Here is a 144,179-nt window from a genome sequence, read left to right as displayed (position 1 = left end):
CCATGCAGTGGCCAGAAATGAGTCCTTAAGGACTCCAATTTCTGATGTTTGTATCACTGTGTACAGGTGAGTAGACCAATATCATCCTGACAAAAATGACCACTGAGAAGCCTGGTACACCCAGTCTAAATAATTGTCTGTAGAGTTTAGAAGATTAATAAATTAGCTGTATGCTGTGCTCCCTACAAACCTTCAGGCCCCAGAACCAGACAGCTTGCATCAGGTGCACTGACATGATAATACTAATTAGATAACAAAATGACAATGTAAAACAAATGATGTCTAGATAAAAAATGCAGTGGATGTTGAAGGTTTTCTCTGTGGGGAGAATAGAGGTGTGTGCACCACTCTGGATAGAAATAAGGAATGACTTATCTAATTGAAACTACGGGGGTGTAGAGGGAAGGGGGCAGGAAAGACAGACGGTAATTCTGTGAACTGGAAAGTGGCCAGGAAGCTGGGGTTAGCAGCTACACACTTCCAGAAGCATCATGAGATCTTATGTGATTACAAACCATCATGAGCCTGGTTCTAACTCTTATCCAAGTTACATTTGGCAGCAGAGCAAGGCAGCAGTCGAAGACACTGCATCCATTTGGGCTGAAGGACAGCAGTCACCTACACCCCCACACCCCTGTCCTTCAGCTCCTTTTGGATGTTTCTCATCTTACACAAGCAAGGCCTTGGAGGGTGAGTCCTGGTGAGATGCCACGTCCCTGGAGCTGTAAAAACCCTTGGCAACCACCCCCTAGAGCAGGACCTGCTGTAAACAACTGCAGGAGGGTTCATGAGCACAGCCAAAGCAGGGGGGGACAAGGGCAGTCACCTCTGCTGCTGGTATCCCACCAAATTCCCACATTTCCAGGTGCCCTTGTGCAGTCCTCTCTGGACAATGTACAGACATCACCTTCTTTAAATACCAACATCCCAGCAGCAAGCAAACAAAAATTCTCCCCCCAAATCTTAAAAAGTCAAATCCCATTTCATCAAATCTAGCACAGCTACAAGGGTTCTGTTGAGTACAGAGAGTGTAGATTGTGCTACCCCCAGGTATGGTGCTTGTTTCTGCTTCTCATGCTCTTACTACACCTTCCCCCAAGTTCTGTTTGGAAAGGAGAAGGCTCTTGGTTAAACCTGCAGCATTTATTGTGAGTAGCCAGATGCCATTACTGTTGAAATTGCAAGAGACTATCACAAGAGTTAAAATGAAATGCCAATATCACAATTTGCTACTTACAATGCAGTGCATGGGATTTGCAGACATGTAGCACAGCTGTTGAAGTGTATTAAACGTGCCATAAACATCTAAATTGCTGTTGATATTTTTTAAAGGATCAAAGAGACTGAAGTAAATATCATACCCCTTAACTGGGAACAATTGCAGAATGTTTGCAGAATCCCCAGAGTATCTAGATACACAGGCCCAGCTAACAAGGGCTGCAGGGATGAAGCAGAGAGAACACCTTGCTCAGCAGAGAGCCTTCCCATTACATCCCAGGATGTACAGGATACACATTTATCAGTAACCAGAAGAGTTGCAGGACTGGATTTCAAAATACAGCAACTGTTTCAGGTCCCTGTCTCATAGCATTTGGGCTGATTTGTGTTTCCTCCAGAAGAAACCATGAGCTTTAACAGTGTGTACTGGAATATGCATGTTGTTCTGAACACACTGCTGGAGTGGTGGGGGTTTCTAAGTGTGTGCTTCCTCAGTCATTAGTTATTTGCATATCTGTTTCCCGTTCTGCTTCAAAAGCAATTCTCTATTATCTCATAAGGTCAGATCCACTTTAGAACAACTAAGATTAAAATTAAAAAGCTTTTTATAAATCTACAGTTACACTATTAAATCTTCCCAGCAGCTACTCCTTCATATTTCTTTCTAAACTTCAGCTTCATGTGTCATCCAGGGAAGCCATTTTATAATGTTAACATTACAGAAACATCAAAGCTGCCATAGAAAAGGATTTTTGGGTACCTCCCAAAAGCCCAAAAGTGGTTTGAAGCATAACAGGGCACAATTTCATACAGGCTTGGTCAGGAGATTGGTTTTAGCACTCTCAGCACCTGAGGTACCAACGAGGACCAAGGTGAACCAGGACAACCAAACGGCCCCAAAAGGGCCACTGAGCCCCCTCAAAGGAAAGGGTCCAAACCACACCCTGAGGGATGCACATTTTCCACATTTTGTGTCCTGGGTGTAGAACCAGTGATGCTTCATTTGGAAAATTACATTCCAACTTAGGAGATGGTTGAACAAGCCAGAATTTCAGGGCACTGTACAGGATTTCCTCTGAAGAATGGATACAAGACCTGTTATTCAGCACTTCAGGAGGTATTTGCCCTTGAAAGTGCTGTTGAGAACGACAACATTCAGGACAATCCAAATACTGGGATGTTTTTGGCTGCAGATAATATTAAGAAATTAAAAAAAAAGTAAATTGAAAGACAAGCACATTCTTTTAATAAAAATTTTCTTATCTCTTCTCCATAAATTCTTGCTCTCAGGGTTTTACGTCTTGGTCATTTTTAAAATCACATCAGGCACCAACCTGCTACATGAGTAACAAACCTCCAGGCAGTTATTATTCAACACTGGACTTAAAATTAATGTAGCAATTTTTAGCTACCCCCAAGCAAAACAAAAACACATTTCCTAAAATTTCCAGCTTCAGAAAAGAAACAAATATGCCTGCTTTCTTTAGGAAGCAGCAGAAAGGCAGCAGACAAGTTGCAGTTTGAGAAAAAATAAAGAAATCAACGCACAGATGATGACTTCTTGCAGTGCTTCTTCCTGGCTGCAGCACTTTTCACTTTCCTACCTTCCACAGGAGCAATGACACCTCCAACAAGGGCAGCAAGCAGAGAGGATAGGAATGGACGTGACCATCCAAAAATACAACAAATTAAATCATAGAATATCCTGAACTGGAAGGGACTAACAATGATCACCAAAATCCAACCAATGGGCCCTGCACAAGACACCCCAGAATCCCCCCATGTGCCTGAGAGTGTTGTCCAGACACTTCTTGAGCTTTGTAAGGCTTGGGGCTGTGCCCATTCCCTGGGGAACCTGTTCAGTGCTCCACCATTCCCAGGGGAAGAGCCTCTCCCTGACTGAGGGACTGCTAAGGGACAACTGCCCAGCAGTTGTAGAATTCTGTAGAGGTTGGTGGGTTTTATCCAAGGTGGGGGAAGAAACGAAGTGTATCAATACACATTTAAACAAGAAAGAGAGAGGAAGAATGAGTGGAGAGGGCTCTGCCCTCATCAGACATTCGCTGCTCAAGAAGTGGTTGTTGACATTCTCTTGCCCTGAAAATTGACACAATTTTCATTCCTTCTCCCAGCAACATTACACTCTATTTTTGGGGTTCTTTTCAGGGTCTGATACACAATGAGTTGCAGGCACAGTCTCATGGGGGCTGACTGACATCCTGGAGGGCTGGAGATGGCCAGGGAAGTGAAGGGCACTATGAGTGACACTAGCACAGCATTAAAAGCCAGAGAGACACCAGACCCCTGACCCACCTGTGTTCTGCTGCTGCACAGGCGGCTGGATTCCCAGGGATTAATAGGTGTGCAGTGCAGAAAACTTTGCACTTCCCTAAAATCCCAAAATTCTTTTTCAAAAAAAATCTATCATATCCAAGGTTGCTCTGAGAACAAACCAGCATGTATTAGAAAGAAATCTTTATTGCAAGAGCGAGTTGAGTGATAAATGAGATACCTGAGCTTTGCTCATCATTCCACCCAAGATGAAATTCCTCTACACACAAATCCCCTTCCCAGTAGGGGTGCTCTGGGAAGCAGCCTTTTATCTAGCACAGGGGGACCTGTTTGAGCTGTCCCTAAAGAAGGCACAGCTCCCCAAAAACCCCCTCAGGTGATAAAATGTGTCCTTTCTGTCGTGTTAATTATGGAGAAGGTGGCACAAGCCTCAGCAGATGTCAGCGTGTGGCATCAATGGAAGACAATCTTGTGGAAAAAGCCCTCCCTGGGCTGCCCATTTAAGTTGCTGCTTGGCTTCCAATTTCTCTGAGAGCAGACTAACCTCAGAGGCAGCTCTGCCAGCGCGACAGATCGGCTTGAGAGGAGGCAGACAGGCGACCCAGGTACTGCGAGCAGGAAACATGGGCTTGCTCCTGACTCGCTCAGTTCCTAGCCAGGAATATTGTCCTTGCTGGCTGCTCTGCAAGACGCTACACGCCTTTCGCTGTGCCAACAAACAGTGACATTTTATTCAGAAATTCAGCAGCATCTGCTGCTTCAGTGGCCAAGTTTCTGCCTCAGCAAAACTTGGAGTGGATTTTAGCTAAGAGGCCAGACAGGTGATAACATTGTGAAGTCTCCATCCCTCTGCCAGTGCTGGCTTTTCACAAGGATGCACAGGGGCTAACACCTAATTCTGTAGTGCATTCCACAGGCACCAGAGATGATGTGCTGCTTGACTTCAGGGAATAACTGAGTGTGTGTGAGGAGAGCCAAGGCCAGCAGAAAGGGAAAAGTGGGAATGTCAGAAATAGGCACCCCAGAGATCCTTAAAAAGTGGGAAAGCTCTGTGTGGGAGAATGCACCACAATCTGTTGTTGCATTCACTCTATGCATACTGAGGATGAAGGAAAACCCAAATACAGCAGCTCTTCTCCACCAAGTTTTAGGGGAAAAAAGGGGAGAGAACAGCATCTGGAGACAACCAAGAGCACTAGCAGGCAGAGAAGTAAAAGCAGCAGGAACCTCATGCTACGATCCCACAAAGAGGTGGGTTGGAGGAGCACACAAAAACTGTCCTGGAAAAGCTTTTATCCAGCTACATAAGTTTACAGTGTTTTGAAGAAGTTTGGCCCATCCTAAAATCTAGCAGAGGCTGCTGAAAGAAAAGGGCCTGTGGGCACCAAACTATTTAGCTTATTTTAATGCTTTAGCTTAGCAAAGTCAGCAGCCAGGCTGAGGGCAGCAGTCATGGTGTGAACACAAAGCAAAGGCATCAAGAACTGCTTTCCGGGCAGTAGAGCCTACAAGATGTTAACAAAAATTGTGCCTGCCAAAAATACAAGTGTCATCTGGGGAATTCTTCAATTACCTTCTTTACTCACAGTGCCCATATTCACAGCGAAAACATTCATTGGAGTGAGAAGGGCATGACAGGGGAGAAAGAATGAGGACTGGTAAAACTCCAAAAGTTTTTGTGTTTCATCCTTGTTTCTGCAAGAAGTGTCACAAACACCCCAAAGCCCCCAGAAGCAGTAAGTGATTTGCAGCAAATGAGTTCTTAGGTGGATGCCATCACTCAGATCACAGCCAAATAATTCCAGACTAATACCTGGAATCCTGGCAAGGTTGGCCAGTGCTCACACTGTGCAGCAGATATCCTGATTTATGTCTGCAGGAGACAAAAGAAGGTGGCCAACACGGCCTCCTCACTTCTGCTGTCATAAAGTTCCTCTTTCAGGGAAAATTCAAGGAAAGAGTGTTGGGGAAGACTTTGCAAACAGCTGGCTGTGGAGGACACAAAGCAGGCAGACTCCAGGAGGGAATTTCAGGGTTATTGCAGGTACAGACCCTGAGCTGGTAATGTGCTGGGTGGAGGAGGGAGCTCCCTTTCCCTCAGCAGAACCTCGAGAGCTTGTCCCTCCAGACAGCTCCTGCCTGCTCCCCGTGAAGTGGGAGGCTTGACTCCATCCAGAACCCCAGAAATGAAAGGCGAAACCAAAGAGGCCTTTCTGGTTTTTGGGTAGGCTGTGAGATTGCAGCCGCACCCGTGCCCTTGCCCGGAGGCCTCCCCTCAGCTCCTCAGAGCGCTGCCAGCGCCGCGCTCACCACACCCGCTTCCAGCTACTCCCTTCTGACTGACCCCTCTGCTTCTCGGTACAGAAAGCCAATATAAAGAACTCGGGTCCACTGCAAGAGGGCAGGAACAGAACTTGACCCAAAATCTGCAAAACCCTGCAGTTGCCATTGAGGTAAAGCCTTAGCGCCAAGTCCTAAACCCCCGTGACCGGCAGATGCTGAATTGCACACGTGTGGGATTAAGTCACAGCTAACTCCAGGCTTCCATGTACAAACATTTTAACAGCCACCTCTGTAAACACAGATTGAAAACATAAGCAAAGAAATGTAAAAACCAGGAGTGTCTTCAGCGTGTGCAGTGCCTGGCAGCCGGCAGTCACGGAGCCCTGCGCCGCTTCGGCACAGCCTCCACCACCACTCCATCCCCCTCTCCCTCTCCTTGAAACACTCCTGAAAACAAAGCCTCAGCTCAGACCTGCCAAGTCTCCTTTATTTGGATGGAAACTCACTCACGCTTGGCAGCAGCTCGGTGCAATTTGAAGCTGGCTCAGACCTAAAGTGAAAAGATTAATGGGATATTTGAAATCTCACTCCCTTTTTTCCTCAGATCTCACTTATGTAAAAGCTCTGATGGTGGTTGCTGAGCTCCTTAAAACATAATCTGCACAATGTGCCACAGTAAATAAACAGATTTAAACAGCAAGTCTGTTTAAAAGGAGTTTATTTAGAAAGCACACGCATCACTAAAGAGAGCTTATTTCTTATCTAACTCCAAGCACTTTGGAGGCAATCCTTCAGGGGTGTTCTGCAGGCAGGGCCAGATTAATTTTGTTTGCAGCAATTATTTTCAGGATGCTCTTCACTCATATTAAGAGGCTGAAAGTTCAGTTAGTTTCTTGGCTTGGGGATTAGAGAAAAGCTGGAGCCATTAAAAAACTTTGGGCCAAACTTCCCCAGCAATGTCCTTTGCTTCCCTGCTGGGGCTGATCCTTCAGCAGAGGATGCAGTGAGAGGATCTGATGGACCAAAGCTTCATCCTCCTCAGCAGTGGCCTCACCTACACAAGCTGAGACATCCAAAGAGTGTTTGAATTAACTGAACTCACACACACACATTTACTTGTCAGACAGGAAGAGCTGGAGTTGTTCTTCCTGCCAAGAGGCTGGGGAGGACCTCAGCAACCAGCCACAGACATGTTCTGAGCACCAGCCATCGCAGGACCAGCCACACCATCCAGTTTTGAAATGCAGACCTCACCCTAGAGACAAGTTGTACCATTTGTACATAAATCCCAAGTGTCCAAGTTCAAATAACAGAGACAGCACATGTTCAACAGCCTCTAGCAACACTTCAGGCCAGCAGAGACTCTGAATTCCCTCTGGAAATTGGGGGAAATTGATATTCTTTCTCAGTCTGGAAGCCCCTGAAGGAGCTCACTGCAGCCTACTTATGGTCACCGTGGGGTCTAAACTCTCAAAAGGGCAGGGAGGGAGTTTGGGTTGAAAGATGACAACCTCAGCCTGTGAGATTCCTTCCTGCCTTCCTGGTTTTCTGTGTTCTGTACAAAACACCAGACAGCACTGCCCACCTGATTCAGGCAGCTCCTGAACATTGTTTTATCTTTTCTGATGCCAAAGTCTGTGGCAGCAGATCTGAGGGCACCCCTGGCTGCTGCTGCCTACGTGCCTCTGGCATAGAGAATTGCCAGCTACAGCAAACACAAACTGTTGTGCAAAGTGGTTTAATGTTTCAGTAGTGGCAAAAACACCCAAGAAACTAGGTGCTTCCATTGTTTCAGGAAATTAATTCCATGTGGCACCATATTACCCCCATTGCCAAATGCTGCCTTGTGCCAGGTGCACTGCAAGCTCTGAGGCTCTGCTGTGAGCATCAGAGCACGCTTAGAGCCTCTTCCATGTGTAACCCTTGGCCCACGAAACACGAGGCCAATGACTGAGAGGTGTGAGCCCCCACAGCTGCTGAGAAGTACAAGAGCTGCATCCAAACTACCCAACCCTCTGGCAGATCAGTGGGGGAGACCCCTCGTGACACCCCTCTCACTGGAGAGGACAATGTGTGGCCCAGGGTGCCTGCCCTGCTAATTCCAGGGGCAGGGAATGCAATACTGAGTGTAGGGTATCATGCAAATAAAAAAAATCACTTCATTTGCTCTGTTTGCACAGTAATTTTGAAAAGCCACAATGCTTTGGCATCTTTCCTCTGCAGCCTGTTTTTGTCCTCAGTACAAATGTTTCCACTCTAACATTCCCCAGTGAGCATTTCTTACTACTACAAGCACAAAAATCTGGGTTAAATATTGAATGGGATTCTCAGGGCACAAACAATGATGTTGCTGAGCACAGGCTGTTTTTCTTACATTATTCTACTAGTAACTTTCCTGGAAGCCCCTTTGGCTTTCAGATTTAAGGCATACAGCACTGGGTCTCCTGCCTGCAGACAGAAAGGCTGAGCTACCTCTAATTTGATTTTTAATTTTGATCTTTACACATTATTTAGTGTAACAAGGGACAGACATTCAGACAGGCCATTGTTCAAAAAGATCAGGTCAAACATCTCAAAGCCATCTGTAGCCACATGAAATAATTAGATTGAAACACTCTGGAAAAGCAGAGGTCAATGACACTGAGCTATGATGGCCTTTCATAGATGACTTGGTCAAATACAGAAATACCACAATTTTTCCACTGCAGCATCACCTCTCTGGGTGATGCTTTCTATGAATTTTTAGTGCCATGAGCCTTTCCCCTCCCAAGGTCACAGCATTATGTGCTCTGACGCCTCAACCAGCTATCCTACACGTTTCAGTGTCTGCTAGCTGGCAAACACAACAGTTTGTACTTTGAATTTAATGCTGCAAGTCCAAGTTGTTTAGTTCCAGGGGGAGAAATACCCTCCAAACATACTGCTTCCAATAGTATACCCAAACATCACTTGTGTGGTGAGCTGAAAGAAAAAAAAAATGCAGGATTTCTAGTCTTTGGCCTCTCATTTTAACCAACTCAGGTTCCTCGCATTTTGCAGGGAGCACAGGGAAGGCACCGAGCAGCCATCCTGAGCCAAGGCAGCACACTGAGATGTAAAACTGCACATAAATCGCTTTCAGATGAACCCTTTCAGTGGGAGGTTTTGGATGCTGGAATCAGTGTGCTTTAGGCCCTTTGAATAAACTCAAATATCTGGGCTTCAGCTACCTGCTCATCCTTCCTGGACACCTGTGGCATCCCTAAAGCAGCTGCAGCTTTTTCCAGGGTTTTTTGGGGACCACCCAGCTCACTGGGCACCAGGTTGTTAGTTAAGTTAGTTATGGAAAAGAGTAATACATTCAAATGTACAAACAAAAGCTGTGTGTACAGCCCCTTTTTCTACCTTATCTGACACACTTCAGTTTCTGAAAGCCTCTCCAATTCATCAGGGTTCTGCAGTGATATCCCCAAGCACAGCTGCTCATTTCTGTTTACATCACCTGTATTTCTAGGTAGGGTCTGTTTTGTAAAGCAGACACCTTTGAGCCCATTTCCTTAATTCTGCCAGACTGGCAATTATATCCATTCATCCACTGACTGTTCCCACATTCCCTGACATATTTTCTTCAAGACTGTTGCATCTTTGTATTTATCAGGAATAACAGGCTATTCTGAATTAGTCAAACCACCCAACACAGCAGCATGCTACCTAAAACGTTATCCCCAAATTCCTTGTGACATACACAGCTTCTTTTAGCAAATGGATTTAGCAAATGGATTTTTTGACAAAGCCAAGTAGCAATGTGGCACAGACCTCTTGCTGACATCATCCAACCTTGAAGTTTCTTTGTATTGTTTACTGCTAGTAGATAAAAGTCCTCCACAGAGCAAAAGATGAGTAGGAAGAACTTCCAGTAGGAGCATAAGACTTGAACTGACAATGAGTAATTTCCCCCTTGGGGGACACATGGGACAATACAATGAGTACAAGTTCATGGTTTGTATCTATAATGCAGCAGCAAGATGTCAAAGCTTTAGGTGTTATAACTTCAGAGACACAAAAGGAGGGCTCTCTATAAACAAAATTTCTGAAATGCTTCATTATGTGACTGTGCTGGAAATAGGCACAGAGGTACCTTTCTGGCTGTGTAATAGGATTTATATCTGCAGTGATCCAAGCAGCACTGAGACACATCTGCTTCTTTCTAATGGGCTCTGCTAAGGCAGCCCTGGAGAGTTTTGTTCAGAGCAAGACGCTGTCACAACTGTTATTATCCTGAACCATAACAGACTCCGACCTCCTGGCCTAAACCTGGAGTCCTGAAGCAGCTTGCTACAAGTTTGATAAAAGTGTGTGCAGCCAGTGAGGGGTCAGTGAACCAAAGCCTATAATCCTTTATGAAACATCCAGTCTTCTGCAGCTTGCAGAATTGTCAGGAAAAAAATCTGTTACAAAAAGCCAAAATGTCACACATTAAAAGTGTGTAGCTGTAGCTTGTTAACAGAGGTTGCTAACAGAGGTTGTTAACAGAGCTTTAAGGAGGTAACAGACATGAATAATTTTCCGGACAAGGTAAGACATGCAAACATGTGGTGACTTACAAGTGTCTTCAAAGAGAGCCTTTTCCTATTTCTAAACAGTGTCCCAAGCATACATGAGAAAGTCCTGACTAGATCCTTCAGACACAGGTGACACTTGAAAGCTGGCACATCTGTCCAGACCCTGCTATAAAGGGCCCACTGGAATTCATCTGTTCTCTTTTTTGTGCTACCACCACCACAAAACCATCAGAGAATCCAAATGCACGCTGCAGCAGCCAGCACCAATCCCCTCCCTGCACTCCAGAATGCAGAACCTGTGTTTGGATTATAAAGCTTTGGAGCAAGAACTGAATCTTTTCCTTTTAACTTTCACAGAGTAATTAGTATAATGAGGTCCATTGGTGGAATGCTGATTCCACCAATTGCCACAAAGCAATTAAAATCCTGCTATGACTTCCTTCAGCCTTTTTGCTACTGATTGACTACAATCAGCTCTAAAGTCCTCCTGAGTCTGCCTGTGAGCATTAACATATCTCAGGGATAGCAAAACAAATCCTAGAAAAGACAAACATCTTTTGATATCTTGAATATCAGAGATATTCCTCTCCTCACAGCGGTGATAATGACTTGAACAAAAACCACCTGAGTGAGCCCCATGAAATGAAAGAATACCTTTAGGCAGGCACTTCTCAAGGTTCTTAATTTGGGCTTTTTAATGCTCTTCTCCACGTTCAAAGTTGATGGCAAGTTGTGAGAATCTTTGTCCCGATGGATCAGCCCATTACTGTCTGCCCCCATTTCCACATTACCCTTACAGCACCACAGCTGGAAGGACATGGCTCTGCTTATCACTGGTTCTTCAGATGAAAAAACTAAGACATTCTCTTCTAGCAGCTGCGTGGCTCAAACCCTGGAGAGGTAAAGGCAGGTCTGTTAAATTCCAGATCCCACAGTGCCAGCCGTGCAGTGGATTCCACGCAGGAATCGCTAATTCCTTTCTTTGTGCCAATTATTCAGTTTGTGGCTCATGGTCAGCCCGTTCAGCAGGAGCACCAAGAGCCACTCAGGAGCATTTGGGTCACCTCCTCTGTGCACAGCACCAGGCACCCACAGCTCCCACTCCAGGAATCAGACAGACAATGTGGAGAGTGGTGTTGTGAGCTCTGCCCTAGGTTTTCACTTACTGACTAGAGTCTGCACAGGTTTTATGTGACTTTTGACTCAAAAGTACAGTAAAAGTAGTTACCATAGCAATTTTCACATCACTTGATGCTTGTACTACCTCTGAGAGTCTTTTAATAGAAATTCTTACCAACACTGAATCTTCTGATTTATTTTTTTTATATTTTTGGAGGAAAAGAGAGAGAAACCTCCTGAGATTTCAGAAACATGTTGAGAAGTGGTGCCTTTGTTTCAAGAGAAACACTGTCTATTATACAGTAGAAACAATGCATTTCAGAGGAGACAGAAGAAAGTGGCTCATTCCAGAAGTATTCATCATCCACAAAGAAGATGGAAAAATGTCTGCCAAAAAGAACCTCTTGCACCGTCAAAGATACAGCCTGCTTAAAGAGAAGTTTTGTTTCCATGGTGACTGAATTTGGAGTAAGAACATCTCCTGCATCAGACATTGCTAAATCAAAAACCCAGTTGCTTTTGTTCATGCAGAGAGCTGGGTTTTTAACCCTGCCTTGCCCAAACAAACAATTAATTAGTGTTTTGCCCTCTAATTTTGCTGTGTGCAGCTTCTTTGTTGTAAATGAAGCAGGAAAAAAAAGCAAGACCGTAGAGCTAAATAGGAGAAGCCTGATCTTGCAATCCTAATAATTAGAAATAGCTGTAGTTTTCAATAGCACACCAGCATTTTTTTAAAAAAAACGCTTATTAAAAATATCAGCAACAAGTTGTCCATTAAAGGCAATTGCAATCATGCACAGGATACTGATGTAGAAGCTTTTCTTTGTTTTCCTTTCCTCTTGGATATAACAGCTAACCCTCCCTCACAGAATCCATCTCACACTTACTGAGGAAAGGCAAGAGAAGGATCAGCTCCAGGAAGGTGCCTCTGGTGATGATCTAATGTGCACTGATCCATTTTTGCCACTGAAACTGAAGGTCCAGCTTTAGCACTTGGGTTTTGGTTCACTGGAAGAAAGATCTGACACAGCCACTAAAGCTGGGTCACTTCCTGGGAGCTGTAAATGATCTGTGTCATATACGAGATAAGGGAGCTCTATGGAAGATTAAAAAAAAAGTCTAGACTGGCTCAATATACAATAATAACTAAACTGTCCTGGAGATGCAGAAACCAGAGTCAACTTTAAAAAGTACTTTACAGTTGCTCTTGCTTTTCTGCCAGCGTTTGCCAAGTTGCACAATTCTCAGCATAGAAAATTTTCTTTTTTCTGCCCAGCAAAATGCTCCATTATTTCTTTCTATATTAAAGAAAAATGCCAGCTGCAAGCAAGTAAAACAATGGACATTGGATGGTTCCATTTCAATGTATCTGAAGGATCAGAGACATCATTATTGAAGTTTCCCAGCTCTTTCCATTATAAGACCCTTTGTCAGTTATTTATGCCATTGCTGAGCTCTAGGGTGAAAGTTTACATGCTGGGTGTATGCCTCAAGCAACCTCTTTTTTTTTTTATAATTTTCAGCTGAAACAATACAGCTGTTTCTGAATTAAAATGAAGAAGGCAGTGTGCTGCTTTGCCCACAATAAAAAGCTTTCAACCTTCCCCTTGTTTGGCTCTGCCCACCCTGCAATTGGGAACACAACTCAAAGCTTTGGCAGCTACTGGCACAACAACAGCACTTTCTACCATCTCCACAAAAATCAACCTAAATTTAGCCACTTTACTAGCTTTGGAAAAAAAAAACCTCAGCTGGTTGTGCCTACAAAATTAAGTATTTGGGATCCTTTGCCTGAAGAGTTGCACTCTGCATTTTAAGGCCAAAGTGCAATGTTTTGTTGACACAGGACCATCACCAGTCCTGTGTTACACACAACCAAGCAGGCAGGCACCTCACACTGAATAAAACATCTCTCTCTCATATCCCTTGGCTCTGACTACTTTTCTATAGCACATTGCCCATCAGTAATTCTCACCAGGGTGATTGGAAAAACAAACAAAAAGAGAAGAGAACAGGAATCATCGAGCCCGATTCATTTGAAAATTCAAAAGGTTCTTCATTAGTTTCTGAAGATGGGAATTTCTCCCATCCAATTTCAGCAGAACCTGCCTTAAGAGAAACACTAAAGGTTTATTTTCATTTGGAGCAGCAAAATTAGTATATCAACTGACTTTGTGTACAAAAGCTGCAGTTTTAAGTCCTCCCAAAAAAACATTTTAATCTACTTTTATCAAGTTAAATGAAATGTTTTTATTCAAATTCTGCCTATAGACAAGCCCATTTATTAAGTCAAATCTTATGATATCAATGGTTTAATTCTTCAGAACACAGGATGATGAATGGGACTCCTCTCAGCTCACTTAACCACAGGTGTGTAAAAAGATGGAACCAAGGGGTCTCTGGAGATCCCTGCCTCTCTCAGCTGGCTCCTGAGCATAGGTAACACCACACACCTCATTCCCAGGCACTAGCAGCTAGATGAAATGAGGCCTCTCCAAAGATTAATTTTATTAAAACCACTGGATATCAACCACTTCTTCTCCCAAAATAAGGAAGTGCAGGATGAAAGCTTGGCTCTCCTCAGTTCTGTCTGTGCTCATGGCCCGATGTCAGGAATTCCAGCTGCCAGCATCAGCTTGACTTATGTTGCTTTAATCGCTCTTTAAAGAGTTTTCTTTAGAAGTGCTACATGAAACACTTGACTACATGAAATTCAGTAAGTTTATTAGCAGTGAGAAGCATTTCTGAATCCTGCAGTGTCAGGGCCTGGGAGGAGGAAAGGTTTCCACCGTGTCACTAAGTGCAGAAGGGGCCCCGGGCAGGATATGGCCCTTTTACGAGTCTCAGTCATGACTGGCATCTTTAAAATAAAAGAAAGGGAGCAAATAAAACCTCTTTCTCTCCATACATGCCACTAATGTGCAAGCATGTGCCACTGCAAGGGAGCAAAACCAATCCACCCCATTGGTATGTGTAGACACACAGTGAATTTTGCCTCTAATTTCCACCACAGGGGCTCAAGCTACTCTGTCTCTCAGCCTCTTCCTCTGATCCTTGGGCTCCTTATGGCTGTCCACTTTAAAATGAGAGCTGAATCCTTTGTTTTATACTCCCAGTCAAATATCCCAGATAAGGATAAATCCAGCATCAATATGCTGATGTGTTTTGAGGTAGGCATTACATCTCAAGTTGCTACTCAGATAAAAATATTTTTTTTTATCACAATCTGCTACACAGAGCCAGACTAGAAGCTCAGGGTTGTCCATTTCATCCCCAATTTTTTATTTAGTGTCATTAACTCCACAAAATGACAAAAATTACAAATATTCAGCAGAGCATCCTTCTAGGCTTTCTTTTCAACTTTTCGTAAGTTCCACATACCTGAACAAGGAGATGAACACATCAAGCACTAGAGCTTAATAAAGAATTCCATTTACTATGTTTTCCTCTTCAGTCTTAAAACTGATGTTTATGGTTTTTTTTTTAAAAAAAAGTTATTAAAAGGTTCAAATAGAAGAAAATATTTGCAATCCATTTTACATAAGCCAAGAATTTAAAAAATGAGACTGGGAGGAAAGGCGTATTGTAATTTCAAATCAACTCAGCCCAGCGGTCAATAGGTTATAAATTGCTAAATAAGATGCCTGTTCCTACAAGCTCTCTCCATGATTTACTCATTAGCACTCAGGAAACAATAAGAGTTTGAGCTCAGCAGAGCCTGTTCCTCACAGCAGCCTCTGACAGCTGGCTCTTGTGAAGGATGAGGGCAGGATGGGCACAAGTGAGCAGGAGCTGGAGCTGGTGTCACCCAGCCCTGTCAGAGCCCCCAGGGAACGCTGTGGCTCTGAGCGGTGCCTCAGCTGCAGCAGCACTTCAGCCTGGCAGCGTCTTGGCACGGGCAGCCAGAAATTCTGCAAGAGCTGTTCCTTGTCCTGCAGATCTGAGAGGCTTCCCAGGCTCGCTGGTGCTCTTCTTCCAGTTATTCTGATCCCCAGAGCAACTGTGATTTTCTGCCAATTTTGCATACACTGCTGTTTCCAAAAATTCCAGTTCAGTGTTTACACGTGTTTCACAATGATCACTCCTAACAACCATTGAGAGAGACAATATTATCATGTTTTAATTTCCTACAAACTGCTGGCTAAGGCTGCACAGAAAGTTGTGAATGCCAGATGGTCCAATTTATTTTATTTATTCTTTCAGCATCTTTATGGAGTCATAGGCGCTTTACACATTTTGCCATTTAACATCATAAGCACTTTGCCATCACCCCTAAAACCCTGCCAAGTGCCTTGGCTGTTACCTTTGCTGTATCACCAGTACCAGTCTGCACCTCAGGGTTGCCAGCCCCATGGCTGGGGTGCAGTTCAGAGAACTGTAAATCCTAAACTGAAACACCTCCCAGACAAACTGACTGCCAGGGAAAGCAACATTAGTGGGCAGCTTTTACTGGGAAATGCTCTCATTGGCCATGTGCAAAGTCAAGTACACAAAGCACAGCACAGTCGGGAGCATTTACTTTGTCATGGCTCAGATAATGACTTCAAACACTTTACAGAGACAAGCAGGAACACTGGGAGCTACTGGTTTTATTCCTCCCATTGGCTCTAGCTTTGCTGACTCAAGAAGATGGGTCACTGAGATCAATCATTGATAAATAGTGTAAGGACCTTCATTTGGAAGTGATCCCCTTGGTAACAGACAGGAAATACTGATACATTCCTATCTTTGAACTCTGCTTTAAAAGAAAGAGTTTTTGTCAACAGCCAAATAAAAAAGAAAACCAGAAAGTTAAGAAAAGGACATTTGAATTTACAGCTCCAATCAGCAAGTGTGGAGGTAAATTCTGAGTGTTTTTCTGAGCAACAATGGGTTGCAGCAGTTTGCTGAGGCAGGATCCGCCTCCCCACCCAGGAATAATGGGAAATGTTTACTAGTCTTTTAATTTCAGTACCTTTTATTTTCTGTCTGAGAATTCCCGTGATAGATCCCACAACACAGAAGAAAAGCTGCTTTCCAGCCAGTTGCAGATCTAGCCAACACGAGAGTGGGATCCTTTACCATCTGCCACCTGGAAGCAGTTCAGCATGCCTCATTTCTGCAAGAAGAATTATGAAGGCAATTGTTGTGTTACTCACAGTTATATTTAACAACAAAAACTCTAAAATATCATTTTCACCCAGGCTTTCTGGAGCCCGCTGTCATAGCTGTCTCTCTTCCCAGGCACAACTTGTTCTGGAACTGTCCCCACCCTCTTGGAGGCCAGACCTTCTGCATGTTACCAGCTCCAAACCCAAACAGTTTGTCTGCCTGCTAATTTGGGGGCAACTAGAACAGAGTCTTAGTCAGATGACTGTGACAAACATTATGGTATTATAAAAAATTCCAGTTCTTTAAGTTGGGATTTTAATTTGACTTTTTCTTCTTTCATTCTTTTTGGCACTTTTGGAGCTATTAGACTTTAGAATAAATCATTTAATGTCATGGGAAAAGCAGGGGGCTATATCACTGAGGCCAGCAGCCATGGAGAACGTCTGGTTTTATTATTCATTGTGTCATTTCTGTTATATTTTGTCACCTTTGTTGCTCAAGTCACTGTGCTGTGCCTTCAACCAATAGTCAACCAACAGAATTCTTCCCTGCCATAAGACAAAACAATGTCACAAGACAGGCCAGTCACTCAGGAAAAGGAACAGCTTTCTCTTATTCAGATGGAAAACAGTAACTTGAAACAGCCTTAATGTGTGAAATATCCCAGATCAGATAGCACAATTATCAGCCTGTGCTCCTTAGAGGCCATAACTTGTTCAGCACCTCACCTTGTAAGAAATCTTGGCTCTCTGAAAAAAGCTCTAATGAACTAAAACTCCATTTGGAAAAAACAGTATCTGCACAGGGGAGCTGAAAGAGTTTGGTGGCGTTTTGTTGATTTTTTTCTGAAGCATTTAATTTATTTGAGCAGAACACCTCATTTTGGCTTTAATTACAGTTTGACCAGCTATACTGCTGCTTCCCAGGGAACTACAAATCTGCAGCACAGAGTCAGCCACACTGTCTGGATAAACTTTTTCCCTCTACACTCCTCCAGCTGTTTTAGTTTTTTGGAGGTGCTATAAGTCAGCTGTCTGACCATCTTTCTCCAGCTAAGCCATACGGGATAGAGCTTTACAGTCCAATTGCAAATCCACTGCCCGGAAAAGCTGCTAATCCTGAGCCCTGCAGCTGTATCATAATCTGAATTAACGCCTCTGGAACTGCTGAAAATACAGAAATATTATTACTCATTTGATAGATGACTGAAAGGAGTTTTCCAGGCAGGCAAATTCAAATCACCATGTAGATGTTATTTCCTGAGACGTTTTATGTAAACATCTCTGGGAAGAGCAGAGGAATAGAACAGAGATCAGTTGCTTCCCAGCTCAGACCATTCTCTCACAGGAGGGTTCCTGGATTGCAGAGAGAAAATAATTATTTTTTTAATGTAAAGAACAGCACTTCAGTGACTCTTCCTGTAAGCACTGAGCAGGTGTTTGGAGATTACCACAGTTAAACGGTCATGAAGAATCTGGTTTTTGTTAAAAAAATGTTATTTTTGAATAAGGAGAGCAGTGCTGAGATCTCTCTTTGTGCTGCACAGGAAGGATATTTTGGGGGTCATTTCTAGACAAGCTACAGTTGAGCCTGGGTGTTATTTAGCCAGGAATCCTGAGGAAACCCTTCAGCTGCTGTGTGGGGGTGGCAGAGGAGTGCAGGTATTTGGAGCCAGGAGTGTGACAGCTGAGGCCTCTCCTCCCTCTGCCCCATCCCTGTGCCCTGGGAGGAGCCAAGACAGGCACAAGGTGACTGCAGGAGAACTCTGGGGACACGGGCATTGTGCTCTTTGATTCACTGACAGCTCCCAGCAGTTGCCACTGCGGGCTCCCAGGGATCCCCACTGCCTCCTCTGCCAAAGGATACCCAGTGCAGGATCCCTGAGCTCCTGGATCATATTGCCACCACAATGGAAAATTAAATAATGCACAGAACTGCAGAACAGAAAAATGTTATTCATATTGCTGATATTTCAGTGGGCTTCATTTCATCCTTTTAAAAATCCCCAGGACCATCAACTTCACGATCCTTCCCACTACGAGTAAAGTCCAAATAATGCAGTTTTGCACATGAGACATTTTCCATGATTCAGGTGCCACCCTTGCATCCTGGTATAGCCCAGCAAAATCCACAGCCACCAGGGCTCTGGGACAACTGCAGCTCTTGCATGTGTGACATTCTGCCCTGGGGAGGGAGAAAACCGATCCAGCACACAGTGACTATCTGCCAAGCACATCTTGCCCTGGGGTGGATGGGGCAGACAGAGCTGGCTTCTGCTCCTAATAAAAGGCCATTGCTCCTGCCCAAGTCTCTCTCCAAAGACAGTGGAAAGGATCAGCTCCCCAGAAATGCCACGTCCTCAGGCCACACTGGGGCACTTTTTTGGCTGTCTGATCCATTAACACCAAGTCTGCACACACTGCCTGTCTCCACAGCTCAGGGTGATGTTACAGGAGGAATGAACAGTGGAAAGGAGTATTTTCAACAAGTGGCTGGGCTGTAGCAGGGGGAGCAGTGTGGAGGAAGGGGGTATTTCTGTGTGTCCAGCCCATGGGTGCACAGCTGTGGGGGGTCCAGAGCTCACAGGATAACCCTCTCCAGGGGAACCTGGCTGCTGGCTGGGCTCCTCTTGGAGCTGCAGCTCTGCTGAGCCAGCCTGCAGTGCATGTCTGTACATTCACACATGGTTTTGTTGTGTTCTATGAACTACATATGAGCATCTGCTCTGTTTCCAGAGAAAAAGGTATTTCCCACCAGAAGAAGCCAAATCTGTGGATGACAATAACAGGCAGAATGAGCAGATCCTGAAACACCCTGCCCATTTACACACATGCTGGAAGCTTTAGTGCTCCTCTTGCTAACCAGCAGTGAGCTGAAATGTTTTCAGTCACATATTGGACTTCTATTACATGCACAAGTGTCACTCTGTTGTGAACGGCGAGAAGAACAACACAGACTCTCTCGTCTGTTGAACAGGAGAGCAAAGTTTATTACTCTTGATCTTCTTTTATAGACATGTTTGAGAAAATCCAAGAGGTAAAACTCTCATTGGTCATTAAAGCAACACATCACCATCATTGGTTAAGTGTAACATCACCCCTTGACCGTTTTCCTAAACACCACCTGCAAAGATTGTTGTCCTTTACCAAGGACTGTTTGGATTCTTTCTCATGCTTTCTCAGGCCAGAATGAGAAGCCTGTGACTTAGTTTCACACAGGCTCTGTTCCCTTCCTTTTGCATTTAGCATCCACACACAAGTTTTTTCTCCCCTGCCACATTTTGTGCCAATTCACCAGTTTGGACAGACCTTGCAAAGACCCTTCTGGTGCAGAGCAATGGTTCTGCTAGAACACTCAGCCAGGCTGCTAACCCAAATCCTCTTCCTCAGCCAAGGGCTCTGGATCATTGTGTTGTTTTTTTGTTCTCTGGGCTTTTTTTTTTGTTTTTAGTCCCTGGACATTTGCAGGATAAAAAATGGCTTTGCCTCCCTGACACCTTCTGTGTGGCACAGCTCTATCTGCCACTCCTGCAAGCCTGATGGTTTAAGTGTCTGTAAAGAAAACCCGTGGTATAAAACAGCTGCACAAACACCTCTGGGGGATGTTTCACAACCATGGTTATATGTAAAATCTCAACACAGAAGGAGCCTCAGTTTTCACTATGTCAAACCTCATATTCTGCTCTCATAAATGGTGGAATAATTTATTTTGTCACAGTCTGACGAGGCTCCAGTTCCAGCGTTCCCCTGACCCACATACTCCCTTCTGAGCCATTTGGAGGAATGGCTCTAAAGATCTGTATTTTTTTAATTACTTTATAGCCTGTGATTAAGATAACTTGGAATCAACTCAAGGGAAAATGAGGGCAGAAAAATTAACTCTTGAAAAAACTGCAAGTTGCTAACATGAAGTGTATTCCTTTCTTAAATTAAAAAAAAAAAATCTTATGTCTCATTCCCTGGAGCTGTCTCTCCAGTCTGAAAGCCAGGCTGTACCATTTAATTTTTTGACTTCCTAGAAATTCACATTTCCATTTGAATTTTGCGAACAAGTTTTAGCTACTGGCCCAAGCTCACAGAGCAGACATCTCTGTCTTGCCCTTTGTGAAGCAACAGAGACATGATATTATCTCACTCACCATTCCTGTTTCATTTGTACTACTTATTCCCTTCTCTAAAGATAAGAGTATCAATGATCACTATGTCAGCACTGAGATTTCTGGATGCAGTGGCAGTGAGCTACAGCCAGACATTCGGGGCTGCAGAAACTTCAAAGAATATGTATTTGTGAAGCCCAGAGGAGTTGTTATTGACAAACAAAATCTACAGGTGCTTCATGAATTAATACACGACAGATACTCTGTCACTGGCAGAGCTCATGATAAAATAATTGATTTATCTCAGGGAAAAATGCATTGCTTTCTTCAGAAGCAAATGACAAAAGTTAATGATACATCTGATGTTACATTGTTATTTTGGTTTTTTTTAATCAGTAAAGACAATTCCTCCAAATTAGTTTTATTTATAGCTGTTCAAACCAAACCAGACAGGAATTCAAATCGTGGAGTTTCAGATCTTTGTAGAAATCTCTAATTCATTATGCTACTTTGAACCAGGTTGGTTCAACTTGCCAATTCTTCCATTCTTCAGAATTATACAGCACTCATCAAAAACCCTGAAATCACCCAACTCCAAACACAGGCAGAGCAAGCCCAAATACAATCATGCATTGCATTGCCTTTGGAGGATGTAGCTGTGGTCATTTGACCAGCAAAGAAATCCAGAAAACCTTCAAGCTGTTTCATTAATTTTATTAATTTTAATTTAAATTCATTAATTCAACATGACATTTCAGAAATACAGTTGTTTTCTACAGACACCATTGATCCCCAGCATGCTTTGTGCCATTAACTCTCAGGGGAGCACTCATTCCAAAGCATTTTGTCATGGCTTAGGAAGGGTGATTTCCTTTTCCAGCTGTGCAGCTGGATGTCCCTACAACAGCTTTGCTGCAAAACCCAGTAGGGTTTTGGACATAGACCCAGTAGCCAAAAGTCCTGGTGATGAGACAGCTGCCTCCAAGTGGCAGATCCTTGCTCCTTCTGGCTGGATCATTGCATAAAAGGAAGTGACTGGGAGCTCAAGGCAGACACCTTTCCACAACCACATAAAACATCATAAACCTTCACAGAGGTTTGGCTTTTCCAGCATTTAAAACACAGCACAGTCACGAGAAGTAGCTCTGCCTCCAGAGGTGGCTGCTCTTTCTCTCAGCATTTCAATGACCACATTAACTTTCAGGTTTGTAAAATATCTTTTCGTTTGAGGGTGAATTAATCCCACCAACACGGCAGTACATCAAATGTTTAATAAACATAGCACTTACACTCCCACCCTAAGAACTGTGTGTTGTCAGGCTTTAGCAGGACTTGGCCTTGTGCTTCTAATATTTAAAATCTAGGTTTTAAAAAAACAGGTAAGTGTTCAATTTAAGAGCTAGTTCTGTAATCCTATCTCATTTTATCCCTTACTTTAAACAAAACCTGATTTAACTGGACTGGTTTTCTTTTCCTTCTACCATGCATAAGTGCATAAGCCCTTAGAATGCAGAGATCTCAGTAACAGCAGGAGCATGTGAAACCACGGGCTCACTGTTTAATTTTTACCAACATTAATAATCCTGAATCAAGCAGACCAGCCTACACTGGAGCGACAGGCTGTAAGAGAAGGAAATGTGATGGAGCATAAATGAATGAGGAGGTGTCCTCAATTAAAATATTCAAGAAAAATCAGGGATTGTAAAAGTAGCAAAACAACAATTGATTTTACCACTATGTACTGGGTGAGAGAAGGGAGCATCATTGGCATGGAAGGATGGGAAATGATGGTGCCAAAATGAAAGTGTGTAAAATACTGCAAGGGAAGCTGGAGAGGAGCTTTCTACTCAAAGGTTTTTATTTGCAAATATCAGGATTTCTCAGCAGACAGTAACTGTACCAAAAAATCCCTATACACACTAAGCCTGCCACACCTGTTTCCTTTTTATCCATCAGGAAAAAAATATCAAGTCAAAGGCTTTATCAAACGTGTCAAAACAAGAGGATGTTCCTCTGTGTCAGCCTCATCAATCACTGCTGACACCGCAGGAAATGCAGAACTTGGTTTCTCATGGGTAATAAACACTTTTTATATCTGACATTGATTTCCCACTTGTCATTTTTGTATTAATACCTCTGCCCAAAATGGAAGAAGAAGAGTAAAGAAAGAGAAGAGACTCTTAGTGGATGTATTTGTATTTGATGTGCTGGTAATTCACAGTTCATAAGTAAGGTAATTCGTTATTTGGCCCCATTGAGTGAAGAAGGCAAACTCTGCCAGCCAGGACAATTGGTCTTCAGTGCTTTAAGGTTTTTATAAGGCCATCTATCTTAATCTTCTTGTCAAAGTTAGAAGAGGACATGAAAGACAATAAATAGAGGTGAGAGAAACATCTGGTTTCCAAATTAGTTACATGTTTGTCCAAAGCTCAAAAGGCTGGCTACATTTCCTTATATTTTGGGATTGATAATACTTTATCAATGATTGTTGTGAGTTAGGAAAATGGCTGTAAGCTTCACTCCTGTGCAGACAGCGTTTGTAGAACTACACCTTGTGTTACTCAAACACCTCAGTCTAACCTGGCTCTATAGCCCCAAAACAAAAAATGAGATCAAAATTCAGGCCACTGAGGTGCAAGGCTCCTTGTGGCATCGCAGATGATAACCCACATCTGCTTTTGGCAGGATGCTTCACTTGGGGCACTCATCCTTGACTGCTGGGTTTTCCCCATCTGTACAGGAAGGCAAATTATACCTGACAGCAAAGGGGAAATGTTTGTGAAGTGCTCAGAATTGTTCCGACAGCCCTGGCTCCTGCCAAATGCAGGAAAATCAATTAATCCATCTCAGTGCCAATCCATCTTAGTGGCAATCAATCAAGTAATCAGCTGTCTGAATGCTATTTTCTATCAGATACACATCCATTTCTCACCTTGTTTTAGAACAGGCATAGTTTGTTTGGGGGAAGGGGTGTTGTAAACCTGACAAAAGACTGAAATTCAGTTTCACAGTAGTTTTGCTCCCTCACAAAATGCTCATCCATCTCTAGTCTTTTTCTGGTATCAAGCTGGGCACCAGGGAAATGCACACTCAGGTTAATTTCTGCAATCAGTACCTTGATATCCTTTGAATGAAAGAACAGACCAAGTAATGATTAAGATGCAAAAAATGTGGCTTTTTGGAGAAGTAAATGGCTGGAAGTTGCTCTCAAACTACCCAAAAATGTTTCTGCTCTGATGCTGGGCATCTGGTGTGCTGTGGCTGCTGGTTACTGGAACAACCCTCAGTCATCTTTTCTCCCAACATCAGTACAGGGGTTTTCACAGGAATGTGTTTTTGTTCTGTGTCTTGTCTCACATAAAGGGTCCTTAATTCAGGCTGCTATGTGCTAAATATTAATGTTTAGCATTTTCATGTCTTCCATTATGGCCATTCTGTGTTGGCTTGTGCTGCTGTAAGGGAAAAGCAATCAACTGTGTGCCTCCAGGGTAATCGTGGTCTTAGCAGAAGGAAGAAACTGAAATTTAAATTCAACGCCTCCTAAGCCAGGCCATGTCTGCTGACTTGGGTGTGTGATGAGCCCTGGGGAATCCAGCACTGCTCTCACACCCCCAGGCAGAGGGGAATCCTTCCTGCTCTATCCCAGCACAGAATCCAGGGACAGCCGTGCCAGGGTGGGAGGATTTTACAGGGGCATCAAAGATGGGTGGTGGAGATGGGCTGGCAGCTGGAGTTACTATAAAAGCTGGACCATTCATTCTGCAGTGACCCCTATTTTACAAAAGCCCAACTCTGCAGCCCTTTGGTCTCTTACTCACAGCCTTGGGGACTTATTTTCCCAGCAGATTTTTTGTAGGCTGTGGCATGCAACAAAGTCAGAATAACCAGGAGAGGCTCAGGATAAAGTGACAGCACATAAAGATAATTCAGATATGTAAATAGTGCTCCAGGAAACACAATACCTCTTCTTTAAGTGTGTAGCAGAAGGCTTCATTAAAAGTTTGTTTTGAAGTAATTTTTCTGCTCTTTGTTCTCTCTCAGTTCCTTTAAAGTTGTTTGGGCTTTTTTTCCCCTTGAAAACAAATCACAGTTAGAATAAAGAGACCGCTGACCTACATTCTCACAGCTGTATTATTATATATTATTATATATTATTATATATTATTATATATATTATTATATATTAATTGTGAGACATGTCAAATGAAATTCAGGAGTGATCATCACCAAGACAGGCTGTGGAAACACCTACAGCTCAAACTCCTAAGGCTCCCCATTTGAAACCACCAGAATAATCTCCTTGAGAGATCCAAGCAGGATGTCCAGTGACTGAACACTTCTTTGGAGACATCAAGGCTCCTCACCTGGTGCTCAGCCCTCTTGCAGTCCCTCAGCAACTTGGATCTGCTCCTTTGCTGTGGTTTTGGTGCACTGCCAGCACCAAATAAACCTGTGAGCATAACAAAGCTCAAAATCAAAGTTAATGAAGACTTAGGAGATGCATCCAGTCCTAAAGCAGAGGAGTGAAATATCGACAATGAAGAGCTGAAAGTCTTTATTCCATTTGTTTATTTTGACAGTTTTTGTAAAAAAACCCAAATTCTTGTTCTTACATTAAAGAATCACATTCAGAATGTGTTACAGAGTTCATGTTTAGGGGAGAAGACCATTTCTTGAGACTGCATGTTTTTCCTTTGTGCAGCACTAGGCACTCCATAAGGGAGCAAAGGCTGGTAGTGAATTTACAAGCTCATTTTAAGAGGCTTTTGCTTATATTGCATTATTTCTCTCTTCATCTCCTCCCTCAATGGTCTCTTGAATGAAACACCTGACACTCTCAGGGGCGGCAAATCTTCCAGCAAGCAAGCAGCTCACAAAAGATAACATTAAACACCAACTGTCAACTCTTTTTGATGTCTGGGAGGATGGAGGAAAAGGCTCTGTTTGTATGATGATGCAGAGCAAACACTGGGCATCGGGAATGTTTGCTAAGCCAATAACCAGGTACCACCACACCTGGAACAAGGAAGCAGCTGAGGCTGATGAGCTGCTTTTGCTTTCTTTGAGGGGGTTTCCATTGGAGAAGGAGGAAGCTGTAAAAGAAGGGATGATTTAAAACAATCCCCTTGAGTGAGCAGCAGCCAGAGGTGCTGACTGGATGGGATTTATCCATCTAGTTGTGTGGGGAGCCTGGAGCTCTGGGAAGAGCTCTGGGAGAAGGGGCAGAAGGCAGCCAGGCCCTCAGGGAGTGCTCCGAGCGCTGCAGGTGGAATGAAGGTGCTTGGCCTCAGCCAGCAAGGCCAGAAACACCAAACAAACCGAGCTGACCTCTCCGCAGATTCTGGCACTGGTGATGCTCCAGGTGAGCATTTCAGTGGGAAAAAGCAGCCCCTACTACAGATCCTGTGACCCTGCTGAGCTGAGAGTGTCAGCCCAGAGGAGAAGACTCCTGCCTCAGCCCCACCGCCTCCCCCTCACTCTGGCAGCACATGAAATATCCTGTGAAGGTTTCATCCTGTGCAATGTCCTCCCTCAGCACTGCCGCTGCTGATTGCCCACACAAGGCTGCTAATGAGTCCCCTGGTAATTGCAGACACCGTTCATTTGGAGTAGTGTTACCCCATGGATAATTTTCCAGCATAAGCAGGACTGATGCACACGAGGGCATACCTGACAATCATCGTTTCTGTCACCCCTTTGTACAATGACTACCCTGAAAATTCAGGTGAAAAATGTCATTCTTGTTAGAGAGAGAACACAGCCCTGCCACAGGTGTACCAAGGAACATTGGTTTAGGTTATTTGAAAGTGAGATTTGTCCAATCTGTCCTGCCTTTCACCATATCAAAATTGACACAAACCAACCAAAAGAAAGTCATCTCTTTCATATCCATTTTTGAGAAGAGTTGGTACATTTCTGCTCTTCTCCTGTTGTACAGCAGTCATAACCAAAATAATTTTTTCAGCATGTGTAATAAATAATTTTAAACAGATTTCTCATGAGATATATCACTGTCTCAATAAAGAAAAGGTTTTATCTTTTAAATACACTGTTCTGTATCCATATTTACCATCCTTCACCAAATCGATTTCATCATTGTCAATTTTTAGATCCTCAGTAGACCACAGCCAAAAAAAGTTAATGGGAAATAGTTAATCCTAACAATGAACTTCTCCATTCAGGACAGGACATGACAATAAATACTGACTTTGATGAATTCCATTTCAAAACATCCCATCCTGTGCCTTCCACCTACACCCAGTGGAGCAGCAGGGCCTGTGTGAGCCCCAGGTATTTCCACATCCTTGTTCCAATTTGTGCCCCAGTAAAGACAAAGGCACTGTCATCTGTGCATATAAAATGAAGAGCAAATCCTCCCATTTATGCCAGTCTGAGCCATCTCAGATAAAAATACTGAACCCAAAGCTCTGCTCAGATCTTGCTCCTGGCTGGATTTCCTGTTCAGTTTGGCTAACACAGGAGATCCCACCCAAATAAACAACCAAATATTGATATTTATGCAAATAGAACAAGCAGTGATGTAAACTTCTGAAGTTTGCCTGTGTATGCTTCAAAACCAATAAACAGTATTTTTACTTTGAACCTTCTATCTCAAACACTAAGAGAAAGGCCTTTCAAGTAAATAAATGTAGTTCAAATCAAGACAGTACATGCAGTGTGAAATCTTCTACCACATCACAAGGCAGCAGTACAGTACAGTTAAGCTGTACACCACCAATGCCAAGATTTTGTAGTAAAAACATTGACAGACCCTTAATTATTATAGTGCCTCCTGGCAGTGCTATAATTAGATTGAACATAACTATTAGTCATCTTAATTAGTACACACATTCCTTGTTTAGCACAATAAAAATTACAAAGCCAGGATGCCACTTAATTAGGTGACCTGGGAACTGATGCCTACCTATATTTCACTTTTACTTTAAGTGTCCTTACTGAGATTAAATCTAATATTTATAACCAAGAATGGGTATTTATATGGCACTCCACCTGTACATAAAATCACCTGCTAAATGAATATTTATTAAATACCTCAAGGACATTTCTGAAGTTATGCCAGCAGTTCATTCAGAATTGTATTCCAAGGAAGGAAATACATCACAATTTTAGGAACTCAAGGTTAATTGCATATTCTAATAAGTGTCTTACATACCATAAATTTAAAAGAAAAGAAAGTGCATTCAGTTAAATCCCCATCAACCTTCCAGTTCTCCTGATGGTGCCTTAATGTGTCCTAGTGAAGTGCTTGGACCTCTTTAAACCCTCTGCCACAGACACTAAGGGCTCCACTAAGTAGCCACACTTTGGAGAAATGCTTTTTAATTCGGAATCTCATCCATCACACGTTTCAAACAAGTGGAAATTTGGTATAAGTAATCCCTGGTGCTGTGAAAACCTTCTGAATTTCACAAGCATCCCAATTCCTACAGTGCTGACAAGCTGTCTGGGGACTTGGGTTGGATTTTGGGTCTCTGTCTTCACCTCAGAAGGTGGCAGAGCAAGGTGGTCTGGGCACTTTCCCATTTCAAAGGTCAAACAAGGAGTTATTTGTCTGAGGCTTATTGAAGCTTGTGGTTGAAAATGGCCCCAGCTGTTTGTTTCACAGCATCAGACAACGATGCTACAAAATTGTTAATTATGTTTAACTATTTTAATTGCACTTGACTCACACACAGGTTTCTTGAAAATAAAATATGCCCACTCTGCCATGCACAGATAGCCCACATCCAGCAGCAGAGGCAGAATAAAGCAGCTGAGAGGCTGTGGTGTGCACTTCAGCAGTGTGAAAGCACTGACACCAGCCTGTGTTGTGCCCCTGAGTGTGCAGAGAGCCTTTCAGGTCACAATGAACAGCTCCAGTGTGATACCACAGCACTTTGCAATAAAACTGCTGCTCAGAACAAGAGCCCACAAGAAAAATGAAGACAAAACAAAAATGTCGTGACATTTGGTATAGAAACCAAGGGTGTTTTCTTGCCAGGTACCTGCTGACATTGCCAGACTCCAGCCTCCTCCCTCCAGCCCAGAAAGCTCACCACAGCACTTAGCAATCTGTTCACACCATCATTAAACCCATTATCCCTTAGTGATGGGAAAGTCTCTACAAATTCCACAATGCCACTGCTCTGTGACAAGTCCCCCTCGCTCTAAATGGTGAGCATTTAGTATTTACTATCACAGACTAATTTGAATTTAAAGGGGATAAAAAAATAGAAAGAAAAAAAATTGCTTCTGTAAGCAGACTGTGGTAAATATCAATATGTTTCATCAGAGCTCCTCTTTCATTAGTTCTAGACCAATTACAGCAACTATTTCTTCTCTTGGATAATTCATCAAGCTATTAATTAGAATATAGAAAACATGAAATTCTCTCTTACTTCTTCACTGCAGAGGACCTTCCAATCATAACTGTTACAGATAAGAAGAAAATGGAAAAAATATTGTTTGCCACAGATTAAGAGACTTGCCAGAAAATGTAGAAGAGTTGATATTCAATGCACCCAGCAATAGAAAAATAATACATGTAAACAATTTAAGGCAACAACAATATAAGTGCAGAAGCTACTTTTTCTGAACTGTGACTGCTTCCCCAATTTCTTCTATGTCATCAGACTGGGAATTTTCAAACCACATGCTCCCCAGGAAATATTTCTGGCTGCTTCAGGAAAATCTTGATGAAAGCCCCAAGGTGATGATGCCAGGGTCCAAACCCTTTGGAAAAGTTATACCGTAATTTTTTGTGCCCCCATGAATAGTGAGAAGAGGCAATTACTGTGAATGCTTTCTCCATTATTCCAGAATACCTGACTTCTGCTGGAAAAATCTGCAGATGTAAGTTTTTAACAGGGGCAGATAAAGTGATGTCCCATAGCTTCAGCTGTGGCACATACAGGAGGGGGAGTTGGCATCATCTCATATCTAATGAGCACAGGTCAGTCTGGACTGGATCATGTTGTATTTGCCAGATTTCCTCCATAAATAGTCTAATATATAGTATAATAAGTGTCTGCAAAATCATTTATCATACAATAAATGATGATGCATTTATCGTATAACAAATGTCCTCAAAAACAGAAGGAAAGAAATGAAAACAGTACAAGGCCAAGGTTCATGAGAGGTAACGATGCCACTGAGCAGAGACACCTGAGCAGGCTGTGAGGGAGCTCAGCTGATGCACCCAAACCCAGCTCACTCCACTTTTTCTAGGTGCACACAATTCTCATTCCCTCCCAGCACTATCTGTGCCATGCACCCCTGGCCACAGCCCAGCACACCTGAGGAGGCTCAGGAGCCCAAGGGACCACACAATTACAATTCGGAACATTTCCTCAGTCCTCACACCCTCCTTCCTGCATCTCCTCACTCCTGTAAGAGACTGGATGTGTCCTGTCACAGCTCTCCTCTGCAGTCTCCCAGAGCAGCTTTTTGGGTCACATTGCTCAGTCCTGGCTCAGAACAGGCTCTCCCACTGACACTGAAATGCAGAGCAAGGCTCTGCTTCACTCTCCCCTCATGATTCTGTTTCTGTTCTTTCAGAACCATTGGAAATACCTTCTCATGGCCCAAGTAACAAACTCCTTTTCCCTTCACATTGGCTCTCCAAAACTATATTTAAGGAAGAGGAAGGTGGTGCCTTAAAGTCCAGGTGAGGAAAAGAACAAGGAACAGCCCCACAGGCAGTGAGGATGAGAAAGGAGCAGTGGTTACCATCACCTTCACTTAACTTTACAATTTATTTCTCAACTTCAAGACTCCAGTCTTGACAAATTCTGAAAGATTAAATAACAAGGGAGCTGGTGATTTTTTACACGAGGAGACATTCTGCTCCAAAATTAAACTTGTTCAGAAAGGGTTCACTGTCATCTCCACCAAGAGCAGCGTTGTGCAACTGGGGAGAACTGAATGAGTAACATAGACTCTGCTTTTCCACCCAAAATACATCCACTTATTTTTGAAATATAGGGCTAAAGGATTTTTCCTTAGGAAAGGTTTATTCATAATAAATAAAAGAAAAATAGTTTCAAGCTGAACAGCCTTCCAAATTAGAACTTGACTTCAGCATTTTCCATTTTATGAGTACAGCCTCTTGCTTTTATTAAGAGCAGTTGAAATTTCAATTTACTCCTGGTTGGATATAGTTCTTCATTCAACCCCCCAAAAAAATATTCAATTTATTGAAATGCTTCAGTTTCAGATCATTCCAAGCTAATATTTGTTCAGCTCAGCTAAACTGAAAACCAGAAGCATATCTGAGTTTAAATATAGTGGAATAATTTCTTCCATCCCTGTATCTATGTCAGCCTAATCAGGTCACCAGTGGGAACTGTTGACTGGTAGGAACACGGGGTTTTCTCTTTATGAAAAATGACTGACCTTGCTTTAAAGCAATTTAGTTTGTGTCAACATTGCCTTTCTCATTAAATAATAGGCTCTAAGTGGCATATCCATTCTTCTTCAGCACAGACAAGAGCTCTTCAGGCAAGTTCTGGGGTGCTATTTTTAGGCATCTCATAGTAATAACCTGCTCAGTGCACTGTTTGGAATATGTCTACTATAATTATTCCTTGTCTGCTCTGTTGTATTGGTCAGCCCCAGAGAGAGCTCATAAAAATGTTAGATCTGCACCCTTTCTTGGATGCAGAAAGAATTTCAAATAAATGTAAACATTTGGTAGCACTCAGCTGTAAATAATACCAGAGCAACAAGTTCATTAAACATACACATCCCTCTGTCTGAAAATGCTGAACACCTTCAGCATAACTCTTTCTCGTTTAGCAGCTGAGATGACTCTTCAACCACTTCTCACTAATTTTCCCACATTTGCTATTTCCTCTATATATTACCTGGCCAGTCATGCAAGTATTGGAGATGATAACACAGGTGATTTCATCTGTCAGAACCAAATGAGCAGTGAGAGGAAATATTTGATTCATTTGTCGTTTTTCCTTTTTAATGTTTCTTTTTTCCTTTCTTTTTCCCCTCCTTTCAAAATTTATTTTCTTGTTATGGCCATTTCAAATCATCTCAGGCTGCTTTGTAAGAAGGTTCTCAGTCCAGATTTCAAGGTGACACGCTTTACATTAACCCTGTCAGTATTCCCAGCAACTCCTTAGTATTTGCTGTTGTGATTACCTAGTTCTCAGGAAATGCAGTCCCCTGGAACTAAACATTAGAAAGATGCAAAATCAGCCTAAGAGGATCTAATAAACATATTTAAATACATATTTATACCATCCTCATTATTACAGCAGGTCATTAAATCCTTGCTCTGTGTTTTGGCTACTAAAGATAGAACAGAGGCTTATTCAGACTGTTCTGTAGTGACTAGTCATCTCTGCTGGGAAATCATGTGAGATATCAGTGCTGTTGGAGCACACAAACAGCTCATCAGAGCTTTTTAATGATTTGTTAATATAGTCAATCTGGTGGCCTTTTACAGTGGTTATCAGAGGGCTGCAGTTAATAGTGTTGATTGTAGGGTCTAATATCCTCATGTGCCCTTTGCAATGTTCCACAGGCCAGACCAGCACTGCTTTGACCAGACCAAAGCCTTGGTTTAACAAACCAATGCCTGTCTGCATCAGAGACCTGTCTCCAGCCCTCTACAGACATTATTTATAGGATCCCTTCGGGTTCCTGATCAGCTCTAGTGCAGTGTCACGTCAGTCCCCTTCCTCCAGGTGATGCTGGCAATCAGTGTGATGTGATTTGTCGTTTCTAGGTTGACGACATCCAGCTCTGTGACTTTTCAAAGCTTAGCTTTGCATATGCTGTCACACCATTTCAAACATACTGAGCTAAAACAAAACTGCTTTCACTTGCAGTCAGATAAAGGAAGGTCTCTTAATGGGTCCAGGAATTATGGAACAAGCTACTGTCTCCCAGGCTAAACTGTCTAAGTGGAAAAATAATTTAAAGCCTTGTGTTAAGAGTTAGTGTGTTAAATTTGCCTCAGCATGGTCCAGAGAAATCTGAAAGCAACATAATACTTTAAGAAGAGATTCTGATTCCTGCTCCAGTGGGTCAGAGTGAGTCCCACAAGGAAGAGCAGTGCAAGGACAGAAGAGCAGGCAGCAGCCTCAGCCTGACCCTGGCCAGAGATGGAAGCAGCAACAGTTGGACAATTTAAATCATATTACACACATTTTCCTGGAGCAGCCCTGGGTTGTTCCTCAGGATTCAGCCTGGATGGACACAGGGCTGTGCAGTAGCACAAGGCACCCTCTGGCAGTGCTCAGGGAGGGCTCAGGTGCTTCCCACAGCATCAGGGCATCAGCCACAGTACCAAACCTGAGAGCTTGAGCCACAGGAGCAAATGGCAACACCAGGGCATTTTTAGTCCCATTCCTAATAAAAACACCACTGCTACAATAAACCTCCCTGCTTGTGACTTCAACAGCTCCATGGCCAAAACATGGACAGGCACAAGAGTGTTCCCCAAGCCCTACCAGCAGGGAAATGTTGGACTCTTCACTGAGATGAAGTAGAAGAAGGTGGCACAAAAGTAACAAAAGGATGAAAGAAAACTGGGTTTGAACTGACAAGGCCAAAGCAGTAAGTCAGTGATGTGATTTTCTGATCCCTCCAATGTCTACAAGAATTAATCAGTTTTTCTTCTTTTGTTATTTTTTCTTTAAAAATGACTATTTCTTTCCCCTCAAATAAGTCTCAAATCCTTTCAGTCAGGTTGAAGTCTAATAGAGGGAGGGATACCAAAGCAATAAATAATTTAAAAGACTGCTTCTAAGATTGTCAGTACTGATTACACACCAAAGCAATCTTCTAATAAGCATGAGTGAAAAGACCACAATATTTGGCAACATGAAGCAAAGTTCTGATTCATTAAAGATTGACAACAAGGCTTAAATCTGTTGTGTGATATGAACACGTTTATCACACTGAGTGGAATGGAAAAGTTTCCCCAGACCCAATGACTAAAATCTAGTCTATTGCTTTAAAAAAAAGTCTATTTTTTTTTTCAGTGTAGAGTTATGAAAATTGTTGAAGAGAATACTGCTGCTTAGATTAATCTCCTCAGCTTTTAAAACAAATGTGAAAAGAATTTTAAAAAAGTTACAAAATTCTCACCACTTGGAAAAATTGAAGTTTGTCCAAATCCCCATGAACTGTACCTAGTTAAACACCTGTTTAATCAAATCAATCAAATATTCAGAAAACCAAAACTGTAGGGTACAAATTACTTCTAATCCTGGAGACATTAAAAGTCAGCATGACAATTAAATTTCTAGAGCTGAAGTCTGAACCATGAGGACAAAAAAAGTAATTGTATCAGAAAAATATATGGAGCAAACTTAATTAAGATGCAGAGATATAGCACTTTTTCATCTCCATCTGAAACACAGGAACACCTTGTAGTTATTTGCCTGAACAGTGAAGAGATGTCCAGGAAAAAATGTAGCAATTGTCATTGATCTCTAGGATCTTACAAAGATGTTATTTGTGATTTCCAGGACCGTGAAAGACCTGGTGACAAAGGCATCAGTACTTACTGGAAAAGAGGGGCTATTTCTGCACCCCAATTTTTCTAAGCATGGCCAGCAGAGATGCCTTGAGAGGCTCCCTGGGCTGATTGCTGCACAGCTACAGGGGGGAAATAAAACAAAACAGGTTTTGGTTTTGCAAGGTTAAATATAAGGTCTGCAAGTCCTTGGTGTGAGCATCAAATTAGCTCAGGCTGGAAAGAATATATGTGTATGCCAGTTCTTTAACACAGCAGAAACCACAAGATGCACTGCATGACCAAAATTCTACATATGCTGTTCCTGAAGCTCAATTATCTCCAGCAGTGTTAAATTATCCCTCACGAAAAAGCAGCGAGTACATAAAAACAGACATTCTCCCATGCAAGAGAAGAAGCTGTTTACCAGTAATGCTAGAAATTGAGCACTTTGCCACCAAATGCTTTGAAGTCCATGAATTCCTATAATTAATGGATTATGCCCTATAAATATCACTGCGGTAATCCACATTTCCAATATTGATACAAACTTGTTTCAAGAGTATTAAGGTCAGTTTACTTTAGAAGCAAATATTTACTAATGTTTCTGTAAAACCCAGCTATCCCTTTAAATATTAAAACACCAAGTACATATTCCTTTTTTCTCTGTCCCCCCTGCTCACAATAAAGTATTGCTTGAAGAGTCCAGAAAATCCCAGTAATTTTGATGCAAAATGTAGAGACCAAATAACTAATTCAGAAGGTTTGGTTTTAAAGAATGAATAAAAGCCCTGAAAAGACAGAAGTATTTTAACTGATGTTTAAACACTCACAATATTGGAAACAAGCCATGAAAAGAAACTGAGATGTAGTTATATTTAATCTCTGCAGAATGTTTCTGCCAGTTTTATCTTCCATATAGGCAATGAATAAAGCCAGAAATAAAATCCTGAAGAAAGAAGAAAAGAGAAAATAAGATCATTTGCTGTGATTCTTTTCTGCTGTGGGAATTGTCTGTAATCTGCAGCAAATAGAAGCAAGCAACCAGTTGGAACAGCTTTTGGAGAACAGAAGCAAAACCACTGCAGGTAATCAAGGCTCTGCTCCTTTTGGACTAGGGACAGAAAAACTCAGACTTATTCTAAGACCTATTCAGAGATCCATTTAAAATGTTACATTTTTAGAACTGGAGGTATTGTCATCCTTTAACCAAAAGAGTAATCCCTTATTCCAGTTGAGAAGATATGATTGTCTTACAACACCGTAAAATTAGACAGTTCTAGTTGAATTTAATTATTTCTTTGCTACCACATCAGTTTACATTTTTATGAGTATTTTCAAAAGAATTTGAAAATCTGAAGTTCTGGGATGCTCAGTGTTAGATAAACAGTTCAGTTTTTTATGTATTTTGATCTTGAGACTGAGATCCCTTGAAAGGATCACAGGATGCTACGTTCAGACTCGTGGATCAGGCTCTGAGACTGATTTATCTTGGATCAAAAGTATATTGGAACCAGACAACACTCTGATGCAGAGATTTTCCCATTCAAACCCAGTGGAATTTGTCCCCAGGTGGAAACTCTGGAACTACAATGAAGTACTGAAAGGATCTAGTTTGCAGGACTTCCAGAGTTTGAGCAACCTAACCTAACATTGAATTTAGCCCTGCTTGGCACAGGGAAGATGATTAGGCATTGCATCACCCAAGCTGAGCTGTTCTACAATTCTGTCATTTGGCTGTGCATGAGAGGTTCAGAATTGCAGTTTCTATTGGTCAGATCCCACACACACTGCAAGGCTTTAGTTCTAGATCACTGCTGGAACTCCAGCTCTGGGTAGACTGTAGATTATGTTAAACAGATTAATCTGGGGTCACAGTTCCCAGCTGTGCACTTGGTTCTTGAAACACCTGAGAGTTTCTTCCAACTGTTGCATTCATATGGCTTTAGGAGGGGTCACAAACTCTGCTTCTCAGCTGATAACTCACACAACAGCCCACAGGGATCATCCCTCCTCCTCCTCAGGACAATGAGAGGCTTCAGCAAAGAGCTGGGCACAGACACTGCCCACATCCCACCTGCCTGAGACCCTCTAAAGCCAGCACAGCAAATTCTTGTGAACTCATATTTGCTTCAAAAGAGGAACTACTTGACAATGATTTTATAACTTCTTTACATGGAGGGTGGCAGAGCACTGGAACAGTGCCCAGGGAGGTTGTGGAGTCTCTCCCTGGAAACATCCAAACCCCACCTGCTGTGTTCTGTGTCACCTGCCCTGGGTGACCCAGCCTTGGCAGGGGGTTGGACTGGATAATCTTCAGAGATCCTTTCCAACCTGAACTATTATATATAGTTCTATTATATTATATATGAGATGAATACCTCTTGCTTTATGAGTAGGGGTTTGAGCAGCTAAAATAAATAATAGCTACAGGTTGTGCTTGAAGCTGGATGGAAAAAGTAAAGAAAGGAAGGTTGGATTAGTCCAATATTTGTAATTTTTTTTTTGTAATATTTGTAATACTTCACATCTACAAAAAAAACAAGCTGTTATAATGCTAATGTATTATCCAAAAACTCTGCTGAAATCCAACTGTGATGCTGCAAGAGTAATTCAGGTCACAGTTTAAGCTTGTCACATAATTAGTTTACATTTAATCAGAGTGCTGGTATGTAAACATAATTACCATTCTCAGACCTTTAATTGAAATTGTCACAGCACTACTGCCAGCTCCTTCCCTGGATCTGCTGGAATGGATTTCCTGCTCATGGACAATAAGTGGGCATGACAGACACTGCCACACACCAGCCTAACCCAGACTGGGCTCTTCCCAGGCACACTGGTGTAGAAACAGACGCACCACCACATCTCAGCCCTAATCACAGATGTAATAAATTAAGTTCAGCTGGTGCTAATCAGGCTAATTACAATTAAGCTAATGCATTACCACCAAAGTCATGTACAATGGTTTTCAAGTGGGCCAGGAAAGCTTGTCTCTAATGGGATAAATCTATACAAACTACAATTTACATGCAATGGTATCAAAGAGCATTTGTGACCTTAGATAGGGTCTTTTCTTCTTGAAAGAGATAACAATTTGCCTACCTGATCAGAAAACTAAAAATCTTCATTTAAATTGGTGCAGTGTTCTTTAAAATTAAAGTTATACTTACAACTAAGTCTTAGAAAGTATCAGCCCAAGTACTTGAAAATAGTGTGTTAAGAAACATTTTTTCCTTTTAAATGTCCATTAACATCAAATACAATAGAGGAGCAGCCCTGTACCTGCAGGCTTTTCCCAGGTGTGCCCTACCAACACACCTGCAGGTCTTTTCAACTCCATCCCCATTGTCTCTCTCAATCTGAACCTCCCTCCAATTAAATATTATTAAATAATTTTGAGAACTAGGCTTATACTTAGTTTTTTTTAAATGCTCTAATTAATATTTTCTTCTTGATAAACAGGAGTAGCAGCACCAAAAACTCTGAAGTTGGTACTGAGCTTTCACCCTCCTTGTGGCCTTTTAAACAGCAGGGATGAGGGATGTGACACCAGCCAGGGAAAAGTGAGAGTTACCTTCATTATTCCCAGCTCAGGATGTAAAAGGTTGGCAACATCTCTCTTCTTGGTTTTTCTTTTTAATTGTTTGTTTGTTTGCTGGTGTTTTATTTCTTTAGCTCCTCTGGTTTGCTTGGCCTGTGTGGCCCACTCAGACATGATTTTCTTTTGTGGGGCTGTGGAGTGAATGCAATTCCATTAAGAGCTGCTCAATATTTGATGAGCAGCAGCCAAAGTTAGCCAGGAGGGTCAGGACAGCCTGAAGCTGAGGGGAGATAATGTGTACTTGCAAATTTTACTTACATTCTCCACAAGTTTAAATTACTTTTAATGAAACATTAACGGAAGATTTGACAAATGACCCCCTGAGACTAAAAGTTTCACAGGGAACTAGCAGTGAAATTAGATTAATAGGCAAATTTTCAGCATGCAGTTTTTGCTGTAAAACCAAAATCTTTTTACTACTTAATTTCTCCTTATTATCTTATTATGTTATACTCAGATCAGTTTCCCCTGTGCAAATAACACTTATTATTTACTCCCTCTTACTAATGCCAGAGTGTCTCTGCTCTAATTCCTTTCAGGAAACTCCACATCCTTCAAAAGGCATCTCCAAGATCCTGCAGAGCACCAATAAAACGAAGTAATGTTTTTCACAAATGTTTAACGCATTCAGAATATTTCCTTTGTGCTTCCATAGCAGATGAGCAGCCCATGGCTGCAGTGACTGTGTAGAGTCCATCCCTCTGATTAGCACCTGGCTTGAAGAACAAGGCTACAGGAAGTGTTCCTGTGCAATTTAATTAACATGCCATTTCTGCTCCATCAAACATCTGTGCTCTGGCTGACACACTTAAACATGTGAATGAAACAGGTGAGCTGCTTTCTGTTGAAAGAGTAATGCTGTATTTTCTACTGGGGCTCCTCCTGTAGCACTAATGACAAATATTCCATTGTTATAGAACTAAGGCTTTATCTTCTTATGCCAGCAATAATCATTCTTGAGCACTGACTTCTTCATAGACCAAGTTTTGCCACTGTTTAACGTAGATTGTCTGGGTAGATTCATCAGACAACAAAGTGAGCTGAGTTCTAGGTTATTCCAAGATGAAAGGGAACACAACCTCACTGTGTGTGCTGATGGCCAGGACCGAGTTGCAGGTCTCACTGTTAGTTTTGGCTTTAAAACAAAAATAATAGTCTCAGATTCTTCTCCCACAGCGGCTGAATGTGGGTTCTGCATTACCTCAGCCCCAGAAACCTCCCTGAGGTCACTAAGGGGGTTTGCTGCTATCTCGGGTTTCTTTCACCAGGGCTCTCAGAGCATGTTGCTATTTTCTATTACAGCAAGAACTCTGATTGCTTCTGCAGCCAATTACTTGTGCTCAAAGGGAGCAAGAGCTGCAGGAACACATCACTTGATGTTATGAACATGTTGTAATTAGGTTTTCAGCCCTAATCACTGGGAAGGATAAAAACTTCCCTTGCAGTTTATAAATGCCAGTATCAACAAACAACATTTTGTTGCATAAGTAATTAATGTGATTGACACTGGCATGGGCTTTTTTTTGTGCAAGAGAATTTCGTATATATGGAGTTGAGTGAATTATGTCCTGAAGAGCATTTCATAGATGGTCACTTTTCCAACCAGCAGCACAATTTTGCTGATCATGGCCCGGTGACAGATACCTTATCCTGCCAAGTCCAGAAGAAAATTCCCGGTGAAGATTAGTCTGTTAATCTCTTATGTTTGCTTTACACCAGCCTTTGCTGGAAATGGACACCAAGAGGTCAAACCAGTATTTTAATTGTGTGAAAAAAGAATCATCTTTGTAACGCTCATCCCTGTTACTCGTAAGGGCTATAAGAAACCTCTGCAATTTTCCAGGAGACTCTGCAAGTTTTACATCTTGTAAATTTGCTACAATTCAAAAGAATAAAAATATTTCTTATGACATTAAAAAACTCTTCAGGGGAATTCATTCTGATTTCCACTTTCCTTCACTATTTAACAATATATTGTTACACTCATAACTGTAGGCAAAAAAATTTTCTTGGAACAAATTCCCCAAATCTGCTGTTCTGAACTTCTGAAAATTCTGAAAATTCTGAAAATGATCAAATAAAATGTTTCAGTTTCATCATCAGATTCTTTCTTAAACTGGCAGTCTACTACTGAAAGGGAGAGACCCATGAAGAAAGGTTATGCTTCCACAACAGAGGTTTTCCACAGAGAAAATCACAGAAAAAGTTATACCAGCTCTCCCTAGAGGCAAGATGGGATGCACTTGGGGAAAAAAAATCTTTACCAGTGGTAAGGAAAGAGCTAATCAATAAACTCAATCCTGCTCCAGATTTTCTGTTAAATACATCATTAGTACATTCTCTAAATAGAAAATTAATCAAGAAATAAAGCTGTCAGCTATTTATTTTTCTTTCTTCTTTCTTTTTGTCTCCCTAAAATAAATTAAGTCCTAAAGCTGTGCCAGATCTCTGTCCTGGAGGGAAGGTGTGGCTGGGCAGCTCAGCCAGGAGCAGGCAGAGCTGGCTGTGCCCGCTGCTCCGGGAGGTGATTAACGGGCACCAATTAGCAGCAGTGGTGGGAATTGAGAGGGACACGGAGGAGCAGGGCTGATGGAAAGGTCAGCTTGAGAGGAACGAGCACTTAGCAGTGAACGAGCCCGAGGACGCAGTGGCACAGGGTGTCCGTCCCATTTTCTCTTCTGTCGCCAGCTCCTGGCGCTGCAGCTGTCCCAGAACCCAGGGACAGAGTTTGGGATTGTCCCCGCCGGTCTCCACTGCTCCCTGGAGGGCAAAGAGCCCCTGGGTGTGCCCCAGCTGTCACCACACCGAGTGACCCCAGCAATTTTCCCTCCTCTTCCATCAGGAGCCGGCCGGGCTGGCCTTAGCCCCGGAACACAGCTAACACAGTCAGCGACTCACCTCATCCTGAAACATAACACTGCCAAAGTGAGGTAACTACAGGCGCTAACACTGCCTCCCTGGGCCTTGACGCTTCCCTCAGATGCTGATTTGGATGCTGCATGGCTGTGATCTATTTTCCCCAGGCAGCAGAATCTCCGGGGCGCTCGATGTTAGGGAGAGAGCGGCGGGAGCTCTCCTTTAGCCAGCGCATCTCCCGTGCCAGCACATCCACAGCTTTCAACACCTCGCAGTGTAAGACATCACAGCCTTCAAAGCATCGCTAGGGAAGCAGTCGGACACCGGCATTATCAGAGGACCGGGAAGCAAATGACCAAATAATTGCATCTTTGTCATCGCCGTTTTACTCCTGGCAGGAGTGCTGTAGGTGATAATTGACGCTGTCACGGTGTAAACAGCAATTGCCTCTGGGCACTAATGTGGAACAGGCCCTGCAGCTCCCGGCTGCTGCTGGGATCCTGCACCGTCAGTGCTGCCGTACACACAGCCCAACTTCAGATCCCTGGTGTTATCTCTGTGGAGTGCAGAGCTGTACGGCAGCTGAGCCTTCCAACACCCCTCAGGGGTCCCCGCACTGTGAGAGGAGCGCTCAGCTCCCTGCATCCGGAGAGGGATGCGGGGTCTGCACGCCCTGACCGGGATCGCGGCTCCTGAGCATCCCAAACTCCTGCAGGGATGACATCTGTGCACCCCTACAGCACCCCCAGCCAGGATTAAGGACAGGGTATAAAATCCTCTCCACTACCGTTAATGTGTTTATCGAATTAACTTATCTAAGTGCAGTCCCTAAAAAGTGTTGATCTGGAGTCTCCAAAAGTCCCTGTCTTCAAATCACAAAACCAGAAAAGCCTCATTGGTGTAAGTGGTATCTCCATAAAGCAAAGCACCCACACAATAATTCCTCCAGGATCAGGGCCTCAGTTAATTACAGTAACTCCTTAGAATGCCATTTTTTCAAGTAATTTATAGATCTTCAGCTGCAATTCATTAAAATTATTTTTAAATTCTTTTTCCTTTTTATGCAAAAAAAAATAACTATGATGATTTGAAGAAAAACAATCTGTTCCTCCGCAGACACACAGAAATACAGCTTCACCAACAAGGGAAATCCAAGAAATCTACTGTGAAGAAAATAAGGAGGTCTAACTCATAAGGTAACTGCAGGAAGAAAATGAAAACAGTTTATTCTGCTGGTTATTTGGGGCAAAGTCCAAAAGCTGTCATTTATATCAGACCACTTTATACACTTAAAGGGCAAGTATAAACAGAAGGAAAAGGCCCCCATGGAATAGACACTTGCTGTTTTAAAAGTAATTCTTACAGCAAAAGTGTGAAATGGAAATCAGTGCCAGTTATAACTATGGTAAAGTGAAAAAAAAAACCCAAAACATTAATGACTTGAATTGCCAGGCCCTATTACTCAAGTCCTATGTTCACTTTATTTGAATACTTCAGCATTCAAGCACCTGTTTGAAAACCAAATATTAAGCCTTCATGTTCAGTTATTTTTGAATTTATTATGTACCTGTTGAGGAATTATGCTTGTGCCAAAGTGAAAATTAACCCAGTTGTTTGAGGTAATACTGTATTTTTATGGCAGAGAAATCTTTTTTATTTCCACAAAACTGAGCTATGACTAAAACCTACAAAACAGAATAGGCTAAGAAAGCCACCAAAATAACTAATATATATAAAGAATAAGTAAATTATTGCAGTTTTTTGAATGGAAAAATGTTCCTGGTACATGTGTCATTATTTAGAAAGTGAGCTGTCCTAAAACCCAGCTGTTTTATAATCTAATGCTAAGACAAAAATCATTGCTTTGGGAGAAACAAAAGTTTTCCTGAGCTACATTTCCGCAATGTTTTGCTTCAATCATCCTCCATTTGAATATCAGATGATCTACCAAATGCAGTTTCTCTTGCCAGATTTCTGTTTGTGTGTAGAAATTAAAGCAGCCAGGCATTGCAGCATCAACAGTGTATGTGCTGCTGGAGATCTGCCTGTAGGGGAAGTTTCTGACATATTCTGACTTTAGTCTAGAAAACAAGACATATAGAAGAGGGCTACATTGTAAAGAATTGCTCAGTCTCACATCATTAATAACAATCTTAGATAATAAAAGATATAACTTAAAATTACTTCATTCAGCCTTGCAGAGAAAACCAGATTCTGTCACATGTTTTTAACACTGCCCATGTAAAGGCACTGAGAGCTGAATTAATAGTTCAAAGTACTGGAAAAATGAAGCTAAATTAAAGGAAGAAAGATTGTGCCTGGGTAGTTGGGTTCACACTCCTCTGTAGAACTAAATCTGGTTCTTAATAAATTAAGCTTTCAATGCTGCTTAAGTATGAACTAAATGTTAAAAATAAAGATTCCAGAAGCATATAATAAACAACACACAAATTCAGACTAAAAAAGAGAAAACACCTTAAAAAATTTCATGCAAGAGCTTCAAATTTTACACATGGGGTGGTTGCTAGGATTTCAACATCTAGACATCAAATAAGACAAGAATCACAGCATCCATTCCTCCTCACTGAAAGAGTTTGTGTTGTCTTTTTAGTACTACCCCAGCATTTCTATCCCGTTTCATTTCCTGGGAAATTTATCAGAAAGGACAGAGAGAGGGGAAGATGTGTACAAAACCTTGCAGCAGGGATTAGCACAGAAAAAGGATGACAAGCTGAAAAATATCATGTAAGAGTCATAGTGAAATAAAACCTATTAATACAGCAGCAAGCATGTTGTTTGTCATTGTTCTTCAGTGCACAGGACTAAAATCCCACTCTACTGAGCAAATGCCTCGTGCTTTTTTCTGACTGTACTTCTGGTTGTCACTTCTGTTGTTCTCTCTGTAGGAATTGTGGAAGATGTTCTGTATAATTGAGTGGATGTTATCCACCATAACGCATTTGCAGCACTTCCACAGATTCACAGAAGAGGATATTGCTCTCTCCAAAATGACAGCACAAACACAGACTCAGGTGCCTGTGTACAAAGTGATGGAGCAGGAGCACTTTCAGCCTGCCATTTTAGGAATAAAAAATGTTCAGAAGAGGGAAAATATGTAATAAAACCAATACAGCTGGAAAAAAAACCCTTGTGCACAAAGGTCCTTCCACTGACAGCTGGAAAACTGAATGAGGTTTCTGGCATGCAGTTTGTACTTTACTAGGAACAAAGGATTAGGTTTTAAAAAGGTAATACACTTCATTTTAATATGTTCATGCTAGCAACTTTGTGCAGTTGCTCACAGACCTGGGCAGAACAGAGTAAATTACTGTTAACTTGTAATACTCTGGTGTTGGAAGATGGGAATATGGGATTGTTTCTCTTTGCAATAATTGTTTCATGGTGTGAGGCTGGAGAGTCTCCAACTCCACAAAAAGTACACATAGGAACCAACCTGCTTATCCAAAGATTGAGCTGAACCTGTGAGAAGAGCCATACAGTGCTAAACCTGAGTTGCAGATATCCTAACCCTTGGGAAGGCAGCAATGTACATGTTCAGCATCCACCCAGTGCTGGACCAAACCAAAATCCAAGAACCACACAGCTCCAAAGGCAGCAAGCTCAGAGTTAGGTCCTTGCAATGGTCTTGTCCATATTTACAGGCAGTGCTGAGGCCCCTGCCCATTGTCATGTGAGATCTGGCAGTGCTGTTTCACACTTACCATGGGCATCATCACTCCTTCCCCAGAGCACTGGGAGTTATAATCCCATCAAACCAAACTCACTTCACTGAGTTTGATTTTCCTTCTGCTTTCATCATTCTAAATCAAATGGGAATGACAGACTGACAGGCCTTGTGAGCACACACAGCACAGCCCAGCCAGAAATCTCCTTTTGAAGTTTTCAGTCTGTTCATTACAGCAGGAAGCAACAGCCCTGATCATGTGCTGCATTTGAGCAACCCTGTCCACATCCAGGGATACTCTGCAAAGCATCTGACATGTTTCCTTGTTTAGTAACGATGAATTTACACAACAAGAAGCCTTCCCTCAGTGCCTTTCATTTGTCTGTACACTTGTTTCAGTGTTTCCTTGAAGAAAGCAGAAGCAGCACAGGCAGCAATGCAAAAGGTACTTTCTGGCCTTCTCATCAGTGTTTTATTATGAAATCAGCACATTAGCTAGCCAGTGGCGTCACAGGCTTCAGAAACTTCCACCCAACCCAACAATTTCTTCTCCCATTCTAGCAGCAGCATGAGAATTCTTCATCAGGGATTAACCAGACTAGGGGAGAGCATCTTGTGCCAGGACAAGAAAGACAATATGAAAACTTCACATCACTGGGTGACCACAGCCTGCTATTGCTTCTAGATGTGATTCCTAAGGAGAACAAAGCCAACAACACTTTAAAAGCACATGAGAAGATGTGCTCATTAAATGAAAAATTCAAAATCACTTGGGTTATCTTTTCTTAAATTAGAGTCCCCTTGAAGACAAACATATTAATTTAAAAATAACTACAAAGCAAAATAAATACCTTTTGAGTCTTCTTGTTCTTTGGGGAACCCTTTTCAAACTTTTCTTTAAAAAAAACAACTGATCTCAGCATTCATTGTCCTGTTCTCATCAGCATTCCTTATACAGGCAACCTCACTCCTGAGATATTCAGCGAAGAAAGTCAGTCAAGAATTCCTCTCCTAGCCCTACCTTCCCATGGAAGACTTTGAGATTTTTCTGTTTTGAGCACCTCTGATTATAGCCTCAACCTTCCAAATTTCTTGGTAAAACTCCATCCCTGTCCAGCTCTCCTGATGCAACTGGTATAAACCTAAATGTGAATGTGGCTCTGTTAGACACTGACTTCTCTGCAGCCTTTTCTAGGTGACCTCTCCATCTGCTGAAAACAATGGAATTACCAATACTGATAACAAATGTCAAATGTGGTAGAAATCCATGCAGAATGATTAGGATGGCATTAATTTAGGTGCTAGGAAGACAAATAAAGTGATTAGAATATTAAAAGGAGGAAAGATATAAAGAAAGAAAAAGTTCTGCCATGTCCATGGGTCTCTGAAATCTGTATCAGAGATATCTATTACAATCATTAATAGCTCTAAGAACCATGGAACATCTGGAACTCAAGGGAACACCTGCATCCAAACCCTTGCACTTGAGGAATGACTTAGCAAAACTGATACCGGTAAATATTCAGTCTTTGAGCTTTCTGATGCAAAAAAAATATCTACATCAGAAAAAAAGCCCTTCAGATTATTGCAGAATTGATCTTTTTAATGATTCTCCTACTCAGATCTCACTGATACCTCTGTCAACAAGCCCTACTGATGTTCTGTAAAATCAGCACTCAAACAACAGAACTGTGAATCCTGAGGCCCTCAGGAAGGGGGCACACAATGTACACACGCTCTTCTGTTTATGAGAGGTCTTAAAAAAGTCAGCAGCTTGAGCAAATCCAACCCCCACTATCCAAGTTTTAAGAGGATTCTCCAGGAACTGTAAAGCCCTATTATTCTACTAATAAATTTCAATAAGGCATCTTTGACTAAAGGGGTGTAGGCAAGAGGGTCTAACTTAGATTCACCCTCACTGAACTCCTCCAGGAGAAATGCTTGTTACGCATTTAATGTCACACAGACCAGTTTTAGGCAACACACTAATGAACCTGAACTCTGAGCACAACACTGCTGTTGGCATGAACTCACCTCATAGCACTGCAAAAGGTGTCAGTTCTCCCACCAGAACGTGTTTCCATCTAAGGAATTCTCTGAGTGTGACGTAGCACATGTCAGATCTAGCTCCTGTGTTCGTTCCTAGCAAGGAAAATCTCATGCCATGTGATAGTTGCCAGGGTAACTGCTCTGCCAGGGGGAAGAGGGAATCTGCCTGTGTGTGTGTGCTCTCAGGAACACAACAGCTGCCCTGGGTCATTCAGACACCACCTAAACCTGAGTGCATCTCAGTGGTTTTGTATTTTGAGGGCTGCTCAGGGAAAGGAACGCTCTGTGCAGGTTTAAGAAACTGGAGTTTCAGCATTGCATAAGCTCTGCCCCCGTGAGCAGCGCGTTGCTCCAGCCTGCAGGAGGGAAACAAGGATTACCTTGCTGGGGCAAATACAGCTGTCTATGACATTTTGAGTAGCTGCAGGGTAGCAAACGCCTCCCTACAGGACAAATTTTGAGTTAAGATGTGCCTGCAACTGCTAAAGAAATGCACACACTGTATTTTCTGAAATCAATACAGAAGAGGGTCCAATATTATCCAGGTATCTGAAGCACAGGGTCCTCCATGCCCTGACATAACAGTGTGCAAAGGCAGCAGGCAAAGCAGTGAATAGCAGGGATGTAACACAGTTTGGCAACCTCTGGAAACCATTCAGGAATTCTGCCTTTCTAACCTGCAGACTTGTTACCGTGAGCCTCCCTGCATGTAAAATGCCTCAGTTCTCCAGATGGAAGCAAAGGCTCTTCCACCAGCTGATCTCAACCTGCAGCTCAGCTGAGCAAAGAGTGGCAGCAGGAGCTTCCTAGTGCAGAGCAGACGTGCCACAAAAGCAGGGGCATGAAGGAAGGCTGCCCAGGCTGAAGTGCATAATCCATAAACTGTATTTAAATAAAAATCTTCAAGTTTTAATTGTGCATATGTACCAAGAATCAAATCCACAAGTGCTTTCACAATAGCCAGTGAAATGAAGCCTTACTTGTGCTCTGAAATGCACAAAAATCTGCTTACAATGGAGATGATGCAACTGTTGTTGTAGAAGTACTGGATTTACAAATTATTATTATGCTTGAAAACTCTGCCTTTGATCAATGGGTTTCTTTCTCTCAACCACTAGCAATTTGGTGCAAGAGGGATTAAAGACATAATTAACACAGGCTGTTCCGTCCAGAGTCAGACACGTGGTGTGCAGAGCCAAACTGAAAATCTTCCCAAGGCTTGAGCATGTTCCTGTGCTTCCACCACCATCACTAACTGTTTAGAATTCTGATTCTACTCTCCTTCCCTCACATTCTCATGAAGAAACAAACCAATTATCATTAGTTTTCCACAGAATCCCTAATTCACAAATCACCTTTCAATCTAAGGCCATTGACTCTCATGGACTCCAACAACTGCATCCTAACAGAGCAAGCTAGTTAGGAATAGAAGAGTCACAAAAGCAAAATTTAAAGTGATCAAATAGTGTCAAGGGAAAAAAAGAAAAAAACAAATCCTAGTGTCCCATCAGAAAGTTAGAAAAAGTTTGATATCTATTACATGCACTATGCTTTGAAAGATTGACAAGTCCTAGTGGAGGCTACTAAATGATTCCCTGACATCTGTGAAGTTAATGCTTTTAGCCAAATGATCTACTCAGTGTTTCTATAAGTGATAGTGTGGTGGGGGCTAAATTCAGCTTCACCACAAACTTCTTGATGCTGTGGAAGAGACCCCCATGACTGAAACACTCCTACCAGTACAGCTTAGCACTGCCAGTAGTGTTCCCCTGAGCAGGATCAAGGCTGGTGACAATGTTTTGCATAGATTGGCTACCTTGTCACCTGTTTTCCTCATTCACCCCTTCTTTTCAAGGAGTCACAGCCACGGGGCTGGCCTCCATCTATAAACCCCATGGTGCAATAAACCTAAGAAGTAAGTACTTATAAAAAAACTTTAAAGCAGACCTGAAAGCATGAGCCAGGTCTTCATTCTTTATGTCAGAGCTGCACAGCACAGCAGCTATAATCCTAAGGAAAATCATATTGTTTAACACCTATCGATTATTAATCCATTCAAGAATAAAAGTAATCTCAACTGACAAGGTAGTGCCAAAGCAAGTGTCAGCCCTGAATGCTTAAAATGCTTCTAAAGTTTTGCTCAGACAATAACACAGCACATCTAAAAAGAGCAAGCAACACAATGAGATAATCATTTATCATTTTAAAAGTGCATGTGTATAATAAACATTAAAAGGGCATGCATTGATCCATATATTAATCAGATTCATACCCACAGACCAATTTTTCTCTCTCTGGGGTGTGAAGAACAAGGCTATGAATCATATTGTGAACATTTAAGGATCACACTTGAATAACCTAATTGTGTACAGCAATGATAGGATGAAAAGAAACTTAATCAAACTCTGAACTGTTGTTAGGTTTCATCCTCTTAAATACAGTTCTGTGGCATGATGCTAATAAATTATTTGGATGGAAAAAAATGTTGGTTTACCTTATTAATATTCTGAATCTCATCCACACATTTTCTTCATGCTTCATCTCTTCATGTGAATAGAAAAACACAATTACAGAGAAAAACATCAGGTTTTAATGCAAGTTTTGTTTCTTTTTTGTTGCAAATCATGTAAATATATACTTTTTATAAATTTACTGCCTAACAGAGGAGCTGGAGTTTTGCTACATGTGAAAACTGTCAGCCGATCTTTAAATATTTATCTTTTAATTCCCCTGGTAACATGTACTTGGAAATGTTTTCATAAATACATCGATAACTGTCTTGTACAGCTCATTAAGGAAGCTTTTTATCCTTTAGTGTAATAGTTCAGTTTACAGTTGCCTGTGAATCACTTTTACGGCCCTCCATTAAGCACGCCCTTCAAGCTACAATTATTTGTCAGATTTTGTATATACGGAAGCAATCAGCAGAGAAACAATGAAAGCTGAGAAGATGCATAAACACTTGGAGCCAGCCCTTGGCCCATCTCCAGCAGCGATTCCCTCCCCCAGCCCTGACTCAGCAGGGAACGAGATGCACTTTAGAGGTTGTCCACAGGCCAGGGTGGGCATGCTGGCTGTCATTAACCAGGATGGGATGCCTTGAAATTCCCCTTCAAATCCCTCATGAGCCTTCCTCTGATCTCTCAGGACAGCATTCTCTCACTTGTTGTAGTTTTACAGCTCCCCTCCTGATCTTGACTTCTGAGGAGTGGATCTCCTCCAATTGTGCTTCTTGCCCAACCCAAAGCCACGAACACCAGCAAGCTTCTGCACCAGAAAAAACTTACAGGAATTCTGCCCTTCAATCTAATATGCCAAAGTTATTTTTACTTCCTAGAACTATTTCCTAGCAAAATATAGACTTAGCTAAATAAGTTCATAAATAGTTTGAGAGTTTTATTTTTTTTCCCACTGCAGATACGCAGTGTTGCATATCTGGTCCTGGAGTGCTTCCTTCAAGATTTAGTCTCCTGGAAATTTACACCAGAATCATAGTATTTCCCCCCAAACCTATTTCTGTAATTGAGTATGTGACAGATATTGCCATCTGACAGGTCAGAGAGAATTCAGTCACACAGGCAGCCTTGCAGCTGCAAAGGATGTGCAACAGGTTTAGAACTCCAGCCCACATCCAGCTGTGATTGTTCACATGAGCATTCTGCAAGGGAAGCATCAATCAAGCAACAGCACCAAAGGATACACTCCACTGATCCATTTAGTGAAGAGAGATGGCAACAATGTCCAAGGCAAGGTAAAGAGATCAAAATGAAGAAGGAATTACATCAGACTTTCTTCCAAGTGGATGTGCTCTCTCTGCCAAAGATAGGCAGCAATAGAAGCTGCTGGGGTACCAGCACGCACAGGGAGCTGAGGTGTAATAGATTAGATTAACATGATTAATTCTCTGATTGAATTCTGTCTGAATACTCTGACCCACTGCTGCTGAAACATATTCAATATTTCACTGCCAGATCTCCCCTTCCACAGGGGCTGTGGGTCACAAGAACTTAGCTTATGTTGTCTGCTGCTATTTCTGCTATGTGCTATCATGCTATTTCTTTGCATTTCTGCATGGCAGCCTCCTGAAACAAAATGCTTTTGTAGCAATACACATTGCATTTTAACAGATACAGATGTGGATTCTGCCACAGCTGAGCATCACAGATTACGTTTCTTCTAGTATCAAATCAACTCATGACTAATGTTATAAATACCAAAGAATATTCATAAGGATTTTCCACATAGTGCAAAAGACTACTGCAGTTTAATTGGACAGAATGGTTACTGTATTAAATGAGATATGGGACACTGATCAGTTAGCTACAGGGTAAAACCGTGTTAAAATTTTTAGCAGTACTGCAAAGAGATAGAACAAGTTTTGTTCAGTCACAACCCTGAAGACAAATGGTGATGGATGTGGTGGCTGGTGACAGCTGCATTGTGCCTCCCTTCTGATATTCCTCATAGATTTCACTGCTCCTCACATGTTCAGGAAGGCAGCAGTAATGGATAACAAAAGGTAGAACCGGAGAACAAAGAGAAAAGCTCATTCAAAAGTGAAAGAAAACTGACCTTCTTATCTTCTAAGGAGTTTTTTTGCTTGATTCACCCACCTTATGTGATGTCTAAAAAAAGTTACATCCAACTTTTTTTATTTTCTTTTTTTTATTATTAATTCCTGATAAATATGTCATCCAAGAGACCATTAATGTGTTTTTAAACACTTTGACATCCAGTGCTGCCACAGTACGTATTATTGCAAATACATTTTCTTGTCACACTTGAGCAGGTGGACAAAGAGATTTCCTATTGTGACACATCTCCAACTACTGTACCAGTAGCCTTTTTTCCTTGAATCCTGCAACAATTTTTCTAATTACTTGCTAATGTGCTTTGAAATACTGCAGAGAAGTGATGCCTGTTACTAACAGCTGCTGTTAACAGAAGATTCTTCAATAGCATGAACAGGAGCTTTGTATCTTAAGAGATACTAAAAGCTTTCATCTGGGCTCCAAAATTCCAGCAGCATTTCAAAGCACAAAAACTCTGCACCCTTTGCTTGGTACCACAGAAAACAGGGAATCTCTCTCAAACTCGAAAACAGAGCAATGACCCAGCACAGACACAGCTTGGAACAAGAGGTCCTGATGAAAGCAGAGGCAGGATTCTGGAGCACTGCAGCCCACTGAAGCCTGCTGATGCTGTGGTTCTCATCCAGATGTTAACAGCACATTAGCCAAGTCCACAAACCTCCAAAACTCAGTATCCCAGCAAGGAGTTAGGACCAAGAGCCAGCAGTGATTCTTGGCACAGCCAAAAACGCAAGCATGTGCACTTGGTACAAGAAAATGGTTTTATGTTGCTTGCTCAGTTCTTTACTGAAGTGAACTTACTCTTCTGACTTGAGATTCTTCTCCACTTCATTTTCATTTTGTCCATCTCTGGCTGGAATTTTGTCTCTAGGACAGATGTTAGACTTCACATGTGGCTAAGGGGGGCAGCACAGGGGAAAAAAAAATTCTATAACCAGCAACTAAATTCAAGTTGTCAAGCACCTTGGAAGATGGCAGACATAGACCCAAGGCTGAAAGTTTCTTCAGCTACTGCAAGAGTGAAGGAGAATGTGCTTGTTCTGTATGTTCAGATATTACACACAAGCTCAATGACCTATACATATTACCTAAAACAATCGAGATTTAACCAAGCAGTTGCTTCATATCAGCTAAAGGGATCTACTTTCTTCTAGAGTACTTGAGAGAAAGCAAGCATCTGCTTTGGTTTGCGTGCTATGCAGGATGAGCTCCAGAAACTTTATATACCAGTGTTGCTATGAAATAGGTCACTGCACAAGCAGCAAGCAGAATAAATGCACTTGTGAGCAGCTTCTACATTACTTTCCACAGCAATCCAAAAATGAAATGTCACACACACAGACTTGTTCATTGCTTAATTCACTCCCACAGCCTTGATTCCTGTTGTGGCAGGTGCCACTATATAAAGTAGCCTATCAATCCCAGTAGGGATTGATCGGTTTTGTTTCACTAAAAGTAAGAACATTAACTGTTCGTTTTATACCTTCCTCAGTGCTGCACTTCATCTGAGAATCATTTTATACCTTACACTATGTAAAACAATTAACACACTTGCACTGCAGTGAAAACTACAGGTTGCAGTGGTACAAACACTCACCAGCTCCTTGCAGCCTTAAATTCAGTGAGCTTTAATTAGCCAGTTCCATTGCACTGAAACCAGCTGACTGCTGGTATAATCTAACTGGTAGTTTCAGGTAATACCAACCCAAAATATTTATTATTAAGATCTTCAAGTTCAATGTGAAACCGTTATCACAAAGTTTTCCTCATTTTCTGAAGACTGGAGAGCTGGCAAAAGGCTGTAAAATACTGAAAGTTCAATTGAACCTGTAAAGCAGAGATATATGCTGCAACACAGAAACACATTCAAGGCCATAGTAGATATAATCAGATAAACTACTCTGGTTTATGTTAACTTGCACAAAAAACAAATAGAAGAAAATAAAGCCACTATTTCCTATTTCTCCAAGATTAAATAGACTTTGGGTTCTTTTGACAAGGTGTTACACTGCAAACTTAAGTATTTTTCTATTTTGCCTGGAAAGTATAAATATCAGTATAGAAAATGAGCATTATTAATTAAATTTATTATCCATATTCTGACCCAGAATTTTTTTTACAGGTTATGAAATTTTCCTACCTAACCACTCTGTTTTGTTTCAGATGAATTTTTTCTTCTTTATCTACAAAATCCCTAACTAGTTGAATCAATCCACACATTCACCTACTTCATAATGCTGTTGGACATAACCTAATTAAATGCTTGGTAAATATCTTATCCATCCTCCCTCCAATACAACATCACTCCTAGAAAACTATTTGCTACTGCTTTCTCCCATTAATTTTTCATGTGTCAAGCCTCAGGTCTTTTGAGACCAGCTTTTTATCTAGATAATCACTTTGTTAAAGCTTTTTCCCCTATTATTGATTTAACCTTTCCTTACAATTTATCTGGTTCTCCTCACTGTGCTTCTTAATGTCTCCCTACCTGCAGGAGAGAATGGCAGTCGCCTGTTCTGAGCTGAGCTCACTCCTGAGCTGTTCCTACCCGGGTAGTGCTGCTTTAGTGACTTCACAAGTTTCTCAGTAGTTTAAAAGAGTCCTGATAGGCCCTGGTTTGCTCATCTAATTCATGAAGTGTTTCAAACCCTGCTCCAAGAGTGGTTATTTCCTTGTGAAAGCAGCACCATCTTAACAATGAAGTCTGACCACTACTGGCTGAATTTTAAATGCACAAAGTAACAAGTACTGCCTTGCTATGCCTCCTGCACATTTGGGCAAGGACTGCATTTTAATTTATGGTCATACATCAGTCTACACAGAGCTGCACTAAAGCATGCAAAATGAAACCTTGGTAATGAGACTTCCTATTCTGGTAGAAAGAGAAGCCCATCAGTTGTGAAAATCAGACAGGATCTGTTGCCCTGCCCAGGCTTCACAGCCTGCATGATGGCTCTGTTCACCATTTCTGAAAAAAGGTTGGATGTCTTCCCAGTACACTTCACTTCCATATTTCTTACATATTCCAGCCATGGAGCTTCCCATGGAAAAGACCTTCCTAGTATTTTCCCAGCTGGAAGATCACAAAGCAAATGTCCTCTCCTCGTGCCAGGTGCTAAATTCCCTGCAGACAGGCAGGGTACCATTAACTGGACAGCACAGACAGTGCAGCTGCTGCAGGGATGCCACAGGATCCAGCAAGAGGAGAGAAGTGCTCCAAAGGACAGCCCTGGTTTCCAGGGACCAATTCTCCATGTGTAGAGTAGCAAAGGCAGTGCAATCCTGTGCTCTGTGTCACCTCACATTTCTGGGTTCTAAGGGGTAGGAAATGAGACCACCAAACAATCTTCCCATTTGCTGCTCATACTGGGGTAAGCCAAAGCCTAAATGTAGCACTCCCCAATAAACAGCTCGACACCAACTGTCTCAGTGACTTCAGTTTCCATGGCACCTCCCTGCAGAATCCCATTCCATTGCATCTGCTGCAAAGCAGGGAGAACTGGGCTTTTCAGCTTTTCCCACTCAAGCTCTTATAAGGTATAAAGAAAAAAAAATACCAGGTAAAACCCTCAGAATATGCCTGTAATAATACACCAGGCTTCCTTGAGTTTCCTAGAATAAGCTTCTGAAATGCTTGCATAGTGTTAATCCCTTTAAATTTAAATAAGACAAATACCACCCTAAGATATTTGAGCCTACATTTATAAAGTTCCTGGGATTTCTGGCTATCCAAATGAGAACACTAAAAGTGAATCTCTTCTTCAAATTGCTGAGTACACATCATCTTCACATCACTGAAACTGCTGAGCTGAGAAGCCAAAACCAACAAACCTGCAGAGCAGCCAGTTACCTGAACCAACAGCTGTAAAGGAAACAAGTATTAAATCAATTCAAACACTCCAATACCTAAAATATGTTAATCCATAACAAAATTATTAATGAGTAATGAAGGCTTAGAGAAATTACATCAAAACAGACATAATTAAAAGAACGGCTAAAGAATTAAAAGTATTTAACAGTTCTCCGAGTGGGAGACTTGCAAATCTAACCAAAAAGAGTGTGACTAATTCTGATTTCAGACATTCATATTTTCAATGTTTTTAATAGCTCATTTTCACTCCCACATACAGATGCTGTTCAAGCATCCTTATATATTTAGTAATTCATAGCAACAAACAATCTCATGGCATTACAAGCACACCAGGGTTTAAAGTCACACCCCTGCAACAGGAAAACATCTTAGAGCAAATTATCTCAGCCGGCACCTCACGTGGCTTTACTGATATTAAGATTCCATGAACTAAAGCTTTTGTTTAATTAATATATTCCTGAACCTCACTTTATATTTCTTCTCTTTCATTTCACAAAAGTTTCAGTGTTGCTTCCTGAGTAAAACAGAAAATCAATACCTCCCTGCAGGACATGGGGCGGCAAAAACCAAATCCCATTCAGAAGTTCCTAAAGCAGAGCACTGTGCAACCCCAGGACTTAGTGAATGGCCTGCCTGGGACTCATTCACAGAGTCACAGGTGTCTCTTTGGCCAGTGGTTAAGACTGAATTTAGAACACATTCTATTTACTTGATAGTAAAAGATGGATTTCAGGTAACCTTCTTCAAACATATCATAGCAATAACAAGGCCAGATTAAATGCTGACTAGGGACTCTGCTTTTTAGAAAAATCAATTTTTGATGGAACATCCCATCAGAAATCCATGTGTTTGTATTATTTGGCAGCTGTTAGCACCGCTGGTTATCTTTACATGTGTGAGGGTGAGGGTTCTCTCGCGTGGCTTTTTGGCTTAGCTGCAAATCTTTAGGAACAAGAAAGCGAAAGCACCTCTGCTGGCTGAGTGCACAATAGTATATTCACAGAAGGGTGGATGGCTACACCAAGGCTGATTATCAGTTCCCAGGGGATTAAAACCAAGCCAGGCTGGTGATGTTCAGGAGTTCCTCATGACCAGGTGGTGGCCTTTTGGACACCTGGCTGTAGTACAGCTCTCTGACAGGTTTTTCTGGTTAAACAAAGCTGCTCCTCCCCTTGGCACACCACCCCATGACAGGGAAGGTGTCTCCTGAAGATCCCAGACACTTAAGCAGGAGCTGCTCCAAACCACTGACATCAAGTTATTTACAGAGAGCTTGGAAGTGCCCACAGGGAAACAACGACAAAGGAGAGCCATCCCTGTGCTCCTTCCTGAGCATGTACAGAGCAGAGCTCTGATACTGAAATTAAAAGAATCCCAGCTTCCTTTCCTCTCTCTGGCACAATTCAACTCCATAGCAGTTACATTTTCAACTATATTCCCAGTGTCCTATTTTTCCCCTCCCCTTTATTTTGCCTTTTCTCCACAAAAGAAAGCTGAAGCCCTAAAGCAAAGCAGAGCCAGGAGAACCTCACAACACCCCCTCCATCCTCATCACAGACATTTGTATGTGAGCAACTGCTAAATAGTGGCTTAGCTGGAAGCCCCAACAGGCAGAATTCTTTCCACTACTTTTCCTTATGCTGTTTAACATCACCCAAATAATATTGACATTTTAAAGCCAAGAAGAATGAGGGTCTGGGCAGGCATTTTACTATAGGATCAACACTAACCAGACATAATCCTGTGGCTTCAGAACATCAACCTCTTTCCATCAGCTACCTGAGCAGCAAACACATGTAGCTGTAATCCCTGCCTTACACAATCTAAACCAGCAAGGTTAATCTGCTGTCAGCCTCATGTTGGGCATATTGTGGCTGAAATACATCCAGAATGCATAGGAAACATTCTGCAGAAATCTGAACTGCATATATTGCTGGATCTGAGTTTGTAGTCATGTCTTTAAATTAATCTTTTACAGAATGACAAGCACTATAAAGGATTTAGTGATGCTGCAATGTAATGAGCAGTACTAACCGACTGGAGGAACACAGGCAAACCACCTGTCTCATTCTAAAGAACTATTTAACAATCACAACTGAACCTCTACCAAAAAAAATCCAAACAAATAAAAACCAAAAAACAAACACCAAAAAACCACAACACCACAATAACAATGAAACCAAATAAAACCCAAACAAAAACAAAACAAAACAGAAAATCAACCAGCCTAAAAATAAGTACAACAGAGTAAATATGTGTTTGGCATGACAAAATCCTCAACTCCTTTCCATTCCTAAATGAATAAACACTGAAGAAAACTCCAGCTCTCTTGTCCAAAAAACTATGAAAAAATATTAAGTGTTGAAAGTGAGCACTTGCATCAAACAAAATATACAAAATTCTCCTTTTAATGGTGGCTGGAGGCCACAGAAGTATGGACAAAATGCTTTAATATTTAAATAAAATAAAAAGGCCCAAATGAGTCCCTCCACATTCTATCCTGCACTTCCATCCAACCTGGAGTCATTACATTCGTCACATCAGATATTCCTAAATAACCCCAGGTATCCATAAAATCAGTAGAATTTACAGGGCCTCAAACACTCCAAAATACATTATTAATGATTTGAAGCATATTGCTCTTGGATAGCCTTAAAAATTAACTCTCACAGGTGTCAGTCTCTCTGACCACTGTGAGAATTCCCCTGGCTTTATTCTCTTGGTGATATGGAAATACTTTCTATGTGATCTTGAAGTGACTGGAGACTGGAAGTTCTCATTAAGCTGAGTTACCACATGTGTGTAGTCCCTTGCTAATGAGAGCTGCAGGGGCAGGGACAATCAGGAACAGGGAGGAGGGAGATGAGCAAATACTGAAAAAACAGCCTTTAAAGTGGGTTCAGACAAATGTAACAAAATGAGCAGCCCTGCTTGCAAAATCGCTGCTGAGCATGTTGTGAAATTTAACAAGACACCTCTAAGTTTACAGGAGTATCCACAATAGAAACTTTACCAATTCCTTGTCTAACCTGAGCAATGGAGCACAAAGTCCTGTAAACTGAATACACCTGAAGTCAATTACTGACAGTTGTGTGTTAATGGTTTCAGAAATCTGTTATTGTGTTTCAGTTAATTTTGCTAATGGTATTGTCACAATTTAAATGTTCACAAACAGACCTGTGAGCAGAAAGAAAAGAAAAAAGTTATCCCTATTATTTGTCCATGTAGTATGTTCTTGATATTTTGGGGAGCAGTCTTTCAGGTGTTCTTTTAAACTCTGTGCTCTCCCTCCAAACCCACAGAAACAATTCTATTATCTCAGAAGTTAATTTTTCTTTTTTCCTTAACCAAGGCTTCTGGACAGGTGCCTGATCTAAATGTACAGCAGCTCTAGCCTCTTCAGAAGCACTTTGCTAGTCCAGGAGAAAAATCTGTCCTTAAGGAAGAGAGATTTTTCATTGTTGGCTACTAAAGCAAGGAAAAGCTCCAAATTGTCACCAAAATTACAAACCAGAAGCTTGTGAGTGCTACAGGCAACACCAAGGAAAGTGCTCCTTTGAGTTCTGCATTGTGCCTGACAAAGATCTCATCAGACCTGGAGCTGGTGTTTCAGGCAGGTAACAAAAGTGAAGGTCAGAGCCAAGCACCTCCACCTGTGCTGTGTGACCGTCTGTCAGTGCCCTTTGCAAGCAGCAAACACACAGGGAGGGAAGCCTGGGCAGCAACAACACTTGTAGGGATGGGAGAAAAGCTGCTGCTAAACCATTTTGGTTTTTCTGGAGAGACAAGGTCACCATTTGGGGTAATCATCACAGCAGCTTTTTAAGGGTCATCAGGATTTAGAGGAAATCAGATCCAACAGAAATCAGAGTGTGCACGTCCCTTGGTTTGTGTTTGGCCTGAAAAAGGTTAGCTCCAGGAGGGATTAACAACCTCTTGAAATTATACCCTGGCCTGATGGAGCCAATGAAGTCCCTGGGAGCAACAGCTTTTACCAAATGCTTCTGTACAAGTCCTCAGTTGATTGTAAAAGTGCCCACAAAGAGCAGGCAAGCGGCTGAGACAAAGTCATTTGAAGTTTCTGTCAAAGTTAAATGTGCTTTGCAGTATATTGCTACCATTAAAATGACTAGTTTTTGCTAGCAGTAATTACTGAGATGTCAAAAATCAAATTATGAATTAGCTCAATAGAAAGTCCAACACACAAGTGAAGGGCAGACTCATCTTGCAGAGCACATGTGCTTTACACGGGACACGAGGTGTTTGCACAGCCCCTGCACACTTTGCTGCTGGACCTGCCTGAGGTGAAGGGCAGGTTTCCTTCCTAACACCTCCAGTTCACATCTTTCACAACTCTGATCAAATGCACTCACCAAATGAAACAGAAATAAAAGCATCATCTCGATACCACATTCAGTGACTCAGTGAACCAGAAGTAGGGTCACACACTTGGCGACCATGGAATCAATTAACCCATTTAGCAGGAATTAAGCATGGCCAGCTCTGCATTTACTGTAGGAAAAACTGGAATTTATAAAAGGAAAACTGACTACAGTTACTTTTCTCCTATGACTGAATCTCTTTTTAGTTACTGCAACAAGATACAGAACGTTCAAACGCAGGGACTAACAATATCCATTTACTTAAGGTTCAGTGAGTCCAACCTCACTGCAGCTTGCTACTGAACTTCCCAAGAGAAGTTGTTACTGAGTTAAAATTCTATATAAAATTTATTCCTTGAAGAGGGAGAAAATTCTTAGTGCTCTTTATTGATTAAATCAGTTTTAAATTTTTTTAAACTGAAATTGTAAAGAATCTTGCGAGAAAAGAGGACAATTCGGTTTTTCTCTCTGTCATGCAGGATTTGTTTGCAGGCTCCATTCAGGGACAGAGTGAAATCTGTCTGGGTGAGGAGGATCAAGAAGAATTTAACAGGGCACACAGAGGTGTCCTCCTCTCTCCTACCTGCAGGAGCTCTCTGGCAGCTCCAACAGCTCCACCAGCCTGCTGCTCTCACTGGGCACCCTGGCTGAGAGCCACCAAATCCTGGGGTGCAAATTTTCATCACTGAGAGGAGCCAGTTCAGCTCTAGAAGTAAGTTAATTCTCCCAACATCTTTTGTACCTCCCTTTTTTAATCTCTGGAGAATATTAGTAATCCATGACAATTACATGGCACTTTTGAGTTTTAGATCTCAGTGCTCTCCACAAGAAGTGGAAAATATCCTATTTTCAAGGTACAGAAAAGAAGTGATTAAAGGACACTCAATGGTTGTTTCAGATAAATAATCCAGGTGTACTGAGTTGCAATCAAGATCCTTTTACTGTCATGTTTGTTAATACATTTCAGGCAATGATATCTGGATTGGAGCACAAAAACTTTTGCAGTTATGAAAGAGATAAAGGCCAGTGAATTTTCTATGAGTTGTATAGACATAATTCCACCTCTTAAAAATATCAGCCTCTTTTAAAGCATATTCTACTCTTGAACTGATATTATATTTTAAAAGGGCCAAGGAGGGGGTCACCTCAAGACAGAAAAACATATTAAAATAATTTATGAAAGTGAAACAGCTCAAAATGGAGATCTCCAAGAAACAGCTTGAGGTATTTTCATTCAATAGATATTTGTCCTGAATGTAAGAGATTTGCTTCTAGAACAACATTGATTACAAAACCAATGCAGAGATTTGAGAAAACACAGTGTATTTCTTACTAGTAATCAAATGTTAGATATTGAAACAAGAGGTTCAAGGATGCTAAACATGCCAGAGGAATCAAAATGGTATTTCTAATATTAGACAAATAATAATGTTGGTTATTTCTGAGTGGTTTTGACAACTTAACAAATTGCCAGTACAAAGGCTGAGTACTCCTTTGAAAGAATAAATAGTCAAATTAGTCAAATTCTGTTGTGGTTTTTTTTTTTTTAAATTGCATAAAACCACATTTTTGCACAACAAAACAGAATGAGTGCTCATGGATACCTATAAAAATATTTTTTAAAGCAACTAATTAACTTTCCACTGATTGTGGTACTAGGTTGTAAATTTGGCCCACAAATATTTAGCAGACATAATCAGACAGGATTATAGCTGCCCTTTACTTTCCATGGTGCCAGCAAAACACCAACCATGGTTCCTATGGACTCAGCCTTTACTTATGTAAGAGATTAAAAAAAATAACCCACCCCAACACTACAGCACAACAAACCTCATTGATTTCACAAGATGTGACTGCCTAGAAAAATGGTTTTCATCACACTTCATAATAAATTTATCTAAAAAGTCATTTGTTTAAAGTATTGCCTGAGAAAGCTCCCCTGAGACATGCCATCTTGATGGCACTCTTTTCATTATTCAAATATAATGAAGTGATTCTGCATGGTTATGCTGGACTATAAATCACTGCTGTAAAAAAAGGCATGTTCAGCATGTTAACAGACCAAAGATCAGATTCTGAAGAGTGTTTTATTATTGCATATGCACTTTATCTCTTGCACATACACAGCAGATAGCAACTCTTAGTACTTTCCCAAATTCCATCATTATTAAATTTGGAAGCTGACAGGGGAGAAAAACTTTAAGCAGAGACTTATTTTGCAGTTCCTGTCCAGTGCTGTTGCAAACTATTTAACCTCCCTGCAGCCTCACAGACCCACACCACAATGCTGGAAAAATTCAGCAAAAAAGCAGATACTTGTGTTAGTATTTAGTGCAACCAACTTCTGGTTAACAAAAAATTAAACTCATGTTAAAGGCTACATCTAATTGACACTGAAAAATCAGCTAATATGAACATTCACTTCAAGGAAAGAGTGAAAGGAGTATAAAAGGACTTGTCTCCTTCTCAAAACTGCTGGGAATTATTTTTTTAAATTGATTTATACTCCATCTTATATCTGAGTAAATGTCAAATACTTCTCTAAGGTTGAAAACTAAAAGCCAATGGCAATGTCTCACACAGTGGATTACCAAGAGTGAAAATCATTGTAGATTTATAGAATAATTTTTTAATTACTCCTGGTGATGCTTCACAGCAGTTTTGAGTTTTTAATTCTTTAAAGAACACTTAAGAAGCAAGATCCCCTTGGTCAGTGCCTCACACACAGGAAAAGCACTGCATTACTTCAAACAGCCGAAAACCAAATTAAAATGCTAACCTTCTATTACAAGGCAAGCTAGTGGTGATTTAACTCCCAGGCAAAGAGGGAACAGTCCTTCATATCTGCATACAGCCCACCACGTGCTGGGCTTGCTTTTCCCTATTCATTTGTTCCTGGAAATTGGTGCAGGTTGTTGAACAGTCTGGCCAAGCCCCTCCAAGCCTCAACTAACTTTGGTGCTGCTGTTTTACCTTGAAGCCTATGACCTCGTGTGAGTAACTGCATTTTTGGGAGATTGGGGTAAGGTTTAATGTGGTGCAAACAAACAGGATGGGAAATGTAATACCCTGAGTAGGGACTGCAGCTGTGCTTCATCTCTGCAGGGAAAAGTGGAGATCAGTAAGAGCAGATAACAAAGTTTTAAAGACTGCATCATAGTTAATAATGACTTTCTTTTATCAATGATGCAGTTTTGCTTTCTTGTTTTTCTATTGCCTTTTCTCACATGTATCATATGTTCACTCAGATCCTTAAAAACCGAGCCAGAAGATAGAAAGAACACCACAGAGACAGACCTAAGATACAATTTGTATAAAGTAAAATAAAGTATTTCAAGACTTCTTAAATTATTTCAATGTTAAGGATAGAAATCATGAGTAACCATGATGGAATGACATTTAATCTGGTTGGCAGAGAAGTCTCAAAGATGAGTGATACTGATAGTGGAAATCACAAAATGTTAGCGCACTTAACTTCTACCAGACCTCCTAAAAATGAGAGATCTGCAGTTACAAATGGAATATCTCAAGATCAGGAGATCTGATTAAACCTTAACAGTAATTGCAGCACTGCTCAGAGTTAACGGTTCAAGTTGCAAGAGGCTGAAAAGCTAAATAAAGCAGTTAATGTGAAAGCTGAGTCACCAAGCTGAGTTTCCTATTGTATGAGAAACTGCCAAACAACTTTTGCAAAACTCCAAGTAAGTGCCCCATTAAATACCACTAGTTTTGTTAACCTTGCAGGTTTTTTGTACAACACAAAAACAATTGGTTTGTAATGTACCAAAATATTGATTCTGTGTAAAGTTTTGTTTTGGGGGGGAGGAAAAGGGAGGAAAACCACACCTAAACCACCCAGATTCCTATTCTTAAGTGTACAGAACTAACAAAAAATACCAATGTCACTGACAAAATCCAGAAGAAAATAGGGCAGGGCATATAAGGAGACATTGTTCTCTCAAGAAAACTATTAATTATATACACTATATTATCTTACCAGCATCTCTGAATCATTCCTCAAAATTTCAGCCCTTAAAGGTTTCAGCCTGGACAGAATCTCCATATCTACACTGGAAACAAAAAGGCACGCTCAGAATTCCAGGAACTGGGGAAAAGCACAAAGCACAAAAAACCCTAAACCAATCCCAGTGCTTGGTTTCAAACCTGTTTTATCCCTCATTCAGATACAATCTTTCCAATTGATTGATGTTTCTTAGAAAAATTATTTAAGTTGAAATATTTTTTAGGAGAAGATCAGTAGCTTGAAAAACAAAATGAGGAATGTACAGAAGGTTCTTCTCTTTATATGCTCAACAGACAACTCCTGCTTGTAGGCAAGGGAATATCTCTTGTATCTCCAGGTTAAGCATTTCTAAATCACAGTCCTAGCAATGTCCATCTCCAGAGCTCCTTCAGCAGGCAGTGAGCACCCAAGTGCTCAAAGGACAGCACAAGGGATCACAATCAATCCCTTCAGAGAGACAAGAAAGTGTGTTCTGCCACAGCAAAGAAGGTTAGTTACAAATTTGACTAATGCCATCTCTTTATTCCTATGCCCCAATTCACTCTGTTCAGTCTCACCCTTGCACTTAACATTCCCACCTATATTGAACTGCAGATGATAATTTAAACTCTAAATGCTATTTACAATGCCTGTCCCACTGCATAAGGTGTTGTGAGAACAATTAAAAAGGAGAAGTGAGCGTGAAGGGCAATGTGGCACTCACACCTCGGCAGCAAAAGCTGACTGAAACATATTAATTTAGGCAAGCTGCTTATTCTTGCAGTGATCAGTCAAACTCATTCACGCTCTAAAACACCAGTCATTAACCACATCGACCACATACTAAAAGAAGTGAAGTTGTTATCTAATGGAAATCACCAATCAGGGCTTTCAGGAGCTTTGTTTTATAGCAGTGAAAATTCTACAAGTTTCCAAAGAGCTTTTAATGGCTTTTAGAAATTAGACACTAAATTACTACCTGATATGATTTTACTTACACAACAATATGCATGAAAAAGGAGAGTGTAAGTATATTTTCTGGATAGCTGAACTCTTATTGTTCATGAACTGAGAGAAACCTCCCTCAAAATGCAGAATTACAAACTGTGCTTATGGTGTTACATACCAAGGAATGGCAAAAAATTTATTCAGCAATGACAGAAAATGAGATAGGACATTTTTAGGATTTTATAATGAAATCATATTACAAACTGTTCCAAGCCCCAGTTTACTGTCAAACTGAAGTTGGGGGAAAAAATTTATATCGGGCTCCAAGTTTCCAGGCAACAGTTTTTAATAGAAAAAACCCACACCAGAGACTGCAAACAACACAAGACAAAATTATAAGGCAGGGGATATGGAAAATATTTCTACACATTAAGCTCTCCTATGTGAAAATTTCTGGTAATTTCAATTGGTTTTTTTTTCTTTAGAAAGAGTTTCATATGGAACTAACCCAGACAACCCAAAAGACAAGTCAAGGTTTCTGTTTTCAAGTACAAAAGATAAGACTATTTTATGTGTTACTCAAGATAAGGCGAAGATATAAAGAGCTTAACAATGAGCCAAAATTGTAAAATAAAACTCTGAGATTCTGAGTCATATATTAGTTCATTTCCTTGGCTTTTTTCTATCTTTCAACATTCCCCTTCAAAAGAAAACTACAGTTTATTAGCTAGCAGAATAGGCAGAGGTAAAAAAGGCAGAACTGGGTCCTGATTCAACTTTGGGATTCAAACACTTTTTGAAGATTATTTCAACCTTGCAGCAATCTACAAAATTATCAGATCAACCTTATTCTGAAATGTTTAATTTAAATTTAGTGGTTTTTCCACAAGTAGAAAGTGCTTGCTTTCCCAGAAAAAGATGTACAAAATTATCAGATTTGTAATGAACTGGGAATAACATGTGTATGTAGTCAGTACATCTTTATCTATAAAACCTGTCAGAGACTGGTTCCGACTTTGGCAAATTGAGCAAATAAAAGAAAATAAAAAAGTCCATAAATAAATAAATAAAAAACCATCACCAAGGATTTCTCCCAATACCACCTCTCCCTTTTCACCAAATATTTGCAGTTTCCCATCTCCCAGCCTTTCTGACAGGGCTGGGAATTGCTCCCACAGCCCAGCAGTTTTATCCTGCTCTGTCATTCCTGGATTGTAGCACAGCAATTACCAAGTTGTTTTTTTATCCCCAGATCCCAGTGGGACTGAAGCTACAGCTCCAATGGTGTGCACATCCATGGAATTCTAGAAGAGTTCATTTAGGTGGTGATCAACCCTCTGGCAGGTTTGCCAGGGTAGAAAACCCAGCAAAAGGAACTTGGGCAAGGCACATCAATCTGTCAACACGTGAGGGCTCTCCAAATACTTTCCCTGTACCTTACCCTAGCACCATTTTTAAATGCTCTACTCTTTAGCCACTGTGTGCCAAAGGACAAATCCTCCAACCCAAAAGGCCCCTCTCAGGTCCAAGTGCTTTTCCAGTTTGCAAGTTTGAGGGTGTTTTTAAGTTTGGGAGGGATCTTTTCCAGAGCTCAGTAATAAAAACCAGAGTTTTCATGGAAGATGAAAGACTTAATTGCCAGAAAGAACAAAGGCAATGATTCAGTTCAAACATCACAGATTTGTACAGATCTCTGAACTGTAATCTTTTAACAAATAAAACATCTTTCCATATACTCCTTCACAGAAAACTTTAAACCTTTCATTATTTCTCTTTTCTTGCTGGAGTTCTGTGGTACCAGTGGAATGAAAAGAGCACAGAAAGTAGCGAAAGTACTGAATGGTATCTTAAGACTTATGGAAAGTGATTCAAATACTAACCTAAAAAGTAGAGCTTGCCTTTCACCTTCAAATCCTTTAGTTGACATGCTCTGAAAGGCCATCACACTTTAAAACCATATATAATTCAATGCAAAGTCCAGATTAAAAGGAGGAAAAAAAATTGCACCAGTTTAGCAACAATAATGTTGAACCTGAATCTGGTTTTCCCTGCAACTTATTTCATGTTCTTATGACTGTCAACTCTGCAGCATTGCTGGTTAAACAGAAATATAAAAGTGCTGCAAAACAAATAGCTCCTGTAAGATATATTGGGGCTTTTGTATGCAAATATAACAAATATGAAACATGAGTGACTATGCACCTAAATACATACATGAATGGGTTTTACTGATAGATGTGTGCAAATCAGCAAAGCTCAGTCATCATTACTGCCCATGTTTGCCTTCTTACTCAAGGATCTCCTTTGGTCAAGACAAAAAACATACAAAAAAAAAACTCCTGTTCTTAATGTGCCAGGTTTCATGCTGCTATAAATCACATGCAGAGGTGTTGTGACCAGAAATCCCAGCTATTCTGCAAGGAAGAGTATGTGCTTCTGCCGGAGTTTTGTTCTCTGCAAGCCAATAATTTTCAATTACAAAAGTTTTCTCAGGAAGCTCCTGAAATTGTGTTGAGTTCAGATGAACATAATTTCTTTCTATTCAAGTAATAAATTATAGATTTCTCTTAGTTCAGCCTGACTAGCACTGAATAAATTGAGAATTAATCTGATCCCTCTGATTCTAAAGTCATCATGAGGAGTTCTCTGGGTTTTTGTAAACATGTCTTAAGAAGGGATTGAACAACTTTCAGCCTAAAGATCAGTTAGCAGTGCTTTTGGGGGATTAATTCCTGCTTGCAGCATAACTGGGCTACATAGCATCTCTGGTGCTTAAAATGTTCAGCTGCAGAATCTGAAAAACACAGTGTAAGAGCAAAAAAGGTAAAATTAGGGCAGAGAACCTCCTCAGTCACCTGTTCCCACAGCATCTTCTGTGCCTTAAAAAGAGATCTACAGTCTCACTTGGCAAGAACATCAACAGTAAGCTGTTACATTGATTTTTCTGAAACATAAAATATGAGGAACACACATCATTTTAAGCATTTAATTGACCAGAGGTGAAGAGAGAATGTCTATTGAATATTTCTTCACCATCTCAAGAAGGCAAACTTCCACATCCTGCCTTTAGGGAGAAGAACAGGGATTTTAGCAGGCCTTTCCCTTGGCTTTCAATGTACCTGTCTGACATATCAAACACCACTATAAGGAATACACAGACTTTCACCCTTAGGTATTAAATGAGGGCTAGACAGGAAACTTTCTCAGCCATATTTTAAACAATAAACTACTCCATTGCTTCCTCTTGGAGACTTACCAAACTTAGATTTCTGAGTTTCCTTGGAAGTTACCCTTTTCTCTTTTGTTTTTAACAGTAAGCCACTTCCACCCACCCAGCATAACTGAGTTTATGATCCCTTAACTCAGAGATATTTCCCCCTGCCCTTTTGTATTAGGGTTTATATGAAAACAAGCAAGAGAAAATCTTTCTCTATTTCAGTCTCACCAGTTGCAAGTAAAAAAAAATTCAATAACAACTCCTATATAACTCCCAATGCTTCCTTTTTACCTTTCCTAAAGTAACAAAATAAGAGTTACTACAAATACTTTAAAAATTAAAGAAACAGCAGTAGAGCATCAGCCAACACAGCTCAACATAAGTGCCTTTATTGCAACATTTTGTCATTTTTCCACAAAAAAGTTCTGCTGTTTCTTGGATGAACAGTAGAGCAAAGTGTTCTTATACATGTTTAAAAAGAAAACTCAAGTAAAAAAAAAATGGTGCTGCCTTTTTTTAGTCCCATTCCTATCAGACAGAAGGTAATGCAGCCACCACAGAATACAACACCAAAGCAGTTGCAGCCCTTGCTGGCTTTGAGCTACTTCCCAAGTGAGAAACATGTAGGAATACGTGAGAATATTCCCACAAAATGGCACCTTTGGTCCTGGTGGACACATCCCAAGGTCAGCCCTCACTCTCAACAGTTCCATCCATCAAAAATAACAGGTTGCAGACTGAATCAAACTGCTAAGAGGCCAGAGTGCAGGATGCAGAGTAATAGCTCTCCCACATCAAGGTTACAGCTTCTGGCTTCCACAGCAGGCCAAAGCCAATAACATGTGAGCTGTAAGAATCATTCAACAGACTCCATCGTTAGAAACATAAAAGATATGCAGAATAACTGAGAGCTGCTCTTATTTCCCAGGGTACGGTTACTGTGGTAGCAGACACAGCTTCCAGGAAGTTTGTCTCACCCATAAATTACTCAAATAGAAAAGTCTGAGTGAAAAAAAAAAAACTCTGACAAAATTCTGAGTCTTCCAGACTTGCAGGGATTTTGAGAGAAGGGAAACTAAATATTTTACTTTTATATTGTACTTTTAAGATGGGCAGACAAGGATCACAGAATTAGACTGTGCATAGAAATGGGCACGGTGATGCAAGTGAGGCCACTACCCTTCCTTCCCAGGGAAAAGTTGGTTGGAATACAAGCAGAAGATGAACTCAAACTTCACATAAACTTTTGAAAACAACAGCAGCTGGAAATGAACCTGGCCAAGGGACAAAGAGCATTCCTGAGATCTTTCCTCCACATCTCATTCAAATTGAGCTTTGGGCCTCACATTTCTTTTGGGACAGAGAGGTTTTAACATACCAGGCAATGAGGAAAAGCCATGGCTATGCCAGGACACAATCTCCCTGAAAACCCAGGTAAGGAACGTGAAGTAGCAATAATCTCTGGCTTTTTTAGAGACCACATAAAACTGAAAACTATGAAAAGTGTAACTTTGTATACTTTGTAAATAGCTCTTGTGGCTCAAGCAAGGCTTGGGATGCTGCCACATCTCTGAGGTGCTATTAAAAGGCATCTGAAAGAAAAGAAAGTTGTGTGTTCCTTCTCACTGTTTATTCCCTATATCTCCAGCTCCACTGACTGAACTGGCCCATTTTTATCTGCCCTTTCATCTTTACAATTAATAAATCTGCTAAGTCTACTTAACACTCCTTAAGTCCTTGTAAATGCCTCTTTTTGGTGCCTATTCATCCTAAAACCTGCTGCCTGATAGAGCTAAATTGGAGAGCCTTGTGTTTCTTTTCCTTTGCGTGCTTCAGAGAGCAACGGAGCTGTTTATATACATCAGGACAAAGCATCAATAAGTAATCAGCAAACACCTTAGGAACTGCAGCTGTTCCACAGCTGAGCATCTCTAAAATCACTACCTGAAATTGCTGTTAGACCCTGCTTTGGGTGCATTTTTGAAGAGTTGTTAATATAGAAGACTTTTGCACGAGTTGCTCACAGGAATCTCTCCAGCTTGAGGTGCAGCTGCATCCTCTCCTGCCCTAGGCTGTAGTTTCATAAACACATTCTGGTAAACACATCTGGAGAGATTCACTGTGATACTAAATTCAGGCTTCTGCTCAACTACAAGTATTAATTTCAAGTAGGTCACGTCCAACTGAGCGGAGCTGCTGCCACCAATGTGAGCTCAGCATTTTTGAGGATAAAGTTTAGACTGTAAGTAAAAAGACCTTTGTTTTTTAAAAGGAAGACCAGCTAATTAGCAGTACATTGCTCTAAAGGACACATCCAATATTTGCAATAAACACTTGAAAATTTTGGCCCAAAGCCGGGAATAACTTGAAATAAAGGTTGCTTACATCTTTTCATGGCTATGTTAAACCCCATTCCAACCCCCTTCTTCTGTACCAACAGGACAAAATTTAATTCCAAGTTTTCGACATTTTTCCATGAGCTGAACATTGGGGACCGTGGGGAAAATACAAAAAATCAGCATTTCCTGCTCCCTTTTAAGACCTATATTTATTCATTTCTCATAAGTATCTGTGAATTGGAAGTGGGTGGAATAATGACATGAGTAGCAAAAGAAGTGGGTCAGTACCACAGATGGAAAATGCCAGACACGTCATAACCTAAGCCTCTGTTTGCTTTGTAATTCAAGCAGTCTGCAACTACAAACAAATAAATCTAGTTTTAAAAGGAGACAGCCATCCATGGAAAAAGTAAGTCTGGAGTGTTCAGAGAAGACAGATTTATCACACAGACTGTACTTAACTGATTAGTCCTTCACACAGCAGGAAACCTTTCCCTGCTGGCTCACAGTTCCAAGGTAAGAGAGCCTCATCTCCCTTTACAACATAAATGCCATCGGAAGAAACACTTCAGTTGATGGAGATTTTACTTCTTGTTGCAGAGGTAATCCAAGACTCTTGACACAACACCCTTACTGCTGCCATTGTGCCATGTTCCCAGTGCAGAACAGCAGCAGGAGCCAACAGGGAAGCAGCTTGTCCTGAGCCAGCACCCACAACACAGCTCAGAGCAAAACTACTGACAACTCCAGGGGGAACAGGAAAACTTCGACTCCTCAAATCCTCCTGAGGTCAAAGAATAAAGAACTTACACATAGTTCCTTTGTTTGGGGAAGGCAAAGTTTTTTTCTGTTGCTGTGGTTTGGAAGTCGGTCCATTTGTCTCTGCTGGGGTTTGCACAGGGGTCTGTGAAGATCTGCCATGGCTTGTCTCACACAACAACCTTACTGGGACACGAGAAATCTCACACTGGGTGCCTCAGAACGTTTACCAAGTTCATTATTTCCTGAATTTTGTTATTTAAACCATCCCTTATTAGCTGCAAAAAGCATATGGGACCCTGCTATAATGAAGCTACTCAATATTTTTAGCTGTTTAATATTGGATCAGCACATCATCTGGAGCAATCACCCCTCACATTTCACTTTAATTGGGCTGTCTGGAACAGAAGGGTTGAGAAAGGCACACATGTTCCATTTCCAAGCAGTATGTTCAACTGGCTCATGAAAGGTTAATATCAGGAATAAGAAAATAGCTTTATTCCCCCAGGAGTAATGCCAGTTGATCAGTTTAAACACAGATGTTTTAAACTCCACCTCTATTAAAGGGTATACCAAGGCTCCAGAGATTTGCACAAACAGGGAAATTCCTTCCCTTCAAAGTAGATTCTCATTATAATGTCTTTTACTATTCAAATATCTGACAAAGAAATCATAAAAGCCTAAGCAGTGGGTGGTCTGCTTGGATGACAACACCGATACATCTCTAGGTGATGTCAATATGTGATTTGTTACTGATAAAGAGCACTCAGTATTCTCAAAATGAAAATGTTTACATAGCCAGGCAATCAACCGATAGTCCCATAGAGACTGAAACATTAATGGGTGTGTATTGTTGACCAGGCTTCCGAGTGGCTCAGGGGGAATGAGGACTCACTGCAGCACCCAACTCTCACACATCACTCAGAATAAACAAGGTCAAATGCACTTTTTTTCCAATCACATAACTTGAATGCAGCTTTCTCCCTTGAAGGGATTATCACAGTAGTAAAAATCACTACCGAACATTGAGGGAATATTTGCGTGAGAATTAATAGCACTCCAAAACTTTACGAGTTAAATTGCCTCAAACCACTTCCTAGTTTAGTTGTGGGCAGCTCTGCAGGGCTGTGTGTTACCCCAAACCACCACAGTAACACTGTCTGAGAGTGCTCCTGGGCAAGTAACTACAGGGCACATCCCACTCCCTGACTACCTACAAACTCTCAAAGCCTGCATGTCTCCTTCATTTTCATACGATGTGGGAATCATTTTCGGCCTTTATTGGTAAGTAAGGAAATTTTTGGACGTGAAACCACACAGCATGCCTTAGAGATACGTCTTGGGAGGCAGGGGAACCTTGGATTCATTCTCAAGAATTGATAATTTTAGTTCAGGTACTTCCCAGCCTGTTAAAAGTTCCTAAATAACATTCACAGTTGATAACATTTTATAGCTACATCCTTGGAGAATTTGACAGGCTGCCTAAGAGATCCCCACAAAAAGGTCCTCATTATCCTGTACTGTGAGAAACTGTACAGGTAAGACATTTATTTAATGGAGAGAGAAGAAGAGGAAAAGTTAATTAAAATTAGATGTTATACCCTAACTTACCACAGTGAAGATGGAAACAGACAGATTAGTCTTGAAACAGCATTTTTAGTAAATAGCTAAAGCTGGTATGAACAGTAAATATTCTTTACCTTAAATTATCTCTGCACTCCACTTTTGTATCTTATCCATTGTTCCCAGGGGGTTGATGCTGGAAAGCCTTAAGAGAGTAAATGCCATCAGTGAGCTAAATCAGGTTCCAAACACAAAATCCTGTGGTTCTACCAGGGTGAGGTAACAGGACACGTGGAGCAACTGCAGTACCAGGGAGAGGGGACAGCTGTAATCCTGAGTATCAGCACAATCAGCTCTTTCTAATCTCCTATGATCATTCCTGAATGCAGAATCTTTGACATAATTACAGACTATATTGTGAAGGATGAACAAGGCTGTACGGACAGTCCTGGGCACTTAGAAACCATGACAAGTTTCATCACAACATGGGTAAGATCTCCATTCACCCTGTGCTTTGAGTGTGGCAGACAGTGTAGTGTCTCAGGTATTGGTCATTTAAGCACAGGTTATGCCCCTCTAAGACTCACTAAACCTCACAGACTGGGAGGACAGAGGCTGTGCCGGCTCCCAGGGGCATCAGCCTGCTGGGGAGATCCTGGGCACAGCAAGAGAAATGCACCTCTCAGCACAGGGCTGGCAGCCCTTTGGTAGGAAACCAAAAGCAATTCAGCCAAGTATCATGGGGGACAACAGAAGTTTTCCAAGGGCAGACAGGACTGCTCCAGGTTTTCTCCAACAACAAAGGTGAGAAATGAAGAACCAGGACACATAGTTTTGGCTGAGGCAGCAGTTTGCACAGCTGTAGTTTACACTGTGCCCCACATGGATTTGCAGTAAATCACCCATAATCCTGCCATTATCCCACTATTAATGTGAGGGTTAAGAGAACTCACAAGGTGAGAAGCTGAATATGTTCCCACCCACCCAGGAGCTGTCTCAGCTCTCGGGAAGGTGTGTGGGACAGTGCACCCTTCTAGAACAGGCAGCTCCACAAAGGCAGTGCTGGTCACCAGAGCTACTCACCCCTCACCACCCGGAGCTAACCAAGCCAAAACACTAGCCTCAATGCACTAGACAGGTCAGAAACAACATGGCTTTGTTTTTGCTGAATTGGTTTTAACACTATTTTTCAAGAAAATAAAGTTTAATTCTGGGGGTTGTATGCTCAGCATCTTTTTTTCATCCCAAAACTACTTTCTTATTAGATATATGAATTAATACATCTAAGGCATGGAGACAAAAGGCAGCTTTTCGAAAATGCTAAGTAGTCTTCACATGTGTAATTCAGGTTTGTATTTGACACTATACTAAGAACAAAACATAGTTTGACAAGGTTAGATGAAGGTGCTGAGCACAGCAGTTTGTAAGAGAAACTTGGGCATGGCAACACAACTCTGCAGATGTACTAGAAAGGAATCCCTGCAAGAACCTTCCAACACCCTGCTTATTATTCAATAAAACCTATTAGGACAATCACTTGGACTTCTAATGTGCTTTGTCTCGTACATCACTAGGTCATTATTCTTTGTGAACATGTTGTCAGTATTTAATTCAACTAAGTTTGTATCCATGGCAATGGTTAGGAGAAAGCTAAAGAAAAGGGAATGTAGTCATAGGCCAGTAGCTCAGTAACAAAAAAATACAGCAGCCTGCTAATGAAGTGAGAAGAGGTGAACAGGAGTGAGGAGAATGCCAACAAAGGAGGAGAGAGCTGTAATTGCAGTTGTGAGGGAGGACAGAGAAATGTGGGAGGCAACCAAACTCCAGTCAGACTGTGATTTAGCAAATCTTGTATTTTTAGCACTACTAACATTTGGTGGTTGCTTCCAGTATTCCAGTAAATACAATCAAGCTTGCAGGGACATGCTGTCTAATTCCTTGGCACGTCAGGTCTGTCAGAGTGAAGTGCTTATCTACATGAATGTCCTGTGCTGTTTTATCTTCCACAGAACAGCAAAGCAACACAACCCTCACCTTCTAAGCAAATTCACTTACAAGGGGCTTAAAAGGTTTCAGACCTTCCTTAAAGGATAATTCAGGTGTCAAGAAGGTAACAAGGCCCACATTAAAAACTGCCACTTGCTGGAAATGACTGACAGCAGAATAAAATTGTGACTATCTTTGCTATGTAAATGACTTACTATTGGCAGCTCTAGACGAAATCCCAGGTTATGAATCTACACAACTCTGATGCTGATCACTAGAGAAAACTATCTATCCCCATCAGTAAACCACCAAGAATGAGCTTTAATGAAATTCACCCAAACTAGAAACCTATTTGGAGATATTTTCCAAAATTACCACAGGCTATACAGGTTAATGAAGCACAAAACACACAAGCATTTTTTAGTTTCAGGTTTCATTACAAAAGAAGCTCTTATACCCAGGTTTTAGGGCAAAAAGAGTACCTCAAGCTGTTACTAAATCAGTCAGCTCAGTATTAGAGATTATAATCACATCTCATTCTAACAGTGCCTTATGCCTTCCAGGTTTTAATTCTGAGATTGAGTTGAAAGAGATTAATCCCAGCACAAGATATACTATCATATTCTTACGAATTTTTCTCAGGTACAGACTGCAGTCTTCAATATACAAATTGCCAGCTACTTATCTCCCTTCTTGTTTAAAATGAGTTAACTGTTTCTTTCACAAAGCAGCAAATGCACTCTAGTAACAAAAAGTGTCAAATCTGCAATGCACATGAAAGCAACTGAATTCAGTCTGTTTAGAAACCTGTACTGTTAAAATTCCTTCTGCATGACTGCTCTTTAAACAATACATCTGAAATCGGCTAAGCAAAACCATAGAAGTTCTTGTAAACTAAGCATCTTTGTCTGCAGTAAGATATTGTTGCATTAATTTGTGTAACACAATTTTGAAATCTCTTTACCCACTAAACACAATTCCCTTACATGCATGAGATTGCACACATCATCTCATATCTTTCTTAAATAAAGTGGCCAAAGCTCTTACTTTTAAGAAATTATCAAGAACAGAAAACATCTGTTGCCCCAAATATTTGATGGACTGGAGAAGGAGGAAGCATTCATTTACAGTGGCAGCTGAACATATGTGGGTTACTATTACACACATTATTAGTTTAGCTCCATATTTTACTACTTTTGCCACAATAGACAAACTTGATTTTGGTATGTAAACAGAAGGACTATCTCAGAACAATTTTGTGAGAAGCTGAAAAAGATCCATTTGGACAAGCTCTTTCTTCTTGTAGCACACGGTAATGTAAGATTACAGATACATGGGCTAAAAGGTGGACTAAAGCTTTTTCAATTTAGGAATACTTCCAACACCACATTTCTCTTCCTTATTTCCACAGTGTACTTAAAGCCATTAAATATGGTCCTGTGGCCTCTGAAGCATGTAATTACTAAGATAAAATATGAAAACCTCTACTTGTCTTTCTGTGTTGCCAGCCTTGAGGCTGCCAAAAGGAGAGTGCACTGTGCTGTGTTCCCTTGGGCTTTGTCAGAAAGATTTCAATTGTCCAAACCAACCAGAGCAGATATGCACTGCTCCACCTGCTACCTGTAAGATTTCTGAAGTTACAAAAAGAACAGGGAAATGATAAAACTCACCCATAGCTCCAAGAGCAGCAAGGAGACACATTCCATGCTGCTGCAACTGGCTGGAATCCCTCCTACATGTCATTACAAATGAAATAAAAACCCCACAATGACTCCAACACTCAAAGCACAACCTCCTAAAAAAGAATTCAGAAGTAGGAGTAGTTTTAGGAGTAGTCTCCTCTGCAGCTTTTCCTTGCTCTGGGGTTGGTTCACAGCCAGTTGGGCCTTCAGAGAACAGAGCAGAAGTCCAACTGTACTGTGATTATCTCTGGAATTTTTGGGGTCATGTACAATTTTTCATTGAGTTCAATATTCAGCCTAGATTAGTCAAAAAGAATATCTTACCCCATTTTCATTCAAGGAGAAACATTCAGCTTGCTTATTCCTTAATTCTTTGCAGTGCCCTGAGCTTCCACACTGAACAGAATTAGTTCTACTGAATGAATTCATCAGTTCTAGCAGAAGCTAAGTTGTTAAAAAATATATTCTCTCATTTTTCCAAGTTATTACTAAACTTGGGATTGCAAACTGAAAGAATGGACGCCAACTTTCCTTTTCTGCCTATTCATAGGAACAAATACAGCCCAAATAAAATCCTTTCCCTAAAGAGTGTTAACACTGATCAGGATACTGCCAGTATCACTCATGTTGCAAATCAGGCAAGAGGGGTTTTTTCTCTTAGATTTCTAGTTCATCTTTGATCATTCAGCTTTATCAGCCTTCTCTTATCTCAGATGCTTGACAGAATGTTGAGCAGCTCCTCTATCCAGTAAGGCTGTTGTCCAATGGCTATTTTTTACGCAAGTACAACTTAAGCCTTTCTTTTTACCTCATTTAAATAAAAAAGAATGGTGTTTGGTTTATGTATCTAATGTATATGTCCATATGTAAAAGAATTCCCATTGTGTGTTTCTCCTGGCTGAATCCCACTTTGAGCATTTCTACCTCACTGAAAGTGGGCCATTTTAAATGTAATAGCCAGCATCTCTCACAGTTAGCTTAACCCTGAGCATATTTTCCTTGGGGTTTGATAAGTATTTGATGTAAGTGAAGTGCTTCTATGCCCTATGACAGAAGAGAAGGAAGGTCTATGAGTGCTGTGAAGTAGAACGGCTTTTGGAATACATCCCAAGAACTTTAGTAAAATATTCTTTTCTGGGAACAGGACTATGTTCAAGACTACAGAGAGAATAAAACAAAAGGCTCAAGTCACACTTTACCCAAGCAGAGATTCCAGGGTGAACTCAGAGTCAGCCATCAGCATGCCCAGGGACTGGCAGTGACTCTATAAAATCAACAAGACAAGAACTTTAGATGACGATCACAGAATATTTATGCCAGCTGGAAATAATGGAAACAGTTTAGCCCAACTGCTGCATTTTGTTATTCCAATTTTCAGATAAATAACATCCAGCATGTATTGGAGCTTGTCAACAACTGACATTTAAACACATTTTTAAAGAAAATTCTATAATTCCTAAAAAAATCAAATAAAAAAACTCCTCCAAGTTGTTATTTCTCCAAAACATGTTGGCCTTGAACTTTTTTTTGCAGTGCATCACACATTTATTTACAAGATTTAACCAGTATTGAGAAATGCAGAAACTAAATATGTGAACTGTCATCAGAATAAAATCCACTTCTGCTCTCAGTCTTGGTGAGAAAAACAGCTTAGTGTCAATGAAGTACTGTAGGTTGAGTTTGAAGAGATAATTTCCCAAGGCTTTCTTAAAACAATGAAGTAGTACTTGACAAAATTTCCTTTGGCCCCACAGAGTCACAAAGGACAAAATTTTTTTTTAAAACATAATCATTAAACAAGCAAACTTCTCCATTCTAAAAATAAGAATTAATTCCTCATCTATTTCAGTTTATTTGGTGATAATTTGTTATATCTTGCCTACAGGAGGAAAATAAACACTGAAATCAACCTTTTACCTGAAGGAAATGCAAGTAATCTATTTCAGCCCAGAGAAGGGCGGTTAATGCCTGGACTGCTGCTCTGGAGCTTTTTGCTTTCTGCTTTCTTCTTTGCTCTCGCCACCAAGGTGCTGATAAAACAAACAAACCTCTCCTGCAGTTACAGTAGTCTCAAACATGCTTTCAACATTTTCCTGTGTGGTGCTTTGTTCTTGCCCAGCTGCTGGTGCAGTTTTGTGCGGCCCAGTGTGCAGGTCACACTGAACACGCCAGGCAAGCCTGGGTCAGAGCAGCACACACAAAACCCTGCTTCCGAAGCCCAGCCAAAAAGAAAGCATTTGCTCTTTCCTGCAGCTCAGTTTGTGCCCTGAGCAAAAATAAAAGCATCAAAATGATTTTCTAAATTCCAGTGATTTGGAGAAGTGTCTTACTAGGGGCCAAATGCCTCCCACTGGTTCATGCACATGCATGTCAGTGTCTTAAGAGTCACACTTAAAAAGCATGCCTGGCTTTTTTTCTTGAAAGGAGGGATTTAGCTGCTCCTTCATTTTAGGTATCAGAGGCTGTTGTATGTTATATTTTCAGTTATGCTTCCCAACTGTCATCCAGTTAACACAAAGAGCTATTTCCCTGCAGTAGGATCTGTTACCAACACATGCTTCCCAACTGATTCTTCTGGCTTTGAATTAAGAAAGTTGTGTGTCCAGCTCTCCAGAGAAAAGGTTTTTCTTATCTTAGAAAGTCAAAAGCAAAATATGGGGTTGGGCAAGACTACTGAAAAAATGAAAGGCTTGTCAGGGTTCTGGATTACATGGCAAAATGTAAGGGCTCTTTTCCTGAAGGATTTTGCTCCAGAAATATAAATAGGCTTTGTCATATTTTAACCTTCCTTAGTGGAATAAGGATGCCAGTAAAAACCATAAACTCCTCAAAAAGCCCAAGCTGTTACATGCTAACAATCTCCACTTATGGAAATACAGGTTTTTACAAGCATAAAATAAATCTGTGTGAAATACTGTTAAAATACACAAATATGAATCCCATTTTAGAGGGCAAAGGCAAAGTGAGTTCAGCATCGCAGCCAGAGAGAGGCCACGGGCAGAACCCAGTACCCAGTGAGGTGGAGTGGTGGGAGCACCACTGGATGCTCCCAACAGCCTGTGGAAAAACAGCTCTCTCCATGCAGAGGGATCTCTGATCCATTTTGGATGAGCTGCTGTTGACCTTCATATGAAGTAGCAGAAACCTGAAACCGTCACAATGTGACTTGCACTGTGATTTTGACAACAAAATGAAATTAACTAAAAGCTCATCATTAACAATCTTCACAAGTGCATGAAATAGCTATTTAAGCAGAGGCAATAACCTTTTTAAGGGTATAACATGATCTAACATCCATGATTTTGCACTTTCTTTTGTTAAGTGGTTCTTCCTGCAATTAGTGTCATCCCTCCTAGAAGTCAAAGATGAAAATGCTTCTCCATAAGCAGGACTCCCAGTATTAAAAAGAAATTGTATTTAATGGATGTCTAAAAGGTAGAAACATGAATGAAATAGAAGAAAATGTATCTCAAAATAAAACCTAATTTGTAAGCCACCACAGTTAGTGGATGTTTACTGGCCTCATTTGAAAACTCCTCCTGTTCCAGTGTCCCCACAGAAGATGTGGAGAGGGAGTTTAAATTTCCACCTTTTCACTTTGCTGAGCAGAGTTGTCTCATTTTTAAAAGGATGAAGCAGAAAGGAGGCATTGCCTCTTCTACATTCCAAAAACCTATTCTTTCTCAAATATCTTTGGCTATTAGGAAGCAAATTTAGCTACTGATCTAATTTGTTTCAACTTATAAGTACTAATACCCAAGCAAGCATATGTTGAACAGGCTGGTTAAGAATATTTAATGAGAGTTTAGTTACTGATTTGTAAATGAAAAGTGCAAATGTGGCAGTTGCCATAGATCCTTGTAGTTCCTTGCTGGCACTGAGCCCAGCTAGACTTAAAAATATGCAACATATTGGTGGGAGAAAAGGAGAAAAAATTTAATATTATGTGTAAAAACTTGCTGTGAAAAACACAATTCTGCATATGGGTCTTAATGTAAATTGCACGAGCAAGACAAAATAATTCTGAATGCATTTATGTATGCTTTGTGCTGATGGGATTAATGCAAATATTACAGTCACACCATAAATTTACAATGAAGTGAATGCCTACAGGCAATTCAGTTTTCTGTCCTTGGTAACTGTGAACAGAACTGTGTTCTGTTCTACATTTGTCAGCAAATGAAACAGTGAGGAATAATCTCTTCACTTGTACCTATCTCTTCATGACATTTCTGCCTTGGAACCAGGAAGGCCCTTTAGTAAAAAAGGAGCCACAGAGAAGACACAGCATGTTCTTGTTCCTGAAAGACAGAAGGAATGCAAGGAGAGTGAAAGGGTTGTTAATAAAACCTGACACTAATAGAAGTTAAACCTGCTGCATTCATAAATTATGACAAACTCCAGTACTCCCCTCCTCCCCCAATTATTATACCCATTTCTGTAAACTCTTGCCTCATTTGCTTTCCAAACCCCTGTCTAGGAAGTAAAAGAAGCCCTGAGAACTGGGCATTAAAAAACTGCTTCTGAAAGAGATTGTAAGTGCCCTCGGTTCCCATCATGAGGCAGGAAAAGATATTTGAGATTGGAGAGTCCTCTAGGTGACCTGCCCTGGGTGGCACTGTCCATGTGAAGATTTTCCATGTGAGGATTTTTCCTGTGGCACAATCTGATCCTACCACAACAGGTCTTGTGGGCACTGTCCCTTCTACCAGTCCTGAGAGGAACATTCCAGCTCCGATTATTTCTTGGAGGGCAGCTACAAAGCTGCCTCTGGGTCACACTTTATTCTCCTCTTTGACAGGGAGCAACCCAGTAGGACAGGACTTGACTTCCCTTCCCTTCCCTTCCCTTCCCTTCCCTTCCCTTCCCTTCCCTTCCCTTCCCTTCCCTTCCCTTCCCTTCCCTTCCCTTCCCTTCCCTTCCCTTCCCTTCCCTTCCCTTCCCTTCCCTTCCCTTCCCTTCCCTTCCCTTCCCTTCCCTTCCCTTCCCTTCCCTTCCCTTCCCTTCCCTTCCCTTCCCTTCCCTTATCCCCTGGTGTCAGCTCCTACCCTGCTCCTTGGACAGGTAGAACTTTTCTCTGCCACGTATTCAAAGGCTACCTCAAAGTAATCCAAAACCAAAAGGTATCAGAAAATGAAATACAGAATTAAACATTTAAACAAGCAAAACTTCAAAACACTTCCCAGACAACATTAGCACTTGGTGCTTGTCCTGCATGGTCACACACAGCATGTACTTTCCACCTTACACTGGATAGAAAAGTCAGTTTTCCTACAGACTTTCATCACTATGCACTTCATTCCCTTTTACAACAGGGTATGAACAAGACTGATACTATTTCACACACGTAAAAACTGAACCAGACAGCACTGACACCACTGTTTTGGCAGATCCCACATCATAACCAAGAGTGAGACAGTCAGTGGACTTGGAATTTCAGTTTGTCATCTGGATTTTCACTTTCTTTCACTTTTTAAGTCACAGCCAGCACTCAGCAGTCCTGCAAGGCACAGCCAGGCAAACCACAGCACCTGCAAAGCCCCTGCTTTGTGCCTTGTCTAGAGGCAGTCAGGAATACTGTGGGATCAAAAAGGATAAAATCCATCTTTTCAGAAGAGCCTTTAATTTCTCTAATTCCCTGCGTAGTTTGCAAGGGCCCCTTTCGGTCCCCACACACTGTCCAGGCACTGAATGCAGCACAAGCTGGTACAAAATCCCTCAGTATGGATTTGATCCAGCACTTCCACAGCCTGCTCAGCAGGAACTGCAGATGGAAGGGATCACTTTGAGAGCATCTTCAGAGCATTTACCACCACACCCTGGCAGTAATCTGTCTCTGAAACTGAAGGTTTACATTTTGGTCACCTGTGGGCAGATTTACAAATTACCACAAGTCTGCAGATAACAAAGTTCCTCTGCTACAGATTTTATGTCCTCGCTTCAGATTAGAAACCTTAGCACCTCAAATTAAACATCAAGGAAGTTTCAAAGGAGAGAAAAAAATAATCTTGCCATTTACCATTCCCAGAAATTCCAACTACTTTAGATTATTTGTTTTCATTTTCCCTAATCTCCAAATCTATGATAGATCAAAAAACAAAACAACACACTAGGCACACAAAATACTAGCACTTACCTTGAGCCTAAGATACTAAATTGGCAAAGCTATAAGCACTTGAACATGAATTTTTCAATAGAAAACCTCAGCTGGACACACTCCTGTTTATATTGTGTATGTTGAGGGCATAACCTTAAGGAATTAATACAATACCATAGAGAACATTAAGACATCACACCGAAATATAAAAATCATTGAAGAGTGGAAAAGAAACAACAAGCCAGTATTTTTAAAAAAATATTACATTTTAGAAGAAGTATATTATTTCAAGACCATTTTCTGTGAGTGGTCTGAGACTGACTCCTGTTCAAAGCACCCATACACACACCCATGTCCCTCGAGGACAGCAGGGCTGCCACAGGGGAGTGCTTGATTCATCCCTGGCATCCCCTGCCCAGAGATACAGAGTGAGTGATGGGCCACAGAGGCACAAATCCTCAGCCACACACGGGGTAGCAGCTCAGAGTCCTGCAGAGCTGCTTATGGGAAAAGCCCTCAGGTTAAATAGAATCTTCCACTGTCTCAGCTATGGCTGGAAAGAGTTATAAAGCAATTCAGATTTTTATGTGTTTATAGGTATTTAGAAAAATGTTTATGTACTCTAATTAAGTTTCTATAGTCCCTTCTAGTTCCTTCCATAGGATTTCTTGTCATCCCTGAATGGTTACACAGCCATTATTAAAGCTGATTACACACCAAACAAAGCATCTGAGCGTAGTTATAAACCCTTTACAAGGAGCCATGATCTAATACAGGATCTACGTGGCTCATTAAGAATCTGAGGAATTACCCTGAAGAAATGTGCCTCTTTTATAGAATATTATTTGTGTAAAAAGCACTTTTATTGAGTTCTTAAATTACACTGGCGTATAAACTGCCAATCAAAACTGCCTATAAAGAACAAGCAAATGAATCTGGTGAACAGGCACAAATGATGAAGACGAGGGCTGAGAAATCAAATGAGTTACCACCATGTAACAGCATCTCAGGCAAAAGATACATTTTCTACAGGCAATAACATTTATTACATCTATCAGTTCAAGTCTATTGCTACCCCAGCATCAACGAGTTCATTCAAAGTTGAAAGAAGTTTAGAGGATACTTTAATGAGCATGCCCAAGCAAAATGGGAAATGAAGTTCAATGTCAACTGGAGTCAGAACCCATCTTCATTATCATCATGGGAGCCTGGTCACTTGGACTATGCATGGCAACTGATGTAGCTGCTCATTTTACCAAAGAGAAATAACTTTTGACAGGACTGAACTTTGCATTTGTTGGCCTCTTGCTTCTAGAAAATGAATTGACCTCAAAAGCCAAGCATCCAAGTAGCACAGCCACACACAGAACCTCAGATGCACTCCTAGTGAATTCATGCTCTCTCCTGCTGCGAGCAGGTCAGCACCCCTCACACAAACTAACTCACTCCACTACATCCAATCTCATTCTGCCAACCCACATATTGGCAGATGGAGCTCCATTTTCTGGCAGCAGTGACATTTGTGACATGGGACACTCTTACAGCAGGTCTCTCAGTGCCACCTGTGACCTCAAGGCTCCCTCAGCTGAGCAGTTCCTGGCCATGTTTAAACAAAGCAAAACAACCCAACGCTTTCATCAGAGCCGTGATCCATGACTGCAGTGTGTTGCAAGGTGGTCAACAGCAACAGCAGAAGAGACACACAGGCATTACAAACAATCACTAATAGCTTTGGTTTTTGTCACAGAGGTTTAGGTTGAGTAATAGAAAGAGGTTTTCCACCCAGAGGGTGGTTGGGCACCGGAACAGGCTCCTCAAGGCAGTGGTTATAGCAGCAGCCTGACAGAGCTCAAGAAGCGTTTGGACAACACTCTTAGGGACATGCTAGGATTCACTGGGAACCATGCTAGGCTCCTGTGCAGGGTCAGGAACTGGACTTTGATGATCTTGGTGGGTCCCTTCCAACTCAGAACATTCTAGGGTTCTTTCTTCATTACCACCACCAACCAGAAAGCCTAATGCTTCATTTAATATAGACAGTCCTTTTAATAGCAACCAATACTAACATGCCATATCTAACATTTCTACTGCTGATAATAAGAAGTCCTCTATGTGTTTAGCATATTAATGTCAATGCATAACATTTTCAAAATAATCCTAATGACATAAGCAACTAAGAGTAAACCCACAATCATCATAAACCACTTAACATCCTCTCAACAAGATACTAGGCACCCCCAGGCTTACAGTTTATCTTAAAGTGTTAACCCAATATTAAGAACAAATTCTCAAATATATCAATGACTGTGCAATGAAATAAGAAATGGCAGGAAATCAGAGAGCATCAGCACTTGTGACCAGCACCCTGAGGGCTGCCTGGCTCAGTGGGGCATTCAGCAGCTCTGCAGCCCAGGGCTTGTCAGTCCAGTCTGACCTGGGCTGGCCACAAGCAAAGTCATCCCTTCTTTTCCATGGGAGCCCATCTGTCCATCCCACACAAAAGGAAAAAAACCTAAAGAACAACTAACAAGGAAAAGATGGGGATTTTCTTTTGTCATTGGAGACTAGGTCCAGAATGCAGCTGTGTACAAGATTTTAGCCATCATTAATGGCATTATGAATTTTTATTGAAAACAAAAGCAAGTCACTTCTTATAGAGTAGTTCTTACAGAAGTAGCCTCTAAGTTCTGTGTAACTGAAAGAAAAATAACCCAAAACCAAAAACAACACACACACAATTAAAACCTGCACCTACAAAGCATGTGGGATTTTTAATTAAGAAAAAAGTACTTTGACTGAATGCATTATAACCAGGTACTGGTTCCTTGGGCTATGAAAAGCTGCCTGAAAGAAAAAGTAGATAGCCATGTATTTGAACCTCTGCCCTAAACCCACACCTATTCAAATAAAGTATGAACTAGCTTAGCTGTTCAAACCAGATTTTCTCGTCAAGACCAAATTTTAAAGCTTATATGAGATACTCATGACATGGTTTATTTATCATGTTTATATTTATTTTTTTTTTAATTTAGTATATTATATTTATTTTAATTTAGTATATTATATTTTTTAATTTATTATATTATATTTATTATTATATTTATTATATTATAATTATTATTATATTTATTAACCATGAAATCAGTTAACTTTGTCACAACAAACTGACTTCATTATTACATCTATCACTTCCTGTGAAGGACATTATTTGAAAGTTTAAAGAGTAAGGTATTCTTTTGCCTAAAGGATGTATTGGACAGCAACTGTAAACATTTGAACACCTTCACACTGGAAATTTTACAGAATTCTTGCTACTACTGTACATTGTATAGAAAAGCTTTCTCTGGAGTTCCAAAGGCTGCACAGCACAGTATTCATCCACTCAATATTTCTTCCAGCCTTTGCTCACCAGATTCCTGAACAAATGTGGCATTAGCTATCCAAGAGATCTGCTTGGATAGGTATATTTTTTAGAAGAGATAGGTTAAAAAAGCAACTGCACCATACAGAATGTCATCTCACTGATGGATTTAAAAATTACGTGTGTCTGCAAACTTGAGAAGCTTATAAACAGCTCTCCTCAAGCACTTCTAACAAACCTTCCCCTTTCATTGAACACTGCATGCTAAAGAAGAAAATAAGGTCATGACCAGAGATGTCAAATTAAAGCCTTCCTTATCTGAAACTCTTCTTCACTGCTGCTGGCCTTCAAGAAGCAACTCACAGTTCTCCCATGTAAGGCCACCTCTCTCCAATTAGCTCACACAGACACACCACACAACAGAAATGGCTGCTGATAATCTCTGGAGTCACATAAGCAGATTAAACTCCTTTTTAATCAATGCCCTATAATACTACTCTGCCCATGGCCAAACTCTGTCTCTTCCAGGCATTCTCTTGTCTTCATTTCAACCTTCTGTTTGTGACTGTTTCTGGGTTTGGGCTCACTCTGGCCTTGAATAAAGAACAATATTGCCTGCTGAAACCTGAAGTTAATAAAGCAAAATTCTTTCCATATCCCCAAGTTTTTACTATTTTCCTTACACCTTTCACACCAATCTTTGAGCATGAATGTGTTCTCAGTGGCACTGACAGTGGTACCAAGCTCTTCCCAACTCATGATTGAGTTAGGGTGAGCAGAGTCAGCTGCACAGGGGCCAACTCCCTCTTGAGGCTCCATATTTTCAAATTAAGGCACAGCAGAAAAAAAATACTTGACACATGTCCCTGCAAACATCTGATTCTTGCACTCATAAACATGCTCAGTATTGTGTGGAGAAGGGCCTTGGTTTTATTATGCTTTTTAATAATTCTCTAAGTCTACAGTGGGATCAAATTAATTCCTAGGATCTGTCAAATCACTGAAGATCCAAAAGAGGATGTAGAACATCTAAGTGTTCCATGGTCTTTTGAAATTACTGTTGGCTCTCTGTCAAATCCTCCTCATAAGAGGAGGTTTGAGGAAAACTGCCCATGAGCTCAGGGCACTTTCCAATAGGAGACAACAGCATTCCCTGCAGGAGCTGCCAGGGAAAGGGACAGAATAAACAAACTCCTCTCCTGGGTTTCACAGAAGCTACTGACATCAGGGGTTTATTTTCAATTCTCTTTTCCTAAAAATAGACCAGTGTATAACAACAGGTTTTGGTACTACAGCTGACAATAAATGAATACATTTTACAGACTGTGCTTTATTACTGAGAGATTACTTGCTTTTTAGATTTCAAATTTAATCTCTTCCAGGGGAATTATATAGAGCAGAGAAGAGAGGTCCATCCAATTTTTACTAGATGAGCTAAACAAGTTTTTTTTTGAAAGAACAGTTTTCATCAGACTAGGTTAGCACAAAGGTATAGGTGCTATTGTTTATGTCTAGAGTGTCAGGTCTTGCAGTGAAATTCAGATTCTTAACTGAGCACTCATAAAAAATTCACAGCTCACACCTATAGTGTAGCTCATGCATGTTTCCATAGATACAACTGTATTCAACCATGACACATATATTGTATGTGTGCATATATAGACAATCTTCTACAAAACAGTCCATACACAGAAACTCAGGCCAACTTTATTGCTCATCCAACTTCAATCATGATCAAAAATGCAATTAGAATTATCACTTTTCCCCTTTCAGGGATTACCATTTTTCACATTAAAGAATAGCTATTCCTCTGGGGTATTCAATATGCATCTGAAAGGGAAGAATCCAGTCTCCTGAAAAAGATCATTTTGTCTGTTTCTAGTCATCCTTACAGGTCCAAAGTACTACCTGGAATGTTAGATGTATATCTACAGTTCATTTCTGCACTTACTGAGATTCACTCAGGTACCTTTTTATCCACTTACCATACAATTACTGGCTAAGTAAGACAGACTTGCATTGCTTTTAATAAAATCAGTTCAATATTTAACATTGCACTGAAGCCTAAAGCTGCAGAGAACAAACTGGCCTCTGTGATGTTCTTTGTTTTAACAATTCAGAACTTGCTGCTGTCCAAATCTACTGCAAACAAAGATTTCAAGCAGCATATGAACAATAACATTTTCAAGAGAAACATTACTTCCATTACACAAATACTTAGCTCACACTTCTGTAAAGATTAGCACCTGAGAAATCCCCCCATACAAATTTCCTCTGGTATACTTATAAAGAATGGATATTATAATCAGATGTAAAAGGCACTTCTATTGCTACTACTCATAACTAAAGAGCTTTTCAGTAGTTTCAATAATACTTAGCACTGGGGGAAAAGCACTTAACTATTAAAGAGAAAACACTCTGTATGTGCACAACAGGCCAATCAATCTCTTTAGTGTCTCTGCCAACCACACAGACCAGATGATCTCTGTGTTTGAGAAAATCCTCCCGAATCTGTAACCCAATCTCCACGGAAGTCCTTAAAGAAAAAGGTGATGTTGCTCCACGTTTGTGACTATAAACTTTTGTCACAGCAAGTTCAAATGGTAATAACTTTGGAAGGCATTTTAAAGGTCTGGGATTCAAACTTTTACCGACAGAGAGTTCAAATCCCAAGGAAAGTATCAATTTCCACAATAAGCTACTCACTGAAAACTCTCTTAATATACTTATCCTTCAACTGCTCTAATAAATGAGTCCCATGGCAGAGAATCTTTATCAAAACCAGAGATATTTACAGTGCTGTCAGTATTACAATTTTTTAAAAAGCAATTATCAAAGTGAGACAGATTTAAGGAACAGTTTTTCTAAAGCTCTAGATATACTGAAATGAACCAGTATCCACTCTCAATTTTTAGACTTTAAATTACTGAGAAATAGGAGATCCTTGGTGATACAAGTCCTGGTAGTGTCAAAGGCAGCACAGCCTCTGGATATGAATACACAGCAGACTGTGAGCACTGTGAAGGAAGATACTCTTATATTACATATATTAGAGTGAGAAGTCAACAACACAATAGAATCAGAATTCTTAATAAAGCTGGTGAACTTCTCAACACAGATGTTACCACTGAGAAATTGGATTTAACCAAAAAATAACCTTTTGAATTCTTGTTAACCAAAAAGGTCTGCCATATTTTCTCAATGGCAGAAAAACATTACATGAAGATAATTGAAAGTTTAGTTCTAGTTCTGTTTTTTCCAGAGGGATATTAAAATCTTTTCTTCCCTCATGCATTTTAAGGGGTGAAGAAAGGCACAGAACTTTCAATTTAAGGAAAGAGAAATTCAGATGGAATAGTATTCTACAAAAGAAGTTCCATTTTTCTTAATTATTTTTAATTCTTTCATGTGTCAAGTGTAAAACACCACCATCATGTTCATCACTTCACCATCCACCAGAAGCTGTGGTTCCTCACAAACTTACCATAATCTTTTTCTTTTTTTCAGGAAAACTGAGCATTATTACCACTTCCTGAACAGCTTTTCGTGATCAATGCAAAGCCACTATTTACAGGAAGCCTTTGCAAGGCAGGAAAGACCAGACCCTCAAGCAGGAGAACTGGCTTTTGTTCATCTCATAAATGTGAGAGCTGAAATAAGAGCCAGTGTTACAAAGGTTGTAGTGCTGGGCCAGGAGCTGCCTGAGCTCTGCATCTGCATCCTCGGCATCACTGCGAGCTGGAAGTGCTCCTGGGTGAGGCTCTGCCCATCTTCCATAAACTCCTGGCACTAATGGACCACTCCCTCCAGGCAATTGCCACCAAATACATCGGCCTGCCAAAGAGCTCTGCTCTATGCTCAAAGCACTAGATCTGAATGTCCTTGATGGGGCAGGGCTTTACAATACTTTACAGAAGACAGCAATTTTCACCTTTTTTGTGTGTATGTGTGTGTGAGAATGAAGAGCAGTAATCTGCTTAGAGACTAAGTTAATATCAAAATCAAGCTAAATCAAGCTTTCACATTAAAGAACACCAGGCCAGAACCTTCCTGAATAGGGTCAGTTTTCACTCTTTATACATTCCCAAGCTTTAATAGCCTTCACTTGTACAACCGTAGACTTATTTTCTACAGGGCTCCCTCCTTGTTCTGTAGTGATAAGCACAGGTGTAAACCTGCTGTTCCTCAACATTTGAATGCTCCATTTTGAAATCCTCATTTTTATTAATAAAGTAGTAAGTACACCTTAACAAGGTACCCGAAAATACCAGACAGAAACCTAAAATATGCTGCTGACAGATCCCTTTTCTCAGTGTAAGTGCATAAGCATTCTCAAGATTAGCCAGAACATTCCCATATTTCTGGTGGGGAAGGACAAGATTGATCTGTGTTGTCAGGCAACCAATTGCAAACTAAATATAACACTTCTAAATGCTTGTGTATCTCAAGTTCATTAAATACAGAAACTAGATAAAAGGGGTTGTGTAACAGAAAACATAACCACCAGCTTTTTAAAAGTCAATGTAACGGTAAATGCACATGTGACAGCACAATTAGCTAAGATTGAATTTTGTATATTGACTATGAAAATTCCTCTACGAAATATGCAATCCTAATAAACATGAATGTCTCACCGCATACACCCTCATGCAATATCAAGTTTCAGCATGTGTGCTATGTGATCTATGCTCAAAAGAAAGTGTCAAGTGTATCTATAGATTGTTTCCTACTAGACTGATCACACAAAGTTAAGTATTTTACACAGTAAATGTGTATCTTGAAATGTGCCCAGATTGGACCATAAACAACCCTGTGCTAGTGAATGGCCAAAAAGTTAAAGAGAAGTGGAGGAGAAGAGTCAGCTACAGTACAGAGCAGGTAAGAGACTTGTTGCTGGGGGCTGCGATAACAACGCCATATAAGAAGTAACATGCACCAACATGATCCTATTTCCTAGAAACAAATATATTTTAGAGGCATTGTAGGTAGTTGTCATCTTAGAATGTATTCCAGCAGAAGCAGATGGACTCAGACTAGGAGAGAGATCTGGCAACACAAAACAGCAGCTTCAAACCTGGGGACACACAATGACATCATGCTAATTAGTTCACATCATAATCACACTGGCATGTGTAATTGTGAATTGGTGCCATGAAAGTGCTCCTGTGAACCCCACATACATTTGTACGCCTACACCCTCTCTGTGGAACCTCTGTCATCAAATAGATTCAAAACTTGACTGTACAATTTTGCCTTGAGCCAACTGTAAATTGTCATTTTAACTGCATAAAATGTAAATGCTACCAGATACATCAAAGAAAACAGAACCAGCTGCAGATAGGGTAAGCAGACCCTAAACCATTCTATGTCACAAGGCAGGTATCAGACTTACAAATATATTATATATTACTCATAATCTATTATAAGGCTGAGAAAAAAATTATTAAGGGCACAGAGGTTTTGTTTTTTCCTGTGGTATGTTTTTCAAACCTATGTGATTCTTCCCCTGATGAATCTGTCGTTTTCTGTAACTGAAAAGGGGTTTCTAAATGGGATCCATAGCCTATAAAGGTGTTAGCATCACATTTCAGCAACTGGGTGAACAAAGTCCTGATAAGAGCAAACAGGGAAAAAAGAAACAGGTCTAAAAAGAACTCAAAACTTTACCAAGCTTAAAAAGGAATCCAATTCAACTGTGTTCAAAAATATCCAGCTTATTTTCAAACAAATACAGGTATTTTTTGACTCCCTGGTGTATACTATAGACCAAATATTACCAGAATACTCTGTTGCTATAAAGTGCATATATACTATGTATTTTGAGAGAGAGCTCAAATAGAAACATACACAATCTGTCTCTAAAATAGCCACTCACACACCAAATTATGTGAACCAATTGCCCGTATCTCACATTGGACAACACTCTTTCCATCTTTGTGACTTGAATCTAGACTTCTGATAGCTTACCACAAGTATTTATTCTGTCTGCAGCACAAATAGAATAAATAAAAAGAGTAATGGATGCAATTTTTTAATGAAAACAGATATAAAGGAAGGCCCAGTTTTTGCTTATTGCCACTGTTGTGAACAGGAGAAAAACTAGAGTAGTTACCAATATAAAGGAAAATTAGACCAAAATTATTATGAATTGACTTTGGAAAGCATTCATTTTTTCTTCTATCAAATCCAATTCTCTACTGGCAAAGGTAGCTGCAGACACAGCAAACAATTGAGTCCACTCTGCATATCTGCTGATTGGGAAAAACTTTGCTGTTACAGTAACACTGACACAGACAGGTAAGAAATTTCATCAGGAATAATGTGTCACAAACAAACATGATATTAAGGAAGTCAGCATGGACCAAAACTACTCCACACAACTAAACTGTCCTGCCATGCACCCTGACAACACATCTGCAGCACAAGGGTGAAGTCATGTATTAAGCAGCTGGATTAAGCTCTCTACAAATGTACACAATTTATTAATGCCATAGTGATGCCTTGAGAGGTGACCTAGAACAGAGGCCAGCCATTGTTAAAGGAATAAAGTTGGGATTTATTAAAAAGGCCTTCAGAGGATACACCTTGGGCAGTACAAGAGCTTGGCCATGGCTTCACCCAAAACAGGCACCCTGTCATGAGTTTTCACACTTTTATGAGTTTTGGTCCATTTACACATTGGGGTTAATTGTGCAATTACAGCTTCAGGTTATGAAGTCCCATCCTCCCAGATTGCTCTCCTCAATTTGCTGTTGTTTTCACTTCTTGGGCCTGAAGTTGCAACGATGTCCTTGGTTCTGGGGCTGGAAAAGGATTGTTTTGTCTGACTGAACTATGAGGAGAACTTCCTAACACTTTATATGAAGTTCACAGTTATATACTAATGCAGCACAGAATCTGGAAAATATGAAAGCTAAAACTTAAGGCATCACTAGAAACAGCCTCTCTCCATCAGATCCCATGCAAGCCACTTAAAACTATTCCTTCTTTCTCCCTCTTAATGATATCTAATTATTCTCATAGGGCAGAGCTCATACCTGCCCAATAATACACTGTCTGTGCCAAGACACTGGATTCCCTCAGCCCATTAAAATCCTTGTTAGATAAAAGAAACAATACAGATCACGGAATTTAAAGATGCTTTCTGTGGGAAGGGGTAGTTTGCCAGTAAGAATAAGGGGCTTCTCCCTTTTTGTCCCAACTAGCTGCATGCATCAATTATTTCTATCCCAGTACACTCACAAGAGCCCAGGACCATTTGTCTTGTGGTATTGATCCAGTTCACATTGAAATATTATAAAACCCAAGTTGTTTTCTCTTCCTTTTGTTTGTGTAGAAGAAAGCAAATAGAAGTGTAGCATCAGAAATCAAACACCTGAGTACTAAGGGAAATAAACACGATATCTTGGATGTAAGCTGCTCTTGATGCCAGAGAACTGTAGGTAGCAAACTGCAGTGTCAATTTTTAAAAGTACTCAGATTTAAAGAATTTAAAGGAATACAGACCAGAACCTCAGGCTTATGCTGCAGGAGAACTGCCAGAAGTGAAGGAAAATTTAAGGACACATGCATAAACAGAACATATGGAAGAAGAGGCAGCACAATGTTTCTAGAAGAAAATCACGACTCGTGAGCTACGAGAGTTCTTGGAAAAAGTCACAGGCATATGGACAAGATATATCTGCCTGATATAGCATTGCTGGATTTCCATAAGGCTTCTGATCACACATATCAGTGACATTTCTCATTAAAGTAATCTATGAGGGACAGAAATATACACGTTAAATTGGTTAAATGTTCACAAACGAATGACACAAAAATAAATACTCCATCTAATACAATAATAAATTCACCATCCAGCCCAGGAATTGGCCCTACTGTTCAAGCAGCAATCATGTAGAGATCATGCACAGCACAGATTTCTGCTAAAGGCTAAACTGTTCAACATATTCATAAATCATCTGCAAAAGGGGTGAATATCAAGATGAGAAATTCTGCTTATGCTGAGAAAGCATCTATAATAATAAAAATATAACTTGTCTGCAGAGGCTTATGGAGGGTTCTGATAGTGCTGAGTGACAGATAGAAGAGAGATAAAACTACACTTACAAATTCAAAGTAGTGCACGCAGAGAAAGATGATCCTTACTTTATACACAGAGTGATTGACTTGGAAATATTACCTGGGAATGAGATTGTGAAATCACAAAATCTGCAGTTCTGTAAACACCTTGACTCAGACTTCATTAGCAGTTTAAAAAAATCAAATCAAATACTAGGAATTATTAACAAAGGAATAAGAATGCTTTAAACTAAATATATCAGTGCTACATCTGAAAAGAGGCAGATAAGAGTATGATGAAGATTTTCAAGATATTAGAAGACAGGGAAAAGTTAGATAGGAAAAAAAGTGTTCAATAACTCTCATAATACAAGAGCCATAGGATGTTAAATGAAATTGCAGTATGTAATTACATTGTAGAACTCATTCCCTTAGGATATAAAAATTTACAAAGGTTCAGAAATAAAGTGGATCAGTGGAATAGTGAGGGAAGTGTTATTATGAGCTTCTCCAGCTCTTAAGCATTTTCCTAGGCACCTGCCCAAGCATTGCTACAAAGAGGATCCAGGTTTGGAAAACAGTCTGAAATGGGCTATATTGGGCCAAACAAGCACACTACAGCTCAGTTCACAACATGTGGGAATTGCATTCTGCAGAGGACTTAACTCATGTGAAGCACTACAGGATACTCTGAGCAGTTTACAAAAAAATCAGAAAACAAGCCTAGGAGACACTTTTCAACATGCTTCATAACACAATGTTGTTTTCGTCCTTTGCACCACAAGAACAGTAAGAAGAAAACTACTCAGCACACCCTGCCCAACTCTAAATCACACAGTCACAAATTCCCGGAGAACCAATGTGCACATAGAAGCTGTAATGGTTTCCTCTAGTTTTAGGAAAGCAGATTAAGATATTAACTATAATGAAAACAGAACAATAAAGGCAAGAACAGGAAACTTCATCTCAGTCCAGAAACATTAGAGATCCAAATCTAGGAGGAAATAGCCCATCAACTCTAGGGTTTATGACTTTCCACATCAGATTTTTCCTCCTTCCAAGTACTAAGAACACTCCTTGTTTCATTTGTATTTATTGCTTTTTTAATATATAGAAAAATGCTTCTGTTGAACTATTAGAGGATTACTTTTCCAGGATTAACATTAAAGCAACAAACACGCTCTCAGCCTTACTTCAGCTCTGGAGACAGAAATAGTACCAGCAGCTTTGACACCACAGGAGTCTATAGGAGATAATGTCATAAACTCATAACATCATGTTTATGCCATTTATATTTCATTTATATTATATTTCCACAGAATCAAATCACAAAGTAATAATTAGCCTACAAAACAAGTGCGCAGAGCCAGGTGGTCCTAATGTTACTACTTGATAGTTAGGGAAACTAAGGCAACAGAACAAATATTTGTTTACTGACTCCTAACAAAAATGGTAGAATGAGCAATATAACTTTATTTCTGTATTTAATAGCAAACTCTGCATAGCAGCACATAACTTCCCAACCAAGGAGAAAGGCTCCTTTCTTCTGGATGTGATGCTTTGAGTTGGTCAAGTTGGATTACCTACATTGAAGGAAAGGACACAGCAATAAAACCTGTGGTTCAGACAACTTATGATTAATTCTGCTTCCACTGCTGCCCTGCTGCTTTGCCTTAAGCATTCATTTCACCTCACCCAATTGAACGTGTGCCATCCTTTGGCTCTACAGGGTGCCCCTCAGTGGGCTGTAAGCTCTGATGGGTCAAGAATTGTGTTTTCACACTCTGCAGCACCACTGCTTCCCACAGCTGCATCTCTGGTAATGGGCCAGGCAGTAAAGGCAAACCAAAAAATCCTCTTCAGTTACACATGTGGAATGTTCCTGACACAGATAAAACATTCCACCTGCAGGAGAAAGCCTGTCCAAAAATACCACACCCAGCAAAGTTGGATGGTTGTGTCACCACTGGTGTTACCAGGCAAGGCCCACTGGACTCTTCTGCCAGCACTAAACCACATTGGCAGGGCGAGTGTGAAGGTCACTGAACTCTCCTTGAATTCTCCCCCCTCCTGAAACACCTGGACTAAATAACTGCCTGTGAAAAAACAGTGATGCATTACCAATTCAGCTTCCCTTTTCCGCAGAGGTATGGGATGCTCTCAAGACAGATCAGAGTGCAGAAAAAAACAAGACTAACAAGTCCCAAGCTTGAGGCATTTGAAAGACAGGTAGGAATAAAGTAAAGCAGAGTTGGCATATTCTCGGCCAGGCAACTAACTTTTTTATTTTAACATAAAGAACAGTGGAGAGTTTCAATAATTTGGGAAAGGTCAGCATCCAGTCCTACCTTCACAAACCTGAGACATCAACACGAGACCTCTGAGAACTTTGCCTATGGACACTCCTTTTAGTGTGTTTGAGATGTCATGAGTAACAAGTCAGAGCTATATGAAGTAGGAATCACTCCACTGGATGTATTTTTTTTAAAAAAAAAAAAACACTTTCTGCAATTAGTTTGAGCAACCAACTGTAAGATGGCTTTCAGCTAGAAATAGCTTTTAAATTAGAAGCCACAACTGAGCAAATAGGAGACTATTTACAAACATTTATCATTTATTTACAGACGCTTCTGCAAATGGAGTCTTCTCCATAAAAAATTTGACAGAAACTTAAAAGAATAACACAATTTTCTGTGATGACCATATCAGATACTTTGGAGGTTAAAATGTTTTCCAGGAATAAGAAAACTTTAGAATAAAAGTAGCATATGAAGAGTCAGGGGTCAGCTAACTGGACGACATACATCAATGCCACTAGTCCCATCATTAAGTACACACCGTAGCTAGGAATTAAGGCAATATACTTTTTTAAAAAAATCAGATTGCTCCTCTTGAATTTTTTTCAAACAAATCCATACAGTTAAAAAAGTCAATTAAGAAAAGTGTGTCTTTACATCAGGAAAGGTAAAGATTTAAACAGAAAAGGTCTTGGCAGGAATAGCCGCAGTGGATGGTTTTAAACAGAGCACAGAGAATGAAGGGGGGGGTGGCTGGGGGTGGAAATGTCATTAACAGCTCTAGGGTCATCCAGTACATTCTCCTCTTTAAATGCTGAAAAATAAGCACAAGGAAAGAAACATGGAAAAGCTCACAAAGTCTGTGCTAGTCTCATGTCAAGAATAAGAGAGAGATTCAATGGAGATCTGGATTTTTCTGAATCATTTAAGTCAGCCTTAGCAGAGTATGGTTTTGTTTCTTTTTCAGATTTAATAGGTTTCTGACAGACAGCCTCAGGAAACCTTCTACAAAAAAGTCAGAACTTTGAGTACATTACTGTCAATATTTTAGGTTTAAAAGACAGATGTGGGAGCTCACTCAACCTTGCTACAAACGCATACCTCAATTTAAACTGCACTGTCAACATTGCAATGCTGTTTTTAAAAAGCAGCACACCAACAGGATAACCTTTAATCTCTAAGATACATTTATATATACACATAGGATTTTAGGCAGAACTTATTTTGAACTAAAGTTCAAATCCACTTTAATTCAAAGACTGTTCTGCGACTTCAATAGGAGCAAGATCAGATAAAACAGATAACATATAATCAAGTTGTGTGTGATTAAACCATTTAGTGCTTCTTTTCAGCTGTAGATTTATGCTACAGTAAGAGATGAAACAAACCCCTTTAACACACTCTGGAACCAAAGCTACAGCATGACTCTGCCTGTTCTCAGCAGCTCAAAGAAGAAGACATCCAGAAATTAAACTAAAACAAAGAGACTTTTACTTGCAGTTTGCAATTTCCTCTGCAAAGAGGTCGGAGAATGCCTTTAATTGGAGTGCTCAGACTGCAGCCTAATCCTGTGTCTCAAGTCAATTTACTTAAGGGCATTAAAATGCTTTGAAAGAAAGATATTTATACCAAGAGTGTTATCATTGCCCAGTGCCTTGTGCCAGTGTGTGTGAAGAAGAAATGAACATTTAACGTGTGTGATGTAAACAACTAATGAAGTGAGACCACTCCTATTTTGTCTGTACCACCTATACTTTTAAATCAGGTCCTTGTGCCCACACAAGCAGACACCACAGGCCACTTGCTTCTTGCACTGTGCCCAGTTCCACAGTGAGCATTTCAGCAGCACCTCTGCATCCCAGCACAGACAGAGTGATGTACAGAGCTTGTAGAGAGCTCCCAGCACAGCAAAAACAAGCACAGGGCAGAAGTAAAACAATGGGATTTCAGAGAGTTTCCCATACTCTGGTCTACCTCAGTGTATCATATCTGCTTCCCACTGTTTAAATGGAATCATTTGGGATGTCAGGGGAAAAGCACATTTTCAACATCTATGGTAACTGGGACCTTAAAGCTGCAAGTATTACAATGCTCATCTCCACATTGGAAGACCTTTCCTTTGCAGCACAATATACCAAATGCCCAAGGCAATGGCAGTTAAAGTTAACACCAGGCCAACCTCACAGCACCACTGGATTGGCAACAATTCTTCACAACATGATCCAGTTCACAAATGTTTGGCTTTGTGTCTTGTAAATTTAAATTTACTTCACCTTGCCCACCTCAACAGTATCAGATTTTACATTATTTACTGATATTTTTTTAAGCAATGGGGGAAGCAAACCTGTGCACTGTACATATTGACTGCCTCTGAAATAGTCCTTTGACCTGAACAGAAAAAGCTACTTTTAAAAGCAACTGGTTTACACAAAGCATTTCTTTTCCTCCCTTAACTCCCTTTCCCTCCAGCTCACACCTTCTAATTCTCCTAAAATGAATACATATAGGATAAAACATTTGAATTCATTAACATTTAAGTTTGTTCTTCCAGATACTTATGCCTTATATAGAACAGGCAACAAAGTCAGAGTATTTAAAATATGAATTGCTGCAAGCCCAAGAGTCCTTTTTATTTTGAGAACAGTGCAATATGCAAATATGGCACTGCAAAGGAGCCCATTTCAGTAAAAACTCATCACCATGTGTCAAATCAAAGCTTTTCTCCTCCTCATCCTCTCAGTACGACCATTCTTCTTGTGAACCTGTGATCTAGCTAGAATATCTTGCATTTTTTACAATAATGGGTGAAAGTTATATAAATGCACTTGAAAGCTGAAAAAGTCTTGTAAGACACAATTAGAGCTGCCAGTGTTTGCAATGCCCAAAATGTACAAAATTCACTGAATCATCAAAACGACCTTCCAATTTGGTGATGTTATTCCTTTGCCTTCCCACACTGCACTTCACATTACCATCTATTAAGTGCTTACTTTTGTGGGGATTTTTTGTAGTTCATGAAGGAATCAAGGAGTTATGTCTAAGATTTTATACTGGGAGGTTGATAATAGAATCATCTGTGACCTGAAATAAATACAAAATCCAAACACTATTCTGGACTGCACTCTGACACAGACTTCCCAAGTACATCCAAATAAGTCATTTAACCTCTCTGGCCCATTTATGCCACCCACAAGGCATCTCACTTCTGTTCCAATGCTGCAAGTTACTGACATTTAAAGGTGAAAATCTGCATTACTGGAAATGTTCAAAGTTAAAAGTAGTCCTCCATCTTTCAATTCTCTGAAGAGCTACAAAGCCAGGACTAAAAAAAGGATTTTCTGGAAGTTAAACGAGACCACTTCTACAGGTGAGATTTCTACAAATAAATGAGGTTGCTGGGGGGAAATAAGGTCCAAGCAATGGAAGACACAAGACATTAGATGCAACATTTGTATTAAAGGCTGCTGTAAAAACAGCAGCTCGCCATGCTGCACCTTTGGAAAATCACCATGGTGTAACCACGCAAAAAAGGCCACTCTGGGACCAGTTTTATCCACAATACACGTCTGTAGTTCATTTGCCTGATGAATCTAAATTGCAAAGTCTGTCTCCTGTGATTTCAGCCTCCTTCAACTTATCCTGATTAGTCTTCCCAGCACTTCTTATTCAATGGTTCAGATTGGCAGCCCCTAACTCGAGGGGTTAGGAATTGTGTCGAGTCACTCGGTGCATACCTGCGAGGAACAATTAGACAGAGTCCTTTGGCACAGACACTGAGTGAGGTGAATACAGTGCCAAAGGTACAGGAAAAAAACAAAACCTTTTGCTTTCATGCCAGTGTAATTGATGGCAGAAGCTCAGTCACCAGAATCCAACAGGTAATTTCAGCATGGACAGTGAAAATCTGCAGAAAAAGACAATATATATCCAGCTACTCTTAGAATACACTTTATGTGTGTTCTATTTGATTTATTTGCCAAAAAAATTTAGTGCTCCATAGCAACTGTCTAAAATAAACTTGCATCACTGAAAATGCCAGCTTTTCCACTTGTAATTATGGCACACCAATACTATTTTTAGTTTGATTTGATGAGGATCCCTATATTTGTAGAAGGGACCGCTTTGACCAATAATGCAGATTCTACTTTTCTTTGCAAGAGGTGAAAGGATTGTTTTAAAATAACCCTTTCACACGTAAGTAGACAAAATAATTGAAATAAAAACTGATTAGATAAGACTACAAATTAACCCATTTGTCATCAACCCATCTGTTACCAACCAATTTGGTCAATTCATTAAGAAGAACTGCCTCATTACATTTAGCACAGATTATGAAGCTTTAACACTACCAGGCAACAGAAAACCTTCCTTCCTTGTGGAAAAGTTCCTAGTTGCCTAGAAAATCAATTAGCAGCACAGGCTGTTGAGTAGATCATTCACTCCATCTTTTGGCAGAACAAAGGAGTGCAATGCAATTGGGTTCCCTCTTCCTTTCCCACTCCACCAATGCTGGAAACTCAGAGTGCTGGAGATACAAAAGGCCCCATGGCATTGCTCCTCCGACAAGGGGAAAGCTCATCACCGAATAGCTCTCATTCAGAAAGTAAAAATAGATGCCAAATAGTGATGCCTTGTATAAAAGGATGCTGCTTAAAAGCATCAAGTCTCAGGTAAGATCTTCATGCAATAGAACTGGTAGAGACTGGAAGGTTCCAGACTCCAGCCCAAGAGATCTCTGTTCCCACTGAAGTTGTCGAAAGTTACTGCTACTTAATTAATTTGGATAAAAAGATCCATACAAAAAATAAGAAAGTCAGAACATCTTAAAAGCACCTTGAAAATAAATGTAAATGAAGAAATACTTGGAGAAGCATGAAAATATTATTGCAGATGAAGAAAGCAGCCTCATTCATTAGTCAATGATAATATTTCCTTTCTACCAGGTGCTTCAGTAACAGCTATAAAAACCCAAAACAACAGTCAGATCCACAGAATTATTACAATTAAACATACAGTGGTGGTTTTTTTTCAGCTGTAGAAAATAAATAGAAGGCTGACAGAACAAGTAAAACAATTGGCTATGTGCATATAAACAGCTTTAAAACATGAAGACAATACCAAGCTCTATTAACATCACAAAAGCTCTGCCCTGGAGAACCATGGAAGAAAAAAAAAACCCGAAAACAAAAAACAGTTAAGGTAAGAATAACTTCTCTGTTATGGGAAATACTTCCATATAACTATTAAAATGACACTGCTATTATTTTTGCTGCTGTAATATGGCATTGCTTCAGGCACATGAGCATTATGTGTAGTAATGTAACCCATGATTACAGGAAGCAGATAAATGGGCTCACATGGAGCTATTTCCCAGTATTCCTCATTTGAAAAACACTTTTTTTTTTCAATTACTGTAAGACAAAAAACATTATGAGAGTCTTATTCACAAATCCATTTATAGAAATACAAAAATTGAATGCTCCAGTAGGAAGTTAAATTTTAGGAGTGTTTTCAGAACTCCTGATTCCCTCTAAATTTACAACACAAAAAACCTAGGAGAGAAATACTCAGGAGAGGAGCAGAATCCACATCAATCAACTGAATTCCAATGCCAGCTTTATTCCTGAATGCACCTTACACTCCTGACAGGGAGTGAATCTGGGGAGCCCGAAAGTTCATTAGGCTTTTCCGGTAATTTTAGGAAAAAACCCAATATTCTGTAGTGAAATTAATAATTGACTGAAAACTGTTTACACAAGTACACCTTAGGGGAGAAGAAACACTTTGTACTTCACAACTATAGATCAGATCACATAAACAGGGAAAAAAAAATACAGAGCCTCACAGGTATTGCCAGTAAAGAGCAAAGCATACTTGTACAAATGAAGGTCACAAATAATAGCTTAGTTAAATCACTCAAATATGATTAAATTTTGAGTCAAATAAAAAAATTCTCTTCACACTGAGAAATAAATGATATAATTACAAGCAATCTAATAAACTCTTCATTACTACAAGAAGCCAAGCATTAATTAACAAAATTAATTTCACTTTTTTTGTGTTGGAGGAAACAAGAAAATCTTGTACAACAGGAGGAAAAGGACCCAGAACCTGGCAGAAAAACATGCAGAGAACAAGGGAATCCAATGGCTCAGTGCTAAGCAAACCAAATACTGAAAGGGCAGCACTCAGGGAGAGAGGAAGGGAGAGATACAGAAAGGGAAAGGGAAGGTAGGGAAAAAGAACAGAAAATAATAAACTGTCTGCAGGTTAATCAGGTTAAAGCCATTAAAACGCCTCAACTTTGCTGAAACACAGCAGTTTCAACAAATGACCCAGAGATGCACAAAAAGGCAAGGAGATACTCTCAAATTCCCCAGCAAAGAAATGAAATGTGTTGTTAGGGAAAGATCAACACAATTTCAAAGCATGAAAGATAAACTCAATTTCAGTTCATCCAAGGGAAAGCCAGACACACACACCACACACACACACATGTTGTTCAGTTTTTACTCTTAGGAATCACTGGTTTTTATTAAAAAGGCAGAGCTGGCTCTTCAGTATCCAGTGCCACTTGTTGATGTCATGTACTTCACAAAGCCTTTTTGCAGGTTATTTGAGTTAAAAGGAAATTTGGTGAGAGGAAATTCTGCTCAGAATCAGTTGATCTGTTGACTGTGAGAAATATTTCTGTTGTGCCTTAATTTTGCATTTAATTTCAAATTAGAAGCCCTGAAGGGCAGGTTTAATCAGAAAGTCTGACTGGAAACATCTGCCAAGACAATACATCCTTATGATGCCAATGAAGTATTCCCACCCCTTTTAATTTGGGTTTAAGAATTTAAAAAAATAATTGGATAATACCTATAGCATGTTAAAATCCATAATCAGTAAATGGAAAAGGGAACAGATTTATTCCATCATAGAATTGCAGCTACACAATCTGCAGTATGTTCTGCATCTTTACGTCGGCTAATTTTACTGCCTCTCAAGCATGAGGGCTCTGCTGTCACTTCCACAGATATATCTGTTCCAGATAAATTTAAATGAGGAGCAAATTAGAAAGTTATAATTTAGGAAAAATTCTTCCCAACTGTTGTGTTTTTACCATATGCAAACCATACATTGCTGACTTCACCTCTTCCTCCTTCCTGCCTTTCAGATTCCCACAGTCACAATCCCTTCCCATTCTTGCACATATTTAGTGAATATCTGTGTGTACAATCATCTCTCACTGTGCCACCAACTGCAGGGCAAATCTAAGCACCCTGCAGTCTAAGCACATCCAACCAAGGCAGGCATTCCAGAGCCAGTGTGTGAAATCAGGCTAAGTAGCAAGTTTGGCACAGGTCTCAGCCCAGCTCAAGCACATCAGGTGCCTGAAAATCAGGATAAATCCAGCCCACTGACAGCTGAATTGGTACCAGGACTGGGCCAGCTACACTGGCTTTAGTTTGGCTATTTTCACAAATCAAACTCATCGGTTTAAATTCAGGCTGAAAAATTCCAGACCTGAAAAGGATGCAGATTTTTTAACTTTTGAAGCTTTTTTCCCTCCTCAGCCCCTTTCCAATGCTTTACCTACCTTTCTGATAATGTAATTTTGTCAACTCTGTAGTGATGTGAAATGCCCTAATCAGAGGTCAGGTTCTAGTTGCTTTATCTGCAAAGTCACCCACATGCTGCAAAAGTTCAATCACTTAGAGTCATACCACCTCTCCACTTACTGCCTTGGCTGTGCCCTCCAGGAATGAGTTGATAACAGTTTCTCTGCTGATATTCAGGTGCTTTTAAATAGATCTATCAGGATCTGAGCAGTTTTGTGAAGAAAGTGCAAAGACTTTTACATTTCTCTTCAACCTTCCACCATTAACAAGCTGAATCCTGTCAATTTGGGGTTCACTCAGAGGGAACACTCAGTTTTCCTACCTGCTCCAAGCACCACGGCTTTGCAGATTTGATTCTGCTCTTGCTTTTAAGAATGTAGCAATAAAATGAAGTAAGGAAATAAGACTGGGTAAATGAAGCACTAAAGAGAACAAGATACAACAGCATTGCTAACACAGGCAAACTCACAGGGAAAAAGTCATTTTATGTAAACTCATGAGACTTACTCCAGTCCTACATTAATCTCCACTGCTCCCTTTGCCAGCTCTCAAGCACCAATGTGTCTTCCAGACTCTTATATCACTTTCTTGCATTACTCATGAAGCCTGACAGCTCAGAATTTTGTAGATCTGGATTTCCATCTCATGTTTGAATGTTTTTCCCACCTGATTACCCAGCTACAGCTCTACCAAGTTGAGTGTGTTTAAGTATTTTCACCATCTGTTTTCAGGTCCCTGTGCAATAAAACAAGACAAAACAACAGCTACCACCCACCTCCCCCTAACCCAAGGCAACAGTGTGGTTTTCTCACAATTTTGCCCCTCACCACCCCTACTTGCCTTCTCACTTACTATCTTTCTATACCTGCTGACTGTCAATGTGGCTTCTCAAATAAAGAAAACTCTCGTCTAGTTCACAGATTCTCTGAAAACACTAAAAGGTTTGTAGAATTTGAAGCTAAGGAATTTTGTTCCCCAATACCCATAGGCAAAGAAGCCAAAGTATTAATTCAGTTCAACAGCTCTTCAGTAGTTGTGATACTGCAATAGTCCTGCTTTATGAATTTAAAAAATAAATAAACAGAAGACATCTGCTAGTGAGAAGAGGAATTGTTAAATATTTTGATATCCACACTCTACTTCTACTACATAAATCATCCAAGAGTCACACATTAAGAAAGAAGCCCAGGAAAAACCAAACACTTACCAGGAGAGATACTTTTCATGTTAACTGCCCAAGTCATCAAATCAAAGTTCAGAAGAAATATTTTGGGTTGACAGCTTGAATTGAATGCTCAGCCATATACTCCATTCTTCTCTACATATATATAAATAGGAAGCACTGGAGAAGTGCAATTGTGCAAAACAAGCTTTTTTAAGCATACAGAAAGTGTCAGGATGATAAACCACGTAAGCACAGAATTAAATCAAAGTTAATGGCCACTAGCTGGTATTTAACTTACTTTCATTTCTCTTTTCTTTTCATTTTTCCACCTAGCCTGCTCAGCTAATAAAATTGCCATTATAAGGGAGAAGCAAAGGCACGATTCAATGCTACATCAATTATTATGACTTTATTGTGACATACTGGCATTCAGCTGATCCCAGAAGGCTATACTGATGCCTTGGATGCAATTAATTTTTGATTGATCTAACTCACTCTAATACTGCATGTAAAATGTTCATAGACATTTGAATAATTCTATTATATGTAGGAGATTACTGCACAGAGATCATTTGAAATTAATTGCCAAGTTATTTTAGTAAATGTAAAACACCATTCTAGTCCTATTGTGGTAACAGTTATGTAATTGCTTTACAAAGCAAACTAATGAAATAAATGAACTCTGACTAATATGTGGCATAACAGGGCTGAAAAAGTGAAGTGACACTGTAGATATCCTATCTAGCTCTCCAGGGCTGGGGTTAGTGAGTTAACCTTTCCATTCCAGAACTGAATGAGAGAAGAATAACCTCATAAAAAGTGTTTTGTCTCACTGGCTGCAGGTAAACTTAAGGGGGGATACTTCTAAGAGCAGCTAGAAGATGATTACTCAATATCTAGAGTGTTTGCAAAACATGAGGATAAAGAAACCTTCATTATCCCAAAGGGTTACCAGATTTTGTTTTGTGTGTGTGTGATGGGTTTTTCTCAGGGCTGTGTAACACTATCTGCTACACACAGAAAGCGAATTTCACATTTGGAACTGCTGGCTATCTCCCAGTTAAATCACAGACACATCCAGTTCACAGAGAAGCTTTGAAATCCTTAACAGAGACTTTCAAGTGAGCCAGATAATGTAAGGATTGAAGAGTTGGCTTTTAGCAAGAAGGGTAAGAATCTGAATCTCTGCAAGTCAGGACCTGGAGAAAGCAACTTCAAAGGTAAAGCAAACCAGGCACGAGAGAGGTTTTACAGGCACGGGGAAAGGTGCTCATTCCTGGAAGCTGCCTGCAGCTGCAGTCTCTGACTGTCCCCTGGGAGCACTGCATCCACTTCCAATCATTCCTCCAAAGCAGGGAAACACAACACTGTGATGCTTTCAGTAGGGTCAGTAGCTCAGAGAGCCACAGGTGCCAATGTAGACACTGTAAAACATTAACTCTTAACTCTGACACTTTGCTTCCAAGGATGTCACAACACTTCCTGCCCTCAGAACATGTTCATTAGAAACTACCACTTGAAATTATTAGTAAAAACATAGAAATGACAACATGAAGTGGACAAAAAAAATAATTAATATTTATGTACCTTAAATTATTTTTGTCACTGACACACAAAGGCCATGACCCCAAGACAGAGGTAAAGAAGCTACCCCACTTACAACCAGCCCAAGGCAGAATGGTATGGAAAACCAAGTCAGTTCAGATTAGCAATAGGGTGAGGAGGATTAACCACAGCTAAGTGCAGGGTGAGATCCCCTAACATCTCATATGGATTGTGTTAGCTGAGAATGAAACCTAAGAGCAAATGTAAATCGTTATAGGCGTTTAACAAACCTCAGTCACATGCCTTCAGCTCGCTGCCTGTAAAAACACTGGCAACACTGAAAATGTGGTAAGGAGGGGGGGAAAAGGAAGACGTGGAGGAGATGAGGTGGAAATTCTATCACAAAGAAACAGCTCCACCTTATGTTTGAGCGGCATGAGCATTTTATTCAAACCTACCTTCCAAACACACATGAGAGGGGAAACCCAGCTAACATGGCCCATAAAACAGTGGTCAAAAAGGCAACTTTGCAGCATCTTTGCTCTGGAGTTATTTTTTCCACTCCAGTGTTTGCAGTATTACTGGTGGTAATAACTATGCTCTCCACAAAACAGATGTTGTGTCATGACCTCTTTACTTTTCCAGGCTGAATTCAATGCCAGCAGTGAATTTCCAAGAGACAAAACAATGTTATGTTCAGCTGCAGCATTTTTTTATCTAATTCACAGCTGCAGGGGAAGAAAAATCCAAATAAACAGTCAGACCCTTCATAAACTGTTAAAAGTAATCAGGGAACTAGTTTCAGGTAGTATATATAAATTCAGGTGACAATCCATTTACTATTGGAAAATTGTATAATGGTTTTGATCCTTTTTTTCAAGGCTTTACTTTAGCAACAGATGATTTCTAAAACATAAAAACTTAAATTCATGCCCAAAATAGGGAGATATTTTTAAAAGAACTGAGATCTGCTTTTTATTTTCCATGATCAGATGAACACATTCTTACCTTGAACACAAACATTTAAACACAGAATTAGGTGGTGAAGTAACTGATAATGTCTAAACCTTCTATTAAATGCTACACATGGACTTTGCTCAAATAATACAGGACTGACCTAGAGGATCAGCTGGAACATGCATGAAAACATTTCAGTTATACACACAAAGTATCCCTAGGGATGATGTAGCATGGCTCCTATAGCAAAGGAAAAAGAAGGAAAATATAGATGGCATCAAGAGAGAGCAAAGAGGAGAACAAGGACACACAGCTACAAGGGGACAATTCTTTTTGTTGTTCTTTTTGACATGATGGTGCTGTTGGCAGTGGTTGGCATCAAAGAACCAGAGTGCATCACTCTGGAGACAGTCAAGAGTGGAGATGGAATGACATGCAATAAATTATTTCCCTCATGCAGAAATTAAGTAACTTGAAGCATTTTATAAAAATCAGTCTTGATTTGACAAGAACAATACTGTTCAGCAATGAACTCCATACAATTTCTCAACTGATCTTCTAAAAAAGAAGGAAGAAGTTAAGTCACTCCACATACATATCCAGGAAGCAGCACATTTTGATGTATAACCAGTGTACCTTCTGCCCATCAGGAGCAGCAGGGCACCATTCCCACAGCCAAAGGTAATCACAATCCCTTTATCTCCTCCTGACTTTGTATAAGTTGTCATAGTCACCAAGATCCTGTACACCCTGCCACAACATAAACAATAAGGAAAGAAACTCCAAAACATAGTTTCAAAAATTATTTCAAAGGTGAACTTGCAACTCTGGCATTCCATAAGAAACGGTCCCCAAGAACTGCTAGTTTAATAAATATTTATGAATACATCAGTACAAACTGGATTCCACTGATGTTTAATGCTTGCTGTGTAGTAACAGAAACGTTTTCTTTGGTCTGTTATCTTCTAATACAGATACAGGTTTGTTTGACACACACACACTTATATTTACCTGAGTGAATGCATTTGGTAGTCAGTGCAGGCTGTCATAACCTAAACAAACATCAACACTTTGTAATGGCAACAAATGGCACAGAAATCAATCAAGGTTTTGGTAAGTTGATACAATTATTCCTGTTAGTGGCCAGGTGATTTATTGATAGGTGAGTTATTTCATCAAAACTGTTATTAATTGCAGTGACAATAAACCAATATAATTGGCAGTGCCAAAGATTAGGGGAACTGCATGTAATGACTTGCTCAAGTTCTGCATGAGCAGTTTTTCACTTACATTTATGCTTGTTTTCTATTTTGGACTGTAAGTCACAATCAACATTTTTCCTTCAAAGAGCTTTTTTTGTAATCAAGGGATGTCTTCAGTTAATATTCCATGGCAGCAGCATTCTTTGTAAATTCATATGTCATCGCTGTTGCTTGTCATTTCTAATGACAGAGAAATACTTGGTTATCATCGAAGAAAAATTACAGTATCACTACTTGTATTATTTTTTTAATTTGATGAAGCTATTCACTGAGCAAACCTCCCACCTTTGTCAGGCACTAATTTTATCCAGGCACAAAGTTCTTGCTCTTTTTTTTTTGCCAATATTGTAGCCAATAAAGCTCAAATAATACTATGATCTGCTTATGTCTGTTCTCCATTTGCTCAATACTCACTCATTCCACTTTTCCCCTTCAAGAAGCAGCAAACTCTGTATTTAGTACAAAGAATTGTGCCAGTAGTTCTAATACAGCCAGGAAAGAACAATAACTACCAAGAATCATCCTGTTTCCTTGGCACACACTCATCACAGAAGTCTTTGCTCTGAACTCTTACAGCTTGTACAAAAAATATGCCTTTCATGGTCAAGATGTCTGATACTGTGACTACACTACAGATGCCTCTACCATTTTTTCTTTTATTCTAATGAGAGGTATTCCTTTTACAGTCAGTTTTATAAATAGTAATTTCATTTATCAATTGAAATAATGGTTAACACTAAAAATCTTACAGATACACACTTAAGGGGAAGGAAGGAGGGAGGGAGGGAGCTTTGATTAGAACACACACACAAGCCTCCTCTAACACTCACCTGTACAATCATTCTTTCACATTACCCCTAGCCCACTTGGATTGCATTATTTCATTACTAATTTTTCTTTCATATACACATTAAATACCACAATTCTCCAAACTCCTTACTAAAGTACTGACAGTATTTAATGTTCCTCTGTTTCAAACCTCTTCCTTTCTGTTTTAGTCACCTTTTCTGGAATCCCTCCACAGCTACACACTTGCTTGAAATCAGCATCATCCTCACTACACTGAGGTACTTCTCCTCAGGCCAATAATGCTGGTAGCACCATCCTGCAAAATAAACCACAAGAACTTAACAATGAATATTGACTTACTATGTTTTTAATTCACTCTTTATAAGTTTTATCTGAATCAATTAAAGCACTTCTTCCAATACTGGTCTTTGTATTTTGGTCTATTCTTAATCCTATTATTTATTCCTGATCCAAAGCACCTCAAGCTCTTCCTACACTTACAGCTGGTGGTACCTTTCCACACAAATATAGTCCTGTATAATCCTTGGGGACTGAGCCATGTGTCTCCAAATGGTGTTTGCGCTTTAGCACTCCCTCGTCACACAGTGATTTCCCAGAATTTCCATTACTTTTTCAATGGCTGAAGTTTCTTCTCTTCAAGCAGGAGCAGTCCTATTCTTTACATTCTGTTTCTTCATATACCCAAATTACTGTACACCATACTCACCTCACTTTATTCAAAGAAAAGGAGATCTGCAAATAACCAATATTTACCATTTGCCTTTCTTTGCTCATTCAAGATTGAATCCATATTTCATACATTAAATTTTCTACTATTTCAATAGTGAATATTAAGTAATGCACATCTGGTTGCAATCCAAACATTATCAGTGCATAACCTTTCTAATTTTCCACTTCTTTTCCTTAATTCATTAAACTTAAAAGCCACTTCACTCTCTGTGGGGCTCCTGCATATTCATTCTAAGTTCCTCCAGGTAGCACGTGTGGTGTCAGGGAAAGCACAGTCTGCACCACAGCTTCCCTGCCCTCTGCTCCCTGTGTCCATGATCCCCACCAGAGATCAGTGTTCCCACTCACATGGTGTGACAGCTGCTTCTGGCAGTGCCAGTTTTTCATCTGTATCCACCTGCAATTTCTCCCATTTTGCCCACATGGGTTAGCAGAAGAGAACTGGTCTAAGTCTTGGTACAAAGAAACTTGGGGAGAGATAGGAAATGTCTCTCCCATGTATTTTGGTATATCCACACCAAAGTGATTTGGACTGAACCAACAGCCTCCCCTTCTGTCCCATGGGCTGAGGTCTCTGGGCTAAATTCTGCATTGCCAAATCCAACCACACCTTGCTCTTCCTGTAATGCTCTTTTCAAAGACCAGGAGACTCCTCGAGGAAGCTGAATGAGCCAATACACAATTCTGCCTCTAACTACAGCTTTGAAGCTGCTTAAACTTTTTTTCCACTGCCAAGTAACCACAGAGCTGGAGGTTTTATTATCTAGCCTTTTGTATCACATGCACTTCATCACAGATGCTGAACATAGGCTTTTTGCAGCACACACCACTCTGTACTACTTCTGTTCTTCCACTTCCATTCTCTTCCTGTTCCTTTAATAATTCAACCTCTGCTTTCCACCTTTTCTTACCCTACAGAGACTAATTTTCCTTTTCCTAATTGTAATAGATTAAGTTAAATTGGTTGCAGCTCACCTCAAGGCCCATCCTGCAGCAACCTTAACATTGCCTTAGATGTACTGCTCCCCCGACAGATTGCAAATGCCTTTTCAGCCTTTGTCAATGCATCCTCAGCCATGAAAGCTTCCTGCTCCCACACCAGAATATCTTTCAGATGACCTACATCACTATATTTTCCTCTGGATAAGGAGAAATCTTTCCCTTTTCTCCTCACCTGGTAAGCAGTCAGCCCCAGTGGAATACTGAGTACCTTGAATGCCCAGTTACCAAACCTGAATGTTATGTGTTTGTTTTCGGTTTCTGATTTTATTCTGCTTTTCTGCTTCAGTTGTGGTTTTCATGACAAAAGACTCAGTTCACCTGCACTACACAATTTTGCAACTTTTCCTCTGAGCTGTTTCATTCAGGCAACTTTGGCCAACTGCAAATAGACTCCACAAGAAGGATATGATGTCCCTGCTCATGGCAGGAGCACTGGACTAGATGATCATTAAAGGTCCCTCTCAACCCAAACAATTCTATGATTCTGTGATATATTCAACTCCAAAAACGGTAACTCATGGATTGGTTTAGATGCATGAACAAACCACTGAAACTAAGAGAGATATGAAGCATAGCACACATACAACACCCAGAGCATCTCTAACCAGTAAGATGGTTTGGCAGGGAATTTCTACAGCTCCCTGAAATGGACCTTCAGGGCTCACAAGCTGTCACCTTCCAACTCTGTATTCACAGTCAGGAATGTATACTTGTAGGTGGTTTTCAGCCTGAATCCTAGAGCTGCTGTCTCAAGAAAACAATCCTAGCTTTTATTATCCTGCCCAGCTTTATTACAAACATTTTCCACAGTTCTCACAACTTTTCCTTAGGAATCTGAGGCAAGGTGCTCACAGCTGTGAAGCCAAGACTCAGACCATGAGTCCTGACACTTATCCCTGGGTCAGGGAAGGTTCTGCTCAGCCTTCCTGCAACCTGACTGAGCAGGACTACAGTGGAGCCCCAGAAACTCCTCTGATCTTCATCCCATGCTTCTGCAGAGCTCAGATGAACATGCGTGAAGCTCCTCCATCATTTGAGGGAGAAGAAAAACATACTAAAATTGATCAGTACAGTTCTGAAGGAACCACAGAAAAAACCCACTGTTTCCACAGGTTAATAAATGGGAGGACTATTAGTGAGAGTTAAATATTGTCACACGCTATTGCCTGTATTTTCAATGCACCAATAAACCCTACTTGATCAGCAAAGCTTCATGGGCATACTCTGATTCTTCCAAACAGGTTCTCCTGGCTGCCTAGAGAAGCACTTGAGCAAAGACATGCTTAAAAGTTTTATCTGCAGTGACAGAAATGCATTCAGAGAGGGAAGTAACTCACAGATTAAAGGCCTCTCCCCAGAGGAACACTCTGTTCCTTGCACATGTACTGTACTCAGCACGCTTCCCTTTCCTCATCCCATAACATCTCCTCACCCACACTGAGAGACTGCTAAAAATCATTACACAAATAAGAGAAGGCATATGAGTGCACTTTATGGCACTTGTTTTATAAAATTACTCCCAAAAACCCCTTCCATTAGGAAAACAGCACTGCCAAGTCAAGCGTCCAGAACCAAAAAGAAACCACAATTAAATTTTTCTGTGCAAACTTAAATTGCTCCCTCCTCTTTCTGTGCTGTCAGGGCTGGCAAACAGGCCATACCACAGCCTTCAGCAAGCTGACCAACATCTTCCTCAAGCCAGCCCAGGGCACGGCTCTTGTGATTTTTGCAACAAGGCTGGCTAGGCTGACTTTTTACAGCAGATAGGGACATACCTACATACAGGAGTTGGTTATGAATGGCTTGTCAAGGTATGATTGAAACAGGAATCAAAACAAACAAAAAAAGAAGAGTAGAAGATATTCCCAAGTAATAAGGCAATTTCTCATAGACAGTGCATGACTGTGCCTCAGTTGTTCTCTGAGACAAAGGCACATCCCTTCAGAACACCATCAGTGCCCTGTTTCATACTCCTCTCTCCCAAGGGGGGCCACACGGATGTAAGTCTGGACTATTCCTGCACTTAAGAATGTTGAGAGCTAAACCTCGCAGTCTTCTCCCAAGCTCTGTTACATTCTTTCATCTTTGGAGCAAAAGTGTATCACAAAAAACAAAACATGATTCTTATTTACTGCAGGATTAGAACTACTCATCCACCTGATGTGTGTTTAAGGACTGCGATATCGGTTGGTTTTTTTTCTTCTCAACACAGCTTTAATTATTTCAGACTCGTTAAATGGCCCACGGATATAAAACATCTGCACTCTTGGTTATGTTCCTTGCCACTTTCTCAGTTCAGTGGGATGGCACAGAACTTTGGAGATAAATTATGCCAAATACGTTATCCATGACCCACAAAACCTCATCAGCAAACAATACACAGAGCTCTGTCAGAGGCTCATTCACCACATCTAACCAGAAAATCTGACAAAGGAAAACCCAAAGCTGTTTTACCTTTCCTCACAATTACCAGAAAATCCTGCCTTAGCTGTATGAGAGGCACACACTCTTCACATTCCACACACTCATCACATTCCGTGAACAGAGCTCACTACAGGATGTGCAGTGACAGACACACCACTGAAAAGGGTTCACTCCTCCTCCCAGCCCCCAGCAAGGCCGAGCATGAAGCACAGCTCAGATAAGAAACTAGAGAGAACACACATCTTTCCATGGACACAATCCAAAGTGAAGCAGAGACAAGCACTTCCTATCAGTTTTCTTTAGATTCCCAGCTGCTCACGCTTTTGAGCAGGCCCTGCTGTTTCCAGGGCCCAGCTGTACATCACATGTGCACAGCTTCAAACTTCATTTTCAGCTTATATTGAAAACCAGCTCCCTTTCCACAGCACCCTCAGAATGCAGATGAGTTATGCATTTTGTGCTGAACAAAACCATTACAGCTCAGCACATCTATTGAAGCACTGATACGGTTCAGAAAGCCTCAGATCCCCTCTCTTTGGCATTACCTTTAAAATCAGGTAATTAAACCACCAAAAAAAGCATGATGTTCAGACAGCAAGAAATAGGAAGTCCACAAAAATAATTTCAAAGTTTAGATAGAAGGACAGTTCAGGAACCAAGGAATTATGAGACTGACCTCAAGGCACTCACAGAATCCTTCACGTGAACTAAGAAGTCAATATCCCTTATGGGTGCTCAATTGTGGTCAACATTCAAGTTTTTATCTATTACCTTTTGTGTCTGATAAAGCAGATTAACCATTTAGGCAAAGCTTTAACTCCTCATTTCTTTGCTTAAAAAGGGGCTCCCCCTGCCCTACTTCTTTACAAATAAAATATTTACAATACTAGGGAAAAATCAAACAGTTGAACAATTAGTTAATTGGTTCGTTCCCAATAACAGCATTGCCATTCAAAAACTAATTCAGCTAAAAAAATTCCAATAAATATCAGATTTATTCCTGGCCACTGACTCAGTTTTTATCACAACAGTGTATTGTAAAAGCAAACAAAGGAACTTGGCCATTCCAATTCATACAAACAATTTGACAGAAACAAAGAGGAAAAAAATTACTATAATGATGCCACTTCTCACAAAACTACTACAGCAAATTTTATCTGTGTTTCTGTTAGGAAATGGTGTATATGTTTAGGTTGATAATTTAATTTATACATAAAATATCCTAGAAAATCCAACCAAATTCAAGCATCAGCTGTACCAATGATACAAATAAAATTCCAATAATCATCAAGTGGAAGACAGAAACAAAATGTAAAGGAAATAAACTTTATTTAGTGTTACCTTGAAAATCATTCATCCAACAAAAAAATGCACCACAAAGCATGAAACCATAACCATTGCCACCAAAGAAAATGTTTCATTCCCCTTTGGCTGAAACTAAAAGATTTCAGAACACTGCAAAACAGCTTCATGACACTTTAGACAGTCGTGCCTTTGACAGATGAACAGGGTTAAACCAAAGGGAAACATGGTCAAGTTCAATCTTAGCTTTGTCCCTGAGTTTGAGAGTTTGCTGCTTTAGCTATAAAGCAATTAACAGCTCTGACATTAAGGATCTCATTGATAAATAAGAAACCAGCAGACAGTTTCATAGGTCTCTACTTCCTGTCTCTCCTTGCAGTTTCCTGCCACATAAAACATTAAAAACAAAATATCCTGCATCACAAACATCAGTCAACCATCACTGAGCAGCTTACAGATGATGTTTACATGAAGAATGTTCCTTAATTTGCTAATGAGCAGTCATTAAGTCACATTAAATGTCTTCCTGATTCATGTAAAATTGCTTTTGAGACATGAGATTTGCCAATATGAAATATGACAAATCATATTTCCAATGAAATGACACAAATTGTTGTAAGAATGTAACATCTTTAATTCACTGCATTTATATTAAGTAATATTTATGAGACTACACAGGTCACTGTTTAAAGGAGGAGATCTCACATCACCCTACTTATGAGATTACAAGTAGCAGAAGTAATATCAGTGTACAGCTGGGGCTGTAAGAGCAGAATGATTTCAAGTTTCAATTTGTATAAGAAGTTCCTCCATCTCCAAAGCACTTCAGGTGCAGGGCTGTACAAAATTTCTCATTCCAAGGAGTTATAAAAATTCACTGTACAGATTGAGATATTGCTACAGTGGGATCCCAAAGACACAGAGAAAAAGACAGACCTTAACACACAGTCCATAGGTTCAATTGTCTTGATTTTTTTTGTACTACAAACAAGTAAAGGAGAAGCAACTGTTGTAGGCTTTGACCATTCATAATAAAGAAGTTTCAACCCTCTGCAATATTTGAAGCTGTACTTCATAACTAACTCCACACCTGACAGAAAAGAGAAAAAAAAGCAGTAGGATCACTCAGAAGAAATTTAAAAGACAAAGAACTACTGAATTCAATTAAGAAGACAGAATAATGTACAGTTTGTTTAGTTTTGACAGATTTAAAACAGCATAAGAAGAATCAGCAAATCTGTATCTACTCCTTCCAGCCAGGCAATGGAGACAAGTGCCTTTGGCTATGCAAGGCCACTCCTTTCCCTTCACTGTCACATTTTGGCTTCTCTAGGATAATTTTTCAATCACCAAATTCTCATAAAAAGTATCTCTGGCAATGTTTTCCAAGTGGGAATTACCAGAGTTTAGAAAATATTTCTGACTACAAGATGAAGGCCCTGACACTGGAAAGCATTTCAGCCTGGGCACTGAGGTTACCAGAATGAGTTCCACAATACCATTGCAGTGAGGATTTTTTTTTAAACAGTCTGAGGATCTGCAGAGTTGCTACATAATTAAACTAAAAGCTTTCAACTGCACACATTTGTCATCTCTTGACATTTTTTGGTCCATCCAAACATTGCAAAGGGAACACTGATCATTATAAACCTGCCACTTGTACATTCTGAAACTGCCCAGTTCAGCTCTTAGATCAGCAATACAATACACCATTACACCTAAACCAACAGCCTTACATGGAATTTTTGAACTTCTGAACATCCAAATTTCCAACAATTCAAAAAAAAAACAAACAAAAACAATCCAGAGGTTGAGATTGAACAAGAAACAAGATATGAAGAAAACATTCGAACAAAAGGAAGTATTTACTATCCAATAAAGAAATCTTCAATATGCGTAATTCCCTGTAAAAAATCTTATTAAATATATTTAGCATTCCATTGCACAGACAAAATAATTTTTATTGAGACAAGTTTGTTCATGCTGGCATTTAAAATCTCAGACAAACCCAAAAAACAATGGAATGAAAGTAAGAAATTTAATGAGTAATCTTATGAACTGCACCATTAGTGATTGTACTCAACACCTTCCGCAGACAATGCCCAAAACCTCTTCCAGCTAAGGCTTCAGAGTATTTCTGACAAGTTAATCAATGCCCTCAGACATGAAGGATCTGCTGAATGAAATAATCTCACAGAGCCAGCAGGAACACACACTGTGTATTCCATTAATTTACTTGTAAACGTCAGGATTTTCTGTTCCCCACTTTGCACTTCAAAAGACAGCTCAATCCCTCTGTACCACACTGTGTTCTGCTCCACAACACTCACACTGGTGTTGGTCCTTGCTCTAGGGTTCTCCTCAAGCTTTTGGGTATTTTTATGGCATTTATTGTTGTGGTTGGTTCAGGGGGATTTTTCCCTGATCATTTTCTCTCCAGTTAAGCAGCACCCATGCCAAATAAGAGCCTTCTAAATCACGTCACACCTTCCCACGCTGCCCAGTGGCAACAAGGGGAGCTCTCTACATGCAGTCTGTCAAACAGGTCATGTCAGAGGGTGCAGCTTAGATCTTAAGAGGCTTTTTGAAGAAAAGCTTAGAAAAGAATGGTGAATGAAGAGAAAATTATTCACTTCTCTTTCACTGTTCTGACCAGTTCAGAAGACAAAATAATATTCATGTGTCAATTGTTATAATTGTCACTCCCTTATCAATGGTCCCAAACACACATGGAAACCTTTTTTCCATACAGATCTTATGGAAAAAACACAGCCCTTTACTGCAAGCACATACAAGAACTGTTCTGCACAGGAGCAGGTCATGTTCCTTTCTTCAAATAGCGGGAGAGGAACTGGCTCCTGACAAAGTGGATGAGCTTGGTCTCTGTGCAGAACATCACAACGAGGGTTGCTGCAAGGCACAGGGCACCCGTGCTGATGTGGATCAGCCTGGCCATCCAGCCCTTGTCACAGCAGAACAAGGCCTAAAACAAAGAAAACAAGGGATTGCAGGAAAACCAGTCAGCACAAAGTGCATTTACTGTCTCAACAAGAAATAAGGTCCAACACCTCTGTCCAACACACCAACGTCACATCAAGCGAAGCGTGGTTTTGCACATGCACTGACCCTACAATAAATCATCTTCAGGACTCATAACATTTGCTTTCTTAAGTTCTGTCAGCAAAACATAACCATTCAGTAGATATCTGGTAAATGAGGAAGCTGCTGTTATGTGGCATGCAGAAATGTGTAAATTGGGATGACACAAAACTTCACTGGTGCTATCAGGCAAGTCTGCTACTGTACAGCAACATATCAGGCTATTTTCTAACAAAACTGGAAATCTCCCACTCCAAAATATAAAATTCTCCTTTCTCAGGCATAATGGATTTTCAAACTGTCAAATTTTTGTACATTGGAAAGCTCCAGTCCCCTTAATAATCAGCCTGAATAATTACCATCTTGTACTGAATAAATGTGTTAAACATGCTTTCAGCAATTTTTGGTTTTCTTCTAGTTTTGGTTATTACCTGTTTTTACTATAGAATTTTTAATGTCAGTTTCTTGGTGCAACTGCAACATTTCCATTATTAATAACTAAGAACATGGATTAACTATACATATTTTACTTGTCAGATCCACCTTGTACAGGTGGCAGAGAACATTGATACAAAGAATGTCTTATCAGTATATCCTGCCTTTCTGTAATGCAAATCTCTCAGCCTACCCTCAAAAGCCTTTTTACCTAATGGCATTCCTCTTTTTGTGGACACTAAAACCTGGCAGCAGTATGACAGTGAGAGCAGAGAGAAAAGAGCTCACCTCTGAGAAAGCAGTGACCACTGCACTGATGATGTAAACCAGCAGCAGAGCTGGTGAGGGCAGCAGGCCTGTCAGGGGTCTGTGGGTGCTCTCTCTGAAGTAGTGATAAATGTAGTGGGTGCTGTGAGCTATTCTGATGCCCATGTTGAAGCAGTTGGCAAGGATAAAGCCCATACTGCCATACCAGTGGGTCAGGAAATACGAGATGCACAGAAATATGAAAGACAAGGCCAGCATAACAAAATTGTACCTAGGGAAAAGAAAAAAAAAGAGCTAATTTAACAATGCATGCAGTTACAGCATTCATTTACTAATGACCTTTTATTTTCTAACATGAGTAACAGAATTTCTCTTACCATCTTCTAGTGAAAATAAATTTGAGAAATGTGATGATAAAAAAATCATTTGAAAGAAAATGCATCAGCCAAATTAAACCAAGAACTACATTATGTGAACAAAATTCTATTACACTAATCAGCTGTGCACTCATTGCAGAAAATCAAATTTAATAACAATTATTAGTAATGTAAAAACTTGTGCATTTTTTGCTATTTTATGTTGAATGCTCAAGAACAAATCGACACTTTATTTAATTTCTGTTACAAACAGTGACTTGGAAAACTAGTGCACATTTTAAAGGGGGTGTGAAAGCAGCCCTTGCTAAGTCAAAAAAGCTCCCACTTTCATTGTGGAAAATAGACCTCACTGAAATTAATTTGAAAGGGCCACATGAGGGACAGCCTAAACAAAGAACCAGGAAACAATCCAGGCTGGAAGGGCTCTCAGGAGGTCACCTAGTGCAACCTCCTACAAAGTAATAAACCACGGGATTCACACCCACCGCCTGGATCATTCCTAAGTGTACGTCCAGTACCTGTACATGAAAAATGTTAATAGATGCAAACTTTCAATACATCAAGTGATTGTCTTAGAAAGTGTAACTTCAAGCTCATCTGTGCAGAAAACACACATTCAAATTACTTTACCAGTTAGTGATGTGCCAAAAGCTAAATTAACTATTTCTTAGTTTCTTACCTTTTTACCCAAACCTTCAACTTTTGCTAAAGCTTCTACATCTAAATCTAAATGCGGACAACCTAGCAAGGAGTTGCTTTTCTGTGGGGCATGATATTATCTGTGCCAATTTCAAAAGCACCAATTCCTTTTTAAGGTCAGCACAAATAAATTTACAGGAACATTTTGGAGACACTGTTTCCTACCTGTCCACTTCTTCTTTGCACATTAAGGCAAATGTAAAACATTCTGTTACTCCATTGACAGCAAGAAACAGGACATACAACGAGTAACACCGGAGGAGATCTGGACCTAAAAAACACATTAGAAAGACAAACAGTTAATGATTTATTTTATCAAACCACTTTGTTTTTACAGGCACTGATACTAAGAGATAGAAGTTGCAATGTTAATACTAATAATGGAAGCTTAAGTTTATTTGAACAAGTTTCCTGTCTAGATCTCTTGACAAGAAAACAAACAAGGTGAAGGATTCTGATGAGCTAAATCACACATTTCAATAGTGGTTTCACAGGAAAAAAAACCAAACTGCTGATTTACAAAAAAATCATAATAACTGTAGGTTTTTTTTTCCTGAAGAGTGGTGTTTTAAAACCAGGTCTATAAATCTTTACCTGTTCCAGAACTGAGCATTGAACCTCCATAAATATCCAGAGCCAGCTGAGAATAGGCATAGCCAAAAACAGTGATGGTGAAGCCAATCAGGAGCACAAGTTTCAGCAGCAATTCCAATACATTTGCAGCCATAGCAACGTCATCCTGAAAAAAACCATAGTAAATCACATGAACCAAAATCAATGTAATAATAGCCACTCTGGTGGAGAAATGCTACTTCAGAGAAACAAATCAGTTTGTATTGTGTATAAAGGTGTGAAATGTATCCTTTGTCATTGAATTATTCACACACAATGTCTTGGCAACGTTTTTTACATATTTATTATTCCACCATTTTTTTAGTTCTACACACCAGGTAGGTTTTATATAAAATAAATACACACAGACACCTCCCTTAACCCACCAAGGACCTACAGGATTTAATTGTGTGTTGATGTGCAATTAGCAGGACTGTTACAGGCTGACCTTCATGAGTGATCAAGAATATTACTCTGTGGAACAAAGCTCTTATTCATTAATCCTCCTCATATAACTCAAACATACATAAAAAATCCAGTTCTTTTCCACCCAAAGCTGCACTCTTCAGAAACATTATTTAACATTATGCTGATATAAGTATATCAGCAATATGTTATACTGTACTTATACTGATATAAGTAAATAAAGTATTTCCAGATAGTATTTATTTAATAGATTTAATGATTTAAATAATGGCTTGCTACATCTGGAAACACACAGTAGAGTAGGCTTTCCATCACACTGTTTGGAGCAGCTGATGTTAACTTTATTGATGCAAGGCAGCCACTGCATATATGCACTATGCCACTGCATATATTAATTTCTATTTCATTAACATTTTACCTATTCTCTTTTCTTTTTGGTCCAGCCTCACTCAACATTTTTGTTCTCCACTTTTCAATTTTAACAGCCTCGATACTGAAATTTAAACACACATTTCTGTCCGTCACACTTCTGTGATGCAACTTATCTGCAAAAAAAGAAATCAAGCATTTGACATGTAATTAATCCGAGATAAACATACCTGCTTCTGATCCTTTACAGTCTTCCCTCTTTCCAACACTTTAGCAAAAAATACATAAAAGCTCTCCTCAATAGGCAAAAAGATAAACCTGGCCACCAGTGAACCAAGGTTATTCACAATATCATATACACCTTAAAAAAAAAAAGAAATCTCAGAGTTTTAGACATATTTTAATATGAAGTCTCTAATAACAACACGAATTCTAATTTAACATCTCCAAAAAAAGAGAAAACAGATGGTATTTAGTACAACATTAAAGCAGTATTCTGCAAAAATTCCGACAGTCAAGCAACTACAGCTTAAAATTGCAAGGTTTGCCCACAGCAAATGTAAGACAAAATCTAGAACAGCACCAAACCACACTTAAAATTCTTGCTGTAGAAGAATATAGAGGATCCTGATAAAGTTCACTGAATGAGAACAGGAATGTAAAGGTTTACTGGTACAGGAGAAGAGAAAGATATACATCTAGTGAATGTCCCATCCCATGGCAGGGGGGTTGGAACTAGATAATTTTGAAGGTCATTTCCAACCCAGGCTATTCTATAATTCTATTATCTTAAATTAAAGTTCCCTGAAATGCATCTCAAAGGCTTTGAAACATTCTCAGATTTTCAAGCTGTCTTCAAACACTTTAAGTCATTTTCAGAACCACATGAAGAGCAGTGACTAAAAAAACTCTGCCACCATTCCACAATACCATCACACTTACCCTGATCTCCAAAATTTAAGACATTCAAAAAAGTCATCACATATCGTTCACCTGTAATTTCAAAATAAAAAACTTCAAAACAAGCCCCAAAATCTTTCCCAATACTTGTTCAGGCACTTCCAACACTAAGTACTCAAGAGACAAAGTCAAATGGGACAGCACCTAATTCTGAAAACCCTCAAAAACTCCATTCAAGTTGCCTCATCTTCCCCCACCCAAGTTTTCTGAAGCTTTTAAGTCAATTTTGTAAACAGTTTTCATGAGCCCTCTTCCCTCACACTTCTATGTCAAGCCTCACCCTCTGTCAAAATCTGTTTCAAGAAGGATTGTTTGAAGAAACTCCAAGTCAAGCGTGCTTCCTTCCAGTTAACAAAGGTCTGCAGAAAAAAATATGAAATGTAACAAATGTGATTGAAATTACAGAGTAGAAATAGAAAACAGCAAGACAATGCAACACTGTAGGGTAGCTCTAACTGCAGTGGTGAGGAAACCCACAATGCCACAGTTACTAACCACTAATGTAAAGTATTGCTGAATTCAAGCACAACAACAACATTCAATCAACATCACTGATCTGGCAAAAACTGATTCCCTTGTTGAAAAGCAATGTTGCTGCAGACAAAGTACCCACATAAGAGCATTCTACAGAAAATACAAATCAAGTTTAGAGTTAGGAAAAAAACACCCAGGGTGTTTAACATGCCAGTATAACCTTCATCCTCACTGGAGATGTGAATTTTTTACTGCTCTTCAAACTGTCCTTATAAGACTTGCAACCAAGAACCACCTTTGTATTTTATATCTGTAAATCTTATCCACAGTGTTGTCTTCCTCAATGAGTCTTTTAATTTCCTTCTTTGCCTCATTTTTGTTTGAGCAATATTTGAGTGTCTCTAGGATGCTGTGGAACATTCATGGTTATTTTGTGAAGAGATCAAAGTGCCAAAATCCATTGTCACATGGAAAAGAAACCAGTTTCTTTTCTGCCTCAGATTCAGTGATAGCTGGTCATTCCCCTGCACAGTGCAGGTGGTCTATCTCCAGTTAATGTCTATTAATATTTTGCACAACCCAAGTCACCAGCAACAAACAAATAACCTCAAAGAGTTCAAGTTTCATGATGTTTTTCTGACAATAATTTTACTAATACAAACTTCAAGCACAATTTCTATGTAATATTTTTTTACTTAATCTATCATATCTTCTGTAGTGCAAAAATAACCCCAAAACAACTCAATTTAACTCCCCAGTCTAAAAGCAACATACAAAGTTCCCTCACGTGAGATTTTAAGAAGAAGATCAAGAAATAAATTGCACAACTTACCTCATCTTCCACAAAGCTAGGTAATAGAGCTTTCACTCTAGCAACTGGAAATGACTTCTTTGTGGCTTCAGGAGATCCCAAAAACACCACAAAATAAATTACATAGCACATTACAAGAACACTGACATATAAAAGCTGGGAAGATCAGGAAGGAGAGAAGAAAAACAGTGAAACAAAATTAACTTAGAAATGCAGAATTATATACTATGTGAAAATACAGTGAGAAGAAAATGTAAGTAGTCTGCGCCTACGAAATATTAAACTAGGTATTTGAACAGCTCTTAAGAATGCTGTTGATCTTTTCATCTTTTTGTAACCTGTAGGTTACCATAGACCTTTGCTAATTTTCATGTTGTATTCAGCATTTTTAGATCATTGAAGGTCCAATTATAAAGCAATTACTCAATCAAAAATCAAGCTGACAGCTACTGCCTACATCTCTTACTTCACAGAACTTCATAGAACATTTCCAATTTCCATCAGTTATAAGTGATCTACAACAGCCAGGGCAAAAACTAAAGGAAAAAAATTATCCCTCCTTCACTGTCATCAAGAAAAAGTTTTAACCTGAATTAATTGCATTTGATTAGCACCTTCTGATAAGGTAATGCAGGTTGGTGGTACAGGCTGATAAAGTTTGGTGTGATTAGAATAACACAACCTTATTTGCAAGACGTGCCTTCACAGATGGAAGGTGTTTCCTTGTACTTCCCTTTAACTCTGTGTCAAAGCACCAAGTCAATAATGAGTATAAGGAAAATACCAAATAATAACTCTAAATCTTAAACCTCCCAGGAGCTTTTTCTCTCAGCTCCCCAAAGTTCTTCATAGCAGGCTAAATGTCAAAGCAAAACTAAAATTCAGCTGAGAACAAAGGGAACTTACCTGAGCCAAGGAAAAAATGTAAAGGCCCCAGTGAGGATAAAGGATTACTAGAGTAACCGTCAAAATGCATTTTGACACTACTGAAAGGCTTTCAGCAATTACCTTCAAGAAATAAAACAGAGAAGGGTTATTTTCTGGCAACCTAACCATGTGCACAAGCTTAAAATATATACATTTAATGCACAAAATTCATGTAGGAATGCATGATTTTCAAAGTCAGTGTGACTTGATTGCAGTTTCCACTGAGCTGGCCAGTTTAGATTGTCATTTCTCTGTAAGTTTTCTATTCTAGCATTCCACAGTTCCTCCTTTGCATTTTCTCAGTCCTTTGTACTGGATACAAGGGAGAAAATTTTGCTTGAGACTGTCATGTTCTCAATAGATACATTCCACAATTTTATGTAGAACTGTGAAAGCAGTATGTCTCTCCCTCCAATCAAAACCTATGTTTCAGGATTTAATGAATTTGAAGGTAATAATGTAATGTAATGTTGGTAATAAACCAACTTGCTTGGTTAATGGGTACAAATTCCTGGATATGTTACAAACAGGCCATGCAGTGCTAAATAGTACACACAGGGGGTTTATGTGCTTGAATATACAAAGATCCAAGTCAATAATCTGTTCTTTTCAGTAAAGATTCCCCCCACATGCATACACCCCATGGACTTTACTAACCTTAAGTCTCACAAACAAATGAGCTTGTGCTAAAACCCAGAATGGTTCTCCCAGGAGTTCAATAATGGCAGAAAGACCAAATGCCACTACACCAGCCTGATAGTGAGGAACCACAGAAGGGTCAGGTACTTCAAGCAAGTGTAGCCAGACTAAGCCCAAGATAAGAGACCAAAAGACACCAAGAGGGACTCTAAAAAGTTAACATAAAAACTAATTAATGGAAATGTTACTTCAGCAGGAAAAAAACCAAACACAAAACAAAAATTGAAAACCAAAACAACACAAAGAAAATTAGATTATAATATCACATATGGCCACAATGATTACACAAAAAAAGCCCCTGAGGAATTCATTCCCATTGTTACCACACCAAGAATGAATATTTTCCTCTGTAATGAACACCCTTAAGGCACTCTCTGCAAGATACAGAAAACATTTTTCTAAGTTGTCCATTTTCTACTTCAGAGACATAAGTTTAAATATCTGCATTTTTGTGCCTTAGGACCAAACAATTCTGATCCCACATCAGCCTGCACATCCTTATTCTGCTGACACTGCTTCAGAAACACAGAGCTTCTGGCACAGTCTATCAAGTTTTAAATCACTGGAGAAAGATCTCTTTGACCCTCGCACTATCAGACCCCTAATATATTTGGCATCAAGCTCCTAAAATACATTTCAGATGCTTCACCAAAGTTAACCTTCATCTGAAGTTTTGCTTCTCTACAAGGAAAAATTAAAACAAAAAAAGATGCACACAGTCAATGTCGTCTCTGTCATTTAAAGCTTGTTTGAAAGGCTATCACACAGCAGAAAGCTGAGTACCGTACAGCTTAGAGAACAGAAACAATAAATTTTAAATATTAGCATTAGACCTCCCCCTGACAGGGACAATCCTTCTGCTTCATACCTGGATGCAGATGACCACACATAACCCCCCATTCTTGGGCCAGATCCAGATAAGAGCTGGGCAGTTCCAGGGAAAGTCAGGTGCCCCAGTGGGAGAATACTATTTTATCATGCAGGGGTAGTTTTCCACCATATCAGGCAGGTAAATTTACTGCCCAGTCCAGTTGAAGCTACACAGCAGCTAGAGCTAACAGAGGGAGAGAGCAGAGAGAACCAGGAACCAGAAGGGAGAAACAAGCCATAAAATCCACTTTACTGCACCGTATGATTGCTTGTTGCAGCATCCTGTGGACTTGTAAGCTGTTCTGCTATAAACAGCACCACAGCTAAAAGAAGCAACCCTACTTCCTCCCTGTTGTTTCATTCCAACTTTCACCTTTTCACATCTCTCCAACCCAAAAATTTATGTTGCAGGTTCACAAATGCATATCAGGTAATAAAAGAACAAAACTGAGCAGGAAGAAAAAGCAAAGTATTTGTGCAACAGGGTTTTCCTTCAACAGCTACAACCTAAATGAAACTCAAGTGACAGAAGAAATGGCACTTTTGGCAATGAACTTCCTCATGTGCTCCAACAAGAAATCAAGTCTGTAAATGCTAAAGCACCAGGCTTGAGCAACTCCCTACCTCAGTCCTATATAAGAAACATGACTGAGGCTTCTAAATGCTGAAATAATTACCTCAGTTAATAAACACTCCCTCTCATTCTGTGAGCTCTCAGACAAGAACAAGAAATTCTAAGGAAGTAAACTTTTAAAGGTATCTTACGTCAGCCACAAGAGATTAATTGTTTTGGCCCAGTTTCTCTTGGCACTTCCACTCAAACAAGCTCTGCGAAATGCCTCCCTGGCGAGGAAGACAACTGTTGAGTACAGCAGAGTCAGCCTAAGGGGGTGAAAAGGAAAAAAAAGAAAAAAAAAAAGAGAGAAAATTATTTCTTTTCTATAGATTGTAAATCCTTCATGTGGTAGTATCACAGATTTTACACATGACTACCTGGCAGACAATTCTTACAGGTGTGCAAGCATGGTTATATAAGCTAAAATTATCACCATCTCCTAAAAACAGAGAGAAAGTAATTTCGTGTGACCATTCAAATGGCAAGAATACATGCTGCAGACCAAATATGAAGATACAAAGTCTATCCTACAGGAAAAGTACATTGTATCTAGCTTTTCCTCTGCAAACCAACACTTTAAACACAAAAACCAGGCCAGTGCTACCCGTGTTTCAGGCCAAAACAGACCTGGGGAGGCATGAAATGATCAAACACTGCGACACAGCCAACAGCAGATTGCAGAGCAATAATCAGAGCATCTCCAGTGACAGGGCACAGACCAGCACGGAGCACAAGCTGTGCCCCGCAGCCCCACCAGCCCCGGGACGCCTCAGGGGTGCCCGCTGAGCCGCCTCCCCTCACCTGACATTGACCACGCCGATGAGCTCCCGGGAGAGGTAGCGCAGGGTGAAGGCGTTCAGCCCGAAGGTGATCACCCGGAACAGCACCTGTGAAAGAAGCCGCACGGGAAGCACCTGCGGCGCCCCGCCGAGCAGCAGCAGCAGCAGGAGGAGGAGGAGGAGGAAGGAGGGAGGGACGGCCCCGCACCTGCAGCAGGGCGCTGGACGAGGCCAGCCGGGCGGTCTGGCCCAGCACGTCCTGCGCCGCCATCGCCCCGCTCCCGCCGCCAGGAAGTGGCGCGGCCGCCGTCGCGCCGGATCCCGTCAGCGGGGCGGTACCGCCCGGCCCGGCCCGGCCCGGCGCTGAGGGGACGCGGCGGGACCGCCCGGCCCGGCCCGGCGCTGAGGGGACACCAGACGACAGGGCGGGACACTGAGGGGACACGGCGCGGAGGGTGGCGCCCGCGACAGAGGGCGAATGGCCAAGGAACTTCAGCCCGCCAAAACCGCCACAGCCCCGGGTTCCTCCGAAGCCAGCCCAAAACTGGAGCCTGGGTACGGGAGGAGATAGCGCGGTCGATGGGGTAACATTCAAAAAGCGCTGTTTTCCAGAGATTGCTGAAAAACCTTGCGAGTTCCACCCATCCCTTTCTAAACTGAGGGCAAACGCACCGGCCCTCCCTGACCTAAGGAGAAACACAGCCGAAACGGAGGGAAAACACATTCGCTGCAGAAAGGGGAAAGGATCTTCATTCTCTGGAGAAAAAAAAAAAAAAAAAACCAAAAAAACCAAAAACCCAACACACACACAACCACAAAAACAACCAAAACCCCCCAACCAAATAACAACAAAACCAAGCCAAAAAACCCACCACATAAAACCCACACCAAATGCATCCTCAAACACCAAGATGCAATTTAATTGCAACAGATTGGATTTGATAATATAGTGCATTGAAGCCTTCCAAACAGACAAGACTTTGGACTCGGTGTAAGTCAGGAGAGTTCCAGACTATTTTGGATCACTGTTTAAGCAGTGATATATAAAAAGATTCTATCATTCTGTGTTACAGAACATTCCCTTCAGAGGCACGGCACTTCCAGATCAGAGGTCACATTTTTCTTAGCAATGCTAGAGTTGAACTGAGATTTTTCCTGTCTAAAAGCAGCAGCTACAAAGAGCATGGAGGAGGGAAGTATCTAAGCCCTACTTGATTACAGCTTTTTAGTGACAGACTATGAACAGCAGCAGTTTAAATCAGAGTCTTCAGAGAATCTGGAGAAACAACCAAAATTATTCAACCTCATGCAAAGCAGCAACCTCTTCATCAGTTGTCTTCTGTATGAAATCTCCTCCTCTGAACCATTTCACCCATCACTTTATTCCTTCCATGTTCAGAGTAAAGTTTTCCAGCCTGCTTTTCCTCCTCAATTGGTCATTTTTTCCTAATAACATTATTTAAATAATCTGGAAGTGATGTATAGATGTAGATGTTTGTGGCAGAGAAGTATATCCTATGATAAAAAAAACGCAAACCAACAAAAAAAATCAGAAAAAAATAACAAAAAGGGATTGTTTTCTCGTTGTAAATTTAGGGACATTGTCCTGCCTCAGACTCCAGAGTTTCCTCTTGTGGCAGTAAAGGGCTACAGCAGAAATGAAAAAAAAAGACCTCTAGTATGTTAGTGCCAGTCTCTATGAGAGGATGAATTGGGAGGATTAAAACCCATTATAAACTACCAGATAAGCTAAACAGGGAAACAAAAATGCAGCTGAGGAGCATGAAGCATGCACCATAGAACTGTTAGGGTTGGAAAGGACCCTTGAGATCAGAGAGCCCAACTGATAACCAAGCACTGCTAGGTCCACCACTGAACCATGTCCCTAAGCACCACATCTATTAGGTTTTGAAATCCCTTCAGGGATGGCGACTAACACTCCCCTGAGCACTTGTTCCAGTGCTGTTTTGTTGAAGGCATTTTTCCTAATATCCCATCTAAACTTCCCCTGGCACCACTTGAGGCTGTTTGCTCTCATCTTATTGTTTGTTACTTGGGAGGAGAAACAAACACCCACCTGGCTGAAAAAGCCTCCTTTCAGACAGTTGAGTGATAAGGTCTCCCTTGAGCCTCCTCTTCTCCAATCAGTTATCTGCTGCCTCTGCAGCTACTCCTCATAAGACTGATGCTCCAGATCCCTCAACCATCTTAATTTCCCTTCTCTGGGCACACTCCAGCATCTACCAACACTCCAGTAAGAAAGACTCATGTTATTTTGTCTCTACACATAACCATTTCCGTGACAAAATGGGGTAACTTCAAGGACTAAAACGTGAGGATTCACTGCGCTACTGGAGGCAGTGGTCTGACCGTTTCAGGCATCTGCCACGGGCAACAGTAAGTGACAAAGAGCGGAGTTTTGTTGGACAGTTTGGCTTGTCACCTCGTAAAGCCGAAACAGAAACAGCTGCAAAACCCGAGGGGGGTGGAAAAAGAGGAGGAATAATTGTGACTCCTAGCAGTTTTTATAGGAACCAGCTTTGGCACGCGGCGCGTGGGCATTGCCGCGGTTCGGCCGCGCGGTGGCGCCACCGGCCCCGCCACGGCCTGGACGGGACGGGCGCTTCCCACCCCAGCGGCCCCTTCCGAGCTCTGCTGCGGGCTGGGACCGAGCTACAGCCGGAACAGCCCGACTGGTGCTGGAAACGGGACTCAGCAAAAGTCCATCCCACAGCAAGAGCAGAATTTCTTAGAACAGCCTAGATTGGAAGGGACTTTAAAGCTCATATTGTTCCAGCCCACTGCCATGGGCCGAGACCTTCCAAGTTGCTCCAAGCTCCATCCAATCTGGTTTTCAACACTTCTGGAATAGGGCAGCCACAGCTTCTCTGGGAAACCTGTGCCAGTGCCTCACCACTCTCACAGTAAAGAGCTTTTTCCTAATATCTAATCTAAACCTACTCTCTGTGTGAAGCATTCCCCCGTGACCTGTAACTCCACACTCTTAAGTCTCCACCTTTCCTGTAATTCCTTCAGGCATTGGAAGGTCACAGTTAGGTTACCCCAAAACCTTCTCTTTTCCAGGCTGAACAACCCCTGTTCTCTCAGCCTTTCCTTATGGCAGAAGTGCTCCATCCCTCAATTTATCTTGACATCTTGGTGGCCTCCTCCTGATTGTTTCCAGCGGGTCCATATCCTTCCTGTGCTGTGGCCCCAGAGCTGGATGTAATGTTCCAGATTGGTCTCACCAGAACAGAGCAGAGGGGCAGAATCCCCTCCCTCCCCGACTGCCCACTGTGCTTTAGATGAAGTCCAGGACACAACTGGTTTTCTGGGCTGTCAGTAGATATTGCTGGCTCATGCCCAGTGTCCCATCCACCAGCACCCTCAAGTCCTTTTCAAAACATAAACTGACCTATCAGCTAACTGAATTTTATTCACAACTATGCCTGAATAGGCTTAACAATGGAGTTGACAGAAAATGCTTGCTTTTAGTAACATAATTTGAGAAGAGGTACAAGTTGAAGGAGGACCAAGTTACTGGACTGGCACAGTGTCACAAAAGCTCCATGAGAACATGAAGTCAAAACAATTGCTCTCTGATTCCCACAGCAGGCAATGCCCACTTAAAGCATTCCTACATCTTCTCAGCACAACATTCTCCACTTTTGGCTGCCCTCAGGCAACTAGTTTGTGATGGGATACTCTAAAATAGTTCACTTAACAGCAAAGGAGGAAAGATTACTACAGAGATTTTCACATACAGAGTTAGCCTGCATCTGGAACTAAACTAGGCTGGATTTTCCTCCAGCACAGACCACACACTCGTTGATTTCGCACAATGGGACTGTTTTTATTAGAGGTATGTGAAACCTGCATGTCACAGAGAACCCCTTTGATCTACACCAAAATTTAGTTAGTCTGAAAAGAACATACAATGTATATGCAGGCTTTAGAATGAGCTGGGACTGTTCCTTCAGAATTTAAAACATGGAAAATTCTTGTCTTTCAGTAGCTTGGTATCTGTGTTCCACTTGGGGAATTTGGGGCAATTAATTATCCAACTAACAAGGTATTTCAGGATGAAAAGTGGACTTTGACTTCAAATCACAACTTTTTTATAGACCAATAGTAACCCAGAAAATTTAAAACTTGTTAAGACAATTTGAGACCTTCCATAGTATCACCTCCCTCAGAGAGGAATTCCTCTTCTACAAAAATATTTCCCAAAATAAAGACAAAGTGAGATTGGGAAGCAGGAACATATTGAACATATTGAATCATTGCAGAACTAAAATCAAACCCATTATAAAGGATCATTACAATTTTGTATTTTATTAATCCAAATAAATGCTGCATTTTAGGGTTAGTAATATAAATTAACTTCTTCATTTTATTTGAGGGTTTCCATTCCCTTTAAGGTCCCTTGAGGACTTAAGCTAGAAAATCAACTGTGCTATGAAATCATAGGCAGCTCAACCTCCTGGAATAGTGCATGATGTAACACAAAATGACAGACTGGGCTGTGAGCTAAAGACTGTAGATTTCTGCGGCTGCTGAAAAAGCTTTCAAGTCAGGACTGATTTTGGAAACAAGCAAAACAAATACTCAAAACCCCTGGTGCTGGCTGAGTAACCTTCCCCCTCGATGTCACCCTGTCCAGCTGCTTCAGGGCACAGAGCCCAAGACCCCCGCAACCCAGGGAGCAGCCCAGGGGTGCTGCTGCTCCAGCCAGCCCTGCTCTGTGCCCCTGGGCTGGAGGGGAAGCCCTGAGGGCAGCATGTCCTGCATTAAAGGGTGGATGCACTCTGCTCCTCCCATCCCTCTGCCCACATCTGCATTCTGTCCCATGGATCCCAGTAAAGATGAGTGGTGCACAGCTGGAGCTGTGGGGTACTGCTCTGCAATCCCCCCTCTGGCCTTTTTCAGGGGCAATGGTCCTTAACACAGCTGCTCTACCTCTGCTGCAAGTCCACATTTTGCCATTTCATTACTGAGGAGAAAATAATTTGTTCCTGGATGGCAAAAGGTTACTTTTCCTGTTCTGCTCAGAAGTCTTGTGCCAGTAGAGGCCAAATGATGTTGTCTGGTTTTCTTTTCAGAAAGAAAGCATGGAAGACATCAGTGTGTTTGTTTCTGATCATATAAAGCTTTTTCCTTTACAGGAATAACTAGGAGGTTTGAGTCAATGCAAAGTCACATGGAGACTTACCAGACTAGGCACTAAATCTCATTAAGCTTCCTTCTCTCCTCTGAGCATCCCTCTTGGGTCAGAGATGTATCCAAGCTTGGGGATGCAATATTTCCAATGCAGTACAGAACTGCAGGAAGAAAAAGAAGAGAGTCACGGGCCATTCACCAGCAAAGGACACATTAGGAGTTAGTGCTGTGCCAGTTTTTCTTCCCTCCAACCAAAGTTTCCCCGAGAGGTCTTTTTAGATTAGTTCCACAGGCCTTGTGCACTGAGCTGATCTCTATGAGAATGTTAAATGGTTAAACAAAAATTAGCTAGTTGTTTTTTTTTTTTTTTTTCCTGGCTGCATTATTAGTTCAGCAAGGATTTAATTTATGTCCTTTCTTTGGGATAAAAGAATAAAGGGACTTTTTGAAGAATGCAAAGAAGTGAGTTTTTCTGTGATATGAAACATTTGAAAAAAGAGTGTCTCAGATTTACAGCATAGCTTTTGACTTTGTAGTGTTCATTTTGCCTCATACATTTTCACTGTGCCTTTAACACACTGTTTATATGTAATTTGATAACTGTTTTTGCAGCCTTATTTTAAATTGTAAATTCAACTCTTATTTATCGAAATATTGTACATATAGAGGACTAACACTTTCTTATATATGAAATAATATAACAAACCAATGTTCTACTCAAGGGAAAGGCAAAAAAAAGTAGCAAAAATACAAGTCATAGTAAAATATCAAAAATGAGATAGTGCTACATTTTTAATAACTGCTAAATAATTGACCTGCATACTTCACAGTATATTAGGCAAATTTTAAGAAACTGTATGTATTGATTAGAAGAGCAAAAACAAGTGTTCTGCACAATGTTGTCTGCTTCCAAAAAGCTTTTTTTTTTTTAACCTCTTTGATTTAGAAATCTGTGACATTCAACAGACATTTTAAAGAACTACAAAAAAAAACACATCACCTTCTGGTTATTTAATCTGGAAAAGCAATAAATTACAATATTTTGTACAAGAACTGGCATTCTCCTTGCTTAGAATTCATGCAAAATTAATTCTAAAACACATACATAATCAATTCTTCACCATCTTAACTGTCCTTTGTGTTCTAAATACAAAGATTTTTTTTTGTATATATTTATATATGTTCAGCTGAAGATGATTTCTGTCTTGACTTCTTCACAAGTAGAAATTCCAGCCACTTTTGCTAGGATCTGCATAACTGTCTTACCTGTCACATGACTGGCTTAGGAAATTTGTATCAGCCCCTCTCACTCTGAACACTGGTAGACAATTTATCTAATTGCTGTGTGCTTTAGAAGCCTATCAATATATGAAATAGGAAAACTACAACAGAACAGCTCTTGATCTTTTTGGAACATAATCAGAGATAAGAAGTTCAATTGAAGATTTTTTCTTTTACCTTGCAAAATCTCACTGCCTTCACTTACTGCTCGTGTCAGTTATGCACAACTTCAGCTATCACTATGATCCAGATTGTTTCTGGATTGTAGGACATCCCAAATCCTACCCTGCAAACCTGAATTATAAAGGTGGTGATGAGCAAGTGCTGAGGCAAAATGTACATTTTTCCTCCTTCCTATGCATTCTGTAAGATGAACCCCAGGGTAACACTTGCTGCTGCAGGTACGGTGCCAATGCATTGCTGGTGAACAGACAGAAGAGTTTTCTGGTTAGAACAGCCAGAGTAAAGGTACAGGAACACATTTTACAGCTGTGAGCACTCGCACTTGAAAATTCTTTACTAACTAGTGCTTGGCATCTTTGCACTACAAAATCATTACATGATTCCAGGCTGCTTCCCTTGAGAAAAAATGTAGTCAAAAGAAAGAGAGGTGCCAAAATTCTGTACAAGAAATTTCTGCTTGCTGTACAAACGTATATTTACCAACACTATTTGCTTTAATAGTGATGTAGAAATAAGGCTCTGATCATTAAAACACTTCACAGCTGCCAAGTATTCAAGCAGAATGATCCTCTTATATTTTAGAATTCAACAAAAAGTATTATTAAACTTGCTTGGACCTCAGCATGATTTGTCTATGAAATAACCTTAAGACTTAAAATCAACAGTTACAATAACTCAATGAACACAGTAAAATATACACTGTGGAAGAACACAACTGGCAAGAACTTCTGAAGTACATATGAGAGGAATTTGGATTCTGAAAATGCACTGAATGCAAGGTACTCTTGAAAAATATTCCAGTTTCTCATTCCTTTTTTCTTTTTTTTTTTTTTAGTCACCTGGAGCCTTTTGAAGGAGACAGAGACATGCAGGAGTTGTACTTGACAACCAGGAGGATATAACACAAAAAAGTGGTTTTGTTACTCAAGGTAATTCAGTATCTAGGAGGAGAAGAATCACTTCATGCAATGCCTTATAAAGTTTGAGAATGCAGAATTTGTGACTCACCACACACTGCCTTCAAACTACGTTCATACAATATTATATAAAGCTGTGCACGCTCACCTGTCAAACAGAGTTAATTATGAGTCAGGTATCTCCACATCATTCACTTCCTTCTCACTTGAGAGCTGACTCTCATTCTTTACTGAAATAACCCCTCTCACAAGACAGTGATTAGTCTGACAAATGGATAGAATAAAATACCTTCAGCCTCTTTATGGGACCTCCTCTAGCATTCATGACAGCTACAGCTAAGTGCAATACATTTTTTGGATTCCTCTTATTCCTTAGTGGCAAACAAGGAATGTCTTAAATAAGACAATCCCAGTATATGTTTACCTATTCAGCTTCAGAAACTCCCACATTATCCTTCAACATTTAAAATTCACTTTCAGTACAAAACCCTAAAATATTGGGGAAAAAGAAACCTCACTAGGAATATGGGGAGCAGAATACTGTGCCCAGCAGAGCTTTCTCAATTAAAAATAAGGGAAAAGGAAAGCTCCTATTTCACCTTCTAGTGGGAGATTATCTAAACATATCCCTTTGATATAGGGGAACAATATTGAACACTAAAATCATCTCTGCCTTTAATCCAGATGTGCATAGAGTCAAGTCCCTCAGCTTCATTGCCTCCATCTGGATCAAGAACATGACTTTATTGGATGTCTCTGTTCAGACAAAATTATTCTCCCCAAGCCCAAGGAGGCCCAAGGTCATACAACTCACCTTGAAAGTCCTGTTGTCAGGGCATTAGGAGCAAGGCTCCACACTCCAAGTTTAGCTGCACTGCCACCCTCGCTGGCTCAGTCTCTAGACTTATATGGAACAAACAAACACAGGATGGCTGAGCTCTGAGGACACCAGCTGTCCTCAAACATCACAGTTATGGTGACAGAAAAATAGAAAAGACAAATGAGATTAGTCATCACATGAGACACACTTCTACAAGTCTTCGAACACGAGATCTTGTGTCATACTAACAACATTAGGGGATTTCCCCACTTTGTCCCTTAAGGAGATTGCAATAAAAAAAACTCCCCTCTCCTTTCCCTACTAAATAACCTGCTTTGTTTTATTTTCTCTTAAAGACATTTTGTTTTCAGCTTTGCCAATCACTCTGAGTTTGTGTGCTAAGCAGTCATGTAGAAAAAAATATTTTTCTTTGTTCAGCCAAGTTAATAAGTGTATTACAACTGAACCATGCTGTGTCAACAGTTTGTGTGTAACTTGGAAAAAAAACCCCAATATATCCACTCTCACTGCTAATACTGGTTGAGGAGGTGATTGTTTGGCCTTTTTTTAAGGATCAGGTATATTAGGCTAAATTCCCAAATGGCATAAACCCCCTAAAAATAATAGCTGCCAACTGTTTCTTCAACTGGGCTATGTGCTTTTGCTTCTTGTCTCCCTCTGTGGGTTCATGGTTTAGTTGCAGAGAGAAAAAATTGTCTATTTACAACAGAAGATGTTCTCATCCATTAATGTATTCCTGACCACAACTAAATCCTGGTGAAAAGATTCCTTTGTAGTACTGTGAAGACTAATTTGGGCATAAATTATTAGGTAGTTTACACTGAAATACATGAAGTCTAGCTTTAAAATGATTGGAAATGTATTCTAGACACATCCCATGGGCTATGTTTCAATCGTTGAAAATTGCATGAGGGCTGCATGGGCACCTTAGTGCTTGCATGTCTATATTCACTATACTTACCATGTTCCTAAGAATTTATGCTGTGGACAGATCTGTACATCCTACCAGATATTTCATTTTACCAGAAAGTCTGCATCCCTACACCAAGAGTCATGGTTTGGCTTTTTGCCCAGTGGAAGAGAGGTGAAAGCAAACACATTCAACTCCATAGGCCATAATGGAGCAAAAGTAACCAAACGTAAAATAAAAAGAAAGAATGAAAAAGTAGGCTTTTCCAAGTCCACAGAAGAAAATTCTTGAGAAAATTTATTGTCCTTACCAGAGGGGAGAAACTCTGAATGAGCAGTGGACAGAGCTGCTCCTAGCCAGTCAAAGGGGCTGGCTATTCCTCTCACAAATACAGGAGTCCACACAGAGTTGAGGAAAGAAAGGCACACCCTGGCTCTTGCATTCTGCTGTTGCATCTGTGACCACCACTTCCATCAGAAGAGAAATGCCACTAAATGTAAGATGTTTCATCTTCCTGACTTCATAACTATTATGTTAGAAAGCTAAAGGGGCACCATAAAACTCCTATTAATTTGGATCATCAATCTATTGCTATTACCTTTACTCACCATTCTGCAGCTTGCAAGTCGTGGTTCACACCACCCTTCATTCATCAGCAGATTTCAGAAGCACTGTGTATTTCACCATGTGTCTTTAGACCTCCATGCCTGTCCTACCTCAACATAAATTTAAAACTATTTTCTTAGAAACCAGCAGTATCAGAGGTTCACTGTAAGAGAAGTCACAGGAGTCGTTTAAGGTTTTCATGTATGGGAGAATACTCCCACTCACATCCTGAAGAATGTGGGGAGGTTCAAACAAAAGGATCTGACCACATGTCTGAGACTAAACCAGCAATGCATATCTTCTTCTACCCACACCCTTCTCCCAAAACTCAATCTGTTACAAAACCAGTTCCTTTCCATCTGCAAAGCTCACTACTGTTATCAGTCTCACTCAGAGTCCAACAGAAAAAGCAAGAAATGGTTAGTGGCATAGAGTGGCAAATCTTGAAATTGTTTCAGCCCTAGACACACAGAGAACATTGTAACTTTTCTATAGAAAATTTGGGAATACAAGTCCCTTCTGACTGTTCCACTGACATTGTACCTCTAGACTTTAATCCCTTCATCCTCTCTCAGATATTAAATTGTACTGGGCTTCATTCTGTAATGCTGTTGGTAATGTTTTCAAATGCTATATGCAGGGTTACTGTAGTCTGGGAAAGTGCTAGTCAGGAAATTATGTAAGAAATTAGCTTCATTTTGTTACTGCAATTCTGGCAGTCTTCCAGATCTTTATGTCATTGGCTGCATGTGATTATTCACAAAAAACTCCAGAGATCTTCTTGCCATGACTGAAATTAATTCAAATATTCAGGTACAGAATACATAATTTGCAACAATACAAGCCCAAAATTTGAGGTAATCCATAAGAAAGTCAATAATACTTCATGTCATTCTGAATGTTTCACCAGTCTTACTAAAACTTCCTCTTTCCTTACATATTGTTTTTTCAAACATGCTTTTAGTTATTCCTAAGAACAAACATTTACATTAGCAGGATGGAACCTGTTGATTCCAACTTAAAAATACCAGGTGAATTTAAAATAACTTCATATTTTTGTATCGCCACCCACTACCTGAGAAGAACTGTCTTCTTGTTAAAGACCATTATCAGTTGTGACTCCACTTGAACAGTGGTATCATTTTTTCTCTTTATGAATAAAACTGTTTGCTTTCAGGTGCCACTTACCAGTTTCTCCCCGATATAATACTGTATATTATTTTCTTTGCCAAGAGAAGTGGAGTGGTTTGGAGTGTAACAGGCCACTAAAACTGAAATCTGCACTGGTAGGATTTCTTCTGAATAGATCTGTTACAAGTCATTGTGAATTTGACAATGGAAAGCACTGCCAAAGCAGGGAAAGCTGTTCAAAACCCCAGAATTCGTTCTAAGCATGTTACTAAAATCACAAGCTGCTTCCTGCTTTTTAGATAAAAAACACAAATATTTGCAGGGAGATGATAAATTATATTGAAATAAAACTCATTCACTCTACTTGTTTTTTCACAGTCTAGGCTTACATTCAGCCACTTTTCACCTCTGAGACAAAATCCTGCATAATGGAAGAGCAAATTCAAAGCTATTCATGTGAAGTTAATTCCATTTGGTCACTCCAATAACACAGAAGTACACAAGGATTTTACAGCTGGGTAGTGCAAGGTAAGAGACACTCAAAATTCAGCTAAGAAACCACTGAGCCTGTGCTTTGCTACTACCAACACTGGTTTTGTTCTACCACTGCTACCAAAGAACCAAGTACAGCTGTGTGAAAAGCTCTGTGCTGCCAGTGGGGCACAGCCTGCTCACACCTGGCCACTCTTCCATGGCAGAGGAATGTGCTCTTTGCTACTCTGCTTTCTGCTTCAAAACTGGAAAGGAGGTATTTCCCAATATGCAGTAAAACATAAAGAAAAAGGAATAAAACATCTTCAAAAATACCTATGGGAAATGGGCAACACAAGAACTAGCAATGCTTTGTTATACTGCAAAAGGGGAAAAAACGTCTTGAAAACAAGTAAGACTCATTGCATCGATAATTTTAAAAATAATTATGATTCTATATTTAGAAAATAAGTCAGATAATGGATTTCAGCACCATATGTGGAAAACATTAAAGGGAAAACTGGATGGGATTGCAAAGGCAGTATGGGGCCAAGAATTGCTGCCTTTTTTAAGTTCACCCCTCAGCACTGGTGGTGGGCACAGAAGTGTAACACAACTTTCGTCTGCAACTACATCTAAAGTAAATTTGACTGGCAGGATTCAAAAACCTTCAGTTCTGGAATGCTGCTGACAGCACCAGGATTAGCTGGGCAATTCTGGGACAGTTTGCAGTGTTACTGCCCATTTTTGGCTGGTTTGTGAATAAAAAGGAATTTTTGAGATTAATAGAGAGTAGATGGGAGAGCAAGACTTCCCTTGGAAGTCTTGGAAGTGCATGGGAGGATTTTCAGTCAATAAGCAGCGCACATTAGCCAAAATTTTACTGCCAACAGTAGAAAAATCTGTGAGTATACTGTCAACACAAATAAAAATGAATGGCCTGAACATGCATTGTTACTGTTTTCTTTTGAATGTGTATGCCAAGAATTGCAAAAGTGGTCTTGCTCATAGCCCTGGAAAAAATTACTTCATTATTAGCTTCTTCTTTTTTGAGAAAAGATTATACCTAGTGAAAATTCATAAAACTTAACGAAGCCAAACAGCAGTTTGGCCAAAAGGCATATGGTCAGGTTGGCACTTACTCTAATCCTTTGCACATCCAGAGCAGCATTTCAATATTGATTAATTGTCAGAATGCTAAAACAAGACAAGCAAACAGAAATCTGACAGCCAGATGCTACAAACAGCCCTCTATTCCCACAGATCGTGTATTATCCTATCACTGCTTTTCCCCAGTATTTTCAGGCTGAATAGTATAACTCAAGCTGCATGTTCTCAACAAGCATTACAATACAGTACATATTTACAGAAGTACAAAGGTAAATGAATCATGGGGTTGGAGGAGGGAGAAGGAGCAGACCATTCTTTTGTAAGATTAAAAAACATCTTGGGATTTTATTTGTAAATTGTGCCATGCAATTTCTAAATTTCCTGTTCATCCCAGTGTTTCCCAAATACTTTGTCCTTCACAAGATTGTATTTGCCTCGGGGGAAAGCCCAGCATTTCTGCTGATCAAGCATGACAATTTGGCAGGAGAGAAGAAAAGGAATATTTAACCAAGTGAACCTGAAAGTTACATTTACAGACTGAAACAGTGCAGAGACCTTAAGAGCAAGTGTCCACCTCTTTAAAAAGACCCAAAATCTGCATTGAGGTGTTTAGAGCCACAGCTTGTCCTCTGTCTTCCTTTTCATCACCCTGGAGCATGTGGCTCCTTAAAAGGATATCTGTGCAATCCTTCCCTTCTCCAAGACAAAATATGAGAGGGGTCAAATGTCAAATTATGGATCAAAACCTCACAGGCCCCACCACTGCTTCATCCTCAGGCAAGGAATGGGGACATGCAGAGCTCCTCACAATACTCCCATGGGAAGATTCATACTGGAGGAGTCAAGTGAATCAACTGGGAACAGACCAAAACCTGGCACCCTAGGAAAGAGGTTGCAAAGACTTGGACTCTGAAAGGGCAAAATGTATGGATTTAATTCACCTGTTTGCCTTCTCAGCAGCACAGCATTCACAGCTTATCCAGAAATGAAAGCAGTTCTGGTCGTCAGTCCCACTACCTGGAATGAGGGTGGTTTAGCACAGCAATACAATCTGGGCTCACACACTGCTGGAGAAATGGGGAGCAAACCTGCACATGCCAGAATTCCAACAGAGTTCACAACTAATACCTTGATTCTCCTCAAAATCAGCCAGGAAAGTTTCATTTCAGAAATGACAGCTGACTGACTGATTTTTAGACTAGCTACCCTTGCAGTGACTCTATAGCTCTTTCCTAGGTACATTATAAAACTGCAAGCATTAGATATCTTGTGTATGTGTGCACAGAGAAAAGTATCTCCCATTTCCCTAAGACATATCAGTACAGGATGTACCCCAAATGAGTTCCTACATCACCTTCTGAAGGCACTGACTTTAAGAGATTACACAGTATGCTCTTACACCTTCATAAATATGGCATTTATCTGGGTACTGGGTTTCATTCTAGAGTATTTAAACTGCCAGCTGTTATTCTGAGAGACAGATAATGTAAATAATTAACAGGCTAGACATTCTTCCAGCTGCTAATGCTGTAAAATAATTTCTCAGATGTCATCCCAGAATTAGATTTAATAGTGATTAAGCACTCAATAATAATGTGTGGTGAAAGACAGACAACTATAACAGAACAGCACCAAGGAACTGCTGATTTTTATCTGACTGGCTTTCTGCCTCTAGTGATGGCAGTCGATTAAAAAGCATTTTTTGCATGCAGACAGGAGTTTTCTGCACTTTTTTCCTGCACTTCTTTGATATCTCTGTTAATAGTGATGTGTTTTCATTAGCAATGAGGCACCAGTAGCCTCTGCCACAAACCAAGTCACACTGAGGTGTGCTTGGAACAGATGGTTCCCCCTTACAGCACACCAGAGAGGCTGGCTGTTCTACACAAAAACTGTTCACACCTGCTGGGAGGGCAAGGAGACAGTCGTCAGGACACTCAGATCCATTCCATGGTCACAGGTCACTTCCACGAGTCACTACACATTTCAGAGGTGGAATCCACCCGGTTTCAGTTTTTACACTCATTTGTCAGAACAGGTGGACTCTTCACTGGGGCCTTCTCACCCCAGGAGTTGCAGGAAAGTCTCCTGTCACTGCTCATAATGGAACAGAAGCTATTTGAGCCTTTGTGAGAGAAAATCATTCAGTGTAGGCTTCTAATCAGATATTGACACTAGTGATGTTGCTCATACAGACACAAAATCAGTCATGTCTGGAAAAACAAACCTTCCACAAGTGTTTCATTAGCCAGGATCTGCATCTCATTATCACTTGCAGCTTGCCCAGGCTCTGGAAATAGTGAATCCAAGTTAATGAAGACTGTCTGTTTAGCAAAGAGATCAGTTCACAATTAAAACTACATTTCTAAAATGGGAGTTGAACATTAGCATGTCTGTAGGGCTTTTTAAGAAGCTGTAGCATAAATGGACTTGAACACATTCCAGTAACTTGTATAATTAACAAAGATATGAAGTTTTTTAAAAATTTAAAACTGCAGCCCCACATACTGTCTCCAGTTCTGTCCAGTCACCCAAATAATCACATCTACCCTATTACAGTTATGGACTTCAACTTTAAAAGCATTAAAATGATTCTCATCTGGTGACATAATATGTTGACTTTGGTGAGAGCACAATTAGGCTAATGCTACTTGAAATCTTCACCAAAACTCTCCAAGTGGGTTTTTAATGTCAATTTTGACATGCTGACAAAGCCAAAAATACCTGGTATTCTGTAAGAGCTAAGTGTTATGGATAGAGCAGGTCTTAAGAGCTGAAGGCATTCAATACTTGGATGCAGTCCCTGGAACAGCTTCAGGAAGCTTTCATTAACAGTATTAGATCAGTAGGTATCACAACTTTTCTATTAAACAGTTACTAAGCTGATTTTTCAGTACCTGCAGAAGCTTTGAATGTCTGTAAAATACTTTTTGTAAAACTGAACTACCAGTTCTGACTATTACAAGATTACTAGATTATATTTTTCTTCTACAGGAAGACGTGCACTGTGTTCTGAGTGTCTGTACTACTGCAGCCAAAGCAGCCTGGAGGCTGAAGCTCAGCACTGCAGGCCAGTGTATACATTGTTCTGGAGCAAATGCTTACAGCTGAGGTAACTCCTCTCTGAACTTCACATATTAGGTGGGAGTCAAATCAGCAGTCTGAAAATGTTAGTAGGTACCAGTTAAACTCATTTTCCTCTTCAATGACCTCTCACTCATAGTCCAGATGAAAGTCCAGCCCTAAAACCTGTAATATTGTTCTTTTCTTCCAAAATTGCATTTGCATTACACTGCTGCTACTATGGAGCTGCTGAGAATTATGAAATTCATAATTATTTTCTAAACAGAAGCCAGTCAATGGCAAAATATTAATCCTTCAACACTAATAACAGAGCTGAAAAAAAGGCAAGTGAAAGAGTTTGTTGGAACATGAGACACTATGAACTTCAGAGTTTTGTCCAGGCTACAGACTATTCAACAGTACCTTAGCTTTGTAGGCTTTCTCTATATGACCACATAATGTAAAAAAGCCACAAAACCCAAATAAAATAAAACCTAACAAACCCCACATACAGAAAATCACTGAGGAGAAAACTACTTGCATCCATCCCTCAGTGAAAAGCTATTACTTCTAAACACTGTGAGGAACAAAATCTTCTTCCAGGAAGCAAACAGCTGCACCTTGAGGCTGGAAGAAGTAGATGATATCTGCACATGATAAATCTCAGTCTGCAGCCATCAGAACATCATCAATGATTTCAAAGATGTCCTGATTAATCAAACTGCATAATTAGGTGCTTTAACTGTCCCTACTCTATCAAGTGCCTTTACTATGGCCTTGTAAGGTGGTTCATTTTAAACTGTGATTGGATAGAGGCTTCACTGTGCTGATAATCCAGTTGTGCTTTGGGAATTACTGTGTACCACTTGATTAGATTAAGAGATAAAGAGAGAATTAGCTGCCACTTGCCATAGATGCATCAATGCAGGCTTCTGTCACAGGCTTTGCTGGAACAGACTACACAAATTCAGAAGAGAGAGATGATATAGACAAGAGTGTTTCCTTGCTGTTTAGGTTTGTATGTGAACAAGCAAGGCAGAAATTTAAGACGGATTTACTCGCTCTTAGATTAACACAGAGAAACAAGCTGGCCTAGTGAAAATACAAACAAGCCCCATTTCCTAAGGCTGTCCTGCTTCTGTCAGCACTAGAGTAACCCAAATAAGCCACATCATCAGGAAACTATTTTTTTTTCCCTACTGTAAATACACAAAATAAGCTGTGTTTGTGTTGGGGTGGCTGTGTGTATAACTTTTACCAGCCATAACTCTGGTGCCATTGCTTAAGGGTAAAACAAAAGCAGCCAAAGGATGTCATCCCATAATTAAGGGACTGGAGCATCTCTCATGAGGAAAGGCTGAGGGAGCTGGGGCTCTTCAGCCTGAAGAAGAAATGACTGAGAGAGGACTTAATCCCTGAGGTCTGCAGGGAGGGGACCAGGCTCTGCTCCTGGTGCCCAGCAATGGGACAAGTCCTAAGCAGGAACTGATACCCAGGAATTTCCACCTGAACATGAGGAAGAACCTCAGTGTGCAGGTGACAGCACTGGAACAGGCTCCCCAGAGAGGGTCTGGAATGTTCCTCACAGGGAAGAACCACCTGGATGCAATCCTGTGCCATGGGTGACCCTGTTTGAGCAGGGAGGCTGGACCAGATGACCCTCAGTGGTCCCTTCCAATCTGGCCCATTGGTAATTCTGAGACCCACTCACCCTATCACACTGCCAGACACTGCTTTTGTTGCTTTTACAATTAAATAAACCATAGGTAAATGTCTAGACTAATACTCTACACTTCAGTCTCACAATAAAA

General features: G+C 40.4%; 1 protein-coding gene and 1 long non-coding RNA gene across 5 annotated transcripts; one reads left to right on the top strand and one right to left on the bottom strand.

Moving 5' to 3' along the window:
• The first annotated feature begins 37,095 nt into the window (after nt 1–37,095).
• Nucleotides 37,096–38,662, top strand: LOC148183207 (uncharacterized). Of its 2 annotated transcripts, none has more exons than XR_015773629.1 (3): nt 37,096–37,158; nt 37,586–37,727; nt 38,264–38,662. It is a non-coding gene; the product is annotated as an uncharacterized LOC148183207 (long non-coding RNA). The 2 variants fall into 2 exon arrangements; XR_015773628.1 differs by lacking the exon at nt 37,096–37,158 and adding an exon at nt 37,258–37,422.
• A 41,130-nt stretch (nt 38,663–79,792) lies between these two features.
• Nucleotides 79,793–126,978, bottom strand: RFT1 (RFT1 glycolipid translocator homolog). Of its 3 annotated transcripts, XM_088061924.1 has the most exons (14): nt 126,904–126,978; nt 126,718–126,803; nt 126,066–126,182; nt 124,389–124,578; nt 123,711–123,812; nt 122,826–122,960; nt 121,800–121,878; nt 121,502–121,552; nt 120,790–120,920; nt 119,747–119,891; nt 119,318–119,423; nt 118,098–118,347; nt 80,705–80,751; nt 79,793–79,957 (listed from the first exon to the last, which is right to left on the bottom strand). In XM_088061924.1, the coding sequence occupies exons 1-14, from the start codon at nt 126,964–126,966 to the stop codon at nt 79,870–79,872; spliced, it is 1,590 nt and encodes a 529-aa protein (XP_087918050.1). In that variant the 5' UTR covers nt 126,967–126,978; the 3' UTR covers nt 79,793–79,869. The 3 variants fall into 3 exon arrangements, with proteins under 3 accessions (XP_087918050.1, XP_005522230.2, XP_087918051.1); XM_005522173.3 differs by lacking the exons at nt 79,793–79,957; nt 80,705–80,751 and adding an exon at nt 114,286–117,258; XM_088061925.1 differs by lacking the exons at nt 79,793–79,957; nt 80,705–80,751 and adding exons at nt 114,286–117,258; nt 125,299–125,484 and having other exon boundaries at nt 126,718–126,969.
• Nucleotides 126,979–144,179: the final 17,201 nt, after the last annotated feature.

This window comes from Pseudopodoces humilis, chromosome 13 (assembly GCF_049639895.1).
Source record: "Pseudopodoces humilis isolate 2021_Gansu_Grassland_sample_001 chromosome 13, ASM4963989v1, whole genome shotgun sequence".
NCBI lineage: Eukaryota > Metazoa > Chordata > Aves > Passeriformes > Paridae > Pseudopodoces > Pseudopodoces humilis.
This window is presented reverse-complemented; position numbering and strand designations above follow the sequence as displayed.

What these genes read in the sequence shown, in the direction of transcription:
- RFT1 (XM_005522173.3), bottom strand. Translation starts at nt 126,966, where the DNA reads ATGGCGGCGCAGGACGTGCTGGGCCAGACCGCCCGGCTGGCCTCGTCC. An exon ending in ATTTGTTTGTGAGACTTAAG is followed by an intron (nt 123,813 to 124,388) that starts GTTAGTAAAGTC and finishes TATTTCTTGAAG; the next exon opens with GTAATTGCTGAAAGCCTTTC. An exon ending in GAAACAGATTTTGACAGAGG is followed by an intron (nt 121,553 to 121,799) that starts GTGAGGCTTGAC and finishes TTGAAATTACAG; the next exon opens with GTGAACGATATGTGATGACT.